Source organism: Pipistrellus hanaki (assembly GCF_964339955.1).
Source record: "Pipistrellus hanaki genome assembly, chromosome: 2".
NCBI classification, from domain to species: Eukaryota; Metazoa; Chordata; class Mammalia; order Chiroptera; family Vespertilionidae; genus Pipistrellus; species Pipistrellus hanaki.
Window position 1 is genome coordinate 139,597,516 of NC_140504.1, and position 123,728 is coordinate 139,721,243.

Genomic DNA, 123,728 nt, shown 5'->3' on the forward strand with positions numbered 1-123,728 from the left:
GTGGGTGCTCCATAATTGTTTATTGAGAACCAAGGATATAATTATCTTGTGCTGCAGAAGGTAATAGAGATTCTGGGTTCTTAGACAAAGAATTGGACTATCAGTAATAAAATATTGATATTTATGAAATATAATAATATAATAAAAATATTTTTGAAATATAATATTATAATAAACATCACTAAGTACATGCTACATAACTTGTTAAATGCTTAAATGTTTGATCTGATTTAATCTCAATTAATAAGTTAGTACAGTAACTAAAAGTATCTCATTAAAATAATCTATATATATAAAAGCCTAATATTCAAAGTGTCCCCTTGGAAGTTTGACCAACCAGGAGTTCGATTGCTTGCTATGATGTGTGCTGACCACTAGGGTGTGGTGCGGAATGAAGGGAGGCCCAGGCTGGCAGCTGTCAGCCAGGGAAGGGAGGCCCCGGCTGGCAGCCAGCAGCCGCTAGGGACCCTACCAGTCCACGAATTTTATGCACTGAGCCTCTAGTCCTATGAAATAAATAATAGTATTACTAACCTCATTTCAGAGAGTCAAGTTTAAAGAGTTAAAATAGCTGTTTTAAAAACTCTAAAAGAAATAGCATAACATATCACAATTATCTATATAATAGAGGCCCAGTGCACGAAATTGTGCACGAGGTGGGGGTGGGGGGTTGTCCCTCTCCAATCTGGGACACCTCCAAGGATATTAAACTGCCTGGACATCCCTCTCATAATCCAGGACTGCTGGCTCCCAACTGCTCGCCTGCCTGCCTTCCTGATTTCCCTTAACCACTCTGCTGCCAGCCTGATCACCCCTAACCACTCCCATGCTAGCCTGATTGATGGCTAACTGCTCCCCTGCCAGCCTGTTTGCCTCCAACTTCCCTCCTCTGCCGGCCTGGCCACCCTTAACTGCCCTTCCCTGCAGGGTTGATGGCCTCCACTGCCTTCCCTTGCAGACCTGGTCCCTCTCAACTGCCAGCCCTTGCAGGCCTGGTGTCTCCTAACTGCCCTCCCCTGCTGGCTATCTTGTGTCCACATGGGGGCAGGATCTTTGACCACAGGGCAGGATCTTGTGTGTTGGAGTGATGGTCAATCTGCATATTACTATTTTATTAGATAGGATAGAGGCCTGGTGCATGGGTGGGGCCAGCTGGTTTGCCTGAAGGGTGTCCCGGATCAGGGTGGGGGTTCCAATGGGGTGTGGGGTGACCTGGGTGAGGGGCCTGTGGTGGTTTGCAGGCCCACTATGCCCTCTGGTGACCCAAGTGGAGGTCCTGGTATCTGGAATTTATTTACCTTCTACAATTGAAACTTTGTATCCTGGAATGGAGCCAAGCCCCCTGCTTGATCTGTGGCCATTAGCCATTTCTGTTGGGACTTATGTACCTTCTATAATTGAAACTTTGTATCCTTGAGTGGTAGTCTAGGCAGGCCAGGGTGTGTGGAAAGCTTGGCTTCTGTTGCTGAGGAAACCTAAGCCTCTCTCAACTGCTCTCTTTGGCTGAAGCCATGTTGGTTGGGGTTAATGTACATACTCTCTCTGATTGGATGGTGGGCGTGGCTTGAGCAGAGTGATGGTTAATTTGCATATTACTCTTTTATAAGGTAGGATATAAAGAGCCAGAGTCGTAACATCCAAAACGACAAAGGCTCAACTGAATGCCAAGCTTCAGGTGCAGCAGGTGAGCAGGCTGACATGCTGACCTCTTGGAGAGAGAGGATGGGATTGATCAGCAGTGGCAGCCGAGCCTCTGTCTCTCCCAGAGGTTAGCAGTTCAGCCTGCTTTCCAGCAGCTTTTGGTGGCTGCTGATCAGCCCTGTCTCTATGATCAGGCATGGAGATAGGCCAGGAGATGCTGACTATCATAGAAACCAACCAATTAGAACCAAATCTGGGTGAGTTGCCAATGGCTGCCTAGGAGGCAGAGCTCTTTTTTATTTTTTTTTATTTTTATTTTATTTTTATTTTTTATTTTTAAATAAATTTTTATTGTTCATATTATTACAAATGTTCCTTTCCCCTCCCTTCTCACCCCACCCTCTGCCCTTTCCCCACCCCCCATTGTCCTTATCCATAGGTGCACAGTTTATGTTCAGTCTCTTCCCACATCCCCCTCTCCCCTTTTCCCCAAGAATAAACAGTTCACTCCCCTTCCATACCTCTGATACTATTATATTCAACAGTTAATATTGTTCCTCAGATTTTTTTTTTTTTAGTTTCCTTGGTTTTTAGATTCACTTGTTGATAGTTACGTATTTGTTGTTCATAATTTTTATCTTTATTTACTTTCTCTTCTGAAAGAACCCCCTTCAACAATTCGTATAATTCTGGTTTGGTGGTGATGAACTCCTTTAGGTTTTTTTTTTTTTTTTATTAGTGAAGCTCTTTATCTGACCTTCGAATCTGAGTGATAGCTTTGCTGGATAGATTATCTTTGGCTGTAGGTTCTTGCTATTCATCACCTTGAATATTTCTTGCCATTGCCATCTGGCCTGCATGGTTTCTGTTGAGAAATCAGCTGACAATCGTATAGGTGCTCCTTTATAGGTAACTACCTTCTTTGCTCTTGCTTCTTTTAATATTCTCTCTTTGTCTTTTGCTCTTGGAATCTTAATTATGATTTGTCTTGGTGTGGTCCTCTTTGGATTCCTTTTGTTTGGAGTTCTGTGCGCTTCCTGGACTTGTAAGTCTAATTCTTTCACCAGGTGGGGGAAGTTTTCTGTCACTATTTCTTTCAGTATGTTTTCGATATCTTGCTCTCTCTCATCTTCTGGGACCCCCATGATTCTGATGTTGTTTCGCTTGAAGTTGTCCCAGAGGTTTCTTACATTATCTTCAACTTTCTGGATTCTCTGGCCTTCTTGCGTCTGCGGAGGAGTGTCTTCTGGCTCTTTATGTTCCAAATCTTTGACTTGATTCTTGCGATCTTCCATTCTGTTTTTAGGACTCCATAAAATATTTTTAATTTCAGACAATGTATTCTTTATTTCTTGTTGATCCCTTATTATTTCTAGTTGATCCCTTTTCATATCCTCATAGATCTCATTTATTTTATCAGCCTTTTCTAGGAAACTCTTGAAAAACCTTATAAGCATGGTTTTGAACTCTATATCCAGTCACTTTTTGTCCTCCATTTCTTTCTATTGTGATCTGTGTCCTTTTCTCGGCATTTTCGCTGCTTCCCTGAGTTGGTAGGGTGGCTTTGTGTGTTAAGGTGTCCTATATGGTTCAGTGGGTCAGCCTCCCAGTTATCTCGGTACACCCCTTTATGGACTGTGTGTACAGCGTTTTGTAGTTAAGTCTTACTGTATTTTCCGGCGTATAAGGTTTAAGCCTATATTCGCTGTATAAGACTACCCCCCACTTCCTAGGCAACACCAGTTCTTTTTTTAATAGACTGCCTGTAGCTTCGGGTACAGAACATGTACACTGTGTTCTAGTAAAAAGCCTGCTCAGATTGGCCAGAGTCAGAGAGGCGGTCTCTTAAAAAAAGAACTGGTGTTGCCTCGGAAGTGGGGGGTAGTCTTATAGAGAATATAGGCCTAAACCTATGTTTTAACTGTAAAATTAAGGGGGTCAGCTTACACACTGGAAAATACGGTAATTGTTGTTGGTATCACTGGGAGGAATTTATCTCCAGGCCAATTGGCGTGGAGGATCAGCTGTGTCTATGCTGGGAGACAGCCTTATTCAAGAGCCTCTGTGCCCAGCTTGGATGTTGGCGGAGCTTCAGGGTGGAGCCTACAGCCTTGGCTTTCTGTCAGCCCCACCCTATGAGGTTCCTGAGTCTCAATGTTCCTCAGTATCCTTTGGTACTCGCTGCTTTGGTACTTGCTGCAAGCACCTCTGAGAGAAAGCTGCCCTTGATTTTCGCCTACTACCAGACAGTCTAGTCTCTCCCCCAATGAGCCCAGAACTGGGGTTCAGTGCAGTTGGAAGTAGGGTTCAGTGCAGTCTGGAGCTTTTGTCTACTTCCTGCTATGGCAATCCAGCGGCACAGTCAACAGTCTGTCCTCTGTGCACAATGTGTGTGCCTCCTGGACTTCCTTTCGCAGCTCCCGAGTTTCCGCCTTACAGCCCAGAATCCCTCTGTATGAGCTTTGGTCCCCAGGGTCTGGTCTAGAACTGGGGTTCAGTGCAGTCGGAACTGGAGCTCAGCACAGTTTTGAGCTTTTGTCTCCTTCCCGCTAGGGCAATCCAGCAGCACAGTCAACAGTTCTTCCTCTGCGTGCAATGTGCACGACTCTGGGGCTCTGCTTCTCGCACATCCCTGAGTTTCCATCTTATAGCCTAGAATCCCTCTGAATGAGCCTGCGTTCCCAGGGTCTTGCCCAGAACTGGGGTTCAGTGCAGTTGGAACTGGGGCTCAGCTCAGTCCGGAGCTTTTATCTCCTTTCTGCGAGGGAATGCCAACCAGGCTCTCGGCTGCCCTTCCTCTCTGGCTTCATCCTCTCCCCATGTGCTCACCGTGTCTCCGTACCTTAGGCTTTTACAGCTCCTCTGATTTTCCTTCTGGTTTTCTCTTTCCTTCTAGTTGTAGAATTTCCAGTCAGTCAACTTTCCTGTAGTTCTGGATGATGTGCACTTTATATTTTAGTTGTATATTTTGAAATTGTTTTGTGAGGCTGCAGTTAGGCGTTTACCTATGCCGCCATCTTAGTTTCTCTGAGGCAGAGCTTTTGACGCTGACTGGCATAGAAACCAACCAATCAGAACTTATTTTGGGTAAACTGAGAAGGCAGAACCTAAGGTGGGGGCTGAGGAAGGGTTTAAGGGCAACAGTTGTTTGGTGTAAGGTGTAAGAAAGTGATTCAATTTTTTAATGACCAGTTTGGCATATAGTGCATATGGCTGGCTATATAAATCCAGATATAGGGATTATGGTTTTTTGTTTTTTTTTTTCCGCCAAGAGCAGAAAAGGCTCCTCTTCCCCCATTTAAACAATCCTATCCTATATAATCTATCTATACTAATAAAAGGGTAATATGCTAATTAGACCAGTTGAATTCCTTCTGGATAAAGCCATGGTGGTGGGGGCTGAGGCAGAAGCAGTTAGGGGCAATCAGGCAGGCTGAAAGGGGAGGGCATTTGGGGGCAAGATGAGGCCAGCATGGAGGGCATTTGGTGGTGAGATCAGGCCAGCAGGCGAGGGCAATTAAGGGTGATCAGGCAGAAGAGGGTGGGTGGGGAGGTGGGCAAGATAGGGGCAATCAGGTAGGTAGAGGGGGAAAGTAGGGGCGATCAGGCCAGCAGGCAGAAGGGTTAGGGGCAATCAGGCAGGCAAATGATTAGGAGCCAGTTATCCCAGATTGCGAGAGGGATGTCTGACTGCCAGAATTTGGCCTAAAGTGGCAGTTGGACATCCCCCAAGGGGTCCCAGATGGGAGAGGGTGCAGACCTGGCTGAAGAACCCCTCCGTGCACGGATTTCATGCACTGGGCCTCTAGTCCTATATGATTAAAGCCTAATATGCAAATTGACCGAATAGCAGAATGGTGAAATGACTGATCACTATGAAGTGCACTGACAACCAGGGAGCAGATGCTCTATGCAGGAGCAGCGCCCTGCCCAAAGGTCTCAGGCCAGCCAAAGTGGGTGCCAGCATGGACCCCCTAATCGCCCCACCCCACAGATCAGCCCTGATTCCTGGCCAGGCCTAGGGACCCTTCCCATGCATGAATTTCATGCACTGGGCCTCTATTTAGAAAAATAAATTAAAAGCATTGGAGACTTGTCAACGGAAGACTTGTCAGTTCACTGCCACTTGGAACTCAGGGTTTTGTTTATGTGACAGCTAAATAAATGATGTTGTTTAGTAGAAAGGATTAGGATGGTGATGGAAAGAGCATAGATTTGGAATTGGGTACACCTGGGTTTGCATCTCAATATCACCATTTACTAGCTTTAGTCTGATTAGGGGCAAATTATTACATATCTTTGAGCCTTAGTTCTCTATTAGTTTTAAGTGGAGATGTAATAAAATTCCTGCTTCACAGTGCTGAAGTAAAGTTTAAATGGGGAAATATATGGAAAGTGCCTACTATAGTCCCTGGCATGTAATAAATTATAGTTCAAAAAATCATAGTTTTTATTACTTTTGTTATAAATGTCTCAGTTTAAGAAAAACATTAATTTTGTGAATACCATGGGTAAAAAAGCCTCATATTTTGATCATGATAGATGACTATGCAAAATAGCAATGTCAAGTTCATACTTCAATGACTTAAAATTTCTCTATAGACTGTTTACATACAAATATTAATTAGTTAACTTTCAAAATTTGAGAGAATATTCCCATTGAGGCGCTAAGAATTAAGTCTATATAACTCATACCTAGTCAATATTTTTCAAGTACCTTTGGTACTTGGTTATGATAATAAAGGAAGTAGAGATTTTGAAAACTGAGAGACATAGTTTCATGAAAATAAAGCTTTCTACAACATTTCATCCTCCTGTGGGGGCCTCCAGAAATGCTTATTCCAGCAGTACTCCAAGACCCCCACTCCTACCAGCAACAGAAAAACCACCAACACGTTTGACCATAGAGTCTATTGCTGAATAGATGTTATATATCAACATATATAACAAGGATTGAGCAGAACAGGTACTGAGGAAGAATTTTGGAATTGCAGTTGAGTAAGCCCTTAGAAACCATTTAGAAAAAAGTTTCAATTTGTATGGGTAAAAAAATGGTAAGAAATGAGTAATGACAGAAAATGTTGACTAATAGAAGAATTTAGTATAGGTAGAAATGGAGAGAAGTGAGGGGGTGAAAAGGAAAGCTATTGATTTGAAGATCAGGGACAAGAAAGCAACAAAGATTAATTTTTAGAATAGGAAATTTTTGAGCAGTTTTGTAGTTTAAGGAGAAAGCGCCCCTGGAGTAGGAGAGACTCACAATGTATTGTATTTTCTATTCAAACTGTGTTCTAAAGTTTTACCAGTCATATATGACAGGGTCTCCGGTTCTTTGGCAGCAGAAGGTCCCAGAGCAGTGGTGTGGATGATCGCCCCGCTTTGCTTCACCTCTTTGAAGCCTGAGCTTATTTCATCATCTTCCCCATCTGTTAGTAATAGGATTTCAGAACCAGAAGTCCTCTGGTTACTTTGGATAATTGATTGCTAGTGAAAAACCAAACTATTAATTACAGAATATATCTAGATAAATTCAAACTAAGAATAAACTTGTTATTTAGAAAAGTCTTCAGGCCTTTGCATCAGAGTCAGCCAAAGAAAATGGTTTTGCATTGCCACTCCAGGCTGAGTTGGCATGGGGAAAAAAAAAAAGTACAATGATCTTGTTTACTTTCAGAGATAAGACATTAATGGTTTTATTCCTTTCCATTATAGTCAAACTACAGAAAAGAGGAAGAGTAAAACACTTAGAACAAAGCTTAACACATAGTAAGTACTCAGTGAATGTTAGCTGTCATTATCCCAGAAGATTTTTGGGTTGGAGGTATATGACCCAGGCAGTTTTAGAAGGCTGCTGACTAGACTAGATAGCACTTGCAAATTCATTACCAGAGGTAGGTGAGCAAGGTTAAATGATATGATGTGAGCCTTTTAGACATGTTAGTAGATCATTGAAGAATCTCATTTTTTCCTGGAAAATGACATTGACTTTCCATGGAGAAGGAAGTTCATAAATATATCAAATATTGCTTTTTTTTTTTTTTATCTTTTCCTGAGTTCTACCAAGCATATTGGCCAAGATCTTTAGACAGACACATTGAGAGTAAGGTCCAGCTTGGCCTTTTGCTAAATACAATAGCTAGTGTTAATCTCACTCTCTGTTTCTCTTTCTCACTCTCTGCCTCTTTCTCTCTCTGATACATAATAGAGTTCTATTAATAGCTCTGTGTAGTGATTAACTTTTTGGACTTTGGAGTAAGGAAGACTAGGTTTTGAATATTAGATTTGCCAATTACTGACAATATGATCTTGATAAAGATATTTAGTTACTCTGAACCTTAGTTTCCTAAGGTACAAAATGGGCATAATAATGGTAACCAACTGAAAAAGTAATGATGAGGTAAAATCAGATCATGTATGTAAAACATTTAATATCTATATAATAAAAGCCTAAGCTTTTATGGTGGAAAAACCAGAAAGACTCACTATGATGCGCACTGACCACCAGGGGGCAGACGCTCAATGCAGGAGCTGCCCCTCGTGGTCAGTATGCTCCCATGGGAGTCTGCCACTCAGCCAGAAGCTGGGCTCGTGGCTGGTGACTCTCCCGCCTCTGCAGCAGTGCTAAGGAGCAGCGAGCGGAGTGTGGGCAGTAAGAAGCAAGGGCTCCTGGACTGTGAGAGGGCACAGGCCAGGCTGAGAGACATCCCTCCCCCCACTCAGTGCACTAATTTCATTCACCAGGCCTCTAGTAGTTAATAATGTAGTATTCTATTCACACTATAAATTTTAATTATTATTGTAATTATTATGTAAGTAAAATGCTTATGTGTTGATATGGTTTTATTACATAAGTGATTATCACCAGGCCTCTAGTAGTTAATAATGTAGTATACACACTATAAATTTTAATTATTACTGTAATTATTATGTAAGTAAAATGCTTATATGTTGATATGGTTTTATTACATATGTGATTCAAAGGTATTTATAGCTTGAATATGATTTGACTGATCTATTCAGCAATAGACTCTGTGGTCAAAGTATATATATCAAAATATATTAAGAAAATATGTGTGAACCAATATGTGCAAATATGATGCATTTCATATATAGTACTGTCATATTTTAGAAGTGAATAGACAGTTTATATGTATTAAGAATTATGGTTATTATAATAATAGCAATTCTAGCAATAATAGCACTTATCTATCTTACTTAATTCTCACAATTAAATGAGATAGGTACTATTATTTTCCACATTTCCTTGGTTGAGAAAACAGAGTTTCTGAGTTGGGTAACTTCAAGGTTATTTAGCTAAGAAATAGTAGAGCCAGAATTTCAGGTTTGTCTGAATCCAGAGCCTGAGTGCCTTCTTAAACTAATAGGCTTTACAACAAATAGACATCATGAAGAAAGCTAAGAAGTGTTATTAATTAGTGATCTAGATAAAGGTAACAATCTCTACATTTTAGCTGAGGCAGTGAAAAGATCAGTGAAAGAAAGCATTTTATTATTTTTGTGACTTAAAGAATGACAATAAATTGGCTTAAATATAGACTAACTTTAGATTGGAAGAAATGCAAATGAGTACCAGAGGCTCAAAAGTCACTCCAAATTTTGACTTTACAATTTTATTTCATTAAACTTCCACCTGTATGTCTTGAGTTTGGTATTATACTGCTTAGTAACTACCTCTATATTTGTTATTGTCAGATATCCATTTAATTTGAAGAACTGGGTTTTCTTTATCCCATAATACAGAAATATTACTAACTTTTTTCTTTCACAATTCCCTTAACAGCATTATTTTCTACTCATAGAAATTATGAGTGTGGGAGATAGGAGTGAGAAAGAAATGGAGAGCTCCTCAATAAAATCATGGTAATTATGTACGCACTAGATTTTCCTTCCTTCCTTAACTACTCCCAATGCAACTCAGAGAGGTCCAGCTTTAAATAGAAGATTTAGGAGAGTCTTTTAAAAAATATTTAAATGAGTTCTTGACCCTTGTACAAAGATGGTTGGACAAAAATATAAGCCATGGTAAATGACAAATGATGTTTAGAAAAGCGTTTAAAAAAAATAAATATGGTATTTTAAATTGATTTCAGAGAAAAAGGGAGAGCGAGTGAGAGAGAGAAACATCAATGATGACAGAGAATCATCAATTGGCTGCCTTCTGCATGCCCCCTTACTGGGGATAGACTATAACCCCCCAACCTCCTTCCCCAGAATCCAACCATGACCTCTGGGTTCATGGGTTGTCACTCAACACCATTTGGACTAGAAAAACATTTTTAAAAATTTACCTAGAATCCTTCTTTGAATTCATTGCAAATTGAAGTTCCACCATTAGCTACTTGAGGCAGACTTGCAGTAATGTGTTGGTAAGCATTCTCATCAGTCATTTTTGTAAAATAATTTTGGATTGTAGCTCAACTGTGAAATGTGACCATCCCAATCAATGATCCCATTTCAATAATTTGAATCAAGTATAGTATTGATGCTTGATTCATTCGAAAGAGATGGTTTTCCTATAAGAAAAAGATGTCTAAACAATTCCTGAGTCTCCTCAAATCTTGACATATTGGTGAAAGAAAGTTTAGGGATCAAAGATCATGATAAGAATTGATTACTGCATTTTAGAACTTAATTCTTTAATTTTATTAAAAATAAGTAATGTTAAAGAAAAAATTTAAGAATCAGGCATGTTCTATTAAGAAAAGCCTTAAAATATATACTTTTTATTTAACAGTTTTATATTCAGGAATTTCTGCTAAGGAAAATATTTTTATTTTTATTATTTATTTATTTATTTATTAAAATATATTTAATTGCTTTTTTACAGAGAAGAGGAGAGAGGGATAGAGAGTTAGTAACATCGATGAGAAAGAAACATCCTCCAGCTGCCTCTTGCACACCCGCTACTGGGGATGTGCCCACAACTAATGTACATGCCCTTGACCGGAATCGAACCCGGGACCTTTCAGTCGGCAGACCGACGCTCTACCACTGAGCCACACCGATTTTGGCAAGGAAAATATTTTTAAAATGCCTGCAAAAATGTTTTTTGCCACATGAATTTTAGTAATAATTTGAAAATCTCCATAATGTTCAATAATAAGAAGTTATTTAAATTACAATATGTGCATATGATACAACCATTAAAATGTATGTCATGGAATCATTTTTCCCTGGGGGGAGTGTTTAAGGCATAGTAAGTAAAAAATTTATATTATAAAACATATAAAATGTAATTACTAAATCTCAGATTTAGCAGTTTGCTCATAATGATACAACTTGAAAATGACAGACCCAGTTTTTATATCAAATTTATCTGATTCTGAGACACCTTTTCTTTTGTACTGAGCTTTATATATTTAAACCAGATATTTCAGTTCAGCATTCTCTTTGGAACTTGAATTACTGTGTTAATTTTCAATTAGTCAGATATGTAATTGTGAACTTTTTAAAGTCTGTTCTGTAGAGACAGAGCCATATATGTTTTCACAATGTCATTTGCAATAAGTTGGTATGCTTTAATATGAAGATAATGGAAACTCTAGGGTGTTATTACTTTCTAAACTACAGAATAAATTACTTTGGAAAAGTAAGAGATAATTAAAAGTAAGGTTGTAGTTTTAAACACAAGCCTACAGAATCAAATGAAGGAAGGGGTGTTATAAGAAAGTTTGTGACACCAATGAGAAGGGTAAGGTTCCAAGTCTAAAGAAAAGAAATAGGTTAACAGGAAAGGGTGGAATATTTTCCAGACAGACCTGACCCAGGCTGGAGAAAATGGCTGTTAACTGAGTAATTTTCCTCATTTCTATTGGTGTACATAATTTCATGGTAGAAAATCCAGCTTCTCCAGTTAGTTTTTTTCAAAGATTTTTTTGTGATACTTGAAAGACAATGTACTTACAGAATCAAGACTTTGCATAAATATTATGGATTCCCTTGCAGTCTGGGATTTTTCTGGGATGAATGTACATTTTGCTTCATACAGCCCTCACTGTGAATCACATTCACAAGGCTTTGTTATACAACTGCCTTCTTGGCATTTATTGAAAACCACATTAATTCCAGCAATCTGAGTTGAACATCTAGAATGAAAGAATTAGATTACATTTACATATGAGGACCAGACAAATCATGAATAAAGACTAATGTCCTAATTTTCCCCCCTTAATATTGCTATAGGTCATGTACCAAATATTTTGACAGAAGTAGGCTCACTGTCCTACCCATATTTACCATCAATTTCAACAAGAATAATGATGTCAGTTCATATTTATAATATTAATTGTTTACTACTGTGAACAATAAATCTATTTTTCTTGTTATGTTAAGCTAAAGATGATAATGCCCAACTCAGAGGGATGGTTGTGAGGATTAAATTAGTTAAGAGATACAGAGGAGTTGCTTCCTAGTTGGGAGGGAAGAATCAACATTATGATTAAAACCTTCTTTGATTTGTATGGATGGTACACACATACAAACATACACACAAACAGATATTATATATATAATCTAAAACCATGTGTGGTTTGAACATTTTTCAGTTTATAATTTGAAAAATACCTACTGAGCTAGATTGAAGGAAGAAATAAAAATAAGCCTTGCATGGAAGTGCTTGTGCATTCAACCATTTGGTCTTCATGATAATTATCAACTACCTGGCAGGGAATGGGGTGTGGTATGTATAAAATATTCTAAAAAGTTCCTGTTTATCTGCAGAATTTACTTCCATTCTGTGTTAATATTAAACTTCATAACATTGCCCGGCCAACGTGGCTCAGTGGTTGAGCATTGAACTATGAACCAGGAGGTCATGGTTTGATTCCCTATTGAGGCACATGCCCAGGTTGCTGGCTTGATCCTGTAGGGTGTGTGTATTAAGCAGCCAATCAATGATTCTCTCTCATCATTGATGTTTCTCCCTCTCCCTCTCCCTTCTTCTCTGAAAGCAATAAAAATATATTTAAAAAATTAAAAAAACACTTCTTATCATTAATCCACTTTTATACATTTATTTGTATAAAAAGGATTAAAGGAGATGGTGGTCATATTTTCCAGGAGGGTTAGCTCTAAAGTTAGGCTGAAAGTTAAACTTATACTAACTCAAACAGTGCCTGGCCCACAGTAGGAGCTCAATAAGTGTTATTTTAGCTACTTCTTTTTAATAACATGCCTGATAAACTCTTTCATTTTTCATTGATTTATTAAAAATTTGTTATTTGATACATTATTTGTTTAATTTTTACTTACTTTATGCCAGGTCAAAGCCAGGAGATTAAAAAAAAAAAAAATCAGCCCTCAAGGATCTTAAAGACAATTGAGGAAAATAAAATTCCTGCCCAGTGTGAGAGAAGCTCATACATATTCCTTTGGGAATACCCTCAAAGATATCTAGCCCCAAATGGAGAGGAATGACACATTTAAACTGAGTCTTGAAGGCTGAACAATGTTGTTTGAATAAGGCAGGTGGTGCCGGGAGAAGTTTTATGGGATGAAGTCAGATGAATGAGTGTCCTGGATTGAGAGCTTAGTTACTCTAAGCAACTCCATAGAGGTAAAGCAAACACACACAAAAAAATGGGGAGAGACATTTTTTTAAAATTACAGAACTTTCCTCCATGGTTTTTATCCCAAAGACTTATTTTCTATTACACTGATTTAATTGTTCTTGGATATTCTTTAAATAGTCCATATGCTTGATATTTTTAATTTAAATATCTCATCTATTTATAAATAGGACCTGTCTAAATTTACCCAGAACTATATTTTGATATAATTCTGTTGTGGCCACTGGGGCTGCCTGCCCCACCTTGCCTGCCCTGCCCACCCCACCCCGCCCATGTTTTCCCTCTGCCAGCTGCCTTGCTTTCTGCTTTTTCTCCCTCTTCCTTCTATGCTGTCTACAATCTTCACTCCTCCCTTCCTCAGCATATGCAAATTAACCACCATCTTTGTTGGGTTAATTTACATACTTGCTCTGATTGGCTGTGGGTGTAGAGAAGGTATGGTCAATTAGCATTTTTCTCTTTTATTTGTGTAGATACTTTAATTCAAGTTCTTATGTTTTAAGTCTTCCTTCTTATCCCCAACCTAATTGAGTCAAGGAACTCTAGAAATGGACAACTTTCATTAAACCAAAAAAGTTAAAATGGGTTATCATCAATAAATGACTAATATTATTATATACATATTGAAAAATAAATATTATTAGGTTGAAAATAACTTGTATATTTCCAAACAAAGATATTAATTAATATGTATTTCTCTCTCTTAAAAATACCTTTAATCATAGTGTTATATTTGTTTCCAGTGGAAATAAAAATAGAAATATAAAATGGGTAGGTTTGATATTGCAATTGACTGTATGAACATTAAGCCACTGAAGATAACCTTTCTTTGCTGAGTATAAAAATAAAAAGTCATAGGTGAAATTTTAAAAACACATTTGCTTGATATAACAATACCTTGTTACTTTAATAGTTTTCTTTTTGGAAATATAGAATGGCTGATCCACATTGTATTCATCAAATACTCCCCATCAGAGTATTTTTTCTGAGTTTAAATTCTTTCAACCTGAATTCCCTCAACTGTAAAATATAGACAGTAATACCTATTTGGGTGGAAAGTTGTGGAGGTTAAGTGAAATAACATGTGTGGAAGCACTTACATAGGGCCTGTGCATAGTGGTCCCTTGGGTGATGTTTATCCTTGTTTTTCCTTATCCCTTTCAATTTATATGAAATAATATACAAGTGCTTCTATGTGCCAGGTCCAGTGCTCTGACCTTTGAAGAATAGAAATGAGTAAAACACGAACACTGCCTCTAAGAACATGCAGACTCATTGCATGAATTACATTAGACTAAAAAAGAATGAAATACAAGGTAAAGTAAGAAAGTTCTATAAGAGAGTAACAAATACAGTGTTAAGGAGACAAAAGTTGAGGAATAGATTATATATGATAGAGGGAATTAGCAAAGGTTTTAAAAAAAGACCATTCTTCGGGAAGCTGAGAAAAGAAAAATTAATTTGCCCTCAATCACACTTTCAGGAAGGGACAATTTAGGATTTGAACTCATGTCATCCAGTTTCAGAATCTATGTATTTAAGTATATGTGACATATACTACCTTTTAAAAATAAAAATAAAAATTCCTCACCCAAGGATTTTGTGCTTTTTTATTTTAAATTGATTTTAGAGAGAGAAGATGGGAGAGAGAGAGAGAAAAAGGAAGAAAGAAACACAGACGTTGAGAAACATCTATGTGAGAGAGAAATATAAATTGATTGCCTCTCACATATGATTTAACTGGGGATCAAACCTGCAACCTAGGTATGTGTCCTGATTGGTAATCAAACTCCCAACCTTTTGGCCATACTATTATACTTCTTAAGAAAGTGAATCAGTGTCACCTTTGAAAATTATTGTGTAAGAAGTTTATTTTGTTTCTGTTTTAGACTAGTTGTTGGCAGAAGATCCAAGAGAATGTGGATTTCTATTATCAGCTTTTATGAATTAATATAATTTCTTAAAATCTTTTTTCAATTTTAGGTTGAATAATGACATTTTCTTTTGGTTATTTATCCATGAAAACTTAGAGATAAGTACAATACAGTTCTTTCAGAATTTAATTGCTATTTATTTTTTGATAATTCTGAGGACAGAAAACCTTTCAATAAGTCATTCTTTTAAAAACATATTTATTTTATTTTTAAAAATATATTTCTTTATTGATTTCAGGGAAGAAGGGAGAGGGAGGAGAGATAGAAACATCAATGATGAGAGAGAATCATTGATTGGCTGTCTCCTGCATGCCCCTTATTGGGGATTGAGCCACAACCTGGGCTTGGGCCCTTGGCCGGAATCGAACCTGAAACCCCTCAGTTTGCAGGGCAACGCTTTATCTACTGAGCCAAACCAAGTAGGGCTCAATAAATCATTCTTTTAAAAAATATATTTTATTGGTTTTTTACAGAGAGGAGGAGGGAGGGATAGGGAGTTAGAAACATAGATGAGAGAAAAACATCAATCAACTGCCTCCTGCACACACCTTACTGGGGATGTGCCAGCAACCAAGGTACATGCCCTTGACAGGAATCTAACCTGGGGGTTAGATTCCTGTCAAGGGCCCCTGTTCTATCCACTGAGCCAACCGGTTAGGGCAAATCATTTTTAAATTGTATTTGAAATTGAAGTGGACATCAGGGTTAAAATGTTATTGTCATAAAATATCAGAAACTTAATCTCTAACCAACTTTCTTTAAATGAGCTTTATTAAATGTGATTTTGTTATGCTCTCCCTGCTGCCTTTTTCTCCTGAAAGATATTTTTCTGGAGAATGACCTCTGTATTTGTGCTCCTACAGATTCCCAATGATCACAGCAGCCTGCCTGGCTATTAAAAGCTCTGGTGGCTTTGCCTTACCTCAGCACAGTCCCTCTGCCTGAAACAGGAAATGTTTCTCTCTGCACTTTAGTTCCTTTATACTTTTTGTATCTACAACTTTCTAAATTCTAATATATGTACATATCACTCCATATGTTGTATATTTAAATGATAAAATGTGTGATTCAGATAGTATTCAAAGAAGGGAACAGATGGATTTGGACTCAGGGATAAGGTAAGAAGATTTGATTGAAATTAAGGCTTGAAAGAGGGATACCTAATTTTGCTATGGAAATAGTACAAGGAGGGAAAAAAAGATAAGATGGACATTTAGTGAGGGGTTTGAATTTTATCATATGGAAAGGGTAAGCTTACAGATTTTCAACAGAGATGTGACATGATAAAAATTATGTTTTAGGAAAGATATATGAGCTACAATATAGATGTGGAGTATTAGGCAACAGAAACATCAGACTTGAGCCTATTGTAATCAGTGAGGTGTAAATGAAATAGAGGAATAAGGAAGGAAAGCAAGAGGTAGATATGAGAGAATTTGAGGAAGAATCAACAGAAGTGATGAAACTGTGAAATTGTTAGACTTATGAAAAATAAACAATTGGATTTGCATAGTATATAATTTGTTTAGATATCTTGCAAGACTCTAAGATTCGAGTGAGGCTAACCTCACTCAAGAACAGTTTTTTATTTTTACATTTAGTAAACAGTTTCACAAACTTTTCAATATTTCATATCTGTATCCAATTATTCTTGACAGCTATGCAGTGATTACTGGAATTATTTGAAAAACAAACAAAGCACCACCACAAAACAAAAACAAAAAAAACCCCCCAAAAACAAACCCCACAAACAACTAGCTGTAGAACTTGGTAGATGACTCTTAATCATTGTGATCTGATGAGATTTATGTAATTTTCTTAGTCATAAAGTTGATGAACTTTTGCTTTAGAACTGTATGACTTGGCAAATCTCCCATTAAAATATAATAATACTTAGACTGTTAAGTATAAATAAAGGCCTATATTTGAAAGTAAATTTACCATATTTACCTACATGATACAGACTCTCATTCACCATCTTTTGAATATGGCAGTATGTAGGGACAACAAATTTCATGTAATTTGTTAGCATGATTTTAACTTTTAAATATTTAAACATATGGTATTTGTTCCATATTGTACCATTTATACATAAATGTTATGGATGTGCCTGTTAGCCTTATTTTCCACTGTCTTCTCTCTACTTTTTACCATAGTGCTGCACAGCTGCTTCCGGTTCCCCAGCACGCCCAGCTCTTTTTATATGCTGCTGCCTTCGTTATTGTTCCCTCTTTTTGCAATGTCCTTTCTCTTTTTGCTGCCTGGTAGAATCTCATGAATGTTTCAAAGCTCAACTCTAATGTTTCTTCTCTGGGAAGGCTACCAAATCAGTTGATCTTTCCCATTTCTGTGTTCCCACAGACACTTTTAATGATATATTAAACCACCTACAATAGTGGGCTTTTGAAAACAAGTTATGATTGTATCACTTTGTGATAAATTTCGGAATCCCTAGTGAGGCTTGCAAGGTCCCCACCCCACTAAAACCTAACATACTCAATTCTTTAGCCTCATCACCCACTCTGATCAGACTAGTCTTTTTGTTTCTCAATGGTCTGGGCTTTTCTCCCAAACTTTTTGCACATACTCTTCCCTTTGCCTTGGAGACTACTTTCTAATCTGTTGGTGACTTTCCACTCATCTCTTAAATTTTAAATAAACTTTTACATTCCCAGAGAGACTTTCTATGACCCTTAGGTTAGGTTACTTCTGCCTGATATAAGCACACAAAACACTGTATACAATAAAGTGGTGTATTCAGTGCTCTTTTCCATCAACCTTCATGAGCATGTCTGCCTTTTCCAGAGTTATATTTCCATTAACTATGCAGTTAAGTCTTTAATCCATTTTAAGTTTATTTTTGTATAAGAAGGTGGTATAGTTTTATTTTTACATGTATCTGTCAAGTTTTCCCAATACTGTTTATTGACTAGACTGTCTTTATTCCATTGTATATTCTTGTTTTCTTTGTCAAATATTAATTATGTAAGCTTAGATTTATTTCTGGGCGTAAAATATCTGGACACTGGCCCTATTTCTGGGCCTGATGAAGACAAGGATGAACTTTTTCCATGGTGGGACAGAGATGAGACACCGGGAACCCAGGGGTAGTCCTTTGATTTAGCTTCTACAATGAATCTTACCATGAAACCTCAACCTCTCATGTGTGAGTTTCCTGAAATGCTTTTTTAGCAACCCCATAAAAGGACCCCATTTCCACTGGCAACATTGTGAAAGAAATTTAACCTGGGCAGAGAGGGACTGGATGAGTTAAGTAATGCTTCCCAGAAAAGTGACACCTCTTCTAAGAATTGAAGGATGAACATGTATCACCCATGTGTCTGTAGAAATTACAAGTGTAGGGTGGTGGCAAGGGGTTTTCCTGGAATTGAAATGTACCTCACATCCTAGCAATGAGAGATCCTGTGATATAGTGAGCGAGGGTGGCTTAGTGGGCATGATCCATGCACTTGTGCAGAATCCTGTGCTTAGAAGGTACCTGTATTTGGTTTAATACTTTGCTGTTGCTGCCTTAAAAGTCTTACTGATTTTTGAATGTGGAGTCTTAGTTTCTTAGTTGAACAGGGGCTACAACAATGATAGTCATTGTTTTTTCTGAATCTTACTAATTGACAATTAGCTACTGGATGCAATCCTGGAAATAGATCTAAACCAACGCCTGACCTGGAAGGGGAGAGCCCACTACTGAGACTCATCTGAGCATAGTTATTGCACCAGAGCATATGAGAGGGTAATAATAACCAGGCTGGAAAGCTTTGCTAGTGCTGTGGGGTGGGTGGGAAGGACACAAGGAAAGTGTAGCTGTTGTGTATTATTTCTGTTGCCAACACAGAATTACAGGCTTTTAGTCCCTTCTCAGTAAAAGTCCAGGTGTCCTAAGCTTACCCCTTTTCTACATTTTCTTCAGGTTCATCTGTACACCCGTAACCATTTGCACTGGCTGAGTAGGTGCCAGCCCACAAAAGGAACTAAAGGGCTAATAGACTTTCTGCTTCATCAGAAAGCACCGTGACCCAGTGCCCTACTGCATAGCTTCTTTTCCAAAGATTGCTTTGAGAGTAATTCAAACTGTGCAGTAATTAAAGGTCTCCCACTGATTTCCTCTTCCCTTGCTTTACTACTTCGATTTAAACCATACGGCCCTTTTTTGTCAGCCCTGCTAATTATACCAAATTAATTATGTCAGGTCAAAAAGTTTGTTCAATGTTTAAAGATTGTTAAAAGTGACCCCTGGTCTCAGTTTATATGGCTCTCATTTTGCTTTACTTCCAAATAATTCCTGCCAAGGCTACAGTAGACAAGGATACAAGTGAAGATGCTGATCTTTGTGCCTGTTCTGGTGGCAAAACTATTTGCAAAGTGAAAAAAATCATCATTTGGAGGAACAAGGTAACCATATTCTTGTCAACTTGGACTCATAAATCCACCTCCTTCATGATGAAAATTCTTTCAGTACCAGCATAGGCCCATGGTTATATGCTCTATGTTTCATTTTGTTTGTATCTTTAAAATATATTTTATTGATTTTTTTTTTTTAACAGAGAGAAAGGGAGAGAGATAGAGAGCTAGAAACATCGATGAGAGAGAAACATCGACCAGCTGCCTCTTGCACACCCCCTACCGGGGATGTACCCGCAACCAACGTACATGCCCTTTACCGGAATCAAACCCGGGACCTTTCAGTCCGAAGACCGACGTTCTACCGCTGAGCCAAACCGGCTTTGGCTTGTTTGTATCTTTAGGAACTCTGGCAGGGTTGGCCATGGCCTACCATGTGAGCCTGCTCATCCCAACCTACTTTCTCTCTTTAATTGATCCCATTCATTACTACAATATGTTGTGAATCTTAGGTTATGATGCAGTAATAATTAAATATTTAAAAAAAATTTAGTTTTCTTTCTTTATTTGAAGTATATATGATTATACTGAACTAAAATAAGGGAGACTATGGTTTGATAGATGGTAACTTATTTTTTTAGTATCCTCTGTGTCAGTGAATGGCATTAAACATGACCTTATTCATATTGGTTTTAAAAATATATATATTTTATTGATTTATTACAGAGAGGAAGAGAGAGGGATAGAGAGTTAGAAACATCGATGAGAGAGAGTCACCAATCAGCTGCCTCTTGCACACCCCCTACTGGGGATGTGCCCGCAACCAAGGTACATGCCCTTGACCAGAATCGAACCCGGGACCTTTCAGTCCGCAGGCTGACGCTCTATCCACTGAGCCAAACCGGTCTTGGCTCATTTGTTTATAGTAGAATATAATTGGAAACTTTGGGCAAATACAATGACATCAATTTACACTTAAAACTTCCAAGACTAAATTCATTTTTACTCAAATATAGTTTATTTGCTTTCTTACATTTGTATTTGGCTATTCACAAAGGCAATTTTAACCTTTTCATGAAATTTGAAGTATTATTCTAGACAGCTGTTGTATCAAATAACAAACAACCTGGCATTAATGTAAAAACTGTTATTATTTATCACTTTTTCTGATAAACAAAATAATGATTAAGTAAAGTTATTAGACTTTAGCATTGACTTACAATTTTTCAAATACCCTTGAGTGTTTATACCTAAACTATTCCTTCTAGAACTTCTGAAATTATTTTTAGGAGTTCATGATCACACAAGATGAACTTAAAAAATTCAGAAACATCCTTCACTTTTGTTGTTGATGTGTTTTAAAATGCTGTTCTAGATCGGCTCGAATTCTTTTTCTTGTTTAAGATATAAATAGTGACACTTAAAATAATACTAACAAGGACCACACATCCAACCACTATCAACACCAAAGAAGAAATGCTAATTCCAGGATTAGGATTTGGATGTATTTCATCAGCATCTCCTTGAGGAATAAACAAAGCTACTTGTGCAATGTTGGATATTTTTGATGTCAAACTGCTTTTATCCATACTTTGAATGGCAATGAATATGTGGGTTGCATTTTCTTCTGAGATATTTTCTGGTTTAAATGTAAATGTTTCCTTGGAATTGGCCTCATTTGGTAGCAGATCAGTAGTGTTTACTTGCAGAGCATCATCAAATTTGTCTCTTAGATCCAGGATACTTTCACTTATTCTTATGATATATTGTTTAACTAAAAAAAAAAAAAAAAGAGGTATATGCAGTTTAGAAACTAGATCATACCATGTTAAATTCCTTTTTATTCATTCTCAAAATATTGTTTAGTTATTCTGAGTTATACCCATATCCAAAGCTTTAATAATTTTTAATATAAACTGAATTCTTACCTTTAAACTGCCATTGCTACCTTTTTTGTTTGAAAATGGGACCACTTACATGTGTTATATTTGATTGATTTAGAATATCTATAGTAATAAAAGGGTAACATGCTAATTTGACCAAGTCGACCAGACATCTTCTAGACATGCAACTTCCTTCTGGACAAAACCATGGTGGCAGGGGCTAAGGCAGAGGCAGTTAGGGGTGATCAGGCCATCAGGAGAGCAAGAAGTTAGGGGCAAGATCAGGCCAGCACAGGAAGCAAGCATTTAGGGGGTGATAAGACTGGCAGAGGAGGGAAGTTGTGGACAATCAGGCTCTCAGGGGAGAGCAGTTGGGGGTGATCAGGCCAGCAGGGGAGGGCAGTTGAGAGGTGATCAGGCTGGCAAGCAGAGGTGGTTAGAGGTGATCAAGAAGACAAGCAGGTGAGTGGTTAGGAGCCAGTGGTCCCAGATTGTGAGAGGGATGTCCAACTGCCTGTGGGATAGGGCCTAAACTGGCAGTTGGAGATCTCCCAAGGGGTCCCATATTGGAGAGGGTGCAGGCAGAGCTGAGGGACACCTCTCCTTGCGTGAATTTCATGCACCAGGCCTCTAATCAGATTATAAAATTAATACTTTCTGACTTATTAAATAAAAATTGTTCTCCCATCCACCCTTATACTTTTGTTTTTGAATGAGCATATTTCACATAATCAATGCTGCATGACACTCCATCCTTACCTTTTCCAACATCAAAATTGTCTCCTGGTGCTGTCCATGTTAGATTAATCATATCCCCATCAGGTGTGGCCTCGAGGTCTGTGATTTGACTTGGTGGGTACAGGTCAGGCAAGGGAAGTGGTGGAATATTTGAAACCACAAATGCACTTCCAATCGCTGTTCGGGTAAAACTCTCCAAAAGTGGCTGAGTGTCCTCATTAATTTCAGGTCTGGGTGGATTCCCTTCAATTTTCCCTGCATTAAACATTTCCTTGTTTATAACAAGCACAGAACTACTAGTATTTTCAATTGAATCCCCATCCTACTTGTTCTCTCCTTTTATCTGTATATATAAAAGCCTAAGTGACAGTTCGACCAGTAGCTATGACACACACTGACCACCAGGGGGAAGACGCTCAACACACAGGCATGGAAATGTGGAACAGACTGATGAATCTCAGAGGGAAGCGGGGAGGGGAGAGGGCGGGAAGAGATTAACCAAAGATCTAATATGCATACTAGAGGCCTGGTGCAGAGATTCGTGCACAGGCAGGGTCCTTCGACCTGGCCTTCAGGGATTGAGCCAAAACTGGCTCTCCAACATCCCCTGAGCGCTCCCAGATTGTGAGAAGGTGCAGACCAGGCCGAGGGACTCTACCAGTGCACGAATCCATGCACCAGGCCTCTAGTATATATATTGGGCAAAAGTAATTTTACAGTTGTGAGTATATGAAACAGAGTTCTTATATTATTTATTATTGTCTTATTTTTCACATGAACAACTGTAAATCTACTTGTGCCCCACTACATATATATATTTTATTAATTGAAACAGAGTTTATTCTTATTTATTATTGGCTTATTTTCCACAAGAACAACTATAAATTGTTTGCCCCACTATATCTGTGTTTTACTAAGTTTAGTGACAAAGTAATAAGCATCAATTGGTGGGAGAACTTGTTTTCTTTAGTATCCTGACCAGGATATTGTAGGATAATGAATTGCTAAGGAATTAAGGCTTCCCTGAATAGAAATAATACTATAAAATTCAATATATACTTTTAATGGGAATTCTTTGTTTCTCAATTTATCTTTAAGTTGGGAATAAACCTGGGAAATTATTTCTGGCTTCCCTCTAACCACTGTACCACATTCTTCCCTTCCTCCCTGTTGCAAGTGCTAAGGGATAATACTTCAGGTTATATTCCAATTGTCAACAGAAAGCCCATGAAAAGCCACAAGAGAAGAGGCAAAACAGGAAAATTAATAAGGAATAAATTCTTAATCCTTATATCACCTTTCTCAATACGTTTTTCTTTTGACTTAATAAAAATATTCGAAATAAATGTTTTACTCACTGGCTTATGCTTAGGTACATTACATATTACCCTGTTTCCTTCACCCTTAGTTGAAAATATGGCATATTATTGTTGCTGAGGTAAGATGCTTCAAATTAATTACGAGACCAGTGCTCTAACCCCTGAGCTACGGAGCCTTAGCTTCAAATTAATTTAATGGCTGACATTTATTGAATGCTTACCATATGCCAGACACTGTACCAAAGCAGTGGTTAATTTAAAGGCAAATCTCAGTATGACTGAGAACTTCATTCCAGAAATGGGAAAAGCTAAACTCTGAGTTGTAAAATGTTTGAAGCTTTAACCATATCAACTCAAAAATATTCTAGCCAGCACTGAGTTTCAGTTATCATGAATTACTCACCATCCACTACCCAGCCTGGTATGTATACAGCTCTATTTGATGGGAACCTTAAGTTTCGTGTGGCAGTGTTTGCTCCTCCATGAGCTCGTACTTTTAAACTATATCTGCCATTATCTGAGTAAGCTGTAAAATATCTGGAGTAGACCCCATCATCCTTGAAAGTGTCAGCACCTTGTTATAGAAATTAAGGAATGAATTATTATTATAAAGAAAAAGAGAAATTTATACATTTTCCAAAGCAAGCATATATCCTTTGTAAGCATATCCCTTAGAATGAGCTCCCTATTTTTCGCGGGGCCACCTCTTGATGATAGGTTATAAACAGTCTGAATTAATTACATTGCATATGATACTGATAGAAATACATGGTAATCCAGATGTCTATCAAATGGCTGTTGTTGTTGTTTTTTTCCTTGCTCACTGAATTCTCAAGAGAAGGATCACTTCCCAGAATAACCCAGAGTCTGTGAAAAAGATTTTTTAAGTACTGCTCACCCATGCACACCAAGAAAGAGCATGGCCCACACTGTGTCTTGTTTCATGCTAGTCAAACATGGTATCTGATGCTGTTGTAATGTACCCTCCTGTCTTGTGGCATTTCTGCCTGCCCTTGGGCCTCAGTTCCCAGGAACTTTTTCAGTATTTGCAGCTTGGGAATTACTCTTGTCTGTCCCTCTTCCCTGCTGGGGGCCCAGGTTCTACCCCTTCACCCCTTATGGCAGCTGTGTTTCACTCTTTATGGCTAGACTTTCTTGATGATATGCTCCAAAGAAACACTTGTTCAGAATTCTTGATGCTGTCCTCTGTTGAGTGAGACCTTTCTATCTGGTGATAGACATTGGTTGTCTAGGTGATCAACAATAATGACAGCAAATAACATTTATTGAGTATTACTATGTGCAGGACACTTGCTAATTACTTTGTAGGTTTTACCTGAATAGAATTTCCTGCTGTCCCTGTTGTTCATAATCTGCATCAATTTTTTTGGTGTTTCTCACTCCCTGACACTGTCACAGAACCCATAACATATCCCGAATTATGAAAATATAGGCTTATTCTTTAAAAAAGAAAAACACTGTGAATTACCTGCACCATTATCAAAAAGTTCCAAAACTTCTGTTTTTCCACTATTTGATTCAATGAATGCAGTCACACTGGCTCCAATAATGGGTGTATACCCTTGTAGAATTTCTGCGTAAACAATCATTGGGCTGGGGAAGCTGTTTGTGTCTTTATTCATTTTAGCGTTCACTGTGATTGGGGGCACAGAAGAATTTGCTGCTCGAGAATTAACTGTTATAGTTAATGTTTCTGAGTTTTCTTTGGCTTGAAGACTGTAAGTCCAAACACCCACCTAAAAATTCAATGGAAGTAGAGTATCAGATCAAGCTATTTTCTGTGTTTCTATTATCTAACTCTAAAATAAATCTTAGAAATATATTGTAGAATAAACAGGGCTTTGAAATTTTTGAGATTTTTTAAAAAAGTAAATGGATAAAAATCAAGGCAATTTGGACAGGGCATCCTGGCTAGTGTCATGCATGGTGTCCAAACTTTGTGAAAACTCAGCTGGGAAAAATAAGTTTTAGAGTTTCTCTTGGTCTTGGCCTTAAGGAGTTCTGAGATTTTAAAATTCTTTCCCCCTATTTTTTAAATTAAGGTATTACATGTGTACATATCTTCCCATTGCCCACCCCCCCCACTCTCATACGTGCCTTCATCCCCAGTGTCTTGCATCCATTGATTATGCTTATATGCATGCATACAAGTCATTCGATTTCTTTCTTTTTTTCTTTTAAAAAAAAATATATTTTATTGATTTTTTACAGAGAGGAAGGGAGAGAGAGAGAGAGCTAGAAACGTCGATGAGAGAGAAACATAGACCGGTTGCCTCTTGCACACCCCCTACCGGGGATGTACCTGCAACCAAGGTACATGCCCTTACCGGAATTGAACCTGGGACCTTTCAGTCCGCAGACCGATGCTCTACCACTGAGCCAAACCGGTTTCGGCCAATTTATTTCTTATCTCCCCCACCTCTCCCTAACCTTCCTACTGTAATTTGACAGTCTGATGCTTTACTGCCTCTGTATCTATCTTTTTGTTCATCAGTTTATAATATTCTTTATTATCCACAAATTAATGAGATCAAGTGGTATTTTTCTTTCATTGACTGGCTTATTTCACTTAGCATAATGGTCTCCAGTTCCATCCAGGTTGCTGCAAATGGTAAGAATTCCTTCTTTTTTATGGCAGCATAGTATGCCATTGTGTAGATATACCATAATTTTCTGATCTAGTAATCTGCTGACAGGTACCTAGGCTGTGTCCAAATCTTAGATATTGTAAATTGTGCTGCTATGAATGTAGGGGTGCATATATCCTTTCTGATTGGTTTTTCTGGTTTCTTGGGATATATTCCTAGAAGTGGGATTACTGGGTTGAATGGGAGTTCCATTTTTAATTTTTAGAAATCTCCACACTATTTTCCACAGTGGCTGCATCAGTTTGTATTCCTATCATCAGTGTACGAGGGTTCCTTTTACTCCACATCCTAGCCTGCACTTGTCATTTGTTGATGACAGCCATTCTGATATGTGTGAGATGGTACCACATTGTTGTTTTGATTTGCATCTCTTGGATAATTAGTGACTTTGAGCATGTTTTCATGTGTTTCTTGACCTTCCTCCTGTCTTCTTTTGAAAAAATTCTATTTAGTACTGTTGCCCATTTTTTTTAATGATTTTTAATTCTTTATTCTATGATCTGGTAATAATAATAAGCTGTACAGATTCACTACATTGCCTTCTTAAAGTTATTTTTAGCCTATATAATTTCCCCCTTCTCTTCCTTCCTCCTAATGCATGCATTCTTCTTTCCTTTTCCTGCCACCATAATTTTCAGGACCATACAGGCATAGAAAGCACATTTTATTTTATCTAAATTTTGAAGATGATTGTTTAATATTTATGATATTAAACAATGTATTTTTAGCTATGAAACAGATTTATGTGGGAATAAAAAAGCTGATTGCTTACCTTTGCAGTTCCTGGAACACTGAAATAGGCCATTTTGGAAACAGTATCCACTGTGAAACTTTTCATTGGTGTTCCATTGGGATCCAAGAGAGTAATAATGGGCTGCTGTCTTACCCACGTGATCAGAAAGAATGTATCCTTTCCCACAGTGCTATCAATTATTACAGTTCCATTCATCCAGGGATCATTCATGAGTGTGAGTCCCTTACTTTCAATCTGTATAAATATATATTTTAAAATTAGTGACTGGAGAAAAGAGAAATTTTATTCTTTTTTCTTAAAAAAACCCCAAAACACCATAGTTCTTAATTTCTGGCCTGAGAACAAGTTTATATAAGGCATACCTCCATAGCCTTGTGATCTCTCTGAAAGCTGATTGGGATGTGACAGTTGTTAGTCAGAAAGTATGGACATATAAGGTCTGAGTTAAGACAGTTAGAGCAGGAGAATGGGTTTTACAGTTGAGAAGTGGCTGTATTATTTTTTTCCTAGTCATTTTTATATGCATCTACCTGAGATTTTAGCATTAAAGGATGCTACAATATCAAAGAAGAATAAGCTATAGTGTGTATTTGTGTGTGTGTGTGTGTGTGTGTGTGTGTGTGTGAGAGAGAGAGAGAGAGAAAGAGAGAGAGAGAGAGAGAGAGAGAGAAAGAGAGAGAGAGAGAGAGAGGGAGAGAGAGAGCGAGAGAGAGAGAGATATCCTCAGTTTATCCATCTTCATGATGGTGGCTACAGTACTAGTATTTGAGTAGAGACATAGTTAGGTAAGGACCAGCAAGTAATGAGACAAACACTCATGAATATTTTCCTGATGTGAAAACTTCACATACTTTTTCACACTCTTTTACACCTAGAGTTAGTGGTGCCGAACAATAAACATGTTCAGCAAGAGAGTAAATAGGGCAAAAGGATATTTATGAAGGTTGGAATATTGAGAAGTGCATGTTAGGATCTTTCTTTGAGAGGAGCCTCAAAGGAAATTATTCAAGTTTTTGAGGATGGCTCATAGTAAAGTACAGCAAATTTTATCTACTGACCAAGAAAGTGCTTCCTACAGATGTGTCATTCCAGGAATTAGTTTTAGTCTACTTCAGTTTGTTCTCCATACATTACCAAGCTAGATCCAAGATGAATTTTTAATCTGTTTGCAAGGTGAAGCTACAAACCAGATCTTGACATCAATCTGCACATGCAATCCCAATCCTGCATCCTATAATTTATGTGCTCTTCACTATTGGAGACCAGAGGAAAATAAGTTTGTTTAGTTGATCATGTCAAGTTTTAATATAGGCATAGACCTAATGAACTGGGAGATGGAAGACAAGTTTTCACATAAGGTGACATGATGTAGATTTGGTGGAAAAGGATAGGGATAAAAACAGAATTTTATAAAAAAATACTTTCAAGGAAATAATTTGCATTGACATTTTACATTGGACATGAATGAAGAATCAAAATTTAGTCAAAGTTTTTGAATCTAATTAACAGAAAATGAGGGTGTTATTTAAACACAGGTGAAAAAAGGAGTTGAGTTCAGAAGAGAGGTGAATAAAATGGAAAGCCAGTGAAAAAAGTGGTTGAACACATAAAGGATACCCTAATTTTTGGATCAGTAATGATTATTCATTCTCTTACTTCAGATAAAATTCTTTCCAAGATACTTTCCTTCCATTTCTAATCCAGGTTCTTGAGTTCATTCACCTAACCTAAATTTATTTTACAGCAGTGAAGGGTGAGAGAAATCTTGAAAGTATGGTATATTTTTATGTATTTGTAGAAAAATGGATGCTGTATTATTGGGCAAAATCTATATTTTATGAAAAATTTAACATTTAAAAATATACTTATTTCATAGAGGAGGGGAGAGGGAGAAAGAGATAGAAACATAAATGATGAGAGGATCATTGATCAGCTGTATGTGCCCTTGACCAGAATCGAAGCTGGGACCCTTCAGTTTGCAGGCTGACACTCTGTTCACTGAGCCAAACCGACTAGGGCAAAATTTAACATTTTGATGTTATTCTTTAGCCAAATTCTATTTAAGAAGAAAAAGAAAAAAATCTTCTATTTCATTACCATTTTACTACTTAATTTGGCCATATCTGAAGAATGGCCATGAATTTCTATTACATACTGTTTTGATTTTAATTAATAACTTAGAGAAAATATAGAACTCAAAACTTATAATAACCAAAGTATTTTTCTTGGTATGGCTAAATACAAACACAAAAACATGAGGAATTAGAACTCAGACCTGAATAGACTTCTGGGAAATATCAGCGTTTCCTGATGTAAGGGCTCCGAAAGCATCAATGAGGCCATTGTTCTGGGCTATATCTGAGGCAAACAAATGCATTCCTCCTAAAATGTAAATATATTTATTAGGTTGCTTTATAGGAAATAAGTACTTATCACAATTTAGTGATTTTTAAGGTAACAGTACACAAAATAATAGTTTCAGTGTATATTACTAAAATAGACCCCAACCAGATAAGTGTAAAGATTAACTCTGAAACGTTAACTTAAAAATGTCAAAACCAGAAAGTGTAAGCTAACTTTATACCTTGCTTATAGAAATTTCAGCTGGTTGAAATACATCAAATAATCATAGAATAATAATAATAATAATAATAATAATAATAATAAAGATGTTACAACTGCATACATTAAAGCTCACAGACTTCACAAAGCCCTTTAAGGGAATTACTCATTTTAATTTTTGATATGGTTCTTAACAATGTTGACTTTCAGGTATTCCAGTCACAGTGGACCAGAATCAGAAAACGAGGGTGGTTCAAGAGATGCCATATTGAAGTATCCTGACAATAGCTGGCAATGAGGAGACAGAAAAACAGTAAGCAATGGAGACAAGTCTAAAAGATTTACTACTTTTGGGGACTTGAGGCAGAAATAAATTTTACAGTAGCCATGAAAGCACTTTGAAACTACGTAAGTTTGTACAACTAAACATTTAAAAAGCAAGTGTATAAGATGCTTGAGTGATTAAGACTGACATTAGGCAGACAGGCAAAATGGGCATATTGGTCCTGCCTGCTTGCAACCAAGGCTGTGGAGACAGATACAGAGGAGCGGTGGATCTCTTGAAAATTCAACACGGTGCTGACTACCCAACAAGAAACTGAGAAGTGGCAGACGGAATAGAAGAGTGGGGTCTTAAACCAACCCCCATAGGACAATAAAGCTTAGCAAAGAGAACAACACTTCAATTTTTTATCCTTTATTAATTTTCTTTAGTTTTGTTATATTTTTGTATTACTTTTTATTAATTCTATTTTAATTTTTATCATTTTATTTTTTTTGCCCACCCTTTTCTTCCTCACGTCTCCCTTTTTCATCCTGTTTTCTCTGTTCCTGTCCCCACTTTAGTTTTTCCTCTCTCCTTTCTTTTAACCCCTTGTTAAAAATTGATCTTCTTTATCTGCTTTATTGACGTGTTATTATTATTGTGGTCTTTGTTAGATTACTCATATATCTAATTTCCCCTTCCCTGCTCCAAGTCCATGCACCCTTCTCTTTTCTCTTTCTTTGCTAATCAATTTTTTAATGCTTTTGTTTTTCCTCTCCTCTCTTATCTCTTCTCCTAATTGTTTAATTAGTTTAGCTCTACATTATGTTTGATGGTCTGATCAATGCTTCTCTGTCTCTGGATCTGTTTTTGTTTATCAGTTTATGTTGCTCATTATATTCCACAAATGAGTGAGATTGTGTGATATTTATCTTTCTCTGACTGGCTTATTTCGCTTAGTATAATGCTCTCCAGTTCCATCCATGCTGTTGCAAATGGTAAGAATTCCTTCTTTTTTTATTTTTTTATTTTATTTTTTTATTTTTACCACAGCATAGAGTTCTGTTGTGTAGATGGGATTGCTTTTTTAGTTTCTCTTCCTGTAAGTTCACTATTGGTGTATAGAAATGCCATAGATTTCTTGGTGTTAATTTTGTATCCTGCTACATTGTCAAACTCATTTATTAAATATATTTTTTTGATGGAGTCTTTAGGGTTTTACTTTTTCTTTTCTAATTTGTATGCCTTTTATTTTTTCTTCTTGTCTGATCGCAATGGCTGTATTTTCAGTATTATGGGATGCCCATTTTCAAAACTCCTGTTAGACACAGTACTGGAAGTGCTAGCTATAGCAATCAGACAAAAAGAAGAAATAAAAGGCATCCAAACTGGAAAGGAAGAAATAAAATTGTCATTATTCACAGATGACATGATATTATACATAGAAAAGCCTAAAGACACCATTAAAAAACTATTAGAATTTATAAATGAATTTGGCAATGTAGCAGGATACAAAATTAACACCCCCAAATTAATGGCTGTTTTATACACCAATAATGAACTCACAGAAAGAGAAACTGAAAAACAAAACAAAAAACAAACCCCACCTCATTTACCATTGCAACAAAAAAATTAAGATACCAGAAGTAAACTTAACTAAGGAGGTAAAAGACCTGTACTTGGAAAACTATAGAATGTTGAAAAAAGAGATAGATGAAGATATAAACAAATGGAAGGATATACTGTGTTCATGGATTGGTAGAATCAACAACATTAAAATGTCTACACTACCCAAAGCCATCTATAGATTCAATGCAATCCCTATGAAAATACCAATGGAGTATTTCACAGACCTAGAACAAGCTTTCCAAAAATTTATCTTAATATATAAAGGGGTAACATGTAAATAAGGCCAAGACACCATAACACGAACTACCGAACAGGAGGAGGTTGTGTGCACAGGTGAGGACTGGAGCGGAGACAGAGATGGGGGCCTGCCTGACCCAGTTTGGCAGCTCTGGCAGCCCAGAGCAGACACAGTTAGAGGGGTCTGGGCGGGGTTCTGGGGCTGGCCAAACTATCTCGGGCAGCCCTGGAGCAGACATAGGTCGGGGGGGTAGGGGGGGGCGGACAGGGAGGCCTGGGGTGGAAGTCAGATGTGGGTCCAGGCTGCCTGTGGTGCCTGTCCTGCCTGACTCCCGCATCGGTGGCCTGAGGATTGCCTCCTCACATGGCTGGAGGCGGGGCGCCTCCTCACACGCAATTTCAGTGGTAAGCTCGGCCTCTAGTATGGGATGAAAAAAGACCCCAATAACTGCATTAATCTTGAGAAAGAACAAAGTTGGAGGGATCAGATATAAAGCTATTTTACAAAGCCACAGTGGTATCAGCACAAGAACAGACATAAAGACCAATGGAACAGAATAGAGAACCCAGAGTTCAACCCAAGACATTATGCTGAATTAATATTTGGCAAAGGAGGCAAGAGCACACAATGGAGTGAAGACAGTCTCTTCAATAAATGGTGTTGAGAAAATTGGACAGACACATGCAAAAAAAAAAAAAAAATGAAACTAGACCACCAACTTACACCATAATAGATAAAGGACTTAAACTAAGACAGGGAATCATAAAAATCTTAGAAGAATTCATAGGCAGCAAAATAGCAGACATATGTCATAGCAATATCTTTACAGATACAGCTCCTAGGACAATGGAAACTAAGGAGAAAATAAACAAATGGGACTACATCAAAATAAAAAGCCTCTGCACAGCACAAGAAACCATCAACAAAACAATAAGACAGCCCACTGCATGGGAGACCATGTTGCCAATGTTATCTCCAATAAGGGTTTAATCTCTAAAATTTACAGGGAACTCATACAACTTAACAAATGGAAGATAAACAATCCAATAAAAAATGGGCAAAGAACTTAAATAGACACTTTTAGGAAGAGGACATACAGAAGGCCTAGAGACATATGAAAACAAGCTCAAAATCACTAATCATCTGAGAGATGATTAAAATAAAAACGGCAAATGAGGTACCATCTCACACCTGTCAGAATGGCTATTCTCAACAAATCAACAAACAACAGGTGCTGGCGAGGATGTGGAGAAAAAGGAACCCTCGTGCACTGCTGGTGGGAATGCAGACTGGTGCAACCACTGTGGAGAACAGTGTGGAGTTTCCTCAAAAAACTAAAAATGGAACTCCCACTTGACCAAGTAATTTTACTTCCAGGAATATATCCCAAGAAATCAGAAACACTAGTCAGAAAGGATATATGCACCCCTATGTTCATAGCAGCACAATTTACTGGTAAGTGCCCATCAGCAGATGAATGGATTAAAAACCTGTGCTACATCTATACAATGAATTACTACACTGCAGTAAAAAAAAAAAAAGGAACTTTTACCATTTGCAGCAGTATAGATGGATCTGGAAAGCATTATGCTAAGCAAAATAAAGCAGTCAGAGAAAGATAAGTATCACATGATCTCACTCACTTGTGGAATATAATGAACCAACATAAACTGATGAACACAAATTGACCTAGAGTCAAAGAAACCTCAGAGGGAAGTCAAAGAAACCTCAGAGGAAAAGAGCAACCAAAGGACTTGTATGCATGCATATAAGCCTAACAAATGGACACAGACAGTAGAGGGGCGAGGATATGTGCTGGTGTGTGGGAATGGCCGGGGTGAGGTTAATGGGGGGAAGGAAACATGAAATACTTTAAACAATAAATAATTTTTATAAAAGCATGTGTGTACTTGGTAACAATAGAAGCCAACTCAATATTGATATTCATAAAGTTGTAAATTATGTGTTCTCTACTAAATTTAAGAAGGCACATGTAGTCCATTTTCATCAGCTATCTCTGTATCTAAGATGACAGCTACCAGTGTAAATGTTTATCTAAAAACTTATTTGTTAACATCTATCCATTCTGAGCCTCTGTGAATCCCATTCCATTGCTACACTTGCAGCCAAAGTAATCTCTCTTCTCATGGATTTCTTACTATCCCTCCATGTGCCTTGCATTGTCATCCCAACATGATTTCTTGACTCATGACCTGATCATCTTTTCTAACTCCCTTTTTCTCCAGAGAAATTCAACAACTTGTTCAAGGCCCAGCTCAGAAGTCACTTTGTCTCTCATGCCTTCTTTCTCAGATTTTATACAATCCTGGGAGAATTAATGGCTTCAACTCACACAGTGCTTGAGTTCTATAGATTCCCCCTGTTATGGAGGAATGTTATCTGAATATGTACCTGATTAGTAGTTTTATTTGTCTCTCTAGTCAGCAGGAATCTGAGCATCTTGAACACAGAGATCAGGTCTGGTTTAATTCTGCTCCCTAGTTTCTGGCACAGTGCCTTCAGAACTCATGAAAGGTTGAGTTGTCAGTCTCTGCACTTACACATTGCTATTAAAGAACTACAATATATAGGTCATATTTTACCTGTTACATTGCTCATCTCTATGACTGCTTTATCAGCAGATGGTCCCAAAGCAATGAAGTGAATAATGGCCCCGCTTCCTTTTACTTTATCAAGACAATTTCTTGCAGAGCCATCCTCCCCATCAGTCAGCAGCACTATTTCAGATCCATCTATTTGGGAGTATGTTTTTCTTATTACCTGTAAGCATAATCAGAGCATAATTACCACAGGTTCCTAAATCAAGTAGACTTATGGGAGATGAGGAAAAGTTGTACAGAGAAAATAAAAAAAAGTATCCAGAAAAGAATAGAAAGCTTCCTTTTTAAAATTGTAGGATCTGCAGGCAGCAACCCCCAAGGCAACTTCAACATTACTCTATTTTCTGTCTCTCTGCTTTAGGGAGTGTTTGCTCAAATGAAGCTATGAGGGAGCAGGGCTTTGGAACATCGTACTTGGGTTAAGTATCAATGATATCTCAGTCTGGGAAGTCAGGTCAACCAGATACCAAAAGTATAATTGCAGAGTGTGGCATTAAATATTTCTCTTCTTTGACTAAACTTCCCTATCACAAGGCTTCAGTGTATAAAATCTGTTGCATAGACAGCTAAATGCATTAAAAAACCACTTCAATATTTTAAAAAAACACATTATGATTTCAAATTAGGAAACCCTTAATGTACTTTTAGAAAAAGAGTATAGGAAGTCCTAAACAGGTCAAGATTAGGGATCTTGTTATATAATTTTTATTTTACTTCTTAATCTAACAAGCACAAAACTAAGTATATCGATGTTGTTCTGAGAATACATGAATTATGTTTATTGAGATGGAATTCTATTTGGTAGCTTGATCCCTTTTCCTACAGTGCCAATCAATTTACACTCAGATTTCTGAATCTAGTCTCTTGTAGAAAAGGAGAAAGAGAATTTGTCACAGGATAGCAACTACATTTCATCTTCTCTGACACATTTAATTGGCAATGGCTTTTTGGTGTACTGTTTTGAGAAACTGAGGGCAGGCCAAGAGAAATATGACTGATTTATCAGTGGCTTTTATGGATTTGGAATGGAGATGTGAGTAGATTGGCAGAAAAGGTTTGGAATATAGAAATCCCTATAAAACTTGGGGTCAGGGAATAATATGAACATCCTCATTTAAATTTTTGCATGTTTTAAGACAAATAATCACACACACACACACACACACACTCATACACACACACTCATACACACACACGGCATTTTTTGGGAAATATGCTTTGACATGCACTAAAACAAAACTGAGAAATAGGGAATTTTCTTTGAACATTTACAATATTTATATAGCATCTCCATCACTTTACCCCTACACATTTCATTGAAAAATGAATATCCAAAGATGAAACAGATTTCTCTTGTTCACTCTCCCTTTCTTATATTAGTTATTCACTGAGCATTTAATGTATGTTAGTCACTGTCCTGGCTGCTGGAGATTCAGCAGGAACTACATGATTCTTACATTTCTGGAAAGAATAAAATTAAATTAAAAAAATATGTATTGAGGTATAGATGTGCAACTAAGGAGATATAGAGATAATTGATAAAGACTCAATATATCCCATAGTTAATAGAAAAAACAATATTATAGTACTACATTTTTTGGAACATTTGCTAAGTGTTAAGTGTATTTTATATAATGTGTAATTTAATCCAAGTTGAAGCTTCTAATCTGTCATTAGACCTACCCTACTATTGCTCTTACTCCCTACAGTTCATTTTATACAGAGCAATCAGAATAATTTTCCTAAATCATTATTGATGACCAATTTAAAATTTTATTGATTTCAGAGAGGGAGGCAGAGGGATAGAGAAATAGAAACATCAATGATGAGAGAGAATCATTGATCAGCCACCTCCTGCAGGCCCCTTACTGGGCCAGACTATATCCCAGGCATGTGCCTTTGACCATAATCAAATCTGGGATTCTTCAGTCTGCAGGCGGACACTCTTTCCATTGAGTGAAACCAGCTAGGGCGATGATCAATTTCTGATACTTAAAACTGTTTTGTGGTGCTTAAAATAAAATAAAACGCCTTACTTTTTAAAGCTTTGAAAGATCTAGCCATTATCTATCTGCCAACTACATTTCATATGCCCTCATTTGTCAAACATCAGTGCCGCTATCTCTAACAATTTTTAGAATAATCCAGTTTTTTCCACCTCTTTCTTAAGGGACTTTGCACTTTTCTTTCTGCCTGAACCAATGGCATGTAAATATATATTTTGATAGATTTATGCATTTCAGTTCTCTATTATATGCTATTTTTTCATATCACTTCATATTATTATTTTTAAAACAATTTCTTAGTGATTTCTTCCACAGTACTTCAACTGTCCTTTTGTTCTTTTATTTTTCTCTTTCATGAATGCCATATTCTTTGGAAGCTTGTTTAGACCAAGTTAATGGCCATTTAAGCTTTCTCCACATGAATATGAGTTCACTTTTTGAAGAACAAGAATTATATGTCACAGGGTGGGCATCAGTATTTTTAGAGATGCTTAGGTGGCGCATGGGCAAAAACGGGTTGGTAACCACTGGGTCAAAGCATAGAAAAGAGAATTGAGAAATATAGGCTGGAGAAAGAAATGAGAGCAGTTTTACTGAGGGAGTGATAGACATTTTGAATAGCATCAGACTGAGGAATTCAGATATAATTTTATAGACTGTGAGGGAAGCATATAGATTTTTAAGCAGGAAAGTGACACATTTGATATTAATTATAAGCTAAAGATATAATTTGGAAGAAAATAAGGTTCACAATAATAGTAGTAAATTATATATTTACTATGTAATATTTTGAACATTGTCCTATGAACACATATATATATATATTATTTCATTTCATTCTCATGATAATTATATGAAGTAGACATTCTTATTTGCCTATATTTTATAGATAAGGCATTGAGAGTCCAAAGATACTGAAAATGTTGCCTAAGACTAAAACTGGTAAATAGCAGTAAGTACTTTGATGTCAAAACTCATGTTCTTACCAGTATTCCTTATCCTATTACTAACAGTCTTTGCTACATCTACTTAATAAGTAAACATCAGTTTACCTGAATGTTACAGAGACTGAAACAAGGATTGGCCAAAGTGGAATCACACCATTTAACTTGTTTAATTGCCTTAAAGTTGATGACTTTTGATGCTCAATCACTCATTTATTTAACTAACATTTATTGAGCACTGACTATTGCAAGATAAAAGAATGTGTAAACAAACCATCAAGTTCCTGATTTTATGGGACTTATATTCTACTGGCATTTTTATATCAATATACTAGAATCCCAGTGCACAAAATTCATACATGGCGGGGATGGGGGGGAGAATCCTTCAGCTCAGCATGCACCCTCTCCAATCTGGGACCCCTCAAGGGATGTCTGACTGCCCGTTTAGGCCCAATCCCACTGGTCATCCCTCTCACAATCCAAGACTGCTGGCTCCCAACTGCTCACCTGCCTGTCTGCCTGATTGTCCCTAACCACTTCTGCCTGCCAGCCTGATCACCCACTAACCACTCCCCTGCCAGCCTGATTGACGTGTAACTGCTCCCCTGCTGGCCCGATTGCCCCTAACTTCCCTTTCCTGCAGGCCTGGTGCCCCCAACTGCCCTCCCCTGTAGGCCTGGTCGTCCCACCTGTCTTCCTCTGCAGGCCTGGTCCCCCCCAACTGCCCTCCCCTGCAAGGCTGATTGCCCCCAACTGTCCTCACCTGCAGGGCTGATTGTCCTCAACTGCCCTCCCTTGTAGGCCTGATCTTTCCCAACTGTCCCCTCCTGCTGGCTTGATTGCTCACAACTGTCCTCCTCTGCTGGCCATCTTGTGGTGACCATCTTGTGTCCACATTGGGGTGGCAATCTTTGGAGTGATGGTCAATTTGCATATTGCTCTTTTATTAGATAGAATATCAGTTTATTCATTGATTCACTGACCCATTTAAAAAAAATCAAGTGAATTTTTAAAGTTCTTAGTTCTGTATTTCTTAGAATTAGTTATGTTAAAATTAGTAACTATGTGCAGCAGCACTAATAGAAAAATGTTCTAATGATAAAAAACAAACTATAAATGCAGTATGAGGTTCACCTGAAATGCTACATCAATTCCAGCACAGATGGAAGTTCCCCCACCAGCTGCTGTAGGCAAGCTGTTCAAGAGCTGATTTCTTTCATTGGTGCTTATTATTTGGATTAGCTCACTTTTAATGGAGGCAGAACTATCAAAATGCACCATCCCCACCCAGGTTCCATTTTCAATAGCTTGCAGCAGGAAATATTTTGCTGCTTGATTCATTCGATTTAGGCGTTCACCCTGAATGAAAAAGGACAAGAAAAACAACCAATTAGTTTTGACTGGAAAATAATAGTAGATTACATAAAATGGGTAAGCAGAATTTATTAAGAATTTTCTATTAGTAATTGGTGTCATTAAAGAAAGCAATTTTTTAATTGATAAAATTTAAAAACATAGTTAGATTTATTATGGAACATATGGTAAGGAACACAGGCTTTTAACTAGAAGTGATTCTTGGCTGCTTGGCCCTTAAATTATAGGGGCAGATTCAGGGGTTTGGGTTGGAATTGAGGGGTGATGACTCCCATCTTAGAGACTTTCTAATTACTCCTGGGGTGTTATCAACGTGAAACCACTCCCTATGTCCCACAATATCAAACCAGCCTGTCATGGACTCCAACTAGAGACTGAAATCTCCCTACCCACTGGAGACTAGACAACTCAAAAGTTTCTTGAGTTAAAGCAAATTTCTGAGAGGCTCTGTTCTTTCTTCTGCTCCTAACCTCTCCCCAACATTTATCCACCAATAGATTAATTGGCATTGGTTCTGTGGTAACCCATTAAGACTCACATCCCTTTTACCTAGGTGAATGCCCAGGAGGTAAATCTCTTCATACATTTGCCTTTTCCAATCCCTTAACACCAATTTATCTGTAGTACCGTCACCCCTCCCCCTTAACCCATGCCCAAATTTCCTTCTAAACTCCCTAGATCCAAGTCACAGTGAGAAACTTCTTCAGCCCCATCGTTAAGGGCTCTCTTTGCTACTTTGCTTTATCTTTAAGCCAGGCTCTGTCATCTCTTCCCAGTGACACCTCCTAGAACACTCCTATGTGCTGGTGTCTAGCACTGATGCTCTTTCTGAAACACTGTGCTATTGTGGATGATTCTCTGCCCTTTCCGTAACCATGCAATCCCCCGTTTGAATACATTATTTTTTATCTCCAGTATGCTCAGTCCTGTTTCAAATGTGCCATTCTTCTGGATGCCTTATCACATTATGCCTGCTTGTAATAGTCCATTCATTTCAATAATTATTTATTGAGCACCTATTTATTTATATCTGATAAACCCTGTTCTAGACAAAAGGGAGATGAAGATGAATAAGAAATAGTTTTAAATACTAGAGGACATGGTTTCTAGAGGATATGGTTCCAAGTACTAGAGGAGCTCCTAGTCTAGTGGGAGAGAAATGTGTAATTTCAATATAATATATAGAACAGCGGTTTGCACAGTTTATTGTGGGAAACCAGCAGAAGAGCCTTTAGCCCAGCCTGGAAGACCAGTCCATCTCCTGCAGGAAGTGGGCACCTGTAACCAAATTTCGAAGGAGGAGTGTGAGTTAATGTGATAATGGGGAAGGGAAAGTTTTCTCTGTGGAACTTTCAAGAATATGGATCTTTATTCCTAGAGCCTAGCACAATGCCTACCATTTACTAAGTCAGAAGGAACAAGTGGCTGAATCTGACATAACTTCCTTATGGCAATGCTTTATGTTTGTATCATAAAGAATCACTTATATAGATGACAAATAAGATGAACTCTGAATGGAGTTCAGCAATCCACTGTATCCTCATGTCTGTCAAGTATTTCCAGTAGATAAAGGAGGCGGGTCAGAAAATATTTCTATATTTCAATCTCTCCTTCTGATCTTCTAACTAAATCTTTACTAATGGGCCTAAAAGTTCTCCTCAGTAAACCCTCCATTTTATGGAAAAAAGAAAGAGTCTTTTATGTTAAGTCTTTTTAACTGTATTGTCATCCTGCTTTCATTACAATATTCACTGCCCATCTGAGGACTTATCCCACCATGCAATTTAGAACAAGCCTGGTAGTGTTCAGAGTGTTCTTAGGCATTCAATCATCCACTAGTCACCATATCTAGGAAAAATTGGCCCATGAACATACCTGCATGCTTCCAGATTTATCAAGAACTAAGCACACAGTTCTATCTCTGATCCTCAGCAATGAAAAGATGGGTGACGGAGGTGATTCCACCATAGGTATGGTGTTTTTAAAATCCTCAGAGTTGCTGATCACCTCCCATGCGCTTCTGGATTCGCACATTTTATTTTGTAGATTTGGAGCTTCTCTATTATGGTTTTCTTCATTACAGAATTTAACAACCTAAAAGGTTAATAAGACAAAAAAGTGTTATATGTGATACATTTAAACATTGAACAAAAATTTGATAAAAATACAAAATCTATGTAAATAAGGCATTTTGCTTAATGAAATTTGATTCATTGAGGAATCATAAATACTAAGGTAGATTTTTTCAATGGTAGTAATAATAAATAACACTAGTTGAGTGCTTACTATGTGCCAGTCAATGTTCAAAGAACTCTATATTAATACATTTAATACCTCATGTCACCTGCACAGATATTTTATAAATATGATAACATGTCCTTTAGTTATAAATATACTATGTGAATAAATAATTAACATACTTACAGAAGTAATACTTTGCATAAACATTATAGATATCTCTTCAGTTTGATCTTTGTCAGGGAAAAATTGACAGTTTTTTTCATATAGTTTTGTCTTAGGATCAATTTTACATCTATAAAATACACAGCTGTTTCCTTGACATTTATAAACTCTATTCACACCAGTAACACCTGTGGAACACCTGAAAATAAGTGACAGTTAGTCTTTGAGGTGACCTAACCATTAACAATTTTTTGAAAATCTTAAGTGTTTCTATTCACAATGATTCTTATATCAAGGTTTTTATTCTTACTTGACAATAAAGTTTAAGGATTTCTACCAGAGCAGTTCTCCAAGAAATTTCAGAGGGAAATTTTAAGTGGTTCCCCACTATAGTAGGTTCCAGGGTTACGTTGGAGATCCGTTCCTACAGTGCGATGTAACGCATTTTTTGCTGTAAATTAGAACCCACCTACAAAGCACCTACATCACTCATATGGAGCACATACACAGCAGTTATTAAGTGACACGATAAAAATTTTTTTAAAAGAACGATAACAATTCCTGACCTTTACTTGTGGTAAATACTGCAAATAAAAAACATAAAGCACATATGTACATACATTGAAATGATGGAATTTTAAAAATGTAAATAAATGGGATATGGCAATATAACCATGAAATGACATATGTCAAGTCCAAGGTAACCCGAGGACTGTCTGTATATGCAATGGCTGAGTTATCTGCTGAGATTAAAAAGTTGCTGCTGACCTGTTAACACTAATGACTCTAGGCTTCCCTTTTCCAAACATCTCTCCTACCGTGTTTCCCCGAAAATAAGACATCCTCTGAAAATAAGACCTACTTACAGGTTTCCTTCTGAGTGAAATATAAGGCATCCCCCCGAAAATAAGGCCCTCATAGGCTAAATATGAGAGATTTGGTCCACTGATTCTGAAAGAAATGGAGTCACAAGAAATGCACCAGGAAATTCAGGAATTGGATTGTTATGATGATGTTCCAGAAGGTGATGACATGATTGTCATTGAATAAATGAGTAAATTCTTGATACTGTGGGATTCACAGTTTGTCTGGTTTGTGTTGACAACTACCTACTACCGTACCATATACAGGTAATAAATTTCCTTTATTTTCATTTAACAATAAATGTGTACCGTATTCTTCTTCATGGAAAAATAAGACATCCCCTGAAAATAAGACCTAGCGCATCTTTGGGAGCAAAAATTAATATAAGACACTGTCTTATTTTCGGGGAAACAGGGTAGTAGCCTTATCAAAGTAAATTGTAGGCACCTGGGCAAGATAACTTGTGAAACCATTTATTCTTGGTTCCACCTTAGACTAAGGTTCTTTATAGATTTTTTCCCCCAAAAAGCTACCTCTGAAACAATAGGATGTGGCATAACTATAAGTATTTTGATTATTCAAGAAGCATTTTTATCCAAAATGAATTGTGGCCTTAAGGAATGATTGAAGTATTGCCTAGGACAGTAAAGAATAGTGGAGGCATTTTATACATATATTTTATTGCATGGAATTGGCAACAAGTGCCACTGGCATGTGAATATATCCCATCTATTCAATGTGTTTCCAGTTCATATTTAAGAAACAATGACTAGCTTTCATTCAGTAATTTAGGGAGTCTCCTATATATATGAATGCTACTATAATGATGTTATTTTTACTAACAATCATGAATTTTGCACAGTATAAACTAGACATTTAGGGGGAATATAATATAAACAAAAATAGTCAATGTAACATTCTCTAAAATATGTGTCCTGAAAGCTGTGCTATGACTAATAAAGTACTTTCACTGAAATAATAATATCTTCGAGTTTATACATTTTTGATAAGACCCAAGCCCCAGCAGGGCATTTAAGATTGAGTAAACTGATGGCAAACAATTTAGATAGACTTCCTCCACCCATTCTGCACTCTTGACCTCAGAACCAAGAGAATTGTCTGTCATTAACTGTGATGTTAAATTGGTATTTTTAAAGTGAATTTTATAAATCTTGGAAATTTCTGTTATGGTTCCTTGAAGCTGGTTGATTTTTTACTCAGCCTGAAATTACTATTTATTAAGCATTTTCCCATTCTTGTTTTGATCTCCCAGTATATAGTACAACCCTTTACACAGAGCCCACCTTCAATGTAAATGAGTTCTGGTGGCCATGGTGGAGAGGTATAAAAATATGTCAACTTGGCTTCCAAATGTTCTTGAAGTTATGTGTATTTTAAATGGGAAACCAGCCACTTTGAGATACATTTTCTTTTTTTAAAAAGGACACTGTTTTATGTTATAGTGTTTATTATCTACATTAGGACAAAGGAATGATTGGCATTTCAAACAAATATAAATCAAACTAAGGAAAATAGGAAGTTACAGCCTGAAGTAATTGAAGAAAATGTAAATGATCATACCTTGTTGCTTCAATTCTTTTAGACGAAGCACTGTAGAAAGGTTCATTGTCATTGTACTCATCAAACACTCCCCAGCGGAGATGGGCCCATTCATGGACAAGTAGTCTGCCTGTGGGAAAATATTTCAAATATATGATCATAATTCAAGTGACAAAATTTGCCCTTCAAATATTTTAAGCAGTGGTTTTTTAAATAAAAAATAATTATACTTAGGTTTTAAATAACTGCCAATACTTATATTTTTGTTTGTAAAAAAGCATATAACATTATATTGAATTATAATATGGCATATAGTATATTATCTTTTTATTCTACAACATTAAATCAATGAAACATTTTTTTGTGTATGCATGTATGTGCTATGGACAGAATAGACTGGGCTTAGGTTTTGGTTAATGGGGGTGGGGAACAAATAGTCTTACATATTACAATAGTTTTTTGGTTCTACAAAGTTCACTCCTACTAACAACATAAACAGATATGTAAAATTTGCAGTACTAAAATTTCATGAGGGCACAATTAAATGTTTTAAAATGTCTACAAATGTTCCTTAGGGATTTGATAATGAAAAAATAAAGATTGAAAACATAGCTATAGATTACATATAATGGGGCTAACTAAATAAAGTGATTAATTTATTATATGAAATTAAGTTTTATTAATTATATTTTCAATACTATATTATAAATATAATATAAAACAAGTAGGATGTATTTCTTTCCTAGAATAGACTTAGAGAGAAGGAGTCATAATAAAAATTTTTTCTAATAATTTCAGGGTAAATGGAAGAATAAAGTTACACCCATAGTTTGAAATATAGAAAGAATAAACAGTAGACTTTTTGCTTTATCAATACTAGGAAAAACTTCAAAGGAAATAGAAATGGAGAAGATGGAAATATAGTCTGTTCTGCTACCATGTGTTTCTCTAACTCAAATGAATTCATGAAATCTGAAAATTAGAACAAAATGTCAGTATTATGCAAAAGTCATTTTTTCTTCGTTAAGTCTTTGCTACTCAAAATATGTTCCTTGACCCACCACTATCAGCATCATGGAGAAGCTAACAAGAAATGCAGAATCTTGGGTCTACTCTAGATCTATTGAATCAGAATCCAATCCTTAAGTTATTCTTCTACATATTAAACTTTAAAAGCACCAGTGTAAGATTTTCTAAGCAACTGGAGTCAGATTAGTGATTTTGGAATTATGTATAACCTTCAGTATAGGAGTGAAAAATCCCTCATGTCACTTAAATTCCTCAGATTATAGAAATTTGGTGAATTTTAAGAAAATATAAAATTTCCTGCACCCGTGTTTTCTTTCTTTCTTTCTTTCTTTCTTTCTTTCTTTCTTTCTTTCTTTCTTTCTTTCTTTCTTTCTTTCTTTCTTTCTTTCTTCCTTTCTCTCTCTCTCTCTCTCTCTCTCTCTCTCTCTCTCTCTCTCTCTCTCTCTCTCTCTCTTTCTTTTTCTTTTTAAAAAAATATATTTTATTGATTTTTTACAGAGAGGAAGGGAGAGAGATAGAGAGCTAGAAACATTGATGAGAGAGAAACATCGACCAGCTGCCTCCTGCACACCCCCTACTGGGGATGTGCCCGCAACCAAGGTACACGCCCTTGACCAGAATCGAACCCGGGACCTTTCAGTCCGCAGACCGATGCTCTACCACTGAGCCAAACCGGTTTTGGCCCTTACACTTGCTTTCATCACAGCTCATGGCAGGTTGTCCTGCCTCCCAAGCCCACTTAATTTGTTAAGAGAGTAGAGTTCAGATCTCACTACACACACACACACACACACACACACACACACACACACGTAACCATGTGAGGAGATGTTATGTTACTTAGCTTGACAATAGTAATAATTTCACCATTCAATATGTATATGTATAGCAAATATGTTGTGTACCTTAATATACAATTTTTTTATTGCAAAAAAAGCAGCACCTCTAACTTAGAATTTCATTCATATCTATATCATTGTCTCAGTTCCTAGTAGCTCTGTTCTCATTTGTAATAGCATTTCACTTCATGTGTGTGCTTGTATCTGTACTTTTAATATCTAGTATGATGGCAGCTTCCAGCCAAACTGAGCTATGGCCAAGATTATTTAAATGTTATTTCCAGGTACACATTGTTATTGTTGTTATTATATTTATTACAAATTGCATATATTTTGAGGACTCTCTTCTCAACCTTGTTGTTCAAGAGTCATGTTGTTTTTAGAACATTGTTTTTCAGCATGTGAGATTTTCACAAACACATGTATCACATTATAGGAAAAGCTCCTGTCTTAGAGCAAGGGGGAAAGCTACCAGTTACAGAATAGGAGTGAGATGGGGATATGATAAAAGAGCAAGAGCTCATGTGGGGATGTTAGCTTTAAAATTAGATAAAATCCTTCTTGTCTAAAATAAGTGCAGATAGACATGAATTTGAAAGTAGGGAAAAAGGTAGGGGTTCTATTTCTCAATCAAGGCATCTGTTGATTAATGGGATTGAAAAAAGTGGCTAGAGATCTTGAGAAAAATGGTGCAAGTTTTAGAACAGCTGCTTAGGAATGAGAAAGAGAGTTGGGAAGATGCAAGTACAACATTGTTGAGTAGCTGTGAGTTTGCAAAACGTATTTTTTTTTTTTTTTTAATGATACCGGTTAGCTTTGTAACTTTCACAATCTTAAAAACATTAAGAGAAGCAAAAGGAAACTAGCTGGAAATTTAGTAGAGAGGATTTGGCAAATTGAATGAAACATAAGTATAAGAGTGGTGAGTGAATTTAGCTATCTACACCTTGCTCGACCTGCCATATAAAGAAAAAATATAGTTAGAAGAGAGCAAAGGTTAGAGGTTCCAAGGAGAACAAGCATGATTAAACTAAAGCAGTGGTCGGCAAACTGTGGCTCGAGAGCCACATACACCCCTTTGGTCCCTTGAGTTTTTAGCAAAGGCCATCTTAGGAGTACCGTAATTAAGTTAATAACAATGTACCTACCTATATAGTTTAAGTTTAAAAAATTTGGCTCTCAAAAGAAATTTCAATCGTTATATTGTGATATTTGGCTCTGTTGACTAATGAGTTTGCTGACCCCTGGACTAAAGTATGGGGGAGAGTTAAGATTCAGATGGCATGAAATTATGGAGCTTTCAAGACTGGTGGGAAATAGGTAATGAGAATCAGGGTTGAGTGTTTGACAAAAACAAGGGGCTTAATGAATGCTCATTGAAGGGACAATGGAAGAGAGGTGATCTTGTGGTATGTGGGTTCAGGAATGTTTTCCTGGGTAGTGACATGTGAAATCATGTTCTCTAAGTTCATTTGAACCAATAACCTTAACTTTGAGACTGAACTAGATGAAATTGCCATTTTTATAGTAAAAATGATCACTAACAGACAAGTACATCTAGTTCAACCAAATAGGTTGAATAATAATATCAGCAATTATAGCCCCTGAGTGTTTTCTCTTGGCCAGGAACTGTAATCTTGTCTCTTCAGCTTTTCACACATCTGCCTTCCACCAGGGTGGCATGTGGTTGATTAATATCCAGCTGTGGAGAACTGGAATATTAAGATTTGAAAAGTGTGCTTAAGAAAAATATTTTTTATTGCCATGTGTTCAAATTTCTGTAAATATTCTACTGAGAACAGTTGTATGGATTATCTAATTTAATATTCACAACAATTCTATACAGTAGTATAATAGCTCCTTTATTCAGCATTTTCCAGGAAATAAGCACTTGTCCAAGGTCACATAGAGCTGATAAATAGGGGAGTCAGGATTTGAACCTATAGACTCTAGCTCTAGGGCTTGTACATTTAACTTGGGTACACATCTGCTTATTGGAATCGTTGCAAAATATATGTTAATCTAATTCTTACCTGCTGGTCCATATTCATTTTCTTTTTTTCCAAGTACAAAGTCAGGGGTGAGATGAATGTATTTTCCTTTTTCTCCACAGGGTTCGAATTGGTTGGTGTATGGTTCATCTCTATCTGGTAGGGTAGGTGGTGCAACTAAAACATCAGTCTGAGAATATTAAAAAAGATTTTTAAAACATCAGAAATAGAAATGATAACATTTAGTCAGAAAAACTCTAAGACAATCAATTTGCAGTTCAGTGGAGGAACACCAGAAAATATAATATTTTAAGAGACTTTTTTTTTACTCTTACATGTGTGTAGCTTTCATGTTTTGGTCTCTTGTATTCAGGCTTTTCTTTCCAAGTATCAGGAATTAATATTGATACATTTTTGAAAAAAAATCTTCTTTCTGTGGCTTCAAATAGGTAAGTAGAAGCTGCAGTTACCATGTCCTGTTATAAAAGAATATATGGCAGTGAACTGAATGAACAGAGGTACATCACAGGCGTTTCTCAGATCAAGAGTGGGTAGAAAAAGCCACTGATTAGTGAGCAGAGTCTCTGCCTCAGAATTCCAACCCTGCCACCTATCAGTCCAAAATTATAGCTGAATCCTGCACATTTAAAGGTTTTGAGTATAATTCTGCATCGAAAGGCAAATATTTTTATTTGGTATTAAGAGAAATTGCATACTATGATAGACTTTAGTTCATCTACTTGGTTCCAATGCTGGCATTTGCACTTTCTGGGTGATCGATTTTGGACCACTTATATAATGCTTTGAAGCTTAGTTTCCTTATCTCTCAAATAGACTTTTCCTACCTATCTTTTAGGTTGGCATAAGTATGAAATAAGTGCTTTACACATAGTCATAAAACTGGTTGATATCATTACTGTTTATAAATTTAGTAGAGTAAAGTAGCCTTATTTGATGCAAGTTTAGAACACTGTGTAGGCATGAGTGATAGAAAAGGTTTTTTATTAGACATCCATTCCCCTAATAGATTCAACTGGGTTTAATTGGAGCCTGGGGGTTGGAGGATGGAAAAATTTATAGGTAGAGCTTTTTGATCATAGACACAATTTGTACCTCTGTTATCAAGCTGAAAATAATATCATCCCATATTGTTCAGTATTCTGAACCTCAACATGCAAGCTATACTAATTTAAAGGGTAATGTGCAAATTGGTCACGACACCCTCAGAGTAACAACCAAACAGCAGGCTGTGTGGGGAGACCAGGCCAGCAGGAGGGGCAACCAGGCTGATAGAGGGGGCAGTGAGGGGTGACCAGGCCAGTGTGGGGCAGTTAAGGGCCACCAGGTTGACGGAGGCTGGTAGGGGTGACCAGGCCAGCTGGGGGAGGGGGCAGTTAGGGTGACCAGGCTGAAGGCAGGTGAGCAGTTAGGAGCCAGCAGTCCTGGATTGTGAGAGGGATGTTCGACTGCTGGTTTCAGCCTTATCCCTGGGATTGGGCCAAACCAGCAGTCAGACATCCCCCAAAGGATTGGAGAGGGTGCAGGCTGAGCTGAGGGTATCCCCTCCCCACATACACGAATTTCGTGATTAATAAGAGAAGTAGCCCCACTCTAGAGCTTACAATATAGTGGGGGAAATAGATGATGAATAAAAGGGATTTATGGTAATTTAATCCGCATGATTAAACCCATTGAATAATTAAGAAATCTTGGGTGCTACATGATGATGTCAACCTCTTCATCTTGCTGGCAACATCCAAGTCTATATTGATGTTTTCTTCAAGGCAGGATCGTGGCCTCTGTGATACTCCTGACCTTGCACAAGCCCGGGATAGCACGGCCTTTCTTCAGAAATTCCAGGGCTCTGTTTTCTTTTCTGTGGAAGACAGGCCAGGATGCTGACTCATATGTATTGAAAAAAATAGCAAACTGGGTCCAGAGCCATGAGTTCAGGAAGGCCCAAAGGACTAGCTGGCAAGCTGGAAAAGAGCTTTGAAGAGCTCCCACAGTAGGCTGGAGGTTACCTCATCACTGGCCGAAACCAGATGAAGGAATTCTCTACCTGTTCCCTAAGAACACTCTCCTCCCCAGCTTTTCTTGTGTTTTTGGATATTTAGGTCTCAATGGATTGTTAACTTCTGCTTGAAGTGATGGCTCTCTCTGAGCCAATGAGATAAAAGTGTAAGTAGTGGTCTCACTCACCAGGAAGAAAAGGGAAAGGACTGAAATAAAACCAGGGTGAAAGAGGAAGTGCTACAACTGACACCACAGAAATACAATGGATTATAGAGACAATTAAATGCCAACAACTTGGACTACCTAGAAGAAATGGAAACAATTCCTAGAAATATACAACATACAAAAACTGAATCATGAAGAAATAGAAAATCTATTAGTAGTAAGGAGATTGAATCTCTGCCCAGAAGTCCAAGACCAGACAGCTTTACTGGCAAATTATATTAAACATTCAAAGAAGAATTGGAGGAGGGAATGCTTTTTTAATGAGTCCAGCATTATTTTGATACTGAAACCAGATAAGGATGACACACATAAAAGAAAATTACAGGCTAATATCTCTAATGAACACAGATATAAAATTCTCAATAAACTATTAGCAAACTGAGTTCAACTATACATTAAAATGATTATACACTATGATCAATTGGGATTTATTCCAGGCATACAAGAATGGTCTGACATTTGCAAATCAAATAACATGATACACCTGATTAACAAAATAAAGGATAAGAATCATGTAATCATATCAATAGATGCAGATAAAGCATTTGACAAAATTCAACATCCATTTGTGATAAAAATCCCCACAAAGTGGTATAGAAGGAATGTGCCTCAAAATAATAAAGGCCGTGAATGACAAGTCCACAGCTAACATAAGACTCAATGATGAAAAAATAAAAGCTTTCCCTCTAAGGTCAGGAACAATACAGGGATGCCCACTCTTGCCACAGTATTGGAATCCTAGCCAGAGCAGTTAGGCCAGAAAAAGAAATAAAAATCAGAAAGGCAGATGTAAAACTATCAGTATTTGAAGATGGCATGAAATTATATAGCAAAACAAAAGTTTTTAAAAAAATAGATTTTATTGATTTTTTACAGAGAGGAAGAGAGAGGGATAGAGAATCAGAAACATGGATGAGAGAGAAACATCAATCAGCTGCTTCTGCACACCCCCCACAGAGAAATGTGCCCGCAACCAAGGTACATGCCCTTGACCGGAATCGAATCCAGGACCTTTCACTCTGCAGGCTGATGCTCTATCCACTGAGCCAAACCGGTTTCAGCACAAACCAAAAGTTTTTAGTAAAAACAATTTTGTAACTATGTTATAGTGATGGATGTTAACTAGACTTATTTTGGTGATTGTTTTGTAATATATACAAATATAAAATCATTACATTGTACACATGAAATAATATAATATGACAATTATATCTCAAAAATTTTAAAAAGGATTATATGGTGGTCTGAATAATAGTAAAAACTGGAAATGTAGGGTTGTTAACATATAGTTGTGTTGGCTGTGCATTGTATACTGCCAAAGGATTTTATTTACTTGGAGTCTGCACGGTCCTTTGGACAGTCTTGAATAGTGGTATGTTCTCAGGTCATGGAGGTATTTCAGAGACCCTATATCAGATGACTGTCATCTCCTGGAGCATAGGAGGGTGGCCAATAATTGTTCCTGCCAGCTTTTCAAGCAGAATTCCTATAATATTCATTCTAAATTGTTTCTCAGAATTCTTATAGTATTCTAGTTGTATTAAGGAAGATTCAGATATCAGTGTTTCAAAAAATAAGTACTCTCAAACTAAAAAGAGATAGAGCAAGAATAATGAAAGTTAACAATTGATATCTCATGCCATAAATAACAAATTGATTCATGATAAATTTTATAGGGATCAGATATTATTCCAGGAATAAAGTTATGTTCACATGTTGGTTCACTGGTTACATAAAAAGGGTGATTTTTGCCATCTTACGCAAGCCAGAGCCCAAACTCTGGTTTGTAAGTAAGTCTTCAAAACCTATTTACTGGATCTCTGCTCTGATTTAATTTATCCAACTCCCAGTTTTCTCTTTTGTAAAATGTGGATGATAGTGTTTTACATGCTTTTCTGATATTTTAAATGCAAGGACTTTGTGGAGTATTGAATGAATGTTAGGAAACATTGTGTAATCTAGGAATGTCTTCTAACAATTGAATTTTTTAGCTATTCTTTCAGTAGAGGACCATTTTAGCAATTTCTTTTTGCTCCTATAAATAAATCTTCCAAATACTGATTTCTGAGGTTCAGAAGTATTTGAAACTGATCTACTGTCCATGAACATGAAGAAGCCATCATTCAGAATCAGCTGCATTAACTGCTCTTCAAGCCTGTATCATTGATGTTTCTATTTCTCTCTCCCTCTCCCTTCCTCTGTGAAATCAATATATATATACTAGAGGCCTAATGCACAAAGATTCATGCAAGAATGGGCCTTCCTTCCCCTGGATGCTGGCACTGTCTTCGCTCTGGCCAGAGCCACCTTTCTGCCTTCCCATGCTGCCCAGAGGCCCGGAGCTGCTGGGGCAGTTCGGAACACCTGTGTCCCCCCCCTGCCCCACTCTTGGCCGCTTGGCACCTGCATATGCAAATGAACCACAACCTTTGTTGTTTTAATTTGCATACTCAGTCCTGATTGGCTGGTAGGCGTTGTGAAGGTACAGTCAATTTGCATTTTTCTTTTATTAGTGTGGATTAAAGAGTCTGTACAGAATGAGCCATAAATGGCATCTAAGGAATCACCTGCTCACAATTCAGGTCATGCCTATCTGCTTTTGCTGGTTAACAGTACCCGTACAAAAGGCTAAAACAGTGAGCATAAGGACACAGTAGTGGAGGAATTAAATATAAGGAGTTAGTAGATGTTGATGTCAGGGACAGGGGAAATTACATGGCTGTAACACAAATCTCTATTACAAGGAATGCTACAGTTGAAAGAATCTTTAGGAATACAGTTTTTGGTTCAGTTCTGTTGTCTTTCTCTTCACTGTCCACACTACTTAATGAACTCATTGGTTCTCCTGGCTTTAAATCTCACCTACACACTGATGACTCCAAATTTTATCTGCACCCTTTCTTCCTGAATTCTGATTCCTATCTCCATCCATGAGGGTGTCTAATAAGCATCTCAGTTCAAAGTATCCCAAACTAATTCCTGATATCTCAGCTGCCAGGTGATCACTGAAGTCTTCTCTTTCCCTGTTGATGATAATCCCATCTTTCCAAGTGTATAGGCCAAAACCCTTGAAGTCTTCTTTGACTCCTATCTTTCCTTCCTACTTTCCCTTTACTCAACATACATTTAAATCATCAACAAATTTGTCTATGACACTATCAGAATATGTTCAGAATCACATCACATCACAGAATATCAAGATCTCTACCAGAGTATCCTTGTTCCTAATCACCATCACTTCTCCCCTACAACAGCTTCCTACCTGATGTCCCTCTACACCTCCATGCTATGCAGAGCTTATACAGTATTAGTGACAAGTGGAAGCTTTCTACCGAGTTTCCTCAACACTATAGTCAGTGTGATTTTAGATCATGTATGAGAAAGCATACCTCTCCTCTGCTCAGAATCCTTCCATGGATTCCTGTCCCACGCAGAGTAAAAGCCCAAGTTTTTTCCATGGGTCTGGGTCCTGCTACCTCTCCAACTTTATCTCTCCCACCCTTCCCCCCTGCTCATTTACAGTTGTTTCCTTGGTCCAAATAAGCATGCTACCACCTCCAGGCTGCTGCTCCCTCTATTCCCTACCCAAGGTTTTCCATGGGCTCCCTCCCCCACTCATCTCAGGCCTCTCCTTGGAGGTCACATTAACAGTGAGGCTTTCCATGTCTTCCCTACATTCTCCCCCTATCCCACCCCGACCAACAGGGCCTACCCCACTTTGCTGGTTTATTTTTATGCCATAGCAACTCACCACCAACTGTTCTGCTATCTATTTACATGTTTAATGATCTGTATCTGAAAAGAATGTACACTGCATAAGGGAAAGAGCTCTTTCATTCACTGTTGTCTTGCTATAAGCATTCAATAATTGTTTAAAGAACAGACAATTCCAAGCCCTGGCTGGGTAGCTTAATTCATTAGAACATTGTCAAGATACACCAATGTTGCTGATTCAATCCCCAGTCAGTGCACATATAAGAATCAACCAAGGAATGAATAAATAAGTGGAACAACAAATATATGAATATTTCTTTCCCCATACCCTCCCTCTCCCTCTCTCTCTCTCTCTCAAATCAATTCGTTAAAAAAACAAAAACAGAAAAAACAGAACAGACAAGTCCAACAGCTCATCTACACATGAAGAAGCAGGATCAGGGAGGTCCTGCACCTTGTCTTTGGTCTTACATTGAGACAGTGGAGAACCCTGGGTACAGCCTCCAATTCCCACTACCCTCACTGCACATGCTGTTTTTAAACTTTCTGGAGTATTCAGAAGTTTCCATAATATTTATTAACTACTACCTTTTTTTTCTTTTTCTAGAATTCCAGCAGAAGAAGATCCCATTTCTTTCTTACCTTTATTTTTTCAATCAGCATTTCATTTTCTTGCACACCAGGGCTTATAGCTATGATAATGCCTTCATAGCCATTGTTATTCAGCTGAATAAAGGAAGCATCGGACCCCTGCAGCAGGTTTAGGAGTAGGAGGAAGATAGAACTTCTGATTAACACCATTGCTCCTCTCCAGTTGTTTCTGGCCACAAGAGGCTTTGCTAGCATCCCCTTCTCTCTATATATCTACTCCTAGTCTTTATAGGCGTGGCTGATATGCAGCACTGATCTCTGTTCCAGACTGAACAAAGATCAGTTTACATATGAGAGAAAATATCTGAATTTATGTAATCATTTTATTGTACATTACTGTAAAAGTGATAAGAAAAATAAAAGTAATCAGTTTATTTTATAAAATAAATTCTGAATTTATTTTCTAATAAGACTAAATTTATTCAATAACCTAGTAAAAGTTTTGAGTATAAGTATCCAATAGTATAAAAAGTACAAAAATGAAGTTTTTTTTCTATATTTTCTATTTTTGTTTAATTTCCTAAATATGGACATATACTTTGTATTTTCTGTAGAGTACAATGTGAAAATTAATAAAATTAATGAAACGAATAGAAGCAATAATGCTAATGTGGTTTTTTTTTCAGTTTTACAAAGCAATTTAATTATTATTTACCAAAAGTATAAATAATGGAAGAAAATGTAAGATTATGAAATGTAAATAACACTAAATTAGGTAAGATGTCTTTGAAATGTAAGTTAAAAAACTTGAAGTACTTTGAGAAATTAAAGATTTGATAAAGTCAGAGCAAAATGTTAACAACTCCTACCCAGAAAATAATGAATAAAATTTGCTTTCATATAAGCATGTCAAAAAGTCTGGGAGAATGTGGACTATAATTAAACAACAACAAGAACAAAAGAGCCTGGTAGTGTGCTGGTTTCTTTTAAAGCAGAATGAATAACATTAATAGCTACTATTTATTTGGTACCAACCAGGGCAGAGATTCTCTCACTTCATCCTCACCACAACCCTCTAAGGTTAAGCCTGAATGTGATCTCCATTAAGCATGGGGAACTGAGGCACATAGAGTATCAGGAACTTGCCAGCTCGTAAATGGCAGAGTCAGGCTCAGAACCCACCATTCCTACCCCAGAACCCATGGATTTAATTACTTCATAACAAGGCAATGTTGTTTTATATGACAAATAACATAAGACTTTTTTAAAAAGGAGGAAGGGAATCACATAGAAGTTGTGATGATGAATTAAGAATGTCTAGTCCTAAAGCAAAATTAGCCTGGACTCATTAGAAACTCAAAAGAGAACTAACCAAAAATATAGAATCATAGAAAGAAAATACCTTTAAACTAAAAATTCAAATAGGAGGATACTTTTTGTCTCAAATTCATGTTTTATTGCTGAGATAAGGAAGGGCAGAGTTTACAGCTGAATGAGTAACACTTTTTCAAGAGCCACAAGAAAAAAAAAAAAAAAATGAGCTTTGTCCTTTCCCCTGTTAAATTTATCAACATAAGAAGTATCTTGTATTCCTCACAGAGAGAATGAAAACAGCAAGTCAAGAAAATTAATGTTATGGTTTTATTCTTTTTAACATCCCATCTCAGATTCTTCTCTTCTCAAAGAATTTAGCTGAATAACTGAATTCTCCAGGGAGGGTCAGACTTCTGATTACTATGGCAACACAGAGGGCTCTTATCATGGGACTTTTAAATCATGGGTCAGTAACATGCTAATAGAGTAATAATAGCCAGTTTTATTTTCTTATGAGAAAAGTATTTGGATTAGTATTATTGAGGCAGGAATATGGTCTATGATTTCGTGGGGAAAAAATGGTATTTGGAATATTTTAATTTTAAAAAATGAAAGCTTCATTTTGAATTGCAAAGCAGTTACTCATTCTTATATAATTTTCTGAAGGCAACACTGAATTCTATTATGAGTTATTAACTAGTTTTTAAAATTTATCTTTATTGTTAAAGTATTACAGATGTCCCCCCTTCCCCCCACTCCTGTCCTCTCCCCAGGCATTCACCCCACTGTTATCTGTGTCCATGGGTTATATATGTATACATGTAAGTTCTTTAGTTGATCTCTTCTCCCCCCATCCCAGCCCCCATTTTTCTCTGAGGATCCCCAGTATGTTGCATGCTTTCATGTCTCTGGACCTATTTTGTTTGTCAATTTATTTTGTTCATTCGATTCCATATATAAGTGAGATCATGTCTTTCTCTGACTGACTTATTTCACTATTAACACAGAACCTGAGGTATAAATAGGTTGGGATTCATTGGGTGAGACTTCATTTCCTCCTTCTTCTTGTTTGGATCTCCCTGTTCATGGTGTGTTTAATCTATCCTAGCTTCCTTGTACTAAGTCTCCTGTGCTGCCTTGTAGAGGTAGATCTGGAAACCAGTTTCTCTTTCCTTACTACTAGTGACTTGTCCACTCTCTTTTCTGTATCTCCCTCTCTAATACCTTCTTACTCCAATCCTTTTTCATTTTGAAAAGGAGAATCTAGTTACTTAAATATAGTGTTTCATGCAGTGAACAGTTTGGAGTACTTCACCTTACTTGACCTCTTTGTAATATTTGATGTTGATCATTCCCTCTTCTTTGAAACTGTCTTTTTTCTTGGTTTACATTACAGACTTCCCATCATCTTTGTAAATCTCTGGCTGTTCCTTCTCAGTCTAGTTCACAATGCCTCTTTCTTTTCCCCCATTTGAGTGTTGACTCTTCTCAAGAGTTCATTTTTGGCTCCCTTCTCTTCTTTCTATGACCCATATGGGGATCTCACTCTTAGCATGGCTTTAGTTATCCTCTGTACACTGATGATGACCAAGTACACATCCAGCCCAAACTCCTCAACAACCACCCTAGATGAAAGAAGAAATGGAATAATATTTTCAAAGTGTTGAAAGAAAAAATATAAACTTAATATTTCAGGTTAGGCTCAGACCATCTAATGCACACTCTGAAAACACTCTTAAAGGAAATTCTCCAGCAAGAAGCAAAATAAATAAAAAAATAAGATATGAAAAAGAAATAAGTTAGCAAAATCTATTATCTATATAAGCAATAAATAAAACAACAAACATTAATTAATTCACAATTTTTACTAGAAAATGCCAACTTGAGGGAGGTTGGTGTTAGAATCCAGAGACAAGAGCTTGCTAAGGCATTTCTATTGGAAGTGAAGAGAATAAAGGGAATATAGATAAGTGTTTGAATTTATTACTATGGGAAATAAATGAATAGTATATATAAGAATGGGTCTTAATAACTGGAGCCCCTGGAGTCGTGCACATTGCGCTTAGAGGACGGAATGTTGACTCTAATGCTGGATTGCCCTGGCGAGAAGAAACAAAACCTCTGGCTGTGCTGAGCCCCAGTCCCGACTGCTCTGAACCCCAGTTCTAGGCCAATCCCTGGGGACTCAGGCTCAAAGAGAGGGAGACGCGGCTGTGAGACGGAGTCCCAGGGAACGGAGAGGGGCAGAGCCTCCGGAGTCGCGCACATTGTGCGCAGAGGACAGTCTGTTGACTCTGATGCTAGACTCCCCTAGCGGGAAAGAAAAAACAGCTCCATACTGGGAGGAACGTGATGAGGAGCAGGAGCCCCTGCTGGACACTGGCCAGCCGGGTGCCAGCAAGGAGCTGGGCATCGGGGTCCCCAGGGGGGGGTGTGCCCCTGGGCCTTCGACTGCTGAGCGCGGGCCATGGAGCCGAGGCCAGGGGCTGCTTCCTGGGCAGCGCAAACCCCGGCAACAAGCTGAAGCCATGCAGGAGCCCACGGAAAACAAAGGGGTGCTGCAGGCCAACCTGCTGAGCTTCCAGAACAAGGAGGAAGAAACCGAAGAAGTTTTCAATGTGAAGAAATCAATTTATAGCAAAAGATAGTAAAATTACTTAAGAAAGAATACAAAGAAGATCTTGAAAAATCGAAGACTAAGTCAGAACTCAACTCAGCAGCCAACATTGCAACATAAATGTGTTTAAAAAAAAAAGGACAGAATGTTGGAATGGCAGCGGCCAGGCCTAGAGTGGCCAGGCACAAGGCAGTGGCAGCTGGGCCCGGAGCAGCAACAGCCAGGCCCCAGAGAAGCAGCAGCCAGAACCAGAGTAGCAACAGCCAGGCCTGGAGCAGCCAGACCTGGGGCAGTGGCAGCCAGGCCTGAGGCAGAGGTTGCCAAGCCCAGGGTGGCTAGTCCAGGAGCACCTAGGCCTGGAGTGGCCGGGCCCGGAGAAGCCGGGCCCAGAGCAGCTGGGTCGGGAGCAGCCAGGCCCCGAACAGCAGCAGCCAAGCCCGGAGCAGCAGCTGCCAGGCCAGGAGCAGCCAGGCCCGGAGTGGCCGGGCCTGGAGCAGCCGGGCCCAGAACAGGCAGGTTGGGAGCGGCCAGGCCCAGAGCAGCAGCAACCATGCTTGGAGCAGCCAGGTTGGGAGCGGCCAGGCCGGGAGAGGCCAGGCCCGGAGCAGCAGCTGCCAGGCCGGGAGCGGCCAGGCCCGGAGCAGCCGGGCCCGGAGCAACTGGGCCCAGAGCAGCCGGGTCGGGAGCGGCAGTGGCCAGACCCGGAGCAGCTGGTTGTGGAACAGACCAGAGCAACAGAGGCCAGGCCAGGAGCAGCCAGGCCTGGAACAGCTTGCTCCCCACAAGGCTGCCTCTCAGACATGGCTGGAAACTTTTGGGGGAACTTGAGGGTCTGCTGAATCAAGTGATGAAGGCTTAGATCTGGATGTGTTGAGTTAGTATAGCGCTGGGGTGTTGATCTGTGAGTGCCTTGTGTGGGGCCTGGATGAGGTTGGTTGATCTATTTGGAAATGTCTTTTGTGTGAAGTGTATCCTTGGGCATGTGGAGGTATTATTGATTTGAGAAAATGCTAAGTAACTGATTTACTATCTGAAAAATTTAAAGTTCTGAAAGTTTAAGGTTTCTTGCCAAAAAGAGGTTTTAAAGCTAACACCTTAATTTTAATGGAGAAAGGGGAAGACAAGCCCTTCTCACCCAGAACAGGTAATCCAATTCCAACCAGCAGCTATCTTTAAACAATGTGTCCATTTACACTTGAATGGCTACACCTTTTGATAGCCTAAGGGCAAGTTTACATTTAAACAAGTTTGCTTCTCAATTCTCAGGGCAGAAAAAAAACAAGGTTTAAAATTATTAGATTTTAAAATTTATTCTTAGAAGTGTAAAAGTTTATTAATTAAAAAAAAACAACAACAACAACAAAAAGGATATTGAAAAACCTAATGAACAATATTATTGTAGTAGAGTCGGAGATATGGGAGGGGAGTGGACTGACAGTTCTCAGGGAAAGGGGGAGTGGTGGATGGGGGAAGAGACTGAACATAAACTGTGCACCTATGGATGAGGACAATGGGGGGTGGGAAGGGGGTGGAGGGTGGAGTGGGAACCTGGTGGAGGGGGGAAGAAATGAGGAACCTTTGTAATAATATGAACAATAAAGATTGATTAAAAAAAATAAGTTGAGATAATAATCAGAAGATAAAAATCATAATGTATAATTTTTAAACCAGCAGTGTCAAATTTAATCTATTCAATGGAAGTTAGGAAAGAAGGGGACCAGAAAACACAAAAAGAAATACTGTATGTGAAATGGAAAAAGAAGGCAAATAATTTCTAACAAATCATTAAACTTGTGTGAATTGGTTAAACTCTTTTGGTAAGATAGACTCTCAGCTTGGATTTTGAAAAGATGAAATTATATGCTATTCATAGAGACACATGTAAAATGGTAATGTTATAACAATTCCTGCATTATGTATGTGTAAAAGGAAATCTAACAAAGGGTACTTGTAACAGTAAGTAATAAAAAAGAAAAAATCAGTTGACCCTGATTTTATTTTACCTCATTATAACTTTACATAATAACTCACTAATTAAAAGACTGTAATCTCTGTTTTTACAGAACTTGTTTCTATTCTGATTGATCCTAATATATTATAAAGCATGAAATTGTCCTGCTGTAACTTTTTACTACCATTCCCCCACGGGGTAAAGTCCTAATCTTTTATTCAAGACCTTCCTTCACATTGCCTCCCAATACAGGCACCTGCCCCCTACAATTCCTGCTTTAGGCAAACAGAAGGGTTCACATTTTCCCAAACTGAACAGTATGCTTGGTCTGTTGGCAATTTTTGACTAGAACTTCCTTCTTTCTTTTCTACTTGTCCGTTAAGACTTAGATAAGGTGTAATCTCTTCTATGGTGCTTTCCCCCTTATTCTCCTATAATTATGTATATGATATCATATCTCATCACGTCACATTAAATTACTTTGTCTGTTTCCATGACTAAACTGTATGTCACTAAAGAGCAGGAACTATGTGGTCCCAGTCTCCAGCATGATGCCTGTGATACAATAAAATATAATGACTAAACATCCATATCAACAAATATCATCTAGGCACTGGACGAAACTAGATTCAGACCAATAGGCAAGAAACAAAAATTTAGAACATAGGTTCTGTGTATAAAGTCTACAATGAGTGTGGGTTTTTTTTTTTTTTTCCAGTTTAAAAAAAAAGGAGGGGAGGGGTCAAATAAAACAAATTATTATTTTTAAATTTTAATTGTATTGTATGAGTATTTTAAGCAACACTGGTTGTATGTGACAGAAAACCAACTCAAGTTATTTAAATATTCACTTATTTATTTGAAGGATAGTGGGCAAACCTCACATAACACTGCAAAGGTGAAGTTGGGAAGTAGGGGTGCTAGGGATGTGAATATCCTCATTTCTTGGCCTGTTGGCCTCATCATCTCATACCATCTTCCCTCTTTCAGCAGGAAAAAAGGTGGACAGAGACCAGTCCTGAGCCTCACAACAGATAGCTTTGCTGCCACAGAGACATTAATCATCTTCCCTCCTTCGGGTTCAAAAGTCCTGGAGAAGAGCTCTGATGAGCTTGTTCTGACTCAAGTGGCCATCCTGAGGAGTCATCTGCAACCAGGAGAACACCCCAATCTGCCTGAGTCAGGTGCCTATCCTGGGTGAATCCACGAAAGCAAGGAGGGCAGGGTCAAATAGCAAAGACATGAGAAGTGAGTACAGTCTCAATCCTTGCCACCCAGAGAGAGGTCCTCCAGATCATGTGGGGATTGATAGAAATTAAGAACCTGGGGCCCCTGGACCTACTGAACCAGAATCTGCATTTTGTTCCCAAGGTGATTTATTTTATTATTATTATTTTTTAAAATAAATTTTATTGATTTTTCACAGAGAAGAAGGGAAAGGGATAGAGAGCTAGAAAGATTGATGAGAGAGATACATCGACCAGCTGCCTCTTGCACACCCCCCCCACTGGGGATGTGCCCACAACCAATGTACATTCCCTTGACCGGAATCGAACCTGGGACCTTTCAGTCTGCAGACCAACGCGCTATCCACTGAGCCAAACCAGTTTTGGCACCCCAGGTGATTTATGTACACACTCAAATTTGAGGAGCATGGGACACATTAACCAGGGACAATTATTCCCTATTTCTTCAGAGGTTGGGAGAATTAGACCTGGTTTTAGGTTGTAGCAGAAAGCATTTCAAGGAAATATTTGCAAGATCATCCTACATGTTTAAAACATAAAATATAATGTTTTTTTAAAAGTTTTGGAATTTTATTTTTGAGCAAATGTTGCATAATTTTTCTCTGGGATAGTTTGTCACATTTGCAAGGGAATGGACATTTCAATTTCCTTTACTGTCCCATCACTTTTATAACAAGTTTATCTATTCTTATTTCATAGCCCAAACACTGATTACTAGCTCCTAGAAATTCTCATTTTCTAAACCACTGACCTGTTTCCTCCTTGTTCCCCACTCTCATTATGTTTTCCCCAGATTATTTTTATTAAATTGTTGGACATTGAACATGGTAACTTCTAAGGCAGAGTCCTGTGGTGATATCAATACACTTTCTGGGATTGTTATTATTATTTCATGACCTGCAATTTCATTGACTTATTATTCTAGTAGCACAGTAATTTTAAGGAATATGGCTTCTCTGTCTATGTTGAAGCATTTTCCTTTCATTTTTCTGAGCATGTGGCTGAACTGTTTCCAAAGCCACAACTATCCATTTGAATTGTAATGAAACTAGAGTAGCCAAAGGCTACTTCCATGTGGTCCAAAGATGTACTGGAGGCAGCTGAATTGCTACTCCTTCAGGAAGTAGGCCCCGGAGAGAACTAGGAACTGGTCCTACTGCAGATTACCCAGGAACCAATGATGATCAGTTTCACTGGCAACTTTTTTCCATCTAGATCAGATTCAGAAACTATCCGGGGGATGATTTCCTAAAACCTGAAATGGTCCCAGGTGAAGACACCCTGGTTGGCAGATGCATTAGGCCGGTAGGTGGGTTGTTCTGGGATAACCAGTCTCAGCCAATCTGGTATGCCTTGTTATTGTTTGTATGGGTTTATGGAGGCCTTGATTGTCTGGTATCAATCAAGGATAAATAATGTCACTGACTTTTCCAGGTAACAGAAGCCTAACTCATTTAGTTTGAAAACTTAATTTTCACCTTATTTTCATGCTTATATTTCTGAAGGAGAATATTTGGAGTAGGACATTTCAAAGATAACTTGGGAAATGTAATGGGACTTTAAGAATAAGTACAGGTGGCAAGAGGCTTCATGAATGCTGTCCTGAAGGCACCAGGATCATCTATTCCAAATCTTTATCCAAAAGTATGAATTTTTTATTGATATATACAAATATTTCCATGGAAGAAAAATGCCAGATTAAAAAAATTTTTTGTGATGAATTTCAAGTAAATTTATGAGGTAGTCAGTTCTGGGGAAAAGGGGTGGAGAACCTCTTTTCTCTGAGGGTTTCTTAAGTTTGCCCTCTGTTGCCACACCTATAATGTTAGAATAAGTTTAGCAGCAAACCCAGAATCATTATTCTGTATATCAACATTTGGGATCTCCTCTGGAGACAAATGCAATATTCTTGAAAACTAGTTAATCTTAGAAGTGTGTGGTGTCCCATGTGGCCTTAGCATGACACATCGGCCCCAAGAAGGCACTGCTGAAATGTTGTCCTTATGCTGCAGACTGTATATTCTCCTTTTCCTCATCCATTACTTTTTTCTGTCTTCCAAGTACCCATTTTTTGTTGCCATTTTGAATTTCTGACATTATCCTTTTGTGGTTTCTCCATCTCCCCCATTCATGTTTTGGACTTTTGTATTACTGAAATTGTTTCTTTTTCATATGTGAAAATCTTCATACTGCTTATAAATAATATGTGGTGATTGTAAAAAAATGTAAGACATTACAACATTTAGAGAAGTAAATTTTAATTACCTATTAAATATATATAATTTATTGAATCATTAAGATCATACTGTATGTTTATTTATTTTGACAATTTTTATTTTTCAATTACAATTTATGTGCAATATTATATTAGTTTCAGAGTTTCAGGTGTCCAACTCAGTGATGAAATGTTTATATAACTTACAAAGTGTTCCCCTCAATAAATCTATTACCCATCTGACACTACACATAGTTATTACAATATTATTGACTATATTCCCTATGCTATATTTTACATCTCTATGATTATTTTGTAACTGTCAATTTGAACTTCTTTTAAAAAAGTCATTTTACTGTTTATACCGCAGTCACATTCTAACTATTCCATGACAGAGAGAACAGAGATCTGTCATGCAAAGTAAAATTAAGTGAAGGCTTTCCTAAAGCTGGAGAAGTACCACAGAAACACAGGATGGCCGCAGCTCCCTTAGATGGAGCTGCTTTGGCATAATTCCTCTTTAATTTAGCCAGTTGTTCCCCATCTCCAGGGGTTGTGAGTGTGTAGGAATGGAGGGTGCTCCTACGGTAGCTGGCCTTCTTGTATTGGCCTGAGACCACTGCTGGTTCCTAAGGGGAATTTCTTAATATGCTTGATAAGCCAATCACTTGTAACCATTTATAATTGTGGTAGGGAGATACTGCTGCAGAATAAATTCTAAAAGTTCCTGGACAGGTTCTCTAAATCTCACCTGCGATCAATGATTGGTAAATTAGGATTCTGCAAAAGTGATACCATTAAATGTACATCCAGAGAAATTTTACCACCATTGAAATTAGGCCAAACAATAAATAGCCACACGAACCAAACCTACACACTGAACTAAAATGGTGTCATGTTAGGACTTCTGAAAGAACCAGAGCAGGAAAAATTATTCAAACAGAAGGTCTTGATTCTTCTCTCCAGCCAGAAGAAACCCTCCGTTTCTTCAAGTCCCTCTCAGTTTTTTCCCTTGAGAATCTTTTTCTTCTCCTGTACTTTCTTTAACCTATAGAACGCTTCTCACTCTCTCTCATCCAGCTCTGTGATGATATAAGCAAGGGTACGTTCAATCCTGGGAATGATGACATGTTCAATGGCATTTACATGACTCTTGATTATCTTAACAGCTTCATCCAAAGTAACAATGGAAGTCTGTAGCAAGGCGAAGTCTACCAGTAGTTCCACTGCTTTGGCATAATTCCTCTTTAATTTAGCCAGTTGTTCCCCATCTCTGACTAAACCAATCAGTTCAAAACTGTCAGTTCCTTCATGATAATGTTCAAATACTGGCAAAGTAGCACCTGCTACACTATCTTTCTTTGCTCGAATCTTCATTTGGGCTTTATTTACATTTTGGATAACTGTGGTGCTGGAGTTCCTGCTGTGAACCTGGCCTCAGGAAATGAAAAGGCGGCTTCTCTCATCACTTCACCCATCAACATTTTAGTCTCTATGCTCTCCTTTAGGATCTGTCAAAATTAAAGAGTTAAGGCATCAGATTTTTTTCTTCAGGAGGTTTCGACCTGCCTGTGCTCCTTTTAATCGAGCCTTCGTGATGATCTGTGCCATTTGCGAGGGAAAGATTTCAGTTTGGTCTTTGCCCGACAATCTAATGATGACTTGTTCAGCTCCAGTTCCCGGCCTGGCAGTCATGGTTGCTACAGACCAGCCACAGTGTCTTCCTCTACAGGAGTCAACTTGACCCCTTGTGTTGCTAGGAGGAGGCCACCGGAATTCCCATTCTTCCTCAATTTCTACTTCTTAATCTCTTCACCTTTTTCACCCATCCCAGCAAGCCCCCTCCCATCTGACAGCCATTAAAATGTTCTCTGTATCTATCGATATGTGGTCCACTTGTTCATTTATTTATTTTTTTTAGTCCCACATATAAGTGAAATCATGTTGTCTTTCTCTATCTGACTTATTTCACTTAGCATAGTACCTCTAACTTCATCAATGTTGCAGATGATAAGATTTCATTTTTTTAATGGCTTCTGTGTCTTAGCTATCCTATAAAATAAAAGCCTAATATGCAAATTGTTCCCTCAACTGGGAGACTGACCAGAGGGCAGGGCCAGCTGGCCAACTGCAGGAAGGGAGGTCCTGGCCAGCATCAGGCAGCCACCTGGGGAAGAGAGGTTCTGGCTGGCAGTGGCAGGCAGCCAGGGTAAGGGAGGCCCAGGCTGGCAGCCAGCAGCTGCTAGGGACCCCACCCATGCATGAATTTCATGTACTGGGCCTCTAGTTGTAAATAATGCTGCAATGAACATATGAATGAAAATGTCTTTTTGAGTTGCTGTTTTGGGTTTCTTTGGATAAATACCCAGAAGTGGAATTGCTGGGTCCTTTTTTATCTCTTGTCTATTTTGTATAAGTGTTACTACCCAGGGTTTTCTTTTTCTTTTCATTTTCATGAAATATCTTTTTTCATTACTTTACTTTCAGTCTGTGTTTGTCTTTTGATCTGAAGTGAATCTTTAATAGATAGTATGTGTGAGGATCTTATGTTAGTATCCACTCAAGCCCCAATGTCTTTTGATTGGACCATTTAATCCATTTGCATTTAAAGTAATCATTGATAGATATGTATCTATCTCCTCTTCCTCCTTCCCCTCCTCCTCCTTTCTTCCTCCTCCTCCTCCTCCTCCTCCTCCTCCTCCTCCTCCTTCTCCTCCCCTTCTCCTCCTTCTTCTAAATGGCATTTTAACATTTCTTGTAATACTGGTTTGGTGGTGATGAACTCCTTTAGCTTTTTCTTGTCTAGAAGCTCTTTATCTGTCCTTCCATTCTAAATGATAGTTTTTCTGAGTAAAGTAAGCTTGGTTGTAGGTCCTTGCTTTTCATCATTTTGAATATTTTGTGCCAATACCTTCTGGCCTAAAATACTTCTGTTGAGAAATCAGTCTTATGGGAGCTCCCTTATAGATAACTAACTGCTATTTTCTTGCTGCTTTTAAGATTCTCTCTTTGTCCTTAACCTTTTACATTTTAGTTATGATATGCCTTGGTGTGGGCCTCTTTGGGTTCATCTTGTTTGAGACTCTTTTCACTTCCTGGATTTGTATGTCTATTTTCTTCACCTTGTTAGGGAAGTTTTCTGTCCTTGTTTTTAAAATAGATTTTCAATTTCTTTCTCTCTTTCTTCTTTTTTCAGCACCCTCATGATGCAAACGTTAGTATGCTTAAAGTTGTCCTAGAGACTCCTTAGACTGTCCTCATATTTTTGGATTATTTTTTGCTGTTCTGATGGGGTATTTTCTGCTTCCTTATCCTCCAAATTGCTGATTTGATCCTCTGCTTCATCTACCTACTGTTGATTCCCTGTAATATATTCTCTATTTCAGTAACTATAGTCTTCATGTCTGAATGGTTCTTTTTTATATTTTCTATCTCTGTTGTTGTTTCCTATTTCTTTGTTGAAGTTCTCACTAAGTGCATCTACTCTTCTCCTAAGTTTACTGAACATCTATATAATCAGTGTTTTGGCTCCATGCTTCTGGTAGATTGCTTGTCACCATTTTATTTAGTTCTTTTTCTGGAAGCTTGTTCTGTTTTTGTCTTTTTTTTTTTTTTCCATTTGGGACATGTTTACTTGTCTCCTCATTTTGCCTACCTCCCTGTGTTTGTTTGTAATTATTAAGTGGAGATACTACATCTCCCAATCTTGGTAGAGTAGTCTTATGTAATAAGTACCCCATGGAGCCCAGTGTCACATTCCTGGTTACCCGAGCTGGGCACTCCAGGTATGTCCCCTTGTGGGATGTGTGCACCCTCCTGTTTTAGTTGAACCTTAATAGCTCTTGGCATGTCAATTTGAGGGAATTACCCCACCCCCAGACTGATAGGTTGGGAGAACTGGCTGTGACATCAGGGGAGGAACTGCTCAACCCTATAGAGCAGGACTGCTTCAGTGGGGTTCTGGTACTCAGCGAGTCTGCCCCTTGAGTGTGTCATTTATGGAGGTGGGTTGGTAGTCTTCTGGTACGGTCTATAGCTGACTACTGGTTCTGGGGCCTCCTGGGAAGTACAGACCAAGATCATCTGCCACCTCTACTCAGCTCAGGGCCACCCAGCATGAACTACAGAGTGGTCTGCATTTGGCTGCTACTTATACTGGGGCTTAGAGGTGCCTAGGTGAGGCCAAACTGCGAACCAAGGCAGGCTGCCACTAGTGTGGATGGGGTCACTTAGCAAGAGGAATGGGGCATATTGAGGCCAGATGCTGCTTGTTTGGGATTTATGAATCTTTGAGAGATTTTAGGGAAGTCCACAGCATGAGCCAAAACTGGCCACTAGTATGAAGAAGCCGCTGGAAAAGGATCTATTGGGCCCATAACTTAGGTGAGGTGGGTCTCAGGGAATCACCAAGGTGATGGGCATTGTTAGCCTTTCCTCTCTGTGTGGGGAGGGCTCATCCAGGAACAATGGCCTCTGCCAGAACTTCTGTCTGGGAAAAAGCTTCATCTCCAACTCTTATCCCAAAGCCAGACAATTCGGTTCCTTCCCGTGTGTCCCTGGTGCCTTTTGAGCTATTGCTCCAAAGCTGGAGTTAAGAGTTACTGAGTTTATGTTAATGTGTGGGGGGGACCCTTTAAGAAGAATGCCCGAGAGTCAGCAGCCCTCCATCTCATTCAACCATAATCTCTGCTGGTTTTTATAGCCAGAAATTATGGGTACTTTTTTTTTTTTTAAGCCTCAACTAAGGATATGTCTTTGATGATGATGATGATGAGAGAGAGAGAGAGAGAGAGAGAGAGAGAGAGAGAGAGAGAGAGAGAGAGAGAGAGAGAGAGAGAGAGAAAGAGAGAGAGAGAGAGGGGAGAGAAATATTGATGTGTGAGAGAAATATCAATTGGTTGCCTCCAATACATGCCCTGACCAGGGATTGACCTTCAATCCTTTTGCTGTATGGGATGATGCTCAACCAACTGAGCTACCTGGCCAGGTATTAGGACTTCTCTTTCTGGCATTGGAACTCTGGGGTGGGGAGCCTGCAGTGAGCCTGTCCGCCCCCTCATGTCTAAGGGGGGACATCTGTAGCCAATATAACCCTCCCAATTTTTTAACTGCTGCCTGTGGGTGTGGGACCAGACTGTTTCTTATCTCTACTCCTCCTAACATCCTCAATGTGGCTGCTTCCTTATAGGATTGCTGTTCTAGATTTCAGGCAATTCTGAGTAATGGTTGTTCTGTACTTAGTTATCATTTTGATGGGGTTGTGGGAGATTTTGAGTACTGTATTTATCTACGCTGTTTATTTTTGCATACATTTAAAAACTGGATACCTATAAGCATTCGATTGAAATACTTTTTTTGGAATGAGGATGAAAATGATGGAGGTGATGAGATAAATAATTTGACTTAGTGATTCATCTGTGCCAGGCCCTGTTCTAACCATTCTGCTCATATTTTTTTCAATTAACTTTCATATCAATCCTATGATGCCTTTTCCTCTATTACAGAGAAGGAAGTACAATAGTAGGATAGCCAGATAAGTAACTCGCCCAATATTCCATAATAAGTGGGTATTGTTAAAGCACTTTCTTATAATATTGAATATTTCATAAATCTCATTTTAAATGCCTGAGTAGAATTTTATTGCATGAATACATCATAATTGTTAGATATTGAGATTATCTCCAGTTTGGGTACCTTTCAGGTAATGCTGTTATGAACATCTTCGTTGACAGTTTTAGTTATTTCCACATGATAGATATCTGGACGTGAGCGGATGTGCCAAGGGGTGGCCCTTGTCATTGTCAATTGCTTTCTAGGAAGACAGTTTCCACTTATAGCCCCTGAGATATTATATGAGGCTATGTATCTTTTTACACTTTAGAAGTATTAACACTTATTGATATCTTCATTATTTAGAAAAGAAAAAATATATCCTATATATTTTTAAAATTTAGTAACATGAATTATATTGTTGTCATTTTCAGTCAATAGCACTGCTCACAGCACACAGAGAATTAGGGATGGGAGACACCCCATTCCCAGATGAGAAAATGTAATGAGTCAATCAGTTCTGAGCCTAGTATCTTCTGTTTATTATTCTTGGTAACCTTAGTCACAACCACTGATTCACTACCAGGAATGCATATTTGATACATGAGTTTCTACATAGATCCAACCCTATCTATTAGTAAAATAGGGGAACAAAACAACCTAACTAGACATTACATTAAGTTTGATATACACATTATCCAGCATTAAAACAGGAAAAACAAGCAAACAAGCAAGCCAGGCAATGGACTCTGTACATTGTTAGCAAATTTGATTGGCACTCAATTCAAAAGTAAATAGCAATGTTGAGAAGAGTTCCTTGTGGCAGTTCTGTTAGTTAGCAGGGTTTTCTCCTTATTTTCTGGTTCCTGGCTGTACGGTAAGTGTAGATAAGGAAGGTACACAGAATATGGAATTAAAGATACAATGTTTCCTGTATATAGAATGTTGGTTACATGATAAAACTTGGGCCTATAATATGCAAGAAAAAACTGGTTAATGTGAGGTTGTTATGTCAGTTAAACTAAACTGTTGTTAAAGTTCCCTGTATTATTACTCTAGACCAGTGTTTCCCAACCTTCTCTCATGATGAGAATCACCTGGTGGAGTTGTTAAAACACAGATTCCTGAATCCCAACTAAGAAGTGCTAAACTAGAATTTTTGGGAACATATAGGTAAAATTGCATACCTAACTTAGTGCTCTGTATATAACATCTGTCTTAGAGCACTAGTTAAGTATGCAATTTTACCTATATGTTCCCAAAAATTCTAGTTTAGCACTTCTTAGTTGGGATTCAGGAATCTGTGTTTTAACAACTCCACCAGGTGATTCTCATCATGAGAGAAGGTTGGGAAACACTGCTCTAGACATGGCAGAGGGTGTAGTCTGAAATCCCCTATCAAGCCCCGCCGGGCAGGGTGGGTGTGCAGTCTCAGGTCCCCAGCCCAGCGGCTGAAGAGGGGGCACAGCCTCAGGTCCCCCGTCAAGCCGGGTGGGGGGTCGCAGCCTCAGGTCCCCTGACCATTTTGGCTGGGTCAGCTGGTTTAGTTTCAACTGCCTTCAAGTCAACATCGCTAATATAGGGATGGACTTATTAGAGAGAGATGGTTCAAAAAGAGCAGAACTGCCTGTGTTAAAAATGCTGACTTGTCACTAATTAGCTGTGTGACCTTACTCAATTTGTTGGATTACTCTTTGCCTCAGCTTACTCATCTGTAAAATGTAGATAATACCATTACCAAACTCATGAAATTTCTGTGAGGGGGGGGAAAAAAAGAGATAATTAGCAGAAGCTCTAAGTACCTGGCACACAGTAAGTGCTAAATAAATATCACCTATTCTTATTATTACTACTAAATAAGAAGTAGTCTTGATATTGTTATTCTATGTATTCCAACTCTTGCTACTAAGGAAAGTTGCTTGCCTGCTCCCTCTCCTCATCAGGCTAATGCTTTATAAATAGTGTTGGCGTAATTGCAACCACGTGTCTGGAGCCAGCATGCCGGCAAGTCAACCTGGAAGTGCCTCGTGGCCACGGCGAAAAGAACCCCTGAACATCTGAGGCTTGTACAGGGCTGGCCCAGTTCTTGCAGTGGGGCTTCTGTTTCAAGAGGGAGTATGGTTTCTCATTAAAGAGGTTGATCTCAAGATTTTGAATAACTTTGTTTTACATAATATTTATATCAGATTGCCGGCAGATTACTCCTCTCTGAGCTTTAGCTGCCCATTTCTACAGCCTTTCAGGGTGACATGTCTTCCCTTCAGAGGGCTCTGGTTTGGCACCTTGCTGGCTGTGCCTCTCTCAGGCCTGGCTTCATGGGTGAGAGACCTCTGTTAGATACGGCCCTGCATTCAGACCGATCCTGTGCTTGGTTTAATGCTCTGCTGTAGTTGTCTTGAAATTCTTAATGGTTTTGTCTTTTGGCCGATGTTTGTAAGTGAAGTCTGATGGGTTAATACATCATGGATGTATGGATGTATGTATAGATGGATGTATTTTATTGTTTAAAGTATTATATATGTCTCCCCCCTCCCCCCTGCAAGGTGCATCATGCATTTAAGTAGAGGAGATACATACAATAGGTGTGTCTTTCACTTGTTGTCTCTCCTTTTGCATATAGTAACATTCACGATGTCTCATGACTACAGAATTTGGTTGGACCCACAACGTATTGGAGGTCAGTGGGACTCGAATTGAGTACAAAGTGAACCTGCTGCATTTATGGCTGAACAAGCAGTTCCCTGTCAGCCTAGAGAGGCTGTGATTCCAGTTTGACCAAGAACTTCGTTTGAATGCAGAAGAAGGCAGTGACATTCTGAGAAACACAAATGACCCAGAAATTGTATCGTATCCTTCATTATTTACCAGTGGCTAGTGCACAAAATTCATGCACATAGGGGATTAATTAGAGGAAATATTTTAATATTGCTATTTTCCCTTTTTCTGCAATAGAAGTGTCAGAGATGAAAGAAAATTAGTAAAATGTATATGAAAATCTTTCTCCTGTCAGAGTCTGGGGTGTGCTGTGGGACCCAGAGCCAAGTCTCTGCCAATCCGCAATGCTTCAAAATCATGCGAGACCCAGACCCAGCTGGCCTCACCCCCATTTGGCAAGATCCAGACCTGGTTGGCCCCACCCTTGTCAAGCCCCACCTGGGTGGGGGGTGCAGCATCAGGTCCCCAGTCAAGCCCTGCCGGGTGGGGAGCACAGCCTCAAATCCCCTGGCAAGCCCTGCTGGGTGGGTGGTGCAGCCTCAGGTACCCTGGTGCTGGGGTGTGGGGTGCAGCCTGACGACTCCTGGCCTGGGGTTGGCGAGAAGCCTGAGGTGCCCTGGCCCAGCACTGGGGCGGGGGGGGGGGGTGCTCACCTTGAGGTACCCTGTCAAAGCTCTGCCTGGTAGGGGGCGGGGCCTGAGGGCCCTTGTCAAGCCCCACTTGGTCAGGGGGCTCAGCCTCAAGTCCCTTTTGATTGTTTGCTAAGGCTCATTAGGGGCACTTGACCTCCGCTGTGGGTGCAATCATCTTGTGTTACAACCCTCACCCCACTCCTCGGCTGTGGGTGCCACCATCCTCGTATGGTGTGATGGTCAATTTGCATATTCCCTATTTATTACATAGGATGCTGTTTCCCTTTGTATCCAACTAGTTATGTTGAAAATGATGACCTAGAGAAAAGAAAAAACAAGGGCAACCCATAGTTTCTTTTTCTTTCAGTCCTTCCTTCCTTATCAGTGAGCCTAATGTAAGTAGCATGAAGCAATACATGAAATAAAAACACTTGAGTCAGTTTTGTGCATTTTTTTCACTGCTTTGGCAAGAATGAAATACACATGCAAGAATGAGCTATAAAAATATATAAATTGTGTATTCCATATACAAGTTAAATGTCTTATCCTCACATTTAGAATTGGCATTGCATAATATAAAGATGGATGGTAAAAGTCATATGGATACTTTAAAATAGTAATTTATCTTTATTTAGAACAACTTTAAAAAACAAATAGAATACACCATAACAAGCTGAGAAAAACTATGGAAGAAAGGAAAAAGTCTTTATATTTTAGTAGCTTTGATCACAGCATTTTCAATGCTGTTTGAACAAGGTTGTCCTGCATTTTCACTTTGTACTGGGTCCCCCAAGTTAATGAATTGGCCCTGTCCTCTTTCTATGGGTTGAGCAGTCCACGGGGCCAAGGGTTGTGCCTATCTAGTGGGTAACCTCTCATCCCTTCGAGAATATACAGCAAATACATGACACCTGACATTCCCTGATAAGTCATGATCCTTTCGAGACTGCATAGATTAGAACTGACTTGGATGCCAGGGTCAGTCCTGTCTAGGGCTGATTGCTAATGGTGCGTAAGTGGAGAGAGGATAAAGGGCAACTGTGGATGTAGTATGTGGACGGAAAGGGCCACACCCATGTAGGTGAGGCACCCGAGAGTCAATGAGGGTGAGGACTGGAGTCTGGGAAGGTAAGAAGAAGAGGGTGCTCCATGGTTCATCTGTCCCTCAGCCACCATGTTCCAACAGGATATGGGAGGGGTCCAAGAGTTTTAAATTGGAACCTGGCCTTCCAAGTCACTATGAGAGTATAGTTGTCAAAATAGGAGATTACACATTTTAACAGCTCATTAACCTGATTTATAATACTTGCATACTTAGACCTATGGTATGTGGACCTCTATTTGCACTTTGCCCCAGGGCTTCTTATTTTCATGGAAGGGCCTGGATGTGAGTGTGGAGAGCACCTAGTACCTAGCACTTAGTAAAAACCCAGTAAATGTTGGCCATTATCAATATCAGATAAAAGAACAAATAACGATGATAATAATGTAACACCAAACTGGGGTAGCAATACTTATATCTGACAAAATAGACCTCAAAGTGAAGGCCATAACAAGAGATAAGGAAGGCCACTTCATAATACTAAAGGGATCGATACAACAACAAGAGGATATAACTGGTAAATACAAATGCACCCAATACAGGAGCACCCAAATACATTAAAAAAAAACACACACACAAAAAAAAACAAAACAACAAAAAAACAAAACAAACAAACAAAAAAACTTCTGAAAGATATCAATGGAGAGATCATCAGCAATACAATGATACTAGGGGACTTAAATACCCCATTGACACCCCTAGATAAATCTTCTAGACAAAAGAAAAAAAAAATAAACAAAGAAACAGCAGTCCTAAATGACTCACTAGATCAGGTGGAACTAATTGACATCTTCAGAGCATTTCATCCCAAGATACGGAATATACATTCTCTCCTTTGGCCAAGGTTCTGAAACACTGCTCACCTCTCTCCCCTCTACACCTCTTCCTCACTTCCAGTCAATGGGGTTATAGTGGTAGTGGTAGTACTGTGTTCTGCTTTCCAATCCCCAGTTACTAAGGCCTTGCTCTAGATGGGTTGCCTGGATCCTTAAAGTACTGTCCTGAGTCCCACAGCCACGCCCTGCGAGTAGGATTAGCTGGGTCCTGTGCCTGCCTGAATCATGCATGAGCCCAGCATGCCCCCTGCAGTTTGAATTGTGCTGTCCACTCTGAGCTAATAACCTGCATTTTGTTTTTCTCCTAAAGCATTTGGAATTATGTTTGAAATCTAGGTAAGATCTATCTCTGTGACAGTTTACATAGGCTAAAAAGAATCATTTATCATGTTTCACTTTTAAATTGGGTGCAGAATCTGTTAAAAAGATTTTCCTGAATTACATTAACTATGCATTGCTTAGGCTTTGTAATTCAGTGAATTCCTGTCCTCATTATTTACTTTTCACCTAGATTGTCATCTTTGGTGGCTTCTGTGACAATTTAATGTGAACCTCCTTGAACACTGTTTTGTTGCTTTGCCTTCTCTTTGTTTTATGAGTCCCTCTGACAAACATGCTTAGAAAGTACATACTTTGGAAAGATTTTAGCCTTTCTTCAAAAGTCTGAATAAATCATGGAGAATTATTAGGGGGTAGGTAGAAATCTTTCAGGCCATATGCCAGGTAGTTTTTATTTTTTATTTTTATTTATTTACTAGAGGCCCGGTGCACAAAATTCTTGCACGGGTAGGGTCCCTAGGCCTGGCCAGTGATCAGGGCCAATCTGTGGGGCGACCAGCGGGATGATTGGGGACGCCCACTTGCACCCACCTTGGCTGGCCTGGCACTGCCTGCTCACCAGCCCTCCCCCCCCAATCCCCCCTCCCCCGCACTCCCGCCACTGCCAGTCAGGGCCTACAGGCTGGGGGCAGCTCCTGAATTGAGCATCTGCCCCCTGGTGGTTAATGCGTGTCATCGTGACCAGTGGTTCCCAGGTTGTTCTTCAGTTCTGTTGATTTGCATGTTAGGCTTTTATATAGATAGATTTTTAATTTAAGTTCTTTATTTAATGTATTACATAAGTCTCCTTTTCTCCCCATTGTCCTCTCCCCAGCCACCCCCAATCCCCAGCACAAGCCCTTCCCTTCCTCATCCCCCTCCCCCCATATGTCAGGTAGTTTTTTAAAGTATAATTTTAAAAACACAGTACTGATATTCTCTCTCTCTCTCGTTCTTTCGCTGCTGTTGATATCACCAATTATCATTGAGTGAATGGAAAGAATTAGATCTCTAGGATCACTCCAGAGGACGTTTGATAGACTTCCCAACATGTAAGATGTAGTGATATTTGTAGAGGTGGAGTTTTGATTAAGGTCATTTTGTTTCTTTTCTTCCACTTGGTTTCAACTCCTTGTTTTATGATTATAGCCAGACATCATGAAAGTGGAATCAGCACTTCTCTGGCAGACATCCCATGTAAAAGCCTCCCAAACCCTGGACTCTTGAAATAGTGCCTACTTGCATTGTTAATTTCCTGCTTGCTTGTTTATGGATCAACTGGCTATAAACTCCTTGAGAATGGAAACCATACCTGGCTTCTTTACCCATTGTGTTCTTGGCATCTAACACAGCACTCGCAGCACTATGTGGATACTTCAAATTCTGGCTGAGTGGATAAATAATTGCCTCAAGTACATAGACAATAAGCTTAATGCAAAGCTAGGGGTGTTTTGGACAGGTGTCATAAGAAGACAAGTTTATTGGACAGTTGAAGGGACTTGAAATGACACACTAAGATATGTAGGGACTCTAAAGAGGAGGCAATTATGAACAGGGTAAAAAGAGGCAATCAAATGATGAGAGGCCATCACAAAATTTAAAAAACAGTTTACTGGGGTAGTAAGTGACCAACTCAGAGGAAGTTGTGGCCAGAGTAAGACTCTAGATTTTAAGATTTCATTGGGGAGCTATTCTAGGCCATTGTTATGTTTAGATTATAGTATGGCTTAGAGGTATTGAGTTCAAACCATGTGGAGTTGCCAATATCCTCCCATTTTTTATTTATAAAAGGCCCTTTCATGATTAAATCCAATAGCTTGATAAAGTCTAGTGTAGATGTATCATGAATTTTTAAATTAAGATATCGATAAAATTATTAATTTAGATTCTGACACTAGGGAGAGTGTTTTTAGGAGAGTAAGTGGGGAGGAGTGTTGTGATTCAGGTGCCTGTCTTGGGTGGGATTGTTAGATGACAGTGAATAGAGGGATGAAGGATGGAATAGTTCAACAGTGTAGGATAGAAGCTTTGAAAATACCATCAAAGCAATGAGACCATAGGCGTATGCCTAGTTTGGAAATTGCAAAGGAGAGCTTAGAGAATACTTCTCCCCCGCAGACTCTTCTAGAAGGAAAGGAATCTCCCAATAAAAGTTCAGCCCTGGCTGGTTTGGCCTAGTGGATAGAGTGTTGGCCTGTGGACTCAAGGATCCAGGTTTGATTCCAGTCAAGAACATGTATCTTGGTTGCAGGCTTCAGTTAAGGTGTGTGCAGGAGTCAAACATCTCACATTGATGTTTCCCTCTCTCTGTTTCTCCCCATCCTTTTTTAAAAAAATATATTTTTTAAAATATTTTTTTTAAATTGATTTTCTTACAGAGAGGAAGGGGGAGAGATAGAGAGCTAGAAACATCGATGAGAGAGAAACATCGACCAGCTGCCTCTTGCACACCCCCTACCAAGGTACATGCCCTTGACCGGAATCGAACCCGGGACCTTTCAGTCCGCAGACCTACGCTCTACTGCTGAGCCAAACCGGTTTTGGCTCTCCCCATCCTTTGAACTCTCTAAAAATCAATGAAAAAAATACCCTTGGGTCAGGATTAAGAAACGATGTTCAGGCTCAGTTAAGTAAAGGAGGCAGAGAAGACATTTTCAGAGGAAGGAGGACAAAGCTGTGTTTCCAGAAGAGAGAGCCTAGGTAGGAGAGGCTTTAATTTGAAAATTTTAAGTTACCAATGCATAGGATTTATTCACCAGATTTACCCATTTCCTTAATTGACCTATCAGACACTAAAAAACTAAGGTCACTGTGCAGTAACGACGGCTTAAAGCAAAACCTTGGTTTATTTTTCATACGTGACAACCCATTTTCACTTTGCAACAAGCTGCCCTTTAATCCAGAGTAAACAAGAATGTTTCCTTTGCTATTATCTACTTTCTGTCTTATCTTTATGCTGACATTTACCTAATTTCTCTGAAGTAACGGTATATATCCCTGTGCAGTTCCTCATGATATCCCAATGTACATTCCACTGAGTTTACCCAAATGGAAATAAAAAATCTCAATTAGTGACTTACACATTTTATTTTATTATTTTCAAAATCTTTATTGTTGAAAGTATTACGTATGTCTCCCCCCCATTAACCCCTTCTAGCCTGGCTCCTTCCCCTGCCCCAGGCTTTCACCACCCCATTGTTTATATCCACAGATCATACATATATACATACAAGGTCTTTGGTTGATTACCTAACACCCACCCACTCTCCCCTGCCTTCTCTCTCACTTAGAAATTTTCAAGGCAGAACTCATGGCAGCCATATTCATGGGGCTGAGTTTGGGGCCTCAGACTCATTTGTCCACATGGGGCAGGTGAATGGCTCTCTATTCAGGCATGCGCTTCTAGTTTGGTTTCATAACTTTCAGAAGAAGGTTTTAATCTGACCCTCTGTCCATCAGTTGGCAAGCCACCTGGATGTGCCCTCAACAAACAATACTAAATTTTAGGATATCAGTGTCTTCCTAGATTCAGAACTCTCTGCTGTTCCATTGTTATGATAACCTAGAGGCCCAGTACGTGGATTTGTGCACATTGAAAGGAAATTAATTAAAAAATAAAATTAAAAAAAGGAAATTAATCAGAATGTGGCAGCAGGGTGGGACTGGGTAAGATGGGCTGAACACACCCTGCAGCCAACCTTTCTCAGTTTCTCCCTGGCCAGCCACACCTGGGCATGTTGGGCATCTGTAGAATGAGCAAGGTCCTGGAAGGGCATCTGTAGAATGAGCAAGGTCCCTCCAGCAGGTGGGGTCCCTCAGCCTGACCTGCGGGGATTGGGCCAAAACCAGCAGTCCAACATCCCCAAAGACGTCTCTGAGTGTGAGAGGGAACTCTGCAAAGTTGCTGTTGCTCGGCAGCTCCTGCATCGAGCATCTGCCCCCTGCTGGTCAGTGCGCATCATACCTACCAGCTGGTCGGCTGGTCAATTGGTTGCTTAGCTATATATATATATATATATATATATATATATATATATATATATATCTAGTCATAGAAAATTGGCCTGTAATCCACTCACTACAAGTTTTATCTTTGGAGCAAATTTAAGAGCTATTTGCTAGAATTGCATTGTTTGACTCCCTGTATAACTGTCTTTTCTGAACAGGCCTGGGGTGTAACCCTGCAGTGAAGTGTGATTACAGTGAAGGACTTTGTGATCGGTGTGCTATATTCAACTTGTGAGTATTGTCTGGATGTTGCTCAGGCTACAGTCTTTAACATCACAGTACCTTAATTTATTGAGGATCTATAGATGAAACCTCACATGGGTCTCAACTAGAAAAAGCCATTCTTCTCCTGAGCTTCTAGTTTGTTTTCATTGTAATTAATCTTGTTACTCTTTTTGTCTCTTAAGTTATGCCAGCTGGGAATCTCAAAATGAAATGTGACAAAGCTGTAACAATTGTGCAGAACATTATATTAACCATTGGATGTGCTGAACTTTCCTTTAGTTTTCATTATATATTTACTTCACTCCACTTCCATTTTTCATAATTTTTTATGTTTATAGTATGTATCTGTAAGGTACCTCAAATCCTGTTTGGAAACAAGAAGATCCTATCTAATAAAAAGGAAATATGCTATTTGACCATCACATCCTCACAAAAGATGGCAGCACCCAGAACTAATAAGGAGGGAATATGCTAATTGTCTGCCACACCATCAAATATGGCAGCACCCACAGCCATAAGACGGCGACACCCAGTCCCCTCAGCCCTGCTGGGGCAGCAGGCAAGTGGCACTGCTGGGCCTGCCTTCCAGGTAGGTCCAGCCACTCTGCATGCCTGCCTACAGAGTCCCCCAGTCCCCTCAGCCCCCCAGCTGCCCAGGGCTGGCTCGAGGTGCAGACAAGCCTTGGATGGCAGCTGTCCAGCCTCCCAGGGCTACCCCGAGGCACAGGTAACCAGGGCCAGCCAAGGCTTGCGCTGCCGGCAGTGGCAGCAGCAGAGGTGTGATGGGGCATCGCCTTGTCCTGATTGCTGGGTCACCTCCCACCCCTGAGGGCTCCTGGACTGTGAGATGGGGCAGGCTGGGCTGAGGGACACCCCCCATTCCAGTGCATGAATTTTTATGCACTGGGCCCCTAGTCTATAAATAAAGAAATAAAATTGGGTATATGCAGAAATAATCTCCTATTTTGTTTTCAATCAGAGAGTCACCCACAGCTTAAACTCATTATGCTAATTAAATGGAGAAATTTTTAGAAGTATATGTTTGTATTCAGTTTTAGAGAGAGAGACAGAAACATCAATTGACTGCCTCCTGCATTTCCCCTACTGGGGATTGAGCCTGAAATTTAGGAACATGCCCTGACCAGGAATTGAACTGGTGACCTCTTGGTGCCTGGGTCGAAGCTCAGCCACTGAAAGCTACACTGGCCAGGCTGAAATGGAGAATTTGAAAAGTCTTTCATCTGAATACTTTCTCCCATCCAAGTACTAACCAGGCCCGACCCTGCTTAGCTTCCGAGATCAGACGAGATCGGGAGCGTTCAGGGTGGTATGGCCGTAGACTCATCTGAATACTTTCTGTTGGAGACACTTGTGTCTGTGATTAGTTCTTGATGGGGACTACTATACTGCTAAGTCTGTTTGGCTCCATTTTTCCTTTTCTTCTCTTTCCTCCTCCATCTATCATGCTTCTAGACACTCTCACCTCTATTCAGTCCTTGATGTGGCCATCAAAGTCCCCCTTTTCAAGCATAGTTCTGATTATAAAAATAAAATAGTCAAATGTTTTTTATTGCCTATAGGAAAAAGGCCAGCTTTTACTCATCTTTTTGTATTCAATACCTAGCATAGACCTGGACTATAATAGGCAGCTGATGAATGTTTGTTGAATGAACTGAATTGCATTACATAACATAATACATGTAAGGCATTAGGAGAGCCCTTGGCACAAAATATGTTTACTACTCAATCTCTTTCCCTTCACACTTGGTAAGAACCTACCTTTCCCACCTCATCTCCCACCACTGTGACTTAAATCATCAATGATTCATAATTTTATGCACATAACATACATTTCTATGACCATGGGATATAAATGCTGTTCTTTCTACATGTAGTCTCTTCCTTAAATGCATCATTCGTGTTCAAATTTAGAGAAAATAATACATATTCCTGATGATGTTGGTTCACATTTTCTCTATAACAAGCTATGATTTACATATTTAAACTAGAGGCCCAGTGCACGAAATTCATACACGGGTAGGGTTCCTAGGCCTGGCCAGTGACAGGGCTGATCAGGACTTTCCCCTAGCTGCTGGCTGCTGGCCAGGGCCTTACTTTGTTCCACGCCACCGCTTGGTAGTCAGCACATGTCATAGTGAGCAAACTCCCTGTCGGTTGAACTCCTGAGGGGACCATTTGCATATTAGCCTTTTATTATATAGGATAGTTTTATCTAGTGGGACATTTATAGCATCTTTCATATGTAATTACTTGTTCTTTTTAACTGGCAAAGCTCCTTAAAATGAATTAAAACTTACTTTTATTTATCAAAGCAAGCATTCCTTTCTAGTATTAAAAAGTGATGATTAAACTTTTGGACGTGAATTGATAGCTTTTATACACACATACCCAGCTGTTTAGCCTTTTATTTCATTAACTCGTCCCCTGCAGGAAGTCTAAAATAAACTTTAGAAAATTTTATGATCCAAAGGATGGATGATTTATTTACCTCATGAAAACTCAACCCAAGGCTACTGACAGCTGCAAGTCTCCCAGCCACTTCCACATAATTTTTAAAATGTGAATGCCAGGAATGGTGCTGTTGACATTAATTTCAGGACAAGGAAGAGAAGGACTAGGTGCCTCGGGAGGAGTCTGTGGGGGAATAAACAAAGATACTCGTGCAATGTTGGAGATTTCTGATGTCAGGTTGACCTTATCAATAGCCCGAACAGCAACGAAGAGATCTGTGCCATTTTCAAAAGGGATGCTTTCTGGTTTAAACTCAAAGACTTCCTCAGAGTTGGCCTCCTTTGGAATGAGATTAGTAGTATTCACTTGAACCGATGCATTGAACTTGTCTCTGAGATCAAGAATACTTGTGCTTATTCCAATGATATACTTGTAAGCTAAAAAAAAGAACATAATTTTCAATTCTCAAGTTTTAAAAGGCTGTTAGAAACCTTATATCACCATCCCATAAAGTTCCAATGGGTAAATGCAATTGATGCTTCATTTTTACAAGCAGTAGTATCTTTTTACATTCTTGTCTGTGTATCTTGACAGAGTAATAAATGTAGACTGGGTCAGGTTTAGTCAATCTTTTGGGGCATAGAACCTGGCCAGCAGAGGAGGTTGTTTGATTATTATTTTATTATTTCTATAGAAATTTTTGGTGCCAGTGCTTCTTAAATTCTAATGTGCACACAAATTACCCAGATATCTTGAAGTTTAGAGTCTGGTTTGGTTTGGGGTCGGGGAGCAGGGCTGAAATTGTAAATCTATAAAAAGGATTGTTGTGATTCCAAGCTGCAGCCTGAAGACCAGGCCTCGACAGGCTTCTTTCAAAGGAGAGCTCTGCTCCATAGATATCTGTGCTTTATTCTCCATCCTCTCGATGAGTCGTTACTAAACATGGGGCTTATTAAAGGGCACTTTGGCAAGATTTCAGGAAAAAGCTGAAGATAGCCTTTTCCTGGTTGAAACCTCTGACACCCAAAGTAGGCCAGCTTTTAAGATTCTAAACTTCTCATTTTTAAATTGTTGTTTAAATAAAAAATTTTAAATTGAGGTAACATTGGTTAATAATATTATACAAATTCCAGGTGTACAACATTATAATTCTCCACCTGTATACTCTGTTGTATGCTCACCACCAAAAGTCTAATTTCCATTATTTATCATATATATTGGAGCCCCTTTATCCATTTTGTCCTTGCCTCCCCCCCTTTATTTCAGAGAACAATCAAAATCCTTCCTGCCCCCTGTCTTCCATATGCATCACAAAACACCTGCCTGCCTCTCTCTCTTCTGCACCTTTGCTGGGATGTTAAACTCCTTCACAGGGTCCACACAGCATTCAGCTTACCTCTCCCATGATCATAATCGTCCCCAGGGGCTGTCCATGTGAGATTGATACGATTGTCCCCTTGGATCTTTGCCTTCAGGTCAGTGATTTGGCAAGGTGGAAAGAGATCAGGTATGGGAGCCTTTGGGATTTCGGAGGCCACAAAAGAACCTCCTGAGGATGTTCTGCTGAAACGCACGTGCTTGCATTGAAGATCATTCTTATTAATTTCAGGTCTTGGTGGGTTCCATTTTACTTCACCTGCATTAAGATATTCCTCAGAACGTGGTAAGCTGCACAAACTGGCTACACTTTCCTCTGTTTTGTGTTATTGGACTGCCCTCTTCCTACTTTACCCTTTCCCTTCTTTCCGCCCCCCCTCCCCCCGCACACAAAGTTCATTTAATTATTTGGTGTAAAGATGCCAGATCATAGAGAAAGTAGCAAAGAGAGAGTCCCAGTTCTTTATCTTACAGATATTTAGTGGAATAACTTTCATAATTTATTTTCATGACATTTGTCCTGGAATTATTTCTTTTTCCAACTTTTAGCCTATCCTGATCAAACCCTTCCACAAGCAGTATTAAATACTACTTCTGTTTTAAACCTCCTCAGATTGCCTCAAGAAGTCTCTTCCACCTAAGCAATACTGTGGGTTCCATTATATTTTCTATTTATTTGGTAATTAATCACCTGGACCTTTAAGAATTGCCTTGATTATTTGTTCTGTGCATGAAATGTTCTATGTTAGGGATTGTGTGACTTTATGCATTTGAATGACTTCTGATTTTCTCAATGAATGCAAGGAAACTTAGTTCTTATAGCAAATTCACTTTCTCATAAACTCTACTTTTAGCCCTTAAAAAATTTGCTTGTAAGACAAATTAATCTTCATACCCATTAATCTGATCTTGGGCAAACATGAAGTAGGTACTTCGGTAGGTGAAGGGTTAGTATTGGACTCATCAATAGAGACCATCTCTCTTGTTACTAAGGCTCATCAAGGTATAGAGGGAAGAACATGTCTTCCCAATGCCAAGCCCGGTGCCATTACTAATAGTTATGAGAGTCAATAACTTCTCTAGCCTCTGTTTCTCTATCTGTAAAATGGGGTAATTAGGATAATTAAAAGTAATAATGTAATTAAGACACTGAGCCTAGGTCAGATACAGGCACTAAATCAGTTCCTTCCTGCCTTCTCCTAACTAAAAAAAAAAAAAGGACACATGGGGATAAAATAAGCTAACATTTTAGACAGAGCTTTTCAAGCAATGGTATCTTTTAGAGCATTTTCCCCCCCTATGATTTACATTTGCATGAGGAGATACCACATGGCTCAGAGTTCTCCCTTTCCTAAGCATACATCCAAGTGAAGAGAAGCATACATTCATCTACTATTCTTCATGGTCTGAGCAGAAGAGAAGAAGAAAGGGAAGAAGATAGGTTTATAAAAATATTGATGTAAATAACAAGCCTTAAATTGTTATTATTTTTTTCTATTCTTTGGGAATGCCAATGTCAGTGGAAAGAGCTTCATTACAAAATGTTTTTAATAAAATAGATATAATAAATAGTTATTGAATACTTACTGTTTACTGGCAATAGCTTATTAGGTATATAATTCCTTGATTATTCCTTATAACCATTCTATGTGCTAGTAACCATTATTATCCCTATTTTACAACTGAGGAAAATGAAGAACAAAGAGATGAACTGAAATAATTGACTTGATAGAGGGCTGGAATTTGAACTGAGGCAGTGAAAAAATAAATTCAATCTAGTGTCTTCAATTGGGGGCCATTTTTCCCCCAGGAGATAATGAATGAAGTCTGGAGACATTTTTGATTGCTATGACTGTGAAGGTTGCTTTTGTTTTCTAGTGAGTAGAGGCCAGGAATGCTGCTAACCATCCTACAAAGCACAGGACAACCCCCCACAACAGATAATTATGTGGCCCAAAAGATCAATAGTGCCAAGGCTGAGAAACCCTAAGTTAATCCTGCGCCATTCTCCCGAAGGCTTAATGGTTTCCTGTTGATCGCAAGCCTTTTACTCAAGTCAGGTGTGTTATTACAGATTACTTACCATTCTCAATCCAGCCAGGTATGTACATGGCTCCATTCTGCTGTGGCATAACTCTCTGTCTGGCTGTGTTCACTCCTCCCAGCGCCCGCACTTTTACACTGTATCTACCATTTGTATCGTAAGCTGTAAAATACCTCGAATAGATACCATCATCTTTAGTAGCATCAGCACCTTGACAGGGAGATGGAGAAATTAATGGATATCCTAAAAGTAACTGTGCATTTGTATATTTCCAAATCAAAGGTGCGTTAAAATTTTCTAAGAAAATTCAGCATGATCTTCAAGAGAGTTTAGGATTTGACTATGTAAAGGATGATGTCTACTTTTTCGCATGTGTGTGTGATATGTATGTCTGTATAGTTTCATATGTGTACACCTTATCTTCCTGAACTGTTGTCTTTCTTTTTGAAATCAAAGATCATGTCATGTGTCTCTGTTACATCCAATCCAGTGCAGGTTAACTACTCGATAGATATCTGTTGTATTGGATTGAATTGCTGTTATGTTACTGAGGAGAAAAAAAATGTTATATGATTTTTTTAAAAAAAATTATGGCTTCTCCCAGGGTGGATTTAGGAAGGAAATTCATTTATAGATTTTGTCCTAAGAAGATTACTTGTATCACAGTAAGCAGCAAAGTTCCTACTAAAAAAAAATGTAGAATTCTTTCTTTTTTTCTTCCTGTTAGATTTCTTAAATAAAAAATAATGGTCAGGATTTTCACTTTGGGAACAAGAAAATATAGAGTCTGCATAGATACAGGAGTCACATAAAACTACCTGAATTTATCTCTGCTGCTTTCTGAAAGCCTCAGTTTCTTCATTTGTAATGTAGAGATAGTGATATCTCAACTGTGTGGGGTACAGATAAAAATGTATATATATTTGGTCACACAAAACCCTAATGTAAGATAGGTATTAATTTTTTGGAGCATATGAATGCCCTCTGATAACTCCCTAGAATCTCTGAGCTATTGAGCTTGAGCCACCAATATGTTTGGGCTTTGCAGAAGCTAAAAGTAGGCCCTTTTTCATGTTGTCCACCATTTAGAAATACAGGAATTGGTGTGGGGAGCAGAAAGCTCTCCCAACCAGACCCTCAGTGCTGCACTTCCTGTTTCTAAGGGTCCTCAGCAGGCCATGCCCTCCTGTTGTTGCTTCTTGGAAAAGGAAAATGTGTTTTCCAATTTCTTGGGTGGTTACCTGCCCCATTGTCCAATAGTTCCAAGGTAACTGTTTTTCCGTTCGCTGTTTCTATCAGGGCTGTGACACTGGCCCCCAGAATCGGCAAGGCTCCTTGGTGAACCTTTGCATAAACTACCATAGGGCTAGGGAATTTGCCTTTGTCTTTGTTCATTTTAGAGGTCACTGTAAGTGGAGGCAAGGTAGCACTTGATGCGCGGGTGGTGACAGTCAAAGTCAGGGTCTGGGAGCTTGCTTGCAGACTGTAATTCCAAGGGCCAACCTGATCGAAACAAATGGAGACATTTCCAGTTAGGATCCAGGTGACACAGACCTGACTTCTGTGAGGAGCCTAGCTGATACAAGCATGTTAAAGCAATCTAAGATGGTTTTTGCTACTCGCAGCCAAGGGAAACTTATTCTGTATGCTTGAGCTAACTACATGGTTCTAATTGTCAAGAAAGCCCTAATTGGGGAAAATGAAGTCTGAAAACTTTGTTCTTATCTTTGCCTTGGTTTCTCAAGGGCAGGATCAAATGGCTGGGTTACTGGGGTAGAAGAAACAGTTCTCATGAACCTGACTCTTCAAGGGTGATGTTGCATCTTGTAATTTGAACCTGGAGAAAACAACACAACTTTCCTTTCTTTTGACTTGCTGTCACACTGAGTGATTTCCTTTGGATGGAGATTCTTCCCGGTTCTCTCTTTCATTCAACACTGACTTTCCCTTTAACCACTAACCACATTTAAAAAGCTATGGTTATTCTATATAAACTTCACCTTGTCAAATTGTGAGAAAGGGACACCCTCAGTCCATACCTTGGCAGTGCCTGGGATTGGGAGGTAGGCCATTTTAGTGTCTGCGTCCACTACGAAGCCACCTTGTTTCTTTCCGCTGGGATCCCAGAGAAGGATCTGGGGAGGCTGTGCTGTCCAGGTGATGAGAAACAAGGTGTCGTTTCCCACAGTGCTGTCCACAATTACTGTGCCATTCATCCACTGGCTGGCCTGGAGAGTTGCTCCTGTACTCTCAAGCTGCTCAGAAAAAAAACAAACAAACAAAAAAACCCAAACAAAACAACTCTTTACTTTCTGGAGACTATAGCTCCCAGCACAGGGTCTCTTCCGTTCTGCCCCCCAACATTCAGTTGTCCCATTAAAAAGCCTTGAGTGCTTGCGTCCTCGGTTTGGTATTTTGCCGTTATGATCTAATTCTAAATTACCTCTCCAGCTTTAGCTTCCACAAGGTTGATTCCTGCACCCAAACCAAACAACTTCCCTAAACGATTCTACGACTATCACACACTCACTTCTCTTGGAAGTATGTGTGTTCCTCTCTATTTGTCCAAGCCTCACCTATCCTTCAAATTTCACTTCAAACGTTCTCTGATGTCCATCTCACTTACCAGCTGAGAGTAACTGCTCCCTCCCATGAGCTCCCACAGGGGACGGTTTCTCTCAGTCCTTTGATATTCTCACGTTGTGTTTTGCTTTATACCTACTGGTATACAGAGCTCATCTTATTTACTACACTATAACTATGACTGGGACTTCTTTTCATCCATATATGGATAGTTTGGATTGCAAATAACTAAGTGTTAGGTTGAGTATTATTGCAGTCCGTGTGAAGATAAATAAGTCAATTGCCAAGGTTGTTTGTTTCTTGGAGTAGAATGGAGCTGAGAAGCTGGATTAAGATGCGTTAGAAAGAATTTTGTAAAAAGTGTGATTTTGAGGATTATGGCCTAGAATATTACTATTGTCCTTAAATTGAACTCTTACTAGAAGAGAAGGAGGCCTAGTCATAGAGCCAGACTTTGCAGTTCCATAGGGAGATACAATCTTGGATCTGATTCTTTTGACAAGTGGGTAAATGAGTCACACCCATTTCTTCATCACTCTTCCTGTTAGGTTTCTTAAATAAAATACGAATGGGCAGAAATGGCCTGATTGTGAACTTGCCTTTTTATCAGTTTAATTACTTTTCTAAGACACATTCCTCCCATTTCTAAACCAGGCTCTCAAGTTTAATTTTCTAAATTTGAGCTAGGATAACCCAAAGGAGTATAATTGCTTTCTTCTTTGACTGAATAATTGCTATATTGGTAGATCAGAAAGCCTGTTGTTTTGAACTCTTATCATTATTTGGCTTTGACATCAGGCATTCCTTTACTTTTATCCAAACTTTCACAATAAAAGTTATAATTCACACAGGTATGAGTACTGATTGTTTACTCTCTCTAGTTAAAACACACACACCATGTAAGTAATTTTTGCACTATTAAATAAGAGCATTTTAAAATATGTTTGTCCAGTTTTTTTTTTTTTTCCCCAAATAGTATCATGGTTTTTAAAAGAAAACTTTGTTTTTTTGAAAATTTAGAATCAGAAGGGCCTGCCTGATTTTTCAGAAAACCAGGAGTTTTCTGGTTCAGATCTGTCTGAGAAGCTGAAGCCCAGATGGATGAAGTTCATTGCCCGTGGTCGTAGAGTTAATGAACGACCCTGGACAAGACTCCAGGTGTCTGGACTGACAGCATGGGCTTTTCGCAGAACAAAGCACTTTCCATCCATTATATGAAAATCTTGGCCAATATCAGAGACTTGCAGTAATGGAAAAATAGAGCAAGTAATCCCTGAACACTTTTCCTGGAAATTTTGTGTTGAGATGATCTACTCTGAAGAAAATTCTGAGCCAATTATATTGCTATGGGTGCTTGTTAACAGATGTTAAAAAAAAAAAAAGAATTCTTGGACCCATTATATTTTATGTTGCTGGATTTTATGAGGAGTCACTTAGTCCTATTTCCAAACAAGTAAACACTGTCGCTTTGTTTAAATGAGTAGTGTTGCATTTTAGGAATAACGTTTTAGCCTAAAACATGTATTTTAATTTTAAGTCACTAGTAGGAGAGAGCAGAACTTAAAAACTTTTAACCAGTAAACTCTCCATCTTGGCTAGCATTATTTATAAACATGAAAAATCCCAGAGGAAGAAGTCTGACCTGGATGGAGCGCTGGGAGAGAACTCCGTTTCCTGATGAGAGGGCCCCAAAAGCGTCAATGAGGCCATTGTTCTGAGCCTGATCTGAAGCATATGTCTGCAAACCTCCTGAGAAGAAATTACACAGTCAGAAGTTACTTGGTAGAAATCAAATATGTGCATCATTTTTGCTCTTCTTAAGGTAACAGAATACACAAAATAAATATTCTACTATGTTATTTTTTTAAGTATATATTGTTAATATACATTTTTTATTGATTTCAGAGAGGAAGGGAGAGAGCGAGAAACATCCACGATGAGAGAGAATCATGGATGGGCTGCCTCCTGCACACCCCCTATGGGGGATTGAGCCTGCAACCAAGGTACATGCCCTTGACCGGAATCAAACCCGGGACCCTTCAGTCCACAGGCCAACGCTCCATCCACTGAGCCAAACCGGCTAGGGCTCTACTATGTTATTAAAGTATTAACAGGTAAACATCAAATAAGTATCCAGATTAACTCAGAGGTTGATACTAGCTTTTTAATCACACTAAATAATAACTCCAGCAACATCTCGGTGGTATGGCTACTTCAACTATGTGCTAGCAAGCATGAATCTGACAAGCCCAAACTGATATTATAAAATTCATGTTTTGCCCAGTGGGTGTGGCTTGGTGGTTGAGCATTGACCCATGGACCATGCACTTTCATAGTAGAGAATCCACGAAGCCTTACTCTAAATCTATGGATTTATTCTTTTTTTAGACATAATCCTAAGAAGGATGACTTCTGAGTTTTCTCCTAAGTCAGGAAATCTGTGCATGTGACAAAGGAAGAAATAAAAGCTGGCGAGGAACAGTTATAGAAAAATACAATATGTGATAAAAATGATATTATTCTACACCAAGCAGTTTTGGGCTATTTAGTATAGGTGAAACTAAAATAGTTGATGTGAAAGTGCTTTTAAACTATTAATGTCATCCAGTCTAAAGAAAAGGTTTTGATAACCCTGTTGATAATACAATTGGTGCCCTACCTAGATCCTTTATCTGGGTGAGTGCATCTCTTCTCAGCTGCTCTGTCAGCTGCTAATGGCATATAGCTGCCCCATTTTCCAGAGAATGGCTTTACCAAAAGGGGAGTCCCAAGCCCCAAGCTAGGGAATAACCTGGCCCCCCAACCCTGCTCTGCCCTGACAGTCCACAGCCATGGACTGATGGACACAGTGGCACAGAAGGCCAGTGCCCTTGCTTTAAAAATGGACCGAACTTGCAGTGCAGTTCCAGCTCCGAGTCTTCTGTGGAGCCAGGCTTCCGCTGGACTCCAAGTCCAGTCGGATCCATACCCAGCTCCTTCCCCTCTCCTACCCTATGCTCTTCCCGCCCCCACCCCCCTTCATGAGAGCTCTCCCTCTGTAAGTTACATGCACCTAAACCCCTGCCTCAGTTTCTGCCTCTAGGAAACCCAGTCCAACACGGCGAATGTTAGGAGCAAACCACCCTGTCATTTTAGCTGCCTCAGAAGGAGAAACTCAGCATAATAATTGCTATCCATAATGCTGGTCCTAAGTAAAATAAATACATCAAAACAAATCGTGCCCATCCATTCTGCTAAAGAAGCCAGGGGCATATGGGATCTATTTTTACCATCTGTTGTGCTAGAAGCACAATTGATTAATGTTTTACAGAGACGTGCATTGTATTCTACATTTTCAGAGTGACCTTCCGTGTGGCTGAGCAGACCCTTTCTTCGCTCTTCCCCTGCTACTCTTCGTTAAAAGTCCCAACTCAGATGTCATCTCTCTGGACCCTCTCCTTCCCTTCTTTGTGCCTCTTCATACTTTCTATTGCCAACAGAACCCTGTATCATGGTCTAATGTAACTGGTGTCTCCACGGGTCTCTTGCAGCTGCCAACTGGAAGTGAGTGTTCCTGGCTAACCTAGTAGACTCCTCCCAGCTCTTACAAAGTTCCTGGGAAGAGAGTCCCAGGTCCTCATTAGGGTGCCAGGCTGGTTCCATCTTCTCCATACTGCCCTAATCCTAGAACCAATGCCTTACAATAAATGGTGGAGTAGGTTCTAATGGTTATTTGGGGATAAGTCAGTCACTTGACCAGTGAAATGACCCTTCTTCTCCCTCTCCCATTTCCCCTCTTCCCCAGTTCACTGAAGCTCGCAATCCAGTGGAAGCAACAATGCCATGGGGCTCAGCAGATTGCCCCTCACCTGTCATTTTAGACAGCTCCTCCAGTTCCTTCGCGGCATCGGGCCCCAGGGCAACTGTGTGGATGATGGCTCTGCTCTGTTTCACCTCAGGAAAGCATGTGCTTATGGAGGTGTCCTCCCCATCAGTTAGTAGCACAATTTCAGATCCATCAGTTGGGTATTTCTTCCTAATCACCTAAGGACATAATTAAGAGAGTGAGTTACCAGACTGAGGGCGGCCAAGGTGCTTGTGAAAATTGCATGTATAGAGAACAAGAAAAAAAATTCCGGAGAGAACAAACCAAAGTGTCTAGGGATGGTCAAATGTTTCTCTGCTTTGAAATGATACACTCATAAATGGAAAACATTCATGGCACTTGCTGTGCTCTTTCCTCTTGACCAGCCTGCTACAGTGAGAGCTTTATAAACTGTGGCTCAGGGCAGTTCCAGGGGTGAGCAGCCCTGGGGAAGCAGGAAAGAAGTTTCCTTCACATAATCTCCTCAAGAGCTGTCATGGGTTCCAAGACACCCTCAGAAACCATCCTCACTTAATGGGGATCATATTAGGGGAACATTAAACCTACGGTAGATTTTAGCTTATATGATATTAACCTGTCTGGCCATACCAATGGTTTATGGCTGACATTGGTTCTGATTAGTCAATACCCAGCTCATATGAGCTGTTAAAAATTTTAATGTATCCTTTGTGCCACTCAGGGTGTATCCTAAGAAACTATTATAGAAATACCAATCAGAAAGGATATATGCATCCTTATGTTCATAGCAGCACAATGTACCATAGCTAAGATTGGGAAACAGCCTACTAGTAAGTGCCCATCAGCAGATGAGTAGGTTAAAAAACTGTGGTACATCTATGCAGTAGAATACTATGCTGCGGTAAAAAAGAAGGAATTCTTACCATTTGCAACAGCATGGATGGAACTGGAGAGCATTATGCTGAGTGAAATAAGCCAGTCAGAGAAAGATAAATATCACATGATCTCACTCATTTGTGGAATAGAATGAATAACATAAACTGATGAACAAGAACAGTTCCAGAGACAGAGAAGCATGGATCAGACCTTCAAATCTCAGATGGAAGGTAGGGGAGGGCGGGGATAAGGGATTGAGATCAACCAAAGGACTTTATACATGCATATAAGCCTAACCAAATGACACAGACACCAGTGTGGGGGGGTTGAGGGTATGAATGGGGTGGGGTGGGGGGCAATGGAAGGATAAGGACACATATGTAATACCTTAATCAATAAAGAAAAAATAAAGAAATTGTAGCCATAAAAAAATTAAAGTACACTGTGACTAAAACAAAACATTTTATTCCTAGTAATCCCAGTCCCTACTTGTCCTATGACATCTAAGTAGTAACTGCTAGACATGAACTATGCTTTTTATATAGTATAGAGAGGACAATATTGAATAAGATTATGATGAAGGAAAAGCACATAAAAGAACAGTGTTATCCTCCTAAGAAGAGGTTGGCATGAGTCCTACTCTTCTAAAAAGAGTGGAAGGAAGACCCAGAAGGAGGGGAAACAAGCAATCAAGCCTCCCTTCTCTGAACCAGACTCTCAAAAGGGGAGGCGTCTGAAGTAGGTTGAAAGGAAAGCTTGGAGCAGAGAAGACTTTCGCCCCACTATTTTGAAGTCTGAGAGGGGCAGCCACACAAGGGAAGAGAGAAGAACTGTGACTGTTGTCATGTGAAGGAGCCCAGAGCCCAGGAGCCTATCAGCCATGGCCATGGCCTTGGTCTGCCTGAGCTGCAGGATCTTAGAAGCTAGAGAAAGAGCTTAACTTGGATTCCCTTGTCAACGCTCCCCATCACTACTACAGGTCATGGAAAACATGCAGATATTCCCACACACACTATTATGGAGATAGAAGACAGCTGATGTGAGAGTCAGCAAGCAAGAAAACAGTTCATCTTGCCTTAGAGGCTGAGAGCATGAGTGGGGGTGGGGTGGGAGGTAATGAGTAGATAAGGACACATATGTAATACCTTAATCAATAAAGGGGAGAGGACATAGGTATGCTCAGGGCTCTGCTCCAACAGTGAGAGTCAGGGTAGGGCTGAGGTAGCTAGGGAGGACCACTGGGCCCCGATCAAGCCAAGAGAACAGGCAAAGCACAGTGGCCACACCTCACCAGACACCACTGCCAGGAGCCCAGGACAGACCTGTTCAGGGTCCTCTAACGAGGACCAGGGGGATCTTGAGGATAGTGTAGTATCCAAGGCCCTTTACCTTATCACCCTAAAGTCACCCACAAGCTCCTTCTGACCCTCCATTCAGATCCCATAGGGCAAGAGAAGCATTTAAACTCCAACTGTATCCCTCACACTCTCTCACCCATCCGAGTGGAAAATGCAGAACCACACATTCTCTCCTCATCGCCAGGCCATCTGGCATTAGTCATCTCCCTCAGGGTTTGCATAACAGGGGTTCAGTATATGTCAGTGATTTCACTGTCAGTTTTCCTCCTTTATTTGCTTCTTTAATCAAAGCTTGAGTGAGTGGCAGGGCAAGAGAACGCAGATGCACATAGGCATCTGGCAAAGGGTTTTCCAGCTGACTGTGTACACAATAGAAACTACTCTCAGGGAACCGGCCTACAAGGTAGAATAAAAGGGCCAGAGGGACAGACTGCATTTGAGGGAATGTTTGATCCATGTCCCTGTGTACCTTCTTCATAGCAATCATTATAGTTTCTGCATATTAACTTGTGTGACTATGTGGTTAATGTATGTGCCCAATAAGATTATAAGCTCTGTGAACAGAGGATGTGTAGTCTCTCTTTGGCCCTTATGGTGTTCTTAATGCCCAACACAGTGCCTCGCTTGTAGCAGGCACACATGAATATTCTGAATGCAGGCATGCATGAGGAAAAGCAGGAAGGCATTGATGTAGAAAAGCACAAAAGCACGAATGAAGTAGTTAACAATAGTTTTGCAGGGCTGTGTCTTTGTATCACTTGAACCACTGCTCTACCCTTAATTGTCTATTTCAACCAGCTACGAGGCATGTATGGAAACACTGGAAGGAGGACTCTCTTAACCGTAAATTGTAAACACTGACGAGCTACAACAGGGGAACTTGTCTCACAGTAAATGCTGTTCGAAGCCCAGTGCAGATGGACGTTCCTCCTCCGGCCACTGTGGGTAAGCTTCTGATGAGCGCGTCCCTTTCCGCGCCGCCTTTTATCCGCACGAGTTCACTTTGGACCTGGGCAGCCTTGTCAAACATCACCATGCCTACCCAGGACCCTTGCTCAATGGTCTGCAGCAGGAAAAGTTTGGCTGCTTGATTCATTCGTTTTAGGCGGTCACCAGCCTGAATGGAGAAGCAGAAGACAGGCAGCCAGGTTGTGGTTAGGTGGTCAGACTAAGAACAGAACAAGCCAGAGGGAATTTGAACAGGGTTGTCTCAACAGAGAGTAAGCGGCAGCGAGCTTACTCAAGCCATATCCTTCTATGGGAGAAATGTTCTCCTTTATATTTGGTAGTATTTTGGAGTAGAAGTTTAGGGTCTTTGTAAAAAATAGCCCTAAAAGACAAAACCAGATTAAGCTTTAGTTCAATCACGAGGCTTTAGAAACAGCCTATGCACTGTCAGTGAAACATATATGTTAAGGCTGTGTAATTCATAAATCAGAAGCTAATTTAATTTGGCAAGTGAGACACCTGATGCTGAATGTTTGTTGCATAAAGTGGCAGTAGGCATTCCTGATGGCAGTGTTAGCGCTGTAACGTCGGACTCTCGGGGCTGTCTAGATTATATTGTATGCAAATGTGAGATCTGGGTCCAGAGATTGAGACTCATTGCACATACTTTCATGCTTCCAGATTTATCTAGGACCAAGCACACAATTCTTTTTCCGATCTGCAGCAATGAGAAGGTGGGTTTGGGTGGTGGTGTCGTCATAGGAGTGGTTTTCTTAAAGTCCTCAGAGTCGCGAATCACTTCCCAGGTGCTTCGGAGGTTGCATTTTTGGTTCTGCAGATTTGGGGCTTCTTTGTTGTGGTTTGTTTCCGTACAGAATTCGACCACCTGAAATTGTTGATAAAAAATGACATAGATAATAATAACCTACTGGTTAAAATCTTTAATGATTTGATTGATTTAAAACATGTTAATCCCTTGCCCTCCTCCCCAGTCTGCTTTGTTAACTCATCATCTTGGCCCAATCTCCAAATCACTGCAGAGCACTGCCAGAGAAAATTTAGAACATACACTCTGGGAGCCTCTGGGAAAATCCTGAACAAGTCTGGAAGTGGACTGCAAAACCAGAGTGAAGGGTGGGCCTAGAAAACATGGTGTATCATGTTGTTATTGACAATTTACTTTACTCTCTATTCCAAAAGGAAAACATCACTTTATGTAAGAGATTGGAAGATAAGAGGGACTCCTAATTAACTGATGCACTTAATCTTAGTTTGTGTAAATTCATGGATGTATATGTTTAGCATTAATAAGGGTAATTTTTCAAGTTTATCTTGTGCCCAATTGGTCATTAAAAAACCACTAAGAAATATTTGTAAACAATTTAAAGCTATTAAAATTATGCATAAACTCCATAAGGGCACAGACACTCTTAAAAAGAGAAAATTTCAGGAGCATTTAAGACCTTGCTCCCTTGCATATGTTGTCAGCTTGGCTCAGATAAACTCATAAAAACAACAACAACAACAACAACAACAACAAAAAACAACACACAAAAAATGAACAAACACCATGAGAGAAAATTTTACTTAACAACTAAAAGTAAATAGGCAGGCTGAAAAGAGATCTCTGAAAATTAAATTAAAGGCTACTGGTCTTGTCCTTATTAACTAATTAAAAGAATTCCCATGGGTAAGTTTCTTATTTAATGAAAAAAAATTGTGTTTGTCTGCCTTTCAGGATATTTGAAGTCATTCTAAACACTGAAACTAAAAGCTAGTAGGAGAGAGAGGATGGAGAAGCAAGAACGGACCTGAAGAAGAGGAAGTGGGAGACAGGACTTTGCCCTGATTGTGCACTCTGGGCTGGTCCCACAGAGAATCAGCTACTTAGTGATGCCTTCCTAAAATTTTATCCTCTCCTGCAGCATCTGGGATAAAAACCTCATTGAATTCACAGTGTTGGGGGCAAAAAAGAAAGATACTTACAGAATTAACATGTTGTGAAAACATTATGGAAGCCTTCTCTGCCTGCTCACCATCAGGTATGAACTCACATCCTTTTTCAAACAGCCCTGTTACCCTGTCGATTTTGCAGGGTTTGGTCACACAGCTGCCTCCTTGACACTTCTTTACTACATTTCTACCAGTAATATCGGCCGAACACCTGAAAATGTATTAAGGTTAGATATTTAAGTGGCATGATTATTTCAAAGGGCTAGACTCTGTGGTTGAGCTCTACTGATGACCTTGTCCACGGTGTCCTCTCATAATTCAAGAGACACATACATCCTTAAATAGAAAAAATATTTCTGTTTGCCAGAATGTATCTGAGGGGTTCCCAAAACGGGATCAGAAATCGTTTCTATGCAGCAGAAAAGCTAAGTCTGGTTTATGGTTGCTGTTAGAATGAACAGGGGTTGCAGACCTGAGGCACTGCCCAATGTAGTCCCCTCCTTCCTGGAAAATCTGGCCTCTGTTTGGCTCAAAAGGCGTGTTGACATTTCCTGGGTTTTGTGGTTCTAATTAGTTTGTGTCATACAGTTTTTACATAGTTCTTATATGTTCCTAAGTATTGTATATTTTCCTTTATATTATACTAGAGGCCCAGCGTGCAATTGAAATCGCATGAGGAAGTGCCCCACCTGCTGCCGCGGGGAGCCTGGACCTGCGCCTGACTCACGTGTCCCCCTGCCACCCTGCCTGTGTCTGCTCCAGGGCCACCTGAACCGCAGTGCTAGCTCAGGCGGACCCCCCTGTCTCTGTGTCCATATCCGCTCCGGGCCTCACCTGCGGGCACAACCTCCTTTTGCCAGGTCGTGACCTGTAGAGCATCCCAGCCTAATTTGCATATTGCCTCTTTTTATAAATAAATAAACAGCCGAAACAGATTTGGCTCAGTGGATAGAGTGTCAGCCTGTGGACTGAGAGGTCTCTGGTTTGATTCTGGTCAAGGGCATGTTCCTTGGTTTCAGGCACATTCCCAGTGGGGGGTGTGTGTGTGTGTGTGTGTGTGTGTGTGCAAGAGGTGGCTGATTGGTGTCTCTCTCACTGATGTTTCTGACTCTCTATCCCTTTCCCTTCCTCTCTGTAAAAATCAATAAAATATATTAAAAAAAAATACACACACACACACACACACACACACACATATATATATGCATGCTTGTAAGTCTTGTTGCTATCATAAGTGGAATGCTTTTCTCTAACATCTTATTAAGTATATAAATAATATACGAACACTATAGAAAATTTGGAAAATTACAAAAAAGTATAAAGAAGAAAATAAAAACATCATGTTCCACAATCAGCAATAAACTACTGTCAACATGAAGCATTTCCTCTCTGTATATCAGTATAACATGGCACCTAGAGTTTTGCTTCAGGCTTTTAAAAAACTTAGTATGTTAGTATAATTAAAAATTTAATAACTTATTATAATTTATAACATTCTTTCAAACTGTGATTTTAAAAATTGCATGTTCTCATACTATAAAATAAGTTTAGCTTAATTTATTTCATTTGATTTTCCCCAACCAGGCAGAACTAAAAATAAAACTTCAATGGATAAATAAAATTTCACATAAAATTTTGACTCTATTTCCAAGTTTGCAACATGATTGGTTTACAGACTAAATCATCAGATCAAAAGTGTGAATATTTTATAGATTGCTGATATAGCTTATTCTACCATTTTCCATAAAATGGGTCTTAAACATGAAATTACTGGATTAAGAAAAAGGAAATAGTTTGGAGATTTGATATGTGTCACCAAATTGTTTTCCATACTTGTGCTAATTTATCTCTCTAACAACCATCTGTGAGAGCTTTCACCCACTGACAGTTACTTACTAGGTAATAAACGATTCTCATCTTTGTCAAATTTGCACCACTGTGATCGCTAGTAAGTCTGAACATTTTTTATATGTTTATTCACCATTTTTATTTCTTTTTCTGTGGATTATTTATTCTCCTGTTTCTATTTCTATATTATGATGTTATTGTTTTTCTACTGGTTTCCGAAGGTTCTTCATGTGTTACAATACTAAGTTTTTAAAAAGTGTTTTTTATTAAATTTTGCAAATTAAAAAAAAATTTTTTTTACCTTTTTATTTAGTTTTTTTAATTTATGTACAACAAAAATTTTAATGACTATGTAGCCAAATTTATTATTCTCTTAGTTATATTTTTCTATAATTCTTGAATGCATAGAAAGACCTTCACCACATAGAAGTATGATTTTATTAACAATCCTTTAGTTATCATTATGATTATGATAGTTATATTTAATGAGTATATTCAATTGAAAGAAGATGTTGATATTTTCCCCACACAGTTTAAATTGTCCTGATATCTTAAGAAATTCTGTTTTTCTCATACATCTATAATTCTAGCTATCTTAAAGAGTAAATTATTATATATGTATCTGCCAATTCACATTGCTTTAGTTAGTATACTTTAGTATATGTATCTAAAATTCAGTAAATAAAAGTTCCTTTTATTAGTATTTTAAAAAAATGTTCTTAGGTACTATCTATTGAGTGAATTCTGATATTTTTAAAAATGAACTAAAATTGATGTGCTTTTGACTAGTTTTAGAAAACTTATATATTAATTTGGGTTGAATTTAAATCATTCATGAATGGAAAAAATCTCTCAGTTTTTCTTAATTTTCTTTTAAAGCCTTTAGAAGGATTTTATAGTTTCCTTAAAATATGACATCTACCATTCTTAGAGTTTTACACTTCATTATAACTTTAATTGCTATCTTGAATAGAGTATTCTGTCCATTATATTTTTGAACTGGTTATTGTTAATATTTGAGAAGAAAATTTGAATTTGAATTTTGTATCTGGTCACCTTATTGACTTCCTCTGCCTTTTATTTCTATTTATTCCCCAGGGTTTTCTAAGTGGACCACATAGCATCTGCATAAGAGCAGTTTTCTCTCTTTCTCATAGCTTTCCCCACCCTCCCATTTTTTAACCTCCCGGGTTTCACGTGTTATTGCATTGGATACAACTTTCTAAAAAAGGTTCACTAGCTGCGCTAATAGTGGCCATCCTATGTTATCTCTAGTAATATTTCTAGTATTTTCCTATTAAATACGATGTGGGCTGTTGGCTTTCAATTAATGTTTTGTATTATATTAAAGAAATAGCCTTCTTTTGTGGGCAGTATTGCCATTTTGTGATTGCTTCTAGGCCTTAAAATAATTTTTTAAATTTAAAAGATAATAATCAATAAATTATTAATATGTTACAATAAAATTTCTTTTTCAAAGGACATGGTAATTAGCCAAATTTGCTAATGTTATCTGTGGAAGGAAGAACATACTACAGACGTAGATATTTCTAGACTATCTCTAGAAAGGAATATGTATTATTCAGCTTCTCTCTTGAAGGAATATATAGTGTCTAACTGAAGAGAAATTTAGAGAGGTGGGAAATGTACATGCAGGACGTGGAATTACATCCATTGGCTAAGATTTCAGAGGTGAACCCAATGAATGATCACATCAGGGAAGTGACCCTGGGCTATAGTTTACATAGTGCAGAGGGAACAGCTAAAGGAATCTGGTACACTGTGCCTGGCGCTACTTGGCACTTAGTCTATTTATGCCTGAAGTGATATAACCTTGAGGGAAAATATAATGGAAGTGCACCAAGCTGACAGAGTCTGAATGCAATGAAGAAAGGGAAAAAGTGGAGAGCAGTGATGTCCCTCTGGGAGAATGGGAAGCCAAGGCTGAGCTCTAAGCCAAGGCTCTGCTCTGCTTGGAAGCAAGTTCCAAATAAAGAGGAACCACACCAAAAATATAACTAAGAGAATAATAAATTTGGCTAAACCACACCCTTACAGGGTCATCAGGCAAGAGCATTGGAAGCAAAAGAGGGTGTTGTACCAATTTCCAGTATTTAAAAGGAAACTGTTATTTCCTGACTCAGGCATACGTGTTCAAAGTTTTCAAATTCTTCCTGAGAATCTATTGGAAAAAATGTTTGCTTGTCTTCGTGACTCAACATATTATATTAATTACTTAATATCACAGCATTTTGGGATTTCTGGAAGACTTGTTATGTGGGCTTGGTGTGTTTGTTATTCCTTTGATTCTGCCAGATATAACTTACTGTTCTTTTATTTAAAATATTTTTTTTTAGAAAGCTGCATCTGATCTGCAGAATTCTTTTTCATGTCTTCTGTCAGCTTTAAATATCTGAATTGTGCTAGCTCTTTTAAATAAATTGTGAAGTTCCCTATCTTTTATGTTTGTACTTAGACAGTTCACTGAAAGTGTTGGTTGCAAGAATTCACCTATACAATCATGGCAGCCAAGGTTACTTTCCAAGTGTTCAGTTTGCTTTCTATTGACATCACATAGTTAATTAAACTGGGAGAAGTTTTCTGCTTTCTTTTAATATTTGGATAGTCTTTCAGGTAAGTTCCATAATCTCTCCGAGGCCCATTCATACTGACCAAGTCCACACAGATATCACTCTGCTTTCAAAGCATTGAATAGCCCCAGTAGCTTTGTTTATTTCGCCAACTCAGATACAGAAAGATGGAGTCCCTGAACATAGCACCTGTGGATTTCTTATAATTGTATATGCACATTCATAAAGGCAAATGGTTTTTAACTGAAGAATAGAGAACTCAACTAATTGAAGTGCTTGTAAGCTGAGCAAAAGTGGTAGTTTTGTGGAACTCTGTAACAGGAGCCACTAACAGAAAATGAGAGAAGAAAACAAGGCCCCCCCCAAAAATGGACATTTTAAAAGTAATCAAGAAAAAATGGGTTGTGATTTAAAATAGTTTGGAAAAAGTCAAGTCAACAAATCCTTACCTTATTGCTTTGTTTCTTCCATTAGATAAGTAGAATTTCTGGTCTTTATTGTATTCATCAAATACTCCCCATCGAAGATGTGCCCATTCATGGACAAATACCCTTCCTGTGAGAAAATGTTTTAAATACTTAGTTACAGTAAGAATGCTAAAATTACTTTCTAATGCAGGGAGAAAGTAATTCTCCTGACTTTTATTATGCTTTGCTATGTTAATTTTTTTTTTTTTTAACATCTTGGCTTCCTTAGAAAGAAAACTCTAATATGACAACTCTACATTTCTTAAAAATGTAACTACTTATTTTGGCTCACCAAACGCTAATTAGGCACACAGGAAGTGCCAGAGAGTTTTTATACAAAGAAAGAACCACTGCTCTGTCCTTGGCATAGCGAACAGTCTAGTGGATGGCATGCCAATCAGATAACTAAAATCCTTACTGGTGCAAGTGCAATGATGGAGGGCGGGACATGCTGCTGTGGGGCCTGGAGCATTGGTAGGGCAGCCAGGCAGCACCCCCAGTGGCTCAAACCCCAAGATCTGCCTACTTCACCCTCTAGCCTTTTTAAATATATATATATATATATATATTTAAAAAGGCTAGAGGGTGAAGTAGGAATATATATATATATATATATATATATATATATATATATATATATATTGATTTTTCTACAGAGAGGAAGAGAGAGGGATAGAGAGTCAGAAACATCAATGAGAGAGAATCATCGATCAGCTGCCTCTTGCATACCCCCCACTGGGGATGTGCCTGCAACCAAGGCACATGCCCTTGACCAGAATCGAACCTGGGACCCCTCAGTCTGCAGGCCGATGCTCTATCCACTGAGCCAAACCGGCTTTGGCTTCACCTTTCAGTCTTATTGCCACTTACTCCTGAATTACTACCATAGCCACCCAGCTGCCCTCCATGTCTCCAGTCTTTAGAGGCTACCTTATGGTGTTCAGGGCTAAATTTGCTCCTTAATTTGGGGTCCCTGATAACCCCAGCTCTGCTCTTCTCTGCAGCCATGTGTCTTGTTGTTCTCCACCTACTTCCAGGACTCTATAATCACAATGAATCCCTGGCACTGCTTTTACTTTCCAGAGCCACTTGCGGCCCCTTCTCATCTCTGGTTCTTTTCACGTATTCTTTCTCTGTGTGGGATACTTTCCCTCGCTCTGTCTGGTTAGTTGCTTCTCTTCTTTCAAAATCAAGCTTATATCCTCCTAGAAGCTGTCTCTGACATCCCCAGACTAGGCCCAGCACCCCTCTTTTACTCTTTCATCATATTCCATGTGGCACTTCCATTCTATTATAGTTGCTGCTTTCTTCCTGTCTCCCACACTAAACACTTGTCTCCATGACGACAGGCTCCATGACTTCCTCATTGTCATGCCTGGGCATATAGCACCCAGAACTTAATAGGTGCTCACTGAGTACTTGTTAAATTTGGAGGAATTAGTGACTTATGTTCAGCTCAGTTTTCCTGGAATGTAAATTCCTAGATTGGCTGAATTTGGAGGGTTAGGTGAGAGGGTACACCTGAGGAAATGCTGGTATCTAACACTGAGGATTTGGACCCTGTTCTGGAGGTGCTGGGAGCAGAGGATGGCCTCTTAGAGGTAAGGAAAGACTGGGAGAGAGTCTTTCCTTACCTCTAAGAGGTAAGGAAAGTCACAGAACAGGAAGGAGAGATTATGAAGGAATGCCATTCTCTGTGGTGACTAAGATGGCTGGAGTGGGCCCAGAAGTGAGATGGGGCAATTAGTGTATCAATTCAGCACATACTGACTGAGCCATCCATTGGGAATTTTCTGGTCCTGTTATGGAGGTGAAAGAGAGGGTTGTAGAAGCACAAGAGATATGTTTGATACATCTTTCTGATAAGTCTGTAGTGCTCCAGTGAATGTGGGGGGAGGGGCATGGAGGTATCAGGGCTCTTTCGTTTGAGTGAAGAAAATCTAGCTGGTTCTAATACTTTGAAGATAATAAAGATGCCTGTAGTAGTTATTAAATAACCTAATTTGCTAATACTAATCACATTTGATTATACCTGGAGAGTACATATTTTATGTATACTTCCTTGCTTGTTTGTTTTAACATTTTTTTCTCCAGAGATTGTTCTATGTAGCCCATGGCGTGATAAAGAGCTCATTTTGTGAAGGAAAATTGGATGTTTTTCTTTAGTTAGTTTTTTTGCGAGCTGAGCTGCAGGGATATTCTTTGTGCTGCTTAAAGTGTGGTCCATAGTCCAGCAGATCAGCATCACCTGGGAGTTTGTTAAAAATGCAAATTGTTGAGACCCACCCCACACCTACTGAATCAGAATCTGATTAAAAATCCTCCTTGTCAATTTGCTTGAACTAAGTCTGAGAGCACTGTGAGTCTCTGCCATCTGCTGGCTACTATGTGAATTACAGGCAGGAGGTTTACTTTGTTCAGCAGACTCAACAGATCCATAGAAACCTAATAACATTTCAATAAATGATTACAACTATTTTATGATAATAATTTATAAAATTAAAAACACTATAGTTACATATTTTTGCAGAATATTAATACATTAAATTTCTAACTGAGAAACACACTATTCTGAACCCCTGCTTTTAGTGAAAATGCATGCTGTGACATTATTTGGCTCATATGTGCTTACTCGGAAAGATAATGCTATTTTGAACTACTGTGAATATAAAATGGTTAAGTTATGAGGAACATAGCGGAATGTTTCTTCCCTACCCATACCTTGTGGTCCATATTGCAACAACTTTTTTCCTACTATGAAGTCAGGAGTGAAATGAATCCTTTCACCCTTTTCTCCACAATTTCCCATCTGCTCAGTATAGGGTTCATCGTTTCCTGGAGGATTAGGTTCAGCAACTAGAACATCAGCCTGAAATTCAAGAAAATGTTTTCATCATTACAAAATTTTAACAAATAAATCGACCTTATTCACACTGGAGTATTGTGAAACAATTTCATTTTGTTCTAGAATATTATGATGAAAAAAATATATAAATCACTCAAGGAAACCGAACTTAAAAAAAGAACTTGATAATCTCACATTTTTGTAGGTCTCCAGTTTTGGTCTCATATACTCAGGTTTTGTCTTCCATTTCTCAGGAATCAAAATGGCAACACTTTTGAAATAGAATCTTTTTTCTGTAGCTTCAAACAGATATGGAGATGCCTGAGTCACCATATCCTGGGGGAGAAAAAGAAAACATATCTAGCAAGCACAATTAGGACTGTAGACTAAATACCAATCATTCAAATTTACATTTGTATTTCACATTAGAAAAACTAACTAGTAAAGTTATTTATCAAGACTGGAAGGGGAGCCCTAACTGGTTTGGCTCAATGGATAGAACATTGGCCTGCGGAATGAAGGGCCCCAGGCTCGATTCCGATCAAGGGCATGTATCTTGGTTGCAGGCACATTCCCAGTAGGAGGTGTACAGGAGGCAGCTGATCAATGTTTCTAACTCTCTCTCCCTCTCCTTTCTTCTCTGTAAAAAAAAAAAAAAAAAAAAAAAAAAAATCAATAAAATATATTAAAAAAAAAAAAAAAAAGACTGGAAGGGGAGATGTAGAAATACCTTTTATTGATAACTAAAGACTAGTGCACAAAGTTCGTGCACTTGGGGGGTTTTCCCTCAGCCTGCACCCTCTAGCAGCCTGGGAGCCCTCAGACAATGTCTGGGGGAGCGGGCCTATGCTGGCAGTAGGACATCCTTTGCACTGTCATGGAGGTGGGAGAGGCTCCCACTACCCCCACTGTGCTCACCAGCCATGAGCTTCTGGCTGAGAGCTTCCCCTGTGGGAGCACACTGACCACCAGAGGGCAACGCCTGCATTGAGCTATGATGGTTAGTGTGCATCATAGCGACCGGTTGATCCACCATTTAGATTTGCATATTAGCTTTTCATTATCTACTACAGGCCCAGTGCATGAAATTTGTGAGGGGGGTTGTGTCCCTCAGCCCAGCCTGCTCCCTCTCCAATCTGGGACCCCTCGAGGGATGTCTGACTGCTCATTTAGGCCCGATCCCATTGGTAGTCGAACATCCCTATCACAATTCAGGAATGCTGGCTCCCAATCGCTTGCCTGCCTGCCTGATTGTCCCTAACCACTTCTGCCTGCCAGCCTGGTAGATGCCTAACTGCTACCCTGCTGGCCCAATTGCCCCTAACTGCCCTCCCTTGCTGGCCTGGTTACCCCCAACTGTAGTTTCTCCTGCAGGCCTGGTCTCCCCCAACTACTCTACCCTGCTGCCCTGGTCTTCCCCAACTGCCCTCCCCTGCTGGCCCAATCACTCCTAACTGTCCTCCCTTACAGGCCTGGCCACTCCCAACTGCCCTCCTCTGCTGGCCTGATCACCCACAACTGCCCTCCCCTGCTGGCCACCTTGTGGCGGCCATTTTGTATGTTGGAGTGATGGTTAATTTGCATATTACCTCTTTATTATATAGGACACTAGGGGCCCAATGCATCTTGAAAGAAACTGTGGGCCATGAGGCTGCAGTGGGCACAGGGGCTGTCCTCAGCCCATCCTCCACACCCCCACCTAGCCCTTCCTGCCATGACCCTCAGTTCCCTGTCTGCCAGCAGCCCTGCTCCCGCCACTGTCACTCTCATGTGCTGACAGGTGCCAGCCCCACTTGCACTCACTGATGGCACCGAGTGATCGGGACTAGTTGCAGGCGCTGGCAGTGGGTGCAAGCAGTGGCTCTGGCATCAGTTGTGGGTGTGAGCAGTGCTGGTGCTAGCAGTGGGTGTGAGCAGTGGCTCTGGTGCTGGCAGCAGGTGCGAACAGGACTGTCGCTAGCAGAGCATGCAAGAGGCAGCTGCCAGCCCCAACCGCCCCTCAGGAGTAGGAGGAAGTGGAGAAGCCCTAAGGGAGCAAAGAATTTTTAGTAACCACCAGAGGCTCACCCAATGACAGAAACTGGCACCCCTCCTTAGTCTGGTGCCCCTGCTCACCTGCTCTGCCATCTTACTGCTGCTGACACCTGCCATGTTCCATGCTCTGCCACCTGCTGCCAACACCTGCCATGTCCTGTGTGCGCTCCCCTAGTGGTCAGCGCATGTCATAGCAACCGGTTGTTCAGTTTTTCTGCTGTTCAGTCTATTTGCATATTAGCCTTTTATTATATAGGATATATAAAACCCTAATATGCAAATAGATCAAACATTGCTACAACCAAACAACCAAACAACTGAAAAATCTGATATGCACTCACCACCAGGGGGCATGCATGGAGCATGATGGCGTCAGCCTTGGCAGGATGGTGGTGCAGGTGAACAGGGGTGCCAGACCAAGGTGGGGTGCTGGTCATTGTCATTGGGGCAAGTCTCTAGTGGTTACTGAAAATTCTTTGCTCCTGCGTGCTGCAGTCCCACCTGGTGCTCACACCTGCTGTCAGCTCTGGCCCTGCTCACACCCACTGATGGCACTGGAGCTTCCACTTGCACCCACTGACGGTGCCAAGCGATTGGGGCTGGCACCAGGTGCCGGCAGTGGGTGTGAGTGATGGCTGCTATCCATGATCACCCCTCAGGGCTTCTCCATCTTCCCCCTGCTCCTGAGGGGTGTTCAGGGCCAACTGCCGCCTCTTGCACCCGCTGCTAGTGCCTGGTGCCCATCCTGATCATTCAGTGCTATCAGTGGGTGTGAGTGGCAACTACTGGCCCTAATCACCCCTGGGAGCTTCTCCACTTCCTCTGCTCTTAAGGGACGATTGGGGCAGCAGATGCCGCTCACACCCACTGATGGTGATGGCCTCACTCACACCCACTGCCGGCACTGGCCCCAATCACTCCACACCATCTGTGGGTGTGAGCAGGGCTGGTGCTGTTAGTGCAAGGGAGAAGTGGTGGCTGGAGGGGGGCTGCCAGCAGACAGAGGGCTTGGGGCCATGGAGGGAGGGGCCAGGCAGGGATGCAGAGAAGATGAACCAGACCAGCCCCTGTTCTCACCTCATGGCCCACAGTTCTTTTCAAGGTGCATGAATTCGTGCACTGGGTCCCTAGTCTAGAATAATAGCTAACCTTTTTGAATCACTTATCACGTGCTCTGTGTCAGAGTGTGATGATTGACAGGGCAGACTTCAGAAGCTGACACTCATCCTGGCTCCAACAGGATTATTGTGCGTCATCTGGCAATTTCCTTGAGACCTCCTGAGCCTCAGTTATCCCATTTATAAAATGGAAAATATTATGGTGATTAGCTCATAAGATATTGTGGGGATCAAATGAAGTCAAGAAAGTCCCGGGAACCATGTTTACTTAGCACAAATGCTTGTGAAATGAGTGTCATCTCATTTGATCCTTTGAGGATCAATAAACCTTTAAGGGAGAAACTGAGAATTAGAGAGTGTAAGTATCAAGGTGCCACACCAACTAACACTGGAGAGAAACTCAAATTAAAATATGACTTCACCTTCTGGCTCTTGCAGTTACTTTAGGACTAGCTAAATGTTGTGGTAGTATTTATTTTTAGTATAATATTAAGTGTCAGATATAAGGGAGTGGCACAATTATATAACTTACTTTCAAATTACACACAACTTTATTTCTCTAAAATGAAGGAGCTGTAGTGTTAAATTATAAATGCCCCTGAGATGCATTATGAAGACAGTAGAGAGGGTATTATAGGAGATTTACTATTGAAAAGGGCATGGAGTCTATTAGGACTGAAAATCACTGCCCTCAAAAGTGAGTGTGGGTGGAGGAAAGAGAAGGGCTGAAGACTGAGCCCTGGGAGCCACAGGCATTTAGCATTTAGTGACAGGAAGAGGAGTCAGCCAAGGAGACTCAGGAGCAGCTGGTGCATGGGAAGGAAATCAGCAAGCATGGGGCAAAGGTGTTTCAGGGAGAAGAGAGTGATTAGCGGTGTCAAATGATGCTGAGCAATTAAGAAAGGAAAAACAAACAAAAACTCATAGACACAGACAACAGTATGGTAGTTACAAGAGAAAGGGGGTGAGGGGACTGCATATATGGTGACAGAAGATTTAACTTGGGATAGTGAACACACAATACAATATACAGGTCATACACCATAGAAATGTACACTTGAAACATATGTAATCTTCTTAACCAATGTCACTCCAATAAATTTAATAATAATAAAAAAGAAAGGCGAGGATAAGAACTGACCAAAGTATTTGGCAACTTGGATGAGTCATTTTAGTGGAATGGAGACGACAGCTCCACATGAGTAAATTCAAGAGAATGGGAGGTGAAATGGAGGCAGTGGATATCGACAACAGCTCAGGCAGGCTTTTTTGTAAATTAAAGGGGAACAGAGACACGATGCAGTAGCTGAAGGAGCACTTCAGGCAAGGGAATTTTTTTTAAAAATGTGAACTATTATGATGTATGTATGTGATAATTGGGGGAAAACAAACAAAAAACCCTGTTAAACCAGACAAAAAAGGGACCATTGCAGGAGGAAAGTCCTTCCCCAAGCAGACCAAAGTGCCTAGACTCCAACATTATAATGTAGAGTTTGGGTTAGTGTGTGTGTGTGTGTGTGTGTGTGTGTGTGTGTACAGCAGTTTCACTTACACATGAGGTGGGCATGAGGCACAGAACCAGTTTCCCTTCACAGGGGAAGCAGCATGTGATTATTAATGCCTGGTGAGTCCCTCTCTACCACTTCCTAAGGGGATAAATTTGGGGAATTTATATTATTTTTCTGAGTTTCAGTTTCCCTCTTTTCAGATAGTAATAATGGTTGTTTTGTTCGTTCTAAAAAAGCTTCTTATGATGCTTTACATTTCATTATTCCAAAAAGCAAGATTTTTATCAACCACTGGAAGATTTAACAATGTATCATTTTTAAAATAAAAACACAGAGTCGAAATCACCAAAAAGTTTAAAAAAAAAAAAGTAGGTATAAAGCTCTCTGTGTAAGAGTATATATTAGAATCTGACCAGTGAAATGTGAATTTTCAGTGTCTCCTGGGAAGAAGCAGCAACAGCACAAAATGCTCTTGTCTTCCATGTTTTAACGGAAACATCAATATGGTTTTTTGCTTTGGCCTCTGTTGCTGATTTTGAGAAGGCAACCTCATATCTAAGTAGACATTTAAACCCTTGAGGCCTGGAGAGGTCAAGGACGACAGCTTACAGGGTTGGCTGGAAATTCCTTAGTGATAAGGATATTGTTCACTGGATTTCTGGCACCTGAAATAATGGTAAAGAAATGGTCCTTTCTTCCTCTAGTACCAACTTTGTAAATACTTGTTGAATGAATTAATGAATGAATAAAATGGTTGAGATGAATGGCAAATTGTCCAGGAATGCCAAGACAAGAGGTTCCTGCATTTGCATACATTGAGGATACATCCAAGATTTACTGCTCCCATTATGTAATGTGTAAGTGAGAGAGAGAGAGAGAGAGAGAGAGAGAGAGAGAGAGAGAGAGAGAGAGTTTTAGAGACAGAGAGTATTTCTTCCTGACTTTCACTCCCTCATTTTATGGTGTGTGCTCTCTCTGCCTCTACAGCTCACACTGACAGGGCAATTGCAGTGGGTGCAATTTGTAGGTGGAGAAACCTTAGGGACTGTCATTCAATTTTTTAAAATTAATTTTTTTTGGCTGCATTAGTTAACAAAACTATGTAGTTTTCAAGTGTACATTTCTGCTCCCATCCCCCCTTACCTCTGGTAATCACTGTACTGTTCTCTGTGTTTTTTGCTTAATTTCTTCACTTAGTTCACACAGCCCCCGCCCCCCGACCCCTCTCTCTTCTGACAGCTGTCAGTCTGTTCTCTGAATCTATGAATCCATGTCTATTTTGTTTATTAGAGTCCACATGTGAGTGAAATTACATGGTATTTGTCTTCCTCTGACTGGCTTATTTCACTTAGCATAATGCCCTGAACAGAAGCAAGCATTTAAGAGCTGATGTAAAGGCTTCTGTTCCCACAAGAGCACCAGGAGAGAGTCTCCCCTCAGAAAACAGAGTGAGGGGTGGCCAGGAAAGGCAGACAAGCTCACAATTAAGGTCCTTAACTCTGCAGATTTGAACCTTAGTAGTGAGGAACTCACTTTTATTAACTACCTAGTTAGGGGTTCTGGGTACACTATTGCCCTTAACTTTATAATTTTATTTTTCAATTTTAGTGTACATTCAATGTTGTTTTGTACATTCAATGTTGTTTTGTACATTCAAGGTGTTAGACAATCATATACTTTATAATATGTGGAAACCAACTTACCTCAAAGCCAACTCATTTAGTAGGACTCATACCAGAAAGCCAATTTAATAATTGTGTTAAGAAGTAGATTTCTCAGGAGGAAAACCCCCAAGAGTGAGGTGAAAGCACCTGGAAGCTCTAAAGCACCATGTAAATGTGAATTAGCATCGCCATCTGGATAAGGAATTTATGTTCTTCTGGCACATTCCCAACTGTCTAGCCAGAGACAGAAACATGTTGGCTACATTTTTCTCCCATACTTTCAGTGTCTGTTGCTCCAAGGGGCACTTTCATGTTTGCTGATGCCATTTCTAAGGTTAGATGCAATCAAAAGCTTACCCAAGCTCTCTGATTATTGAGAGATTTCAAAAGGTAAAGCTTTCCCTTTCACCATAGCAGTAATATCAGCTAGGTTAAACAGGTAAGATTCCCCTCCTTCCTCAACCACTGCCGTTCTCCAGCCCCAAACTCCTCCAGATGGTAGAGTTGGTTCTCCCTCCAAACTCCATCTTTCTGGGTTTGTTTCTGCTCAGAGCAAAGAACACTTGGGGACAACCAATGGGACGCTTGTGATATTAATTTTTGGGCTCACACTCAGGAACGTGGGCTTGGTTAAAAGATTGAACCCTTTCCATCTAGAAGGATTATGGTTATGCCTACCATTAACTGAGCTCTTACTATGTGCCAGACATTATGCATGCATTTTTAAAGTTCTCTAGAGATGATTTTAGACTTATAAGACATGCAAAAATTGTACAAAATTCCCATATACCCTTTATCAAGCTTCCCTTGTGTGCATGCCTTGTTAAATTTAATCCTCACAAAATCCTATGGGGCGGTACTTATTGCCCACTTTACACACAGGTACTTTTCCTCATTACTCACTACTGCCTCTGGATGTGCTACAGCCAGATCTCTGGGTCGTTATTTAGAAGGCATTTCCCTCTTTTTCTTAGTTGTTTGCTGTTGTACATGACCTCTCCACCTTACAACAGTTAGACACCTCTGCCCTGGACAGGAAGTGTCTTCCTCCCTAATTCTTCCTTCCCCCACGGAAGAAGTAATAAGTAAGGCAAGGCCGTTCAGCAATGGAAGAAGACCCTTTGCCTTGGGGCTGGTAAAATTCAGAGTTTCCTCCCATTGGAAGGATCGGGGTTGTTCTTAAGTTAGAGATGTGCATCCTGGGCTTCTCTATTAGGATCACAGAGAAAATATTCATAATTAGAAGAATAAAAGGAGAATCTAATACGAGCCAGGCAAAGGAATTATTCTCTGTACATCTCACAGTATCTACCAGATACAGCTGGCTCTGCCTTAGTGGAATCATCCACAATCAATAAACGTAGACAGTCATTTATAAAGCACCAACAATGTATGAAACTCTTAGTGAAGGGCATTACTTTTATTATCTTCTCCCTCAGAAGACTCCTAATGGCTAGCTATTCTATTTTCATTTTGCAACCAAAGATACTGAGACGTAGACATAAAAATAATTTGCCAGTATCACACAGATGGAGTTAGAGAACTCATGTTTGCTCTTCCACACATTATACTTAATTTTTTTAAAGCATGGGTAGTTACCGTTTCCAGCTTACCTTTATTTCTCGAATGAGTGTTTCATCTTCCGGCACATTGGGGTCAATTGCAATGACAATACCTTCATAGCCATTGTTATTCAGCTGAATGAGTGAATTGCTCAGGGCCCCTTCCAGAAGGTGAAGGACCAAGATGAAAACAGAACTCTTAGGCGACCCCATTACTATACATCTCCCTTTGATTATTCTCTTGGAAAAATTTTGGTTTTCGAGGCATCTTTCTTTACCCCTATTTATATGACTATCGAGACACACATTTCCCCAAGTTATCAGAGGTGGTTTATCACAGGACTTTAACCTCTTGACCCAAAACTCTTTCACTTGTGCATTTGTCTCCATTATGTGGAACAATACCTTAGTCTTAAATTTTGTGTACTTTAAATATTTTATTTGAAAGGATCATTAGCCTTGCCTTCACCTTTGCCAGATGCTGGGGAAGAGGGTGGGAAGCCCACATCCGGTTTTCTAGAAGGACTCACAGGTGTCAAGCGGCTTAGCCATTGAAAGATGTTTACTTCTTATAAATGATTGCCCAGCCCGGGATACTGGCCCACATGAGGTCACCCTCCAACCCTGCCCTGCCTAGGGGAGGCCTGGCTATTTTATGCACTCAATAACTATTCATTAAGTGTAAGTCATATATCCAGTTATCTCTCAAGGTGGTCATTATTTTTATCCTCATTGATCTTGACATAACCTCATTGATCTTGACATAACCTTAGCACATCTTGGTGCCTCCTTAGATAATCCACTTGTATCAAAAGCATTAGCAAACAACATAGATATTATTGAATATTTCCTATTTGTGAGAATAGATAAAAATTTGTATATCACTGTGCAAAGCAAACTCCTTCAAGTTTCCTCATCAGACCTCTATTGCTCAATAAAATTCAAATTCACGATATTGCATTATTTTACTGCAATTCAAATTAACACCATTATTTTACTGAAACTAAATGTCTCTCAAACATGAGCTGTGGGCTGCTAGCTACTACCTACATGCACTTTTTGCCTTAGTGGAATCATCCACAATCAAATGTAGACAATCTTCAGATGAAAACTTCTGTAGTATTCAGATTACTTGAAATAGCCCTCATCCCATCAGTTTATTTGGTCTCACATGATTCAAAGCATCAGTTTCAACTTGTCTGAACCTTGGAGCCATGGCAAACACAGCTGCCTCCAGAGTGCCCTCTCTCAATTGAGAAAGGACAGTCAGCTTCGTTCTGGTAGGATAATACTTTGCTTGGCTGATAGAGTTGGGCCTTGTTGGCAGTAGCCTAGTTTAAGGTGAAGGTGAAATCAGGCCCTGAGTTTAACCTCATTCCATGGAAATGGCTAAAATTTTCCTATATATTTGTTATCTTAGTTTGTGTGTATGTTTAACAGAAAAGTTTTGACAAAGGATTATGTAAGAAAACTTTCCAAGCTGTGGCAAAAGGAAACTGAATCATTATAATAATTAGTCATTGCTGGCGAAAAAAGAACCTGATGTTAACTTCATGAAAGCAGCTATTAAATAAGGGCATTATATTCTTCTAGCTACAATAATTTTCTGCTTTTTCTCCTGCTGCCTTGAAATGTTGACACATCTGCTGGGAAACAGATGGCAAATCCAAAGTACAACCCACAGGACTTCAGGGTTTCTGGGACTCCTGAAACAGTCATCTTAAGCAAGTGTCATTCCTCGAATCTCAGTAAAAACATCCTGAGAATATGGTTTTACAATCTCTAAGAAGATACATCATGTCTTTGCAAATGTACATTTCTTTTGGACATTGCTGTATGTGCTGTTGGTTTCCCAAGGTGCACTGTTAATTAGCATTTTCTTAATTAGCATCTTTCAATTGTTCTTATAAGATAAGAGCATCTGGTGTGAAGAAAGGTTCTGGGGGCTTGGAATTTTGAATTTTAGCCCTTGCCTAACAGAATCTTGGGCAAGTTGGAGCATCTCTGGCCTCATTTCCCACCCCTATTAAACGAGGGTAAAATAAAAAAAAAAAAAAAAAAAAAAAGTGAAGCATTTAATAAAGTGGATGTACTCAATTTTAAAGTGGTTGTCCAGATAATCCTAAAATGCTTTTATATAAAAACAATTTATTCAATGCTTATTTAATAAATGTATGCATTTATTATGCATACTAGAGGCCTGGTGCACAAAATTTGTGCATGGGGGGTGTCCCCTCAGCCCAGCCTAGTCACCTCCAACTGCCCCCCCTTGCCGGCCTGGTCACCCCCAACTACCCTCCCTGCCAGCCTGGTTGCCCTCAACTGCCCCTTCCACCAGTCTGGTCGCTCCTTACTCCTCCCCGCCCCCCCCCTACTGGCCTGGTCGCCCACACAACCTGCTGTTCGGTCATCCATCTGGTTGTTTCAGACAGGATGGCCCCTGGCTTTTTATGTGTTAGGATGATATAAATTTTTTAGATTTTAAAATATCTCAAATCCCCAACCACAGGTGTCTTTCCTGGGTTCTCTAAAAAATATAAGGCAAGCTATGTGTTAATGATTTGAGAGTTTGATCCCAGAACAGTGAGAATTAGGGAAAGGGGAAATGAGTCAGGGAAGGCTGAGAAGCAATGAAAGATGAAGTATTACTAAGCTGACTATTGGGGTACAATGCAGTCAAGCTGCTGGTGCACCTGCCCTACCATCTGGGATGTCTCCTAACAGGCTATACAAAGAAACCAGGCCTTGGGGCAGTCCATTGGAGGGAGGAAGGGAAAGTGTTTGGCTCCTTCTCATATCGTACAGGTGATCAATTCCCCTGAACTTCCTGGCTGTGTCATCCAGTCCTTCAAATAGCTACTGGATAGAAAAATCCCATGCCCTGTGGTGAATGAGGAGTCAAGGATTCCAACTGGTGCCTGGTTGATCTCTGGCAGTGGAACCACTTAGAACTGCAAGGAGGTGTAGTGACAGAGGTGGAGTAAGTGACCGAGGATTCAGTAGAGTAGAGGAAGCCAAGCCTAAGGAGGTTCCAGGAGATGAGTCCAACACAACTCATTGCTTGAACTGCTCAAATCCACTCATACCCTTCCTTCATGTCCAGCTCCAATATTGTAATGTAGAGTTTGGGTTAGTGTGTGTGTGTGTGTGTGTGTGTGTGTGTGTGTGTGTACAAGCAGTTTCACTTATACCGTGAGAGAAAGTACAGGTCCAATCATTCATAGAATCTCCTTCCAGGTGGTGACCAACTGCAACATCCTGAGAAACCCAGAGCAAGAGTTATTGAAATAAATTGTAGTGCCTAATGCTACAGCATGAATCAAGGCCATTATAGATACTTATTACCTCCTTCCTTCATCTTCATCACCAATCTCCCTCTTTTAGTCAGCATTTTGGCTGATCTGTATTGTTTGTATGCCTGTTGCTGTAACTCAACCCTTCATTTCTGAGGGCTCTGAACTCATGTTGGGCTGTAGCTGCTGCAGATGCCTGTGGCAGGGGTCACCTGGTGTGACGGACCAGTTTAGGTGCCTCCTCAACTTTGCTGGCTAGGCCTTTGCCTCTTGCTCAATGAAGTGTCCTTGCTGCTGCCACAGTTGCTTCGTCTTGTAACACCAGGGGCTTGTCTCTGTTTCCCCGGGGAGGGGGCCTAATTTGGCATGGAGTCCACTGGGCAGGCTGTGGTGGTAGTGCCACAATCTCTGGTGCCCAAGTCCAACTTAAACAGATTCTCAGAGGTTTTCACTCACATAAAGCATTGCACCATGGCACCTGGAATTTGGCTTTCTTGGAGGCCAGGTGACAGGGAGGAAACTTGAAGGAAAGACAGGTAATACCCTGAGAGACAAACTTTCACCAAAGATATGCCAGGCCTCTCTTAGGTTTCCTTCTAGTGAAAACCCCCAAATGGTAATCACTCTTCTGACTTCCATTGCCACATAGACTAATTTTACTTGTGTTTATATTTAATATAAACAGAAATATACAATATGTCTTCTTGTGCCTGACTACTTTCACACAACATTTTCTGCATAAAGTTCAGCCATGTTATTTTAGGTAGTTATTTTAGGTAACATTATTTTTCATTGTACCTCATTGTAAAAATATACCACAATTTACTTACCAATTCCTGTTCGTGAACATGTGTATTTCCTGTTTGGGCTATTATAAATAAAACTGCCATAGGTGCAAGCATTGATTTTTGTTGGGTATGTACTAAGACTGGAATTGCTGAGTTACAGGTTGTATTTATGCCTAACTTTAGTTGATCTGCCAAACTCTTTTCAAAGTGAGTGTACCAGTTGTTCCACATTTCTACCAGTACATGCTACTGCCAGTCTTTATTATTTTAGCTATTCTGGTACAAGTGCAATCATATTTTACTGTGGTTTTAATTTACGTTTTCTTTTATAACCAACTAGAGACCTGATACATGAAATTTGTGCAAGGGGCTCAGCCCCCACCCACTGCAGTGGCTGTTGGCTTCTGCATCGGGCCCTGCCGTGGTGGCTTCATCCAGGGGGTTGTCCTGAAGGACATCCAGTCTAATTAGAATATTATGATTTTATTATTATAGGTGTAACATACCTTTCCATATACTTATTTTCATTTTGATAGTCATTGTGAAATGATTATTTAAGTATTTTTGCCCAACTTTTAATCAGGTTGTATTTATCTTATTGATTTATAGAAGTTCTTTATACATTCTTAGTATTGAATCCATTATTGGATATATATATTGCAAATATCTTTTTCAAGTTTGTGGCTTGCCTTAATGGTATCTTTGAATGAGCAGAGATTCTTAATTTTAATGAAATCCAATTTAATTTTTTCTTTTATGGGTAATGTCTTATGTGGTCATATTTAAGATAGTTTTCTCAAGTTCATAAAGATATATATATTTTAAAATATATTTTATTGATTTTTCACAGAGAGGAAGGGAGAAGGATAGAGAGCTAGAAATTTTATATCCATCAGTTGCCTCCTGCACATCCGTTACTGGGGATGTGCCCGCATCCAAGGTACATGTCCTTGACTGGGTCCCTTCAGTCCACAGGCTGACACTGTATTCACTGAGCCAAACCAGTTAGGGCCATAAAGATATTATACAATATTCTGTATTACCTTTCACTTTCAGGTCTGTGATCTACCTCAAATTATTTTTGTGTGTATTATGTAAATTCAGGATTTTTGTCTTGTTTTGTTTTTTTTTATGGACAGCAATAGGCCCAGATCATTTATTGAAAGGACAACGCTTTCCTCCACTGAATTGTAGTTGTGCTTTTGTTGTGAACGATGTGACCACAGATGTTCAAGTCTTTCTTGACTCCCTATTCTGTTCTGAGAGGTGTGTTAAAATCTCCAATTAAGATTGTGAATTTGTTCATTTCTTTTTGTTTTGTTTTGTTTGTTTGTTTGTTTGTTTGTTTTAGTTCCATCAACTTCTGCTTTATATATTTTAAAGCTTTGTTTTTGGTGCATGCAAATTTTGGATTGCATTATAAAATGTCTTTCTATTTCTAATAATATCACTTTTATCAAAATCTAGTTTTTCGATATTAGTTACGGCATACTGGTATTTTAAAGGTTGAAAATTTAAACAAAACAAATGCAACTCAGCCAATACAATGCCTGACACACAGAATTCATTCAGTAAACAAAACATATTTACACTTCCCCTTCTTTCCCAATTATTCAAGTCTTAGCCTTGAAGGGAGAGATAGGAGAGAATCCATCAAGATGGAGAAAGCTGGGAATTTACATTAGCTGGCAACATGAAAGGATGACCAAAGGATATTTTAAGGATATTGATGTTCAACCCCCAGTTCATTACTTGTTTCAGGCCATGAGGAAACAGATATTCATAATTAATGATGGAAGAAAAATTGGTATAGATGTTTTAGAGGGAAATACTTATCAATATTTAAGGATGAGTATCCTTTTTAACTATATTTTTATTAATTTCAGAGAGGAAGGGAAAGGGGGAGAGAGAAACATCAATGATGAGAGAGAATCATTGACCGGCTTCCTCCTGCATGCCACCTACTACGGACTGAGCATGTATCCTGACCAGGAATTGAACGAAGACCTCCTGGTTCATAGGTCAATGCTCAACCATTGAGCAACACCAGCCAGGCAAGGATGTGTATCTTTTAACATAGCAATTCTACTCTTAGGAATTTACCTTACAGATAATACTCACACAGGTACACAGATTACATATACAAGAGACAATACAGGAACATACAATTATATGTAAAAAGGTAATATAACTTTCTCTCAAAGCCTACTTTATAATAATAAGAAACTGAATTACCAAATGTCCATTAATAAAATAATAAGTAAGCTTATTTATTTCATATCTATTTTGTTTGTCACATTTTACTTAAACATCTGTACTTTTTATAATAGCATGTATTACTTTTGTAATGGAAATAAATTTATACATAAAAATAAAAATATTGTACTAATGGCCATCATTTTGAAATCCTAACATATTAACATAAGAGTGGTGGTCCTGTCTTCTCTACTTTTAATTTCTAATCCTTTTTTTCCTCTTTTCCATTTTACTCTCTTCATTTCCTTTTATCTTCTTTGGGCTCTTGGTTCTTCTTTCCTATATTGGTGAATAATAAGGTCATGTCAATTTTAAGAAATGTTTCCTTTGGATGTTTGTTCATTTATATTGCTTCTGTTCCCCAGTGTCAAAGATATAGAAAGCAATTACCCACTGTACTGAATAGCTTTCTCATTTTTGTGCAATTGAGTCAATTGCTTTGAGGCAATTGATCTCAGAAAGTAGTGTTTTGATAAGACACATCAGCTTGTAGCTGAGAGGGAGTGGGAAATGAAATTGGCTACCATCTGGGTTACTCCCCACCCATCCCAGAAACCCTCTTGCTGATAAGAGCTAGGCATTTGCACACATGAGAGATTTATTGATTCCTTTTGACCTTTGGGGACAAGCTCTAATTATCTTCCTGGATATGATCATCTGTTTCTGTGTCCTTGATGGCTTCTCACTCTACCATCATCTGTATCCCTCACTTTCATGTTTTATTTTGTCTTTTTCTTTGTACCTGACCTATGCCTTTTCTACTTCCTATGATACATACACAGTAAATCAGATTCTCAATTCTTCAGAACCCATTACTCATCTGACTTCCTCTCTGCTTCTATTCCCATTTCCTGTATTTTACATTCACAGATATATTATCATCATCATCTTTATTATGATTATTATTCTCACCTGAGGACATGCTTAGAGGGAGGAAGGGAAAGAAAGAAACATGGATGTGAGAGAAAAACATTGATCAGCCATCCTCCACGGGCTCCCTAACCAGGGATCAAATCAGCAACCCAGGTTATGTGCCCTGACCAGGAATCTAACCACAACCCTTTGCTGCAGGAACTACAGTCAATCAACTGAGCCACTCTAGTTGGGCCATAACACAGATCTAAACACATAGTTATGACTTCTTTGTCAGATACGTGTGTTGTGAATATTTTTCTTCTACTTTGTACCTTGTCTTTTCATTTATATATGTTGTCCTTTAAAAAAAACCTTTTTATTGATTTCAGAGAAGGAGAGAGAGGGAGAGATGAAACATCAATGATGAAAGAGAATCTTTGATTGGCTGACTCCTGCATGACACCTACTGGGGATCAAGCCCACATGTGTCCCTGACCGGGAACCAAACTGTGACTTCCTGGTTCATAAGTTGACGCTCAACCACTGAGCCAGGCTGGCTAGGCATTAATGCTGCCCTTTGATGAACACAAATATTTAGTTTTAATGCAGTCCAATTAATTTTTTCTTTTATGCTTAGTGTTTCCTTTTTCTAAGAAGTCTTTCTACACTATAACTGTGAAGATATTATTTTATATATTTTTAGAAGTTTGTATCTTAACTAATTTATTTTTATGATCTATCATGAATTCATATTTTATTAAGGTTGGAATAAAATTGTTTTCCAAATATATGTCTAGTTGTTCCAATATCACTTATTGAAAAGAACTCTTTCACCCATTGGGCTGCCTTGCCCCACTGGCTTGCACATGCCTTTATAGAAAGTCTATTGATCATACATGTGCAGGTCTGTTTCTGGACTTTATATTCTGAGGTGTATTTTATGCACAAAATAATTTGGTAAATGTTACAGGAGGACTTAAAAAGAATGTGTATTCTGCACTAATTGGGTGTGGTATTTTGTAAATGTCAAGGTCAAATGGTTGATAATATTGTTAAACTATTTTCCATTCTTAATGAGTTTTTCTGTCTGCATGGTCTACAATTATTGACAGTGGGAGAGTTAAATCTCTAACTTTAATTGTTCATTTGTCTATTTCTCTCTAGTTCTGGATTTTGGTTTGTTTGTTTTTGGTATTTTAAAACTCTGTTAATAGGTATATGAACATTTAGAATTGTTATGTCTTTTTGATGAGTTTAGTTTTTTATCATTATGGAATGACTCTGTCTCTTTTCTCTCAAAGTCTATTTTATTTCATAACAATACACTAACACCAGGTTTCTTATTTTTAGTGTTTGCAAAAAAGACACAATTTTATATGTCTTTTTAAAATTTATTTCGGAGAGAGAGATTGAAACATCAACAATGAGAGAAAATCATTGATTTGGCTGCCTCCTGCACACTCCCTACTGGTGATGGAACCACAACCCGGGCATGTGCCCTTGACGGAATAAAACCTGGGACCCTTCAGTCTGCAGGCTGATGCTCTATCCATTGAGCCAAACTGGATAGGGTGCAACTTATATGTCTTTGTGTATTTAAAATGCATCTGTTATAAATTCCATATACAGTGGTGCCTCGCATAAAGAACGCCTCGCACAGCGAACGCTGCACACAATGAACTTAATTTCATGATTCATACAACGAACTTCGTTCCACACAACGAAGTCGCCCGAGCTTCCACGATCGCTGCCGATGTATTACATCCTTCCGCGCAGGCACTGCAGGCAGTCGTTAGTCACTGCGCTTAACTTAAGCACGTATCGCGGCAATTGTTCTTCATTACGAATTAAATCACGCACGTATCACGGCAGTCGTCCTTTTAAGTTAAACTCAATACACTGTATCTGGATTCAGCTGAAGCAAACAGGATCAACGATCTTTACTCCGATACTCTTGTCCGTTATTTCCAGCAGATGTTGGAGAAAAGAGAAAAACAAACGACTTTGGACAGGTTTTTCATGAAACCATCGGCCAAAAAGCAGAAAATGGATGAAGATGTGCAAGATTCGGTAGACTCTACTTAGTCTGTCTTAAAATTAAAAAAATGTGTGTTTTTTTTAAAAAAAATTATGTTTTTAGATGTATCTAAATAAAAATAATAACAAAAAATTTATCTTTTTTTATGTCATCTTAGCATATTTTATGCTACAGAACAAATTATTTTTTTTAACATGTATTGTTATGGGAAAACGCGTTTCACATAACGAACTTTTCGCATAACAAACTTGCTCCTGGAACGAATTAAGTTCGTTGTGTGAGGCACCACTGTAGTTGAGTCTTGCTTTTTACTAAATCCGAAAATCTCTGCTTTTCAGTTGACATTTTTAATTCATTTATATTGGAGGCCCATGACAAAAATCCATGCACTCAGGGGGAGGTCCCATAGCCCGGCCTGCACCCTCTCACAGTCTGGGAGCTCTCAGGGGATTTCCTACTGACGGCTTAGGCCCAGAGAGCGGGCCTAAGCCACAGTCTGGCTTTCCTCTGTGGGAGGCAACCAGGAAAACTAATTAGGGGTTGGCACCAACAGGTGTGGCCCCCCCCCCATCGCCCCTCTACAGCCACTGGTTGCTGCTGCCTCCCCCCATTTTGCTGTCCCCTCCCTCTGCCCACTGGCATGCGCCTTGGCTGGCCTAGTGCCTCCTGCTCACTGGCTTTGCCCTCCTCCTGTCTCTCTCCCACACCCCCTCACACACACAGTGACTGGTCATTCTGTTTGGTTGATTTGCATATTACACTTTTATTATATAGGATTAGCTGGCTTTAGTCTACCATCTTGCTATTTGATTTTTGTTATTTCCCTTTATTTTTTTTTTTGTGCCTTTATTGCTTTTTACCTATCTTTGTGTTAATTAGGTTATTCTTTTAAATAATGGGACTCATTTCCTGTTCATTAGCATATCTATTAAATTTTTTATTATATACTATATGATATGTTATAGAGACTGTATTATTTTATCTTCCTCTGAGTTATGTTATAGTAGTAGTTAAATTATTGGTAAATCACCTTGATTTTATGGAGATATGGTTTTAGTTTTTGTCAAAGCAAATCTATTTTAATTTTGCCATTGGCTCTAAGGTATAATTCTTAGACTGGGTACATGGTTCTTACCCCTAATGTGACCCTTATGGAGTTTCAATGGAAACACAAGGTGCTTATCAAGCTCTCTAACTGGTGAAATTAAATAAACTTTTTCTCACCCTGGCTGGTTTGGCTCAATGGAAAGAGCATCGGCTTGTGGACTGAAGGGTCTCAGGTTCGATTCCAGTCAAGGCCACATACCTCAGTTGTAGGTTCCTCCTCAGCCTGGGCCCTGGTCAGGACTCGTGCAGGAGGCAACCCAATCAATGAGTTTCTCTCACATCAATATTTCTCTCTGTCTTTCCCTCTCTCTTCCAATCTCTCTAAAAAGCAATGAAAAAATATCCTAGGGTGAGGATTAAAAATTAAGCTTTTTCTCTCCAGAACTAGGCAGTTGCTGAAATCTCTGTTCAGCCATTTTAGCCCCCAATCTCTTGTTTTCCTTCAGATTCCTTTGCAATTTAGGACTCACCCAAGGATTGAGCAGACACAATTAGGGAAGTTTCCCCTTGGCAGTTGCTTTCTTTCTGGGATATTCAAGTGCTTTGGTGCCCCAGAACCCTTACTTTTGTCTTGTCAACTCCATAAGACTGCTGTCCTCTGCTTGAACTCATCCAGGTGCTCTAAACAAACTGGGAATGCCTTAAGGGGAAAGCTGATTAAATGTGGATCTCACTGAGACTGCTTGCCTTTTTTCAAGGGTCCTATTGCTTTCAGTTTCTACCTGCTTTTGTTGGTGTCCAGTGCCTTCCAAGAGTATGTTTTATATTTTTTAGAGAGTTATAACTGTTATCAGCAAAATGATTAGTTTGATATGAGCAACTCTGCCATTATTGTAATTGGATTTGACACATTATGTTTTAAATGAATGCTATCATTATTTGTCACATTAAATTTCAAATGAATGCTCTTCTAAGAATAACTACACTTGAAGGCAAAGCCAAAAGCAAATAACATATATTTATTTTTGTAGGCTTTCTTGTACTAACATGCAGATGGAAAGGTAATTTTAGAGCAGTCAACAGTGTACCTATAAACAGCAATCTGCTCAGTGCATAGGGTATATTAACTCATTCCCCTAAAATATCCTATCTATCTCCTGTTTCCATCTCCCTCTCATTGAAAGTTAACTTTTTTTTTTCTCTAAATCAATAACTTTCCACATTTACCATATATTTATTTTATTCTATAATGCTTCATTCCCTCAGAACTACTGAATATTGTTTGGCCTATTCATTTGATACAATCCCCCTTTCTATCCTGCTATAATATATTTTAGTTTGTCACTTAGCATCCTTTACTTTGTTTGCCTCTTCCAAATCACTAATTCATAGGCTTAAGTTCATTTCTTTTTCATTCCGACACCAAGATGGAAAAGTAAAACAACCACCACCCAGTTCTTTAAAGCCAGACCCATTCTCCTGCTAATTGATCTTTAAAAGGTTAAATATTTCTAGTCATAATTCCCAGCATCTTCCCACAATTTCTGTTTTTAAAATATATTTTTTATTTTTTTTGTTTTTTTTTAGAAAAAGAGAGAGAGAGAAAGAGAAAGAGAAAGAGAGAGAGAAAGAGAAAGAGAGAGAGAGAGAGAGAGAGAGAGAGAGAGAGAGAGAGAGAGAGAAACATGGATAAGGGGAACATCATGGATCAGCTGCCTCCTGCATGCCCCCTAATGGGGATGGAGCCCATAACTCAGGCATCTGCCCTGACCAGGAATCAAAATAGTGACTTTTTGGTTCCTGGGCCAATGCTCAACCACTGAGCCACATAGGCCGGGCCCACACCTTCTTAAATATACAGGTGTGAAGGAGCAGTATGAGAACCTGGCAGTAC

The 123,728-nt window shown here is 39.1% G+C and overlaps 1 protein-coding gene, 1 long non-coding RNA gene and 1 pseudogene across 6 annotated transcripts; 1 reads left to right on the forward strand and 2 right to left on the reverse strand.

Annotated features, from left to right (window-relative positions):
* Window positions 1-20,517: 20,517 nt before the first annotated feature.
* CLCA1 (chloride channel accessory 1) lies at window positions 20,518-111,770 on the reverse strand (the record flags this gene model as incomplete). Of its 4 annotated transcripts, XM_084874418.1 has the most annotated exons (15): window positions 20,518-21,296; window positions 22,165-22,398; window positions 23,866-24,036; window positions 24,952-25,219; window positions 26,904-27,119; window positions 29,161-29,267; window positions 34,183-34,360; window positions 38,285-38,509; window positions 40,400-40,618; window positions 40,949-41,126; window positions 43,373-43,481; window positions 47,253-47,400; window positions 47,546-47,686; window positions 53,203-53,246; window positions 53,808-53,841. In XM_084874418.1, 13 exons carry the CDS (start codon window positions 47,681-47,683, stop codon window positions 20,881-20,883), a joined length of 2,607 nt encoding a protein of 868 aa, XP_084730544.1. In that variant the 3' UTR covers window positions 20,518-20,880. The 4 variants fall into 4 exon arrangements, with proteins under 4 accessions (XP_084730544.1, XP_084730542.1, XP_084730541.1 ...); XM_084874416.1 differs by lacking the exons at window positions 53,203-53,246; window positions 53,808-53,841 and adding an exon at window positions 111,609-111,770; XM_084874415.1 differs by lacking the exon at window positions 53,203-53,246 and having other exon boundaries at window positions 53,808-53,983.
* On the reverse strand, window positions 64,036-64,795 carry LOC311617446 (V-type proton ATPase subunit D-like; annotated as a pseudogene). The gene has a single exon. The product of its transcript is annotated as a V-type proton ATPase subunit D-like (transcript).
* LOC311617755 lies at window positions 88,446-96,817 on the forward strand. Its single transcript, XR_014794181.1, has 4 exons — window positions 88,446-88,784; window positions 93,818-93,964; window positions 95,893-96,009; window positions 96,568-96,817. It is a non-coding gene; the product is annotated as an uncharacterized lncRNA (long non-coding RNA).
* Window positions 111,771-123,728: the final 11,958 nt, after the last annotated feature.